The sequence below is a fragment of the Apteryx mantelli genome, chromosome 2 (assembly GCF_036417845.1).
Source record: "Apteryx mantelli isolate bAptMan1 chromosome 2, bAptMan1.hap1, whole genome shotgun sequence".
Classification (NCBI taxonomy): Eukaryota; Metazoa; Chordata; class Aves; order Apterygiformes; family Apterygidae; genus Apteryx; species Apteryx mantelli.
In genome coordinates, this window is record NC_089979.1 from 68,920,517 (window position 1) to 69,042,128 (window position 121,612).

General features: G+C 43.3%; 1 protein-coding gene across 2 annotated transcripts; it reads left to right on the forward strand.

Moving 5' to 3' along the window:
• The first annotated feature begins 33,880 nt into the window (after positions 1-33,880).
• Positions 33,881-102,628, forward strand: RREB1 (ras responsive element binding protein 1). 2 transcript variants are annotated; one of them, XM_013941827.2, is made up of 10 exons: positions 33,881-33,996; positions 35,354-35,556; positions 40,184-40,273; positions 41,535-41,698; positions 59,983-60,127; positions 61,305-61,444; positions 75,262-75,451; positions 77,275-80,014; positions 95,034-95,780; positions 98,925-102,628. In XM_013941827.2, the coding sequence occupies exons 2-10, from the start codon at positions 35,443-35,445 to the stop codon at positions 99,443-99,445; spliced, it is 4,851 nt and encodes a 1,616-aa protein (XP_013797281.1). In that variant the 5' UTR covers positions 33,881-33,996; positions 35,354-35,442; the 3' UTR covers positions 99,446-102,628. The 2 variants fall into 2 exon arrangements, with proteins under 2 accessions (XP_013797281.1, XP_067146930.1); XM_067290829.1 differs by lacking the exon at positions 33,881-33,996 and having other exon boundaries at positions 35,392-35,556; positions 95,034-95,239; positions 95,516-95,780.
• Positions 102,629-121,612: the final 18,984 nt, after the last annotated feature.

Genomic DNA, 121,612 nt, shown 5'->3' on the forward strand with positions numbered 1-121,612 from the left:
GGTGCGAGGCGGTCATGGTGTTCAACACACTGGCTTAGAAAGCTGCGGGCTCCTTTCTCTTTTGAATTTATACTGATTTAAATCAGGGCTGATATTTGAAGCAGCGGTGCAAGAGGTGGCTGCTGTCCTGTTGGTCCTACCTGGATCAGCTAGGAGATCAAAGAGAGGCGAGAAGAGTGGGTTTTTTTGTTGTTGTTGTGGTTTTTTTTTTAACTACAGATATTAGCCATCCAGCTCAAAGCCATCCCTTGTAATGTGAGGTGCAAGGGCTCAAGTGTTGGTACTCATGCTTGCTATCCCGCGGGAGCGGGGACGAGGGGCTGCGGGGGTACCTGGCCGGGCTCACCAGGGAGTTTCAGGGAGCACGGCGAGAGGGCGGTGGGGCCGGACTCCACATCTCCCAACGCCCTGGAGTGGATGGGCTGAGCTGTGGACTGGTGCAGGGGAGTGCCATGGCCCCAGTGGTGGCCCATCTTCTTCTTCTGATCATGAAGAGGAAGTCAATAAGGCCTTCTACAGACAGCTGGAAGTAGCCTCACGATCCCAGGCCCTGGTTCTCATGGGGGACTTCAACCACCCTGATATCTGCCGGAAAGACAACACAGCTAGGCACAAACAGTCCCGGAGGTTCCTGCAGAGCATTGGTGACAACTTCTTGACACAGGTGGTGGAGGAGCCAACAAGGAGAGGTGTGCTGCTGGACCTCGTACTAACAAACAAAGAAGGACTGGTGGAAGATGTAAAGGTCGGGGGCAGCCTTGGCTGCAGTGACCATGAGATGGTGGAGTTCAGGATCCTGCGAGGAGGAGGCAGGGCACTAAGTAGGATCGCAACTCTGGAGTTGAGGAGAGCAAACTTTGGCCTCTTCGGGGACCTACTCGGAGGAATCCCATGGGTTAGGGCCCTAGAAGGAAGGGGCGTTCAAGAGAGCTGGTTAATATTCAAACATCACTTCCTCCAGGCTCAAGAGCGGTGCATCCCTATGAGTAGGAAGTCAAGCAAAGGAGGCAGGAGACCTGCATGGATGAGCAAGGAGCTCCTGGCAAAACTCAACCAGAAGAAGGAAGTATACAGAAAGTGGAAAGGGGGACAGGTCACTTGGGAGGAATATAGGAACGTTGTCAGAGTATGCAGGGATGCGACGAGGAAGGCTAAGGCCCATTTGGAATTAAATCTGGCAAGAGATGTCAAGGACAGCAAGAAGGGCTTCTTCAAATACATCAGCAGCAAGAGGAAGACTAGGGAAAATGTGGAGCCTTTGCTGAAAGGGGTGGGTGCCCTGGTGACGAAGGATACAGAGAAGGCAGAGTTACTGAATGCCGCCTTTGCTTCAGTCTTTACTGCTCAGGCCAGCCCTCAGGAACCCCAGATCCTGGAGGCAAGAGAGAAAGTCTGGAGAAAGGAAGACTTTCCCTTGGTGGAGGAGGAGTGGGTTAGAGATCATTTAAGCAAACTTGACACCCACAAATCCATGGGCCCCGATAGGATGCACCCACGAGTGCTGAGGGAGCTGGCGGATGTTCTTGCTAAGTCACTCTCCATCATCTTTGAAAGGTCATGGAGGACAGGAGAGGTGCCTGAGGACTGGAAGAAAGCCAGTGTCACCCCAGTCTTCAAAAAGGGCAAGAAGGAGGACCCAGGGAACTACAGGCCAGTCAGCCTCACCTCCATCCCTGGAAAGGTGATGGAGCAGCTCATCCTGGAAGCCATCTCCAAGCATGTGGAGGAAAAGAAGGTGATCAGGAGTAGTCAGCATGGCTTCACCAAGGGGAAATCATGCTTAACCAATCTGATAGCCTTCTATGATGGAATGACTGGCTGGGTAGATGAGGGGAGAGCAGTGGATGTTGTCTACCTCGACTTCAGCAAGGCTTTTGACACTGTCTCCCATAACATCCTCATAGGCAAGCTCAGGAAGTGTGGGTTAGATGAGGGGACAGGGAGGTGGATTGAGAACTGGCTGAATGGCAGAGCTCAGAGAGTTGTGATCAGCGACGCAGAGTCTAGTTGGAGGCCTGTAGCTAGCGGTGTCCCCCAGGGGTCAGTACTGGGTCCAGCCCTGTTCAACTTCTTCATCAATGACCTGGATGAAGGCACAGAGTGCACCCTCAGCAAGTTTGCTGACGATACAAAACTGGGAGGAGTGGCGGATACACCAGAGGGCTGTGCTGCCGTTCAGAGAGACCTGGACAGGCTGGAGAGGTGGGCAGAGAGGAACCTCATGAAGTTCAACAAAGGGAAGTGCAGGGTCCTGCACCTGGGGAGGAATAACCCCATGCAGCAGTACAGGTTGGGGGTTGACCTGCTGGAAAGCAGCTCTGCGGAGAAGGACCTGGGAGTGCTGGTGGACACCAAGTTAAGCATGAGGCAGCAATGTGCCCTTGTGGCCAAGAAGGCCAATGATATCCTGGATTGCATCAGGAAGAGTGTTGCCAGCAGGTCGAGGGAGGTGATTCTCCCCCTCTACTCAGCCCTGGTGAGGCCACATCTGGAGTACTGCGTCCAGTTCTGGGCTCCCCAGTACAAGAGGGATGTGGCACTACTGGAGCAAGTCCAGCGAAGGGCTACAGAGATGATTAGGGGACTGGAGCATCTCTCTTATGAGGAAAGACTGAGAGAGCTGGGCCTGTTTAGCCTGGAGAAGAGAAGGCTGAGAGGAGATCTTATCAACGTGTACAAGTATCTGAAGGGAGGGTGTCGAGAGGATGGGACCAGACTCTTTTCATTGGTGCCCAGCGACAGGACGCGAGGCAATGGGCACAAACTGAAACACAGACACTTCCATCTGAACATGAGGAAATACTTTTTCACTGTGAGGGTGACAGATCACTGGAACAGGTTGCCCAGAGAGGTTGTGGAGTCTCCTTCTCTGGAGATATTCAAAACGCGCCTGGACGTGATTCTGTGCAACATGTTCTAGGTGACCCTGCTTGAGCAGGGGGGTTGGACTAGATGATCTCCAGAGGTCCCTTCCAACCTCAGTGATTCTGTGATTCTTCCTCCTCTGGCCTGAGTCACCCAGCTCTAGGGGTGGGGGAAGAGGGAGACTTGTTTTGAAGGAGGGCTTGCAATTATGGCCTCTCGGAAGATGCCGTCGTTTATCTAAATATAAAATACGGACTGTGGTTTTGGTCTTAAATATTTGCGGGATTTTAACAAACCACTACAAACAAAGTAAACAGCAACAAAAAGTGACACATTTCAGGCAGGATTTGTATTTCATTTTTCTTTTGCAAGGTGATGTGGAGACTTGTATTCTGTGACTCAGTGTTCACCTCTCAATTTGAGAAATTCGTTGTTCATCTCTTATTCGTAAGCTCTTAAAGAGCTTTATTTTAAAGTTTTTCAGGAGGCTGAGTTGTAATTTTTCTTTCTAACTCTGTCGGTGCATCTCCCACAGCTTTCCAGGTGTTTTCACTGCTCTCTGCAAACCTTAAACAAACAAAAAAATCATCATCTTTGCCTAACAAATAGATAACGGGTTTTGCTGGAAGCCTTTATATAATCCATGGTGGGAGGGGGGACAAATTCCTGTGTGTAACTTGAATTCTAAAATATATTCAGTTAGTACTAAGGGCAAGTTTAATGGGAGCGTGTACAAAACATTATGCATGTGTAAACTTTTGCCTTTCCTGGAAACTGACCAAGGAAGAAAGTATGAAAGATAATTTTTAGATTGTTTTAATGCCTCAGAAAATGCATCTGCAGTTTTGTAGTTTTATTGAAACTATTTGTGCAGATACGGTGCAAACTTTATTGCAGTAGCAATAGTTTACAATGCACAGTTGGTAAACAAAAACATCGCCATTCATTCTCCAGTGGCTTAAGAGCTTCTAGAAAACCTACTCGGTTCTGTCTGCTTTAGTTGGCTTTTACGTCCTCTCCCCAGCTTTATACTTTTATACTGACAGATCCACAAGTTCTGTCTCCCTGTAGCACTGAGGTGCAGGAGGGCTTCTCTCCTGAAGAGCTACATCCTATTCTGCTTTTTCTTTTCTCTTTTTTTTTGTTAAATCTCTGTGGGAAAATATTTGCGCTGCCAGTCTGTGAGACTACAGTCCTTTCCAGTCTGAAATTGTTTCATAAAAGATTTTCAAAGAACTTTTAGGTGCACTGTGCACAGGAAGAATTGCATGTGTGACCCTTTTTAGATACCTTTGCAAAGACTTCAGGGTAAGAGTATTCTCTTAAATCTCTAACATATGAATTGTTTCAAAAAAATAGTGTAGAGACTCCTTGCATCAACCATTATACAAAATTTCTATCCCCGCTCCTTCAGTTAGGGCTTCTCTAGCTGGGGAAGACACTCTCTTTACCCCAAGCTATCATGTGCAGGTTCAACTTGATAGAAAACATTTGTTCTGCAAGTGAGACATGAGAGACCCGTGCTGTGTAAGCGATAGGAGCAAACGCAGTGGATGCCCCACCGCAGCCCTGGGGGCAGCCAGGAGTGGTTGGTGAGACTCCTTTTCTCATTTCCTATCAACATGCAGGCAGACCTCAATTTATTTCTCCTCTATGGAAGTTTTCACTGTCTTTTACACTGAGTTTCAGTTACAGTGTGTGTTTTCAGTTTCTTTTATTTATTTATTTATTTATTTATTTAAATTGTCAAACTCGTGAAAACAGAAGAGGTGATATGTATCTGTTAATAAGCGCCCTTCTTAGTTGCCATTTAAGATTTTTGCACTGACTTGCTTGGGTGTCTCATGTATCATAGGGGGAAGCAGGATTCGACTTCAGCACTGTAGATGCCTGTAATGTTTGGGACAGGCAGTGGTGCCCTGCATTTCCGTCTCTTAACCCGAGTTTCCCAGGCCAGGGGCGAGGGTGGTAGCTGGGGATGGGCTGCCACCCTCACAAGGTTTCTCCAGCCCCACGGCTTGATGCCGTGGGGGCCTTGGCCAGCCCCAGGGGCAAGGTGTTGACCAGGTGGCTGGTGCCGGTGGGCTGCATGCGGGATGGAGTCAGGAGCTGGGCATCCCCTGGCACAAGGTGACGGGGGGACTGGAGACGACCCCCTAACGCCCGCTGAAGTCGCCAGCCTGCCCGGCTTAAAGGCCTGGATTGTTTCAGTCTTGCGGCTCTAGCGTAGGGTCTTGCATTCAAAGCACTAATGACTTCCTCGTTAGAACCCAGACTCTTTAAATTTTTATTAAAGGGATTGTCTGTGCTGACATTTAGCTAGTACCAGATGTTGGCTTTTAGTTACCAGTGTGGAGGTGGCATAGCTAATAAAGGCAAGGGTAAGCAGCTTGTGTGAAACTGCCTGTCAGAGGTGGCTCTGTGTACTGCAGTGTGTGTGATATCTGTCCTTTCTTTTGGGGCCAGCATTCTAAAAGAAAGCTACTTTTTTTTTTCTTTTTTTTTTTTTCTTTTTCTTCTATTCTCTTGATTGGCCAAGTGTTTTCCAAATGCTTGTCTTTTTCAGGTGGCATTGCTCGTTGGTTAGATGCTAGCTAATGCAGTATGAGTGCAGAGATTATTCAGTGGCAGAGTTTGGGGTTTTTTTTTTTCCTTATATTTTGAAATTTCTTTTGCACATAACTTTCCTGTAGATCATACTGCTCCCCCTCAACCTCTTTTCGCCATACCCTCCCTCAGAAAATGTCAGCAACCGATTGTTTCCTTTGCAGAACTTAGAGCCCCTAGACAGAGGCTTTTCCAGTTTCATGAATGCACCATTTGTTGCTGAGGGCACAACTGTTCGATGTAACTGGCTGCATCCCACTCTGCTTGGGACCAGCATGCACTACAGCCCGTCTATGCATAAACCAGATTTTTGTATTAAATGGCACCATTTTGTCCACAGCAGTAGTCTGTCTGTCTTTTGTGCGTGTGTGTGTGAGACTTACAGTTTTCAGATGCAAGCTATTTAAGAATAGCAGTTTTGCAGGAATACATGTTACTTGCTGAGCATACATTGCTATTTTAAGTTTTTGCTTTTCTTAGGGAGTTCCTGATGATTGATGTTGCTTAATTATTTGGTGTAGGCAGAACAAGGCAAAAACACATTTTTAAATATTTTATAGAATGGATGCATGGTGTAACATTAGAAATGTAGTTGTGTTATTGGGGCTACATTCAATTATAACTTGAGCGAAAATGCACTTAGCACTTTGTAAGTGCATGTGCGTGTTTATATTTTATCCCGTGTCACCAACCCTCTGGATACCCCCCTCTTCTTATTTTGTTAAATGCTGTTGGGCTGGAGACTGTATAGACGTAACAAATTACAGATGCTCTGTGCTTTACATTTTTAACTCTTGTCTAGGAAACAGCACCTGATGTCAACCTGGCACGCTTTCTTACGGCCTCCCCGACTACCGCCCTTTGGAGGTCCACGAAATTTAGTGGTTTCTGCTGAAACTGCAAGTGCCGGGTGTTAATTTGAGGCGCTAGGGATGCAGGGCGGGAGATGTAGTTGCCGGTTAATCAGCACTGTGGTATTTGTATTCCTTTCCTCCGTCGTTTCCCCCTCTCCCCTCAGAAAAGCGGTTTTTGGAAAGTGCTGGCCCCTGCTCTCAGTTACACCAGCACAGGCTGTAAAACAGGAAGGTCCCAGCAGTTAAATCATAACTTAGGTTTTTAGTTCTCATTTGTCTCAAAGCCAGGAGTTTCTCCTCAGAGACACAGCAGTCTCTTTCCCTTGTCTCTCCTCTTATATACCTACCCATTCCCTCCCCCTTTCCCCCCTCCACCCCCCCAATTAAAAGAGCACCTCCAAAACAACCCCAGCTTCATCGTCATTTCCTTTAAGAAATGACTGAGGAAGACTGGGAACACCTCTGACTTTCCTGCTTTATGAAGGTAGCGGGAGGTGAGGCTTCCCCACCTTGCCCTCATTTGGGTACTCGAACAGTTCGGAGCCGGGGGTAGTCTGGCCTGAACCGTAGTAACCCGTCCACCAAAAAGCGATAATGAAGAAAGTACGGCTTTGCAGCCTTTTTTGTGATGGTTTCCGCCACCCACCCCCCTTCCCTGTGTCCCTCCGTATCTCCACGGCCCACGGGATGCGGTGGGAGTGGGACGCCTGGTCTTTTCCATGTGCCTGGAGCCTGGTTAATGATTGTAGCAGACTTCGGGTGCTCGCATGACCGAGGGATTGATCAGAAAAGTCTGGAGTAACACGGCAGAAACATTTCAGGAGCATTGTGGTGTCTCAGCATCCTGGCAGGCTCAGAGGAGGCGCCGGTTCTGCTTTCCCTGCGACTGCTCATTTGCTGGGAGCTGCCTGCTGTATGGCATGCGGAAACAAAGGCTGCCCTGGCCTGAAAAGCCCCCAAAGAAAAGTGCTCTAGTAAATACGTCTGTAAAACCGCGTTCAGGTTACAGGCTGCATGCGTCTTGCGTGCTCTCGCTCTTACTACCTTAAAAAAAAAGAGATGGCAAAATAGTTTGATGAAATGCATCAAGTGCTAAACTGTTGATACGATTTAAACAAAGAAAAGAAGAGTCTTAGCTCAGGCATGTGTTTCCAACACTTTAATCTTTTGTAGATTGCTTACTTGCTGTGGGAGTGGAAGGGGATGTTGCAGGCTTACTTTCAGTGTACTTAGAAATCTTTCCCACAGCATGAAAACTCCCCAGAAAACATGTGAAACAACTGACTGGAAACCAGGAAATTTCTTATGCCTAGTGCTCATTGCTCTGAGGGATTTGCTGTGCTCTGAAGGTCATTTAGTAATCTTTCTTCTTTGTTGGTTTCCCTAAGCATATTTTACATATGCTGCCATTGCGATTGAGTTCTGCGTGTGTCGCTGCGCTTCTAGAGGTCCTTGTTTCTGCACTGTGCTTTGCCCCTGTTCCTGTTGTTACTGACTCCCATGATTAATATGTCTGTTGCTTAAAATGGCTACTGAACCATCACCACCTTCTTTCCACCAGTTCGAAACTGCTTAACCTGTGTCAGAACCACCCAGTGCAGCTTTGGGTTGTTGCTTTTGTTGCTTGGCAGGTATATTTCTGATCTTTGGGCTATCCATTAACCCTGTAAATACTGCAGACAATGAAGAAATAAATCTGCTGTGGTGAGGAGAGTATGCCTGGATGCTGCCATCGTGGCTCCTGCCCCCATGCTGTGCTCTGGTTAGATTTTCGTGGCGAGCGCTCTTTTGAGTGGGGGGGTTGGGGGGTTTGGGGGGTTTTTTGCTTTGTTTCCCCACCCCCTTACCACTTTGCATAGTTTTTATTTTTGAGGTGCCGCGCTGGTTGTTAACATAGCAGAGCGGCGCCAAGAGCAGGAAGCCTGACACTGGAGGGCTGGCGGTGCCGGCGGGTTGATAAGGAAGATCCAGTTCCTTATCGTCCAGCAGCCATGTGTCCAGTTTCAGCCCGCGCTGCTGCTGGCGTTTGGTTTTCCAGCATCTCCCTTCCCGTGTGCCCGTGTTCATGGCGGGGTGCGATGGAGTGTGAGAGGAGCCTGAGGAGGGAAGGGGCTGCAGCTTGGGTCTGGTTGCCAAAAAAAAGGGAGGGAAAAAAAAAAAGGAGTTAAACAGAACATACCGCAAAACAGGTTAGGCAGGACTCTGAAGCCAGATATGAACCCTCTCCCTATGCTTTAAGGCATCCTCAGTAAACCCTCCTCCCTCTCCCCTTTCAGGTTCCCCCCCCCCCCCATTATGAAATAGTCCTGTGAGGACTCTCAGTTTGAACGTGGGGCAGGCAGCTAGTTGCAGCGCTTGCTCCTTGCTCGCTCGCCTGCTGCCAGCTGTTTCTTAAGAAAGAGACGGTGCACTTGTCTGCGCCCGTCATCCCGCTGTGGAGGCAGCGCTGCGCACGGCGTTCCCCTGTGTGCCGGCTTTCGTGCCCTCCGCGAGGTTGCCCTGTGCACGGTCCCGGCCGAAAAGCAGCAGGGGAGGCTGAGAGGCGAGGAGAAAGGGGCCGCCGGCGGGAGGAGCTCAGCGCGTTGGTACTCCTCGGAGTTAATCATTACTTGCAGCATAACCTGTTCCTGTTTTCTAGAGGTTTCACTGGCATCCGCAGCCAGAAGCGCGTGAGGAGTGTGTGACAAGCTGCCTTCCGAGCGAGACGATTTGCCTTACAGCAGCGAGCCCAGTGTCTAATATAAGTCATCGTTTCTTCTGTAGCATGTTTATGCCTAATAGTTCAGTAAACATACCATATATAGTCCGGTTCGTGCTCGCTATAACACCCTGCTGCAAGGCGACTTCTCTAGTACCGCACAGATTCCTCAGCTCCGGGTAACCGGCTGGCAAATGGGATGTTGCCATATGTAACATAAATATTCCACACAACTGGGCTTTTTTATACTCCTGCTCATGGTGTATAAAGCACGTGTTTCTGATCACGACACTCCTAAGTCTGGCACTTTGTAAAACGAAGGGAATTATATCAAACAAGTTGTGTTATCAGAGGATGGACTGGATCCCATGCATGCATTTTTGTTTCAGAATAAAGATTCTGCTCTTTCAGTAAATGTCAGATGGCGCTTGCATTTATGATTCCATGGTGCAGGGATTTATTTTTTTTCCTTTTTTTTCCCCCTACCGTTTTAAGTGTGTGTTGCCTCGTAGGTGATGGGCCCCAAGCTGCACCTATGATTCATTGAGAGCTTTCTGCTTTCATTCTTGCATCTTTCGTAGAATTTCCTCTTTCTCCATGCTCTCTCATTGCTCACCGAGTGCTAGCAGTGTACTCATCACAGCAGAGGATGTGAAAAGCAGCACTGAGGCTGGATACACATCTTTCTTAATCGGCTGTTGCATATGGTTTGCCTTCAGCTTTTTTTTTTTTTTTTAAACATTGTGAAATGACTTCAGTGAAGTTCTGACTCTTTCTGTGCTGGCAGAAGTGGTTAGGGGAGGAAAGGAGATAAAGCCTGTCTACCTAGACTGTGTTGGGGGGGGGGGGCTTTTTGCCTTGTGCCTTTGACTTCTTGCCCCACTGCTTGATTTATGAGAAAGCAGTGCAGACCCAAGGTAACCTTGTGCAGAGCTTCCTCTCCTTCTGCTTGCTGATGGCTCTAAGTGCCCGGGTCTGGCAGTTTCATGAATGGTAATGTCTCCTATACCTCCAGGAGTTTCTTCATTGGAGGGGGTGCCGGTTTGATGCATGTGGCTGAATGCAGATGCGTTTTCCTCCAATAGCCTATTCCGTATTTAGACGATGTTTCCAGAAGGGGAAAGTTTGCAGCAAGGGAATGTGTAGGTGTTACGTAAATGCACAGGGCGTGCATTTCTCCGACTTGTCTCTCATTGGCCTCGTCAGAGTGAATTATGTCTAACTGCCTGGCAGTTAATTGGACCATCCTTCCCATTTCCTAAGCTGATAAGCTCCTCACTGTCTGCCTCAATCAGGCTGCTTTGTTTGAGAAGTTACTAATGCTGCAGAAGAACAGAATAACTACTTTCCTATATGCTGTAACCAAGTGAGGTGCTCTGGTCATTTAACTGCTGTGAGAAGTCTATGAAGATTCATCTTATTTCTTCAGCAAAATCCTTCACAAGGTTCATTTGTATGGTATAACACCGGTAGCAGTTGATAGGCAGTGAAAAGTAGGTGTAGTCGGTGTACTTATTACATACCTTGTCAGTCTTTGAAATAATTATATTCTTGTTTAAGTTATCCTGTGAACAGCTCTATCCTGGTGGATCCTGGTAGCCATGCGGAGAGCCGCTGGTGTCTGTCGGATTCTCCATTACAGTAGTTGTCTGCCCACCAGCACCATTTCTTGGAAATGGCTCCCTTATATCGCAAAGCCTTCAGACTGGGACTGGCTTCCTGATGTGTCTGGACGGTGCCTAGCTTAAAGTGGGTGTTGCCAGAAGGTGAGTAATAAATGATGATTAATCGTCTCTGCGCTATGGATGAGTTAGTATGAAAAGGCACTTGGCTAAAGACTGTGCTTCAACAAGCTCATCAAAATCATCCATGCAAGAGACAGTAGTGTACCATCCCAAAGGCCTGATTCCTGTGCCTCTAACTTGTCTTATTTTGACTTCTGTGAATTTGCTACTTCTGACTGGGGGAGAAACATGGGTCCTTTCGTCTCCAGTGTTAAATGGTATCAGAGTTACAGATTGCAAATGAGTTGAGTAATATAGAATTGTATGCACTGAAGGAAAACACCCTTTTGTTAGATTGCTCAGTAACCTTTCTCATGCAAAGGTGTGGTTATGAACCTTGCAGGTATGCATCCTCACATTTGTACCATTGACTCTATGATATGAATGCATGGGAAAGATGCAGAGATGCCAGTTCCTGTGTTAAATTCTGTCTTGAGGTTGAAGAGTCACTTTATGCTACAGGAAACCACTTATCCTTTGCTATCAAAAGTATAAATAAATAAAAGTGGAAAACCCAAAGCCATAGTAATTTTTAAAATACAGCTTCCATTCTAAGTTCTTTATATTGATTTGAGCAATGTATTACATCTGTTTGATCATACAGTTATGTCTAAAACTTTCTGAAAAGTAGGATTCATCACAGAAGTCTTCCCTCTACCCCCTTGCTTTGACTATTCTGGCAGCATTCAGAGCCCTGAGCACACAAAGAGAGTATTGGAAGATTTGCTCCTTGCACAAAAATTGGAAGGACTGGGGTTTTTTGTTCTTTCTTTTTTCTTTTCTTTTTCTTTTTTTTTAAGGCTTTCCAAAATGGGGTTTGTTTTGAGCTAGATGTAAAGGACATAACAGTACGCAAAGAAAATAAATGTTTGCACATCTCTTTGTAAGCCTGTCTGTAGGTACAGTCTGACCTCAGAAGTGACCACCCATGTACTTTTTGTTGTAACTGTTTTGAGTTTTATTCTGAAGTCACCGAATGTCTGCTGCATAGCTGGAGGAAAGGAGGAGAGAACATACGCTCCGTCTGTATGAACTTCAGCAGCTGTTAGTGGTGTTTAGCCATTATTTGCCCATTGTGTTAAAGAGGCGTAAGAACTTCGGTGAGCTAAAAATGGGGCCCAATCAGTAGGCCAGGGTCTTGTGGAGAGGCTGCAGGAGGTGGGAGTTAGGAAGCCCAGCATGTCCCACGTATGGTGGCTGGATCTCTGTCTCCCCCTCCCAAGGGCTTGTCCAGGGTCTGATGACTGCTGACAGCTAGCTGATGACTTGTCTTAGTATGACTTCTTTTATTGGTATTTCTGTTGTCTGACATTCGAAATGATGGGCAGAGAATTTGTGTTTGGATTTTAAAGTTTCTGGAAGAGTATGTGTGCTCTGTATCTCGTCTGAACCTTAATCACGCTAGTTCCAGAGTAGCTAACAACCATTGATTCATCAAAGGACTTGCATCTATCATGAGATCTGCGAGCTTTAATCTTTCTGAGGTGAGGTGATGAGGAAAGAGGGGGAGGAAGTGTCTGTGTCTTAAAAAAAAAAAAAAAGAGCTGAAAAGGAAAAACTGGAGAACAAGTGACTTTTCACACTAAAGTTCGTGGAAAGAAAGATACTGTGTATGTAGTAAGCAGTTAACGCAAATTGCACGCAGCACGCACAGTAACACAAACTGGCTCTATGGCTTACGAGAGAGCAAGTTGCAGTGGAGTCCTAGCAACAGTGAATTCAGGGAAATTCAAGAAGCAGTCTGACTTCCCTGAAAATGTTATGGGAACATCAGGGATGGAGCAGTTTAAGAATTGTTTGGCCTCAAAATTAGAGCAGCTTGAAAGTAAAATATCTGCTGGGCAAATAATGATCTGCCTGTTCACGTATGCATAGGACCTTAAGCAGAGAAAGTGTTGGGGTGAGTCTGGAAAGTATCCTTGTTTATGGAATGTAGTTCTTCTGGCTTCTGAGATAGCTTTTTGTGTAGACAACATGGAAAACGATTACAAAAGCAAGTATTGCAAGACACTTAATGAGATGGGAAACTGGCAGTATGTGGCTCTTGGAATCAAGTGATGGTGTGAGAATTGCAGCTTTTTTTTTCGTGTTTTGTTTTCCCAAGCAAGTGTTTTCTGACTTGTAAAAAAACATGAGTGGAGTTTATCCTATGGGCTTAAAGTCAGCAGGCTCCAAAATACATTGAAAATTTCTCTTGACTTTTGGGATGAGGGCCTATGGCAGCAACTAGACTTGAAGCGGGGGGAGGGACTTTGTAATTTTTGCTGGCAATTCCACCAGTGCAGCCTAAGACTAGTTTTCTGAGAAGATGTCAGGCTGCCTCCTTTCACTGGGGGTGACTGGGACTGACCAGACCAGTTTTCTGTGAGCTTAGTCAGTTTACTAATTTCCAGGTATATTGAGAGAGCCATCAGGGAAAGGAATGGAGAATGCTGGTATGTTCCTCTGTATGAAAGAAGCTGGGCTGCCAGGAGTATTTTCAAAAGGAGAACATCAGGCAGTTTTATTAAGGACCCTGTTTTCACTTGCATACGGTTCTATCATGCTTTAACCATTTGTGCTGAAACATTACATGTCAGGTGTTTAGCTTCAGGCCACATTTGTTTTGGCTGAAAGAGAAATAAGTAATAAAAAAAAAAAATCCTTCAGCCATTTCTGAGAATGCAACTAAGGGAAAAGTAACTTCAGGTTTTGGTTTTTTTGTATGTGTCCTCTCTTTCTTATTAGGAAAAAAACATGCATAACAAACCTAGAATATCTAAAAAAGGGGGAGAAGGTCTGGCCTTTTTTCTTTGAACATCTCTAGTCCTCAAAGTTTTAATGCAGGAGCATTGAAATTTGGGAATGGTGAAATGGGTGAGAGATTGCAATTACAGCTGTCGATTGAATAAGCTAGAGGAAGTATCAGCGATAATGTTTACTCCACTGTGTTCTGTTCTTAATATTGGTTGTACTGCACAAGGTAAAAAAGGACTGTACCTGCACCAGTGAAAGCCTCTGGTCCCTCTGGTTCCAGACCAAAATATGTTGGCTTGGCTGTCTGTAAATACTGAAGAAGTTAGCAACCTAATCCTATGTCTTGATTTAGCAATTTAGGGCTACTGTCTTATGTATTTATGTATATTTTTGTCTGTTGTTTCACATGTAAAAAAAGATGTAGTGGATGTCTGAATATTTTTCTTGCATTATGAAGTATAGCTATAGAATCTGTATTTGAGAGGTTTGTTAGTGTAAGATTAAAATACTGTTCTCATGAATGGTTTGAATTTAAAGGCATTTCTATTCCCTACGTAATAAGGGTAGCTTGAAAGTTGTCTGACAAGATTTTGCACACTTTGCTAATCAGAGCCAGCCTGATGAATTGAAACAAAAGCCCAGAACTTCCTAAATATCTGTGCACGTAGTGTAAATAACCTCTCATGCATGGGCCACGTCGCACTCACTGGCAGACTGCAGCTCGCAGCTTGAGCTGGGACCCTTTCGCCATGCACGTTTGAATCTTCTGTTGAAGTTAATGGGTCTCTGCCATAGAATGGGCCTATTAGTATCAATTCATTTGCAAGACTGAAGCCTTAATTTGTAAGCAGTCCTTAAGTGTAATTTGCAGTAGCCTGCTGACTGTATCTTATTAGGCTGCCGTGTGTGCAAGAGAGAAAGAGACTGAGACTGGAGCAATATTTACCTTTACTTCCAATCAGAAGGAATATCTAGAGCAAAAAGGAATGTGCCACACCTGGGAACTCCAGAGTTGTTTTTTCTGGGAACTTAAAGCATACAGAATGAAATACCACTGACTGATGAGGGCCAGTATCTTTAAGAATATGCATATGAAAATGGAACTGGAGGTTACTGCAAAGCTGCATTCGCTGGTATCATAGCAAGGAAGTTTGTAGAATAACCAGATCAGAAAGCTTTTACAACAGAAAATATTTCAGAATATCCCCCAGCCTTTTTCGTTTGCTTTGCTGAGATGTTCAGAGAACCCCTGGTTTCCATAATGATGGCTTTAAATTAATAAATTAGTTTTGGGATTCTTTTGATTGTATATTGTGTATATGTATAATATATATTATATATATTAATATGCATTAAAAATCAACTCTGGTTTTGCTGGATTATAGAGGTGCAGGCTGTGGAAAGAGTGTTTTATAAAGTCTTTGGCAAGACACTTGAGTGAAAACATTCTTATCAAGCACCCCAGAGCAATACTAAGTAGCTCTGTTCTTCTCTATTTTGAGAAACTCATCAAAATGAAAGAAAAATCACCTTTAATTTTTCTTTGCTAAATGTGCTTTCCAAGAGGGAGAAAACTGAATTTGAAAATGGGATTAATAGTTAGTGGTTTATGTTCCATCCCTTGCAAACTTCACCCCCGACACCCCCCCCCAAAAAAAAAAAAAAAAAAAAAAAGCCCAAAAGCCCAACTACTTTTCCCCTCTAGTGTTGCCCACAGAATTATCATGGAACTAATTTTAGGGGTAGGTTTACATGTTTACTTCAGAAATGCTGTAGTCTCCATCTCTGGTAATCCACCAGGTGGAAGTGGATATGTAGGACATTTATATCTGCATTTGTAAATCTGACTTTGTGCAGAGTGGGTTTCTAAGAGGCAGTGTATGTGTGATGGCAAGGGAACCCTCACCAGTATAATGCTGTCAGTAAAGCAAACATTTGCAGTTAACCACCAGCTTTATTCGTTGGTGGTTTTTGTTCATGTGGTAGGCTGGGTGACATTGTATTAGCCAATTCTTCTGATGGATGGTTAGAGATCAGTTGCCTGGTTGTTCTGAATTACAATAGGGAGAAGGCTATGGGGAGGGGATGGGAGGAATAAGATAGGAAGTGGTTTCTTAGAAGATGGGTGTTCTTCTTGTACTAACAGAAGTTTTGGTCTATTAGCCATGAGTGTGCTTTTCTGACCTACAAGAGTTCGTTCATAACTTACTGATGTCTTTTTCCCCTCTTGCTGTCTTCCTGATAACCACCTTGCACCCGGGTCCATCTCTGCTCTTGCAAAAAATGGCAACTTTGACGGGGGGTTGGGGCTATCCCTTTGTATTCAGCCCTCAGCCATCACTCAGATTTTGCTTTGAATGCATCTTTATCTACAGATATGCTAAAAATGCTAAAATGATTATTGGTTTGTTTTGGTTGGGGGGCGGTGAGGGGAGGAGTCCATGGTGTGGTGAACATCCCTCTGGCCTGCAAATGCTGATGATGCCCTAAAGGCAATCGTTTGGGAGAGACTTTGCTATCTAGATTTACATTGCCTCTTCTGTTTCATTTAACCCAAACATTTTGGCTGTATACTGCTGCAGGTTTTTGTTCTGTTCTTCTACTTTTTTTTTGTTTGTTTCTCTGCTGACTTACTTGTTGAACTAAGATTAGTGTCACTGCCTGACAAATTATACTCTTAATGACATGAGCTTCCCTTGTAGAGTGAAACCTGGACAGTAAGACACCGTTGAATGTGTATTGTTTTAAATTCCGTAGTGGCTTGTATGCTTTGAGTTTTGCTTAATTCTGAATGTGTTACAGAAACAATCAAATTGCCTAAAAGTTAGGTGTTTAGAGCTATGCCAGTGAAGATGCTTGCAGTGTTGCAAAACTTAGTCCTGCACTAAGCATGTTAGGACAAAAATAAAATGGAGGAAGAGCTGAGAGAAACCGTTTGCATCATTTGAAGCCCGGTGGGAGCTGAAGGTCAGGATCGCTCTGTGAATTAATCAGTTTACTAGAGAATATGATAATACAAGGAAATAATGGTATTGCAATAAGGTTTTCATTTTTATTAGTAGTATTTATTAGTAGAAACTTTAAAAATAAAAAGAGAGAGAGAGCAAGCATGAGAGCGGAAGTGGCCTGAAGAGGAAATGGCCAAGACGAGCTTAGAAATGCAGAGAATGATGGCTGAGAGGAGTGCTGCTTCACTGTGTTTTTGTTTGAAACTTATTTCTGTCGTGGAGAGGAAGAAGATCTTACAACCCTGTGAAAACAGATTTCTTAATGCTGTTTAGAATAAAGCAAAATAGTTCTGGTCCTTCTGCTCTTTTTGCGGATTGTGCATTTAAACTGCATGCTGGGCCCACAGAAAAGTGACCGTGATCTCATATCTGAAAGCGGTGTGCCGCCTTTACTGCTATTTCAACAAATTAAAACGTGGCAGAAATCTGCAAAGGCCACCTTTTGCTCCTGCTGTGCCCCAATGCAATAATTGTAATGCAGAAGCAGCTGGCGTGTCACGTCTGCTGCCCTGCACAGGGCTGTGACTTGCTACCTACATTCCATGTTTAGCTCCCAGGGCTCGGAGGGCGCAAGCAATGTGAGCTCGCGGCGCCTGCAGACAGGCACTTGGGTAACATGCTCTTTCTTGGGGCAGCTTTGGTTTCTTTTCTCCTGCTCTGTCCCATCCCATCCCCTTAATGTGATGCACGTTACAGTAAATCTCTCTCTCTGGAGGTGGTCAGCTTCCAGTGTGAGAGCATATGTGCCATTCCCACTGTACTGTGTGTTAAGTCCAAGGGTCCAAGGTTTGTAAATATTGTTTTTAAAGTACTTGAGGACTCCAGGTGAGCTGTTTGTCCTGCTTGTGAGCTGTTCTGTAGCTGTGGTTGATACACGTGGTGACACATGTTGTTGGCAGACTGTTTCAGCATTGTCACTGTTGTGACTTAATGAAGTACGAGTTGTATTGGGGGGGGTAATTTTGTCTTTGTGCACTGGGGAAGGGTTGTTTACAAATGCTTACAAACAAATAAAAAGCTAATACGTGCATTTTAAAACAGCCCTGTAAGGATCAGGGGAGGGGTGTATTTTGGACTTCTGTTTGTTCTGTGCTTAGCACTATACAAAAAGTAGAAGAACACCCAGTCCTTGCTCTTGGGAGGCTGGATAGGGAAGCAGAAAATTACTGACTCATTGCATAGGACTGCTCTTGCTTTTTTGTTCCCCTCTTCCAGGGATGCCATGGGAGAGGTGCAGTGCACATGTTCTAATTGCAGTAGTTTGTTTTACTGTTGGATTATTTTCGCTGGGTTTAATTGGAGAACGGAGCTTCAGGTAGACTTTTAACTGAAAGGAGTGTTCTTTATGGCAGAGAGATTGCAAACAAGCTCTGGGTTGAAAAGAAGGGAGTGGGGGAGAAGGAGAGGGAATATGGAGATGGAGCTGGTTGTGAGTTCATGCCAGTACGGTACATCTTTTTATCTTTATCTTTCCCTGGTGCCACGGTACCACAGGAATAGAATTACATACAACATTCTTGCTCAGGTCTCTCATCTGTCACTCAAATAGAGGGTGTAATTTGACGATGTTTAAGCTGCCCCAAGTGAAGGCTGTTGACAAAACTATATGTGTGTGCGTGTTTAAAAGAAAAACAAAGAATAAGCCCCAAACCCAAACCATCTTGATCAATTCCATGATCCCAGATCACCCTGTGATCGTTCAAACCCTGGGGACTGGCACAGCACAGGAGTGGGAACATGTAGCCAGAGTTGTGGGGTGAAGTGAGGACTGACAGTCCGTCCTTCTGAATGACAGCCGTGGCTTACATCAGGTTAAATCAGCTGGCACACTGCAGACAGAGTCAAAGCAGAACGGATTAAAAACAGTTTTTCACTTCTAGCCTTGAATTTCCTTGCAACTGTAGTTTTAAATCAGCTTGTGGGGGGTATATATATTTCTGCATCTCAGCTGCCATGAAATATCTAAGAGACAACAACTTGCAGGACAGTTCTTACAATCAGTATTAATTAAAGTTTTCTTTCTTAGAACTTTTGTATCCACAACTTTCACAAATAGGTTTTGAATCTGGATTTTTATCTTTTCCTTTTCCATTCATATCAGCTGTTATCAGCTGCAAACCAGGTTAACAGCGAGGCCTGCTGGGCTGCTTAATGGGTGGCCGTGTTTTGCTGTGTTTGGACTGTTGCAGATCATTTCTATTGGCCAAGGTTATCTTCTTGCTGACCTTGTAGCCAGAACTGAACCTCTTCGTGGCATGGTAATTGTGAAAATGAGGGGTTCTGAAAGAACTTAAAAGGCTGATAATCCTTTTTGTTTTTGTAAAAGCTGTATTTTATTTTCATCACCACTCTGAACTGGGAAGGAAAGAGGTTTAGGTAAGTTTACACGTTCAAAGAAAGTTGGGTTTTTCTAAAATCCACTGTGGAGACTTCTTAAATTTAGCATGACGAGAGGCTACGGTACCACAGCTCAGCTCAGAAGCCCACTTTTGCTACTGCGCTTTTCCAGTTGTTTGCTCCCTGAGTGTGGATAGCTGGCTGTACGTGATACGTGGCATCTGATTTCTCCGTGGCTGTAGTCTTTCGTACCAGAATGTCTCTTCCTTGGTTGCAATTGGTTCGCTTTACTGAGCTAAATATGATTGCATACCCCTGGGATGAAGAGGGACTTCAGTTAGCTGTGTAACAGAACGAGGTACAGGGATTAATGGGGAGAACGGGGAGAGAGGGAGGAGTTGTGTGGGTTTTCTTTTTTTTTTCTTCTTTTTTTTTCTTTTTTTCCCCTAGCGGCATCAGGCCCCTCCCATAACGAGGGCATAGTACATCGAACCTAAAGACCTTTAAAGTACATGCTGAAATGGATGCTGGGAAGATACAGTACAGTGCTTGGGCACCACTCCAAGGCTCCCAAGGCAAGTAATATTTAAACAAGCTGAACAGCCCCTTTAGGCGAGCAGCAGGAAATCCAGCACTGAGCTTTGTGTTGTTGCATGGTCAGCAGAAGATAAAAGCTCAGGCTATGCAGCTGGGGTTCCCTCCTATCACTGGATGGCAAACTGTTAAGAAAAGATAAAAGGACAAAAAAGAACAGGGGGTTGTCTCATTGAAAAGCATTCCTTCATATTTTAAGCTGTCAAAGTACTTTGAAATATATTGGGCCTGATGTAAGTCAGAGACATTGTCATTGGCAATTTTGGTATGTGTTGGAGCTTTTACATCAGTTGGCAAGGGAGAGACGAATTCGGATGCCTGTTTTACCATAGATAAATGTTTAACATGACTATGATCGTGATACGCATAGCTGCTTTGCAGCAAGCAGCAGCTTTCCAGAACTTTTTTGGGAGCTGGGCATGTAATTGTGGGGCTGCTTCTGACTAGGGGCTCTATTCTCAAAAGCAGCCAGCTTTCAGTCATATATATTGTCTTTCCAGGTCCCCATAGCCACAGCTTATCCTTGATTGGGAACTATTTTAACAATGAGAGGAAGAATTTAAATGGATGAGATTACTATTTCAAGTCATTTAATCACTATTTACTGTATTCCTCTCTTCCATCCCTCCTCCTTTTTTCCTGCATCACAGCACTGGTGTCTTGGGGAAAAAAAATGTTTCAGAGCATTTGTTACCAATTTAGCAGCAAGTACGTGCTCAAATTTGGGATTTTTAAGATCTGTGTGTGCCATATGTAGGCAAAATGTAATCTTTGCTGGTTCCAGTAGAAGGGAACAAACACCAAATTTGCTTTTCCTCAGATAGTGTTTCTTTAATCTACTGAGACTTACATTTGTGCAGCCTTTTTGTTTTGGTAAGACAGTTAACTGTCCTCCCTAGGGTGCCTAATTGCTTATCATGAACTAATCAGTCCCCTGGGTATATGAAGGAATGAAACACTGCCAAGATAGAGCCTGTGACTTCCCCCAGAGGTGTGATAACCCTCCCAATTACCCCACCCTCCGGGGAGCTTTCTTAGTGCTATTTTAAAGACCTTGTTATTTCAGAAACGATCCATGGTTAGAATTTTTAGGGGGCTTTAAAGGAGTATATTTGGTGAGGAGCCTTTCACCCTGTCAGGCTTCATATTTTTAATGTAAAATCTGTATTGAAAAATGTTTCAAGTTTGGTGTGAAATATGCTGAACGTGTTGCTGCCACTTCTGTTTATGAAAGTGTCTACCTCCATAATCTCCATGTCATGCAAGACCCTAACAGATGAGGAAGGGCCTAGTTTCTGTCTTACAGCTGTCCGTAAGTAGGGATGGTGAAATCGTCCTGCTCCAGAAACCCTGTTTGAAGTTTAGGTGAAGGAACAAGTAAAAGAAATCTGGTGACTGTTCTAATTTTTGGTAGAACGGTAGTTCCACATAACCACATGTGAAATGAGTGGGTAGGTTAAGAAAAGTTTTTCGCCTTACAATGAAAAATAATTTATTTAGCTGGTGGTTTTGCTTGCTTTCTCCTTTTAGTTTCTTGTTTTAACTCATTCAAATACACATTTGTCTGCTCTATAGGCGAGACTGCTACTGATTTCTTGAATTCTTCTCTTGTACCTCTTTATACTGAGTAGTTGAGCTCCATAAGGCTTATAAAACTTATTAAAAAACAATAATGTCTGAATGGGAAGTGGAAAATAGCTCCTGCTATTTAATATTTGAGTGAAAGTAGGAATCCTGGTGTGGAGGTTTTCTTTGTTCTTCACTTTTGCTCTGAATGAATGTCATTTTTGTATGAAGCTTGGAGGATGAGATCTCTCAGTTGGGTAGAAATACGGTTTGTGCTTTTAAACAGTTGTAGCCTATTCAGAGAACCCTATCTTTTTTTTTCTTCTTCTTCTTCTTTCTTTTGTGGTTCTCTTAAAATACTTTAGGTCTTGTTCACCTCTTGTCATGGAGTAGATTATAAATTACCTCAGCAAGATTAGTGTAAATAGATACACTGCCACAATCTGTAGAGGCTTACAACTGGAGAGCAAGGTGATTTGATTTTTAGAATTGAAAGAAAGTGGCTCTATAGGTATGTATGTATATATGATTGAGAAAATGTTATGTGACAGCATCACTCGTGAAAATATGTATGGTTTTCAGTATCACAGATCTTAATTATGATACTTTAATGTTGCTTTGCTGTGTGTGCATATATGAAAGTGGTTAGTCAAGGTTCCACTAACAAACTGTTGCCATCCTACTGCAGAAGCTGAGGTGGGCGCGAATGGGTATGCACACCACTTAGTGGGGTTTTTTTGTTTGTTTTTCTCTATGGTGAACATTTGCAACTACTACTTTTTCTAGAATCAGGTTGATCCTATGCATAATTCATACTAGTTTGTTTCAGACTAATGTTTTGTTGTTCAATATTATATGTCAGTGGGAGTCGGCAGAAGGAAATGAGTTACCCTTTTCGTACGTGAATTGTGGAGAGAATTGTCTGCATCATCTGTTTGATGGTTATGTGTGCAGCAGTAGTGGTGAAATTGTTTTTTGAAAAAGGAGGGTGGTTTTGGACCAGCAACAGACATTTTTGGCTGGAGGAATAGCAACTTGGAACTTCACTTACTCACTGAAGAAACTGTTCACAATTTTGTCTATTTTTTTTCCCAGTGTTCCTGAAATAAACTTCCTGTAATTCTTTGCAGCATGCAGGTGTCCAGACTCTCCTTTACTCACTGTCACTTGCGCAGCCTGTCAGACAGTTGAGGACTCTACCTAAAATTCTGCCCACAGTGAAGTGGCCTTGATTTAGTTATAGTAGGTACCTTGCACAGCTAAAGGTCGTAGCACCCGCTCTTCATCTGAGCAACTGGAGTATTGCATTCCAGGAGCTGGGAGTCGGCAGTGGGGAGGACTGCCTGTAACAGAAAAAGGAAAGCTGCAGAGATTGTAAACTCCTCCTTAATCCGCATGGCTGCAGTGGGGAAGCACATCAAAACTTTGCTGGGTGGATCTGACAGCTCATTGCAGAGTAGAGGGTCAGTCTCACTGATGATACTCACCGTTGTTAACTTTAATGGGCCTTCTTTTATTTATTTATTTTGTTTTTTCTCTGCGTGCATAAGAGGATTGTGGCCTTGCAACCAAAACGCTCCTGTTCGGGAAACATAAGACTGTTCCTACAGTAGAGCTTTGAAGATCAGCAGGCATTTCCTCCAGGGTTTACAGCATTGTTGGAGGAGCCAGTTGTTGCCAAAGTCTTCAGGCCTGTCCGCCCAACTTCAGGTCATTCCTTACCTCACCAGCATGTGGATTATACAGTTTGCAGACTGTCTAGGCTCCACGATGACCTCTGTGGATTCCTCGTGAGCTTTTACAAGGCTAGGCCTGTGTACTTTGTCAAATACTTTTGAAATGCCTGCTGGGCTTTTAAAGTCCCAAAGCAAAAGCTATACTACAAGGAACTTAGAAGGTCAGCAGCTGGATCTGGATGCAGATGAGGCGGGAGGGGTGTGTGTGTGTGTATGCGTGTAATTCTTGTTTTTAGAATACATCTTTTTCAAGTCAGATAGAGACGTCCTTTCTGAGGATGCTTTCCATGCTCATCTAATAAAGCTGAGGGACTTTTGAATTCCGTAAGAAATTGTTCAGCTGGATTCCTGTACTCTTTTTTTTTGCACATGTATGAAACTTAACAGATGCTGTTTCATTAACCTCCCACAGGTTAGTTTCACTGTATTTACTTCAAAATAGCAAGAAAACTCATACTGGTATGCCACTGACAAGCAGTACTGCTCTTTAAAATTTTCATAGTGACTTTCATACGAGGCTCTCAACTCTGGGAAGCTGTGCCTGCTTGCCAAGACCATCTACTACTGTAATTAATTTACCTGACTAAAATAAGAAACATTTTATTTCAGAATGTAAAGCTCCACATACACCCTGAAAGCTGCCTGCCTAGCTGGTGTAAGCCAGTGGGTGCACTCACAGGACCGTGGCAACTTTTTCATCAGGATAGGGGAGAGCCGTTTCTCACGAGCCTGGTTCTTCCCTCACCTTGGAGAAGCAATAAACCTCAATCTGAGTGATCTGTGGCAAATATATATATCTAGAGCACGCTAGGTAAAATTTAACAGCCGGCTTGTATCTCTTAGGTATTGTTCAAAATAACAAGAGAATGGCAACCGATGGTCTTCTGTACTTTATATCACATGGAGATGATATAGGTGGTATGTTGGTGTTTCTGGTCTCGGCAGGCAGTAGGAGGTGGTTGGCTGTGCCTTGGATGGTGCAGGGCGGGAGGGTGGCCTTGGCCTGTGGGCGTATGCAGGGTCGGCCTGCTGCGGAGATGCGAGCTAGGAGGGAGCGCTGGAGGCTGTCTAGCTCATGAGAAAGCTGTATAGCTGCTATGGATGTTGTAGTTGGAGGCTGACATTAAAAAAATGCCTTTTGGGGTGGATGGAGGAATGAGGGTTTTACAAGAATGTTTCTGACTTCCTTTGCTCCAGCACATTGCTCTTTTTTCTGCCCTGTGGCATGTGGTTTTCCCTCTTTAAATTTCAAGCTAAAACTCTCTAATTAAAAATCTATTTCAGGGTGTGTGTGTTTCTGAGCGTTCTGAGTTGCCTCGATTGGCAGTTTTTTGTTTGGAGGGTGTGATAGAGGGAATGGTCCCTCTACTGACCAGAAGCAGAAGACAGGAAGATAATGATGTTAACAAGGTGGGGGAGAAAAGGAGGTGTTTAGAAACAGCCAAGTCCCTAAAGCCTGCGGAGCAGAGGAACCCTGCTGATAACATGGATGAACTAGTCTGCCTCTTTCCTAACTTTAGAGGAGGGGAGCTTTGTAATAAATGGCTGCCATGTGGCAGCTGTCTCCCAGCTTCGTGAGCCTGGCAGTAGTTAATCCTGTCAGCAAGTCATGCTCCCTGGAAAAGAGCAGCGAGAAGAGCTGCAAACTCTTGAATCATTCTCTCTGCAAAACATTTGAATGCTGAATCCCTTTCTGCTTAAAACGGGTTTGGTAATTTGGTGGAGGTTCTCATCTTTAAGTAACATTAGAGTGCAGCTGTGCTGGCTTTTAAATGAAATGTTAGAAACATGCCGAGATGTTGCTAATTTTTTTTTTCCTCTTTAAAAAAAAAAGGGCCCATTTTAGTTTCAGAGGGTATATGTTACAGGGTACAAAATGTGCTGTGTAAAAACGGGACGCTCTGTGTTGCTTTCACTGTGTGTTAAGAAATTACAGGTTGAGCATCTGAGGTCATGATTATCCTTAAAAGCTTGAGACTTTAAAATAAAACTCTTCACTTCTATTTGCTTTTTACATTTTCTGAGCATTTAACGTTTCTGTCTTTTTGCCACAACTTGGAATAGTAGAACTTGCACTTTAAAAAAAAAAAAAAAAGAAAGAAAGAAAGTTTGAGATTCTTGTGCAGTAATGTAACACCGTCAGATTTTTACAAGGCTCGTGATAAAATCATGATGGTTGACAACACTACCACCAGGAAATGAGTTTTAATCCCTGTAATTTCTACTCTTTCTTTGCCCATGTCATGCATCATTTTACTGCATTATCTCGTGAGGCATAAAGTGCTTTGGCATGGTACCTGGTGAGGTGTTCCAAGCAGCAAGCTTGCTGGCATTTCCTCCAAAGACATTGCAGTCACGTGGCAAAGGATGTGTTAGGGGCTCCGCGGTAAACTGTCCCCTTTGGGCTTGCCTACACAAGGAGTTTTACTAGCATGTGGATGCAGTTACAGTGGTGAAACGCCATGTGGGACATAGTTACTGCGAAAGGAAAGTGTCTTTTTCCTCGTTTGGCTTATGCTATTTTCAAAATGTTTTTTGTAAAATTCCATGTGCAGGCCAGCCCACTGTGAACCTCTGTTTAAATCTGCCCAAGGAAGAATCAGATCACAGCCAGGGTGCCTCGCAAGAAACAGGGCACTAGCACAGGAGATTTGCTGTATTTTCCTCTGCATGATTCATCCTGCCTTTCTCTAATCCCTTCCAAACCTGTCCTCTTGCAGCAAAGGGAGCTCTAGCTACGTGCGAAGAACATGTGCGAGAGAGCAAAATGTTTGCTTGCTTCTCCCACTGCTTCCCTCCAGAGATTGGTGTTAAACCTTCATCTGAAATCACAGGGGAGGCTGTTCTGAAGCTGCCCTTGAGCTGAACTGCGAGAGCTCTGCTCATCTGACACGGCGGGTCCTCCTGACCCAACAGATGCAGGCACCAATTGCCAGTGAGCGAGACGACAGCACCGTTTTATGGCTTTTCTTCCTCTCAGTATTACTGTTCCTTCTCATTTCTGTGATGCTGTAAAGAGGAACAACCAGACCAATTGTCTTCTCTCAGGGCAGATGCCTCGGTGTCTGCACGGCCAGTTGGTAAGGCACGGATGTCCTTGTTTTAAAATGACACCAGGGGCTATTAATTGCAGGCTCTGGCTGGGCTGCTGCTGCACAGATGCTTGCTCTTGGCCCACCTTAAAAGGGCAAGATATCCCATGGTTTAGATGGGCCATATATTGTCTGGGATGTCAGCATCTCCGTCACAGTTACTCAGTAGAGCTGTGAGTCCTGCTTTGCTTACATCTTGTCCTTGTAGCCTTTCCTCGGTCAGAATCCAGGGGTGCTGTAATGTGAATTGTTTGGAGGGGACGTGGGTTTTCTTCACTCTTACTCAGAAATGTTTTCCATCTGGCTCTCCCAAGTGTAATCCGTCTAGCTCGCCCCTCAGGCTCTTGGACAAGTATCCTGTTCCCAGTCTCCCGGTAAAATCAGTGCAGTGCTTGCTTAGCCATGTACGTGATGGCACTTCAATGTATATTTTTTTCCCCAGGGTTTTAAGTTTGGCTGCATTGTGATTCTTCCTCTCAGTGTGAAGCAAAAAAAAAAACAAAAAAACCCACAGACTTTTCTGCTTGCTATGGTTTAGATTGTTTCCTTATTTTACATCCCTAGTTCTCTCTCACTTGTCTAAAACGGTGGTGGCGGATGAGGTTTTGTTACCTCAGGCATGGCTTTTCTGAGCTGTGCTGGAGAGTCCAAGCAGGCTCACCTTTACAAGGTACACCTCCAGTTGCTTCACCTTTACAAGATACACCTCCAGTTTCTTCACCTGTTCAGCAGGGAACCATGACAGATAGAGGGTTGCTTGCTGGTGCTCTTTTTGGGTTTCCTCCCATTCTGTTTTTTGCTTCTTCCTCAGCTTCTTTGGGGGCCTTTTGGGCAGCAGCTGTTTCAGCAGAGAGCCTGACACCACTTGCCTGATTCTTTCTCACCTTCTCACCAGCCCAACAGTAAGACTTGCTCACTTTTGCTCTTCACTTCCATCTCTGGGGCTGTGTGAAGAGCCTTTCAGGCAGAGGGGAGGAGATCCTCCAGTCCCCAATCTGCTCTCAAGAGCATGGTCTCGGGCTCCCACGCTCCCCTTCTTCGTTGTCCAAAGTTGTCTCCTTGCCCAGCAGGATGTGAACCAGCCCTGGCCAAAGGGCAGGATCGCAGGGTGCTGGCCTGGGAAGGGCCCGTTCGTCCGGTGAGCGATCTTGCGCAGTGTCTCAAGGACCACTGCGGTGTTGCAGCCAGCGCTAGCCTGGGAGGAAGCAAGGGGACTTTCTTGGGTTGCCACTTCATCTAAGGCAAATAAACTGGAGTCAAAGCCAAGAAACACATCAACTTCCTGGAACTCTGTAAGCCGTCTACACAGCTGTCTTAGCTTGCTGAACACATGCAAAGCAGAGCTTATAAGGACAGACAGTATTGCTTTTGTGTCCCTCTTCGACAAGTGGGGAGGGAATATGGGAGTGGATGTACTGGATTACGCCAAAGGTCCATCTTGTCTAACGTCCTCCCTTCGTGACTGCTGGCTTCTGGTGATTCAGGGGTGCTGGACCCGCTCCCCACAGATCTCCTTGTGCCTTGACAGCTGTATGAGCAGTTAGTGAGCCAGGATGAGGATGGAGGGATGCTTGCACTTGCTTATCCAGGAAGGAGTGGAGGGATGTCTGTTTACAGCTGCTTGTTTTTCTTTGTTGATCATGATGGTGTGTGTGGGGTGAGGGGGGGGTGTATCCATCTCTCTAAAAGTGGCTTACATGACCCCAAGTTTTTAAAACTGTCTTCAAATCTCTGTATTCTTTTTGCTTGAACAAGTTCTCGAAGCTTACTGAAGTTTGATGACAAAGGCTTCCTGGAGGGCCAGGTGCTAACCCACAAGCTGATTCGAGCAGTGAGGATGCGGAACAGCTTGTAGATGTTTCTTTGGTAGGTCAGAGGAGGGGGGGATAAGGAGTTAGAAAATCTCAAAATTCACCAGCAACTGTTCAGCTTAAATAAGGGTGTTCTTACAGCTGTGCTGTGCATTTTGTGTGGTGGTGGCTCTGAGAATGGTAACGCTGTATGTGAACTTGCTGCAGGCTCAAATTAACTCTCTAAGGTGCAAAGTGTGCTGGCGGAGAACCAGGCTTTCCCATCACGAGTGTGGGGCCCTCGAGATTTTGCTTTCACTCTCAGCACTGGAACAGCGTGTGCTCCAGTTCTCCTTTCTAGCCTGACAAGACCACAGGCTCCTGTGCGAGATGCCATTCCCACACCACACGGTTATTACAAACTGAACAAACGTGGGTGCATCATTAAAGTTAGCAAATTGAGCTAACAGGGACAAGAAAACAGGTATGAATGCATTTTTATATTAAGGCGTCCTTGGGTCTCTTTGCAATACTGCTAACCAGTTGGGCAATATAGGTGAATTTCATCCAGGAACCCCTGCTTTGTCAGAACAGCATCTCACTGTTCAACATCTCACGTATCAATATAGCTTCCTTGTTTTCAGTGTAGTTTTATCAACATATACCAGAGTATCATGGTGATTCAGAGTTGAAGTTCCTTTAAGGTATTAACTAAGTTGAAATTTGAATGTATTTTATGGGGAGATGCTTTTGGTAATCTAAGCCAAAGTCCTGAGGACCATTGATGGTCCATAAGGCATCAGAAGCTGACTTTCAAAACCTGTATAAAACGAAAATACACGCACACATCCCATCATGCATGCAAAGGAGCAAACAGGAGAAGTAAAATGTTTGAATATTCAAAATATAGTCTAACTTTTAGGTGTTGTAGCAACAGTGTTTGAAATGATCCATAAATGTGGGGGTCTTTTCGTTCTAGTTTGGTGCTTTCTCCCCTTCCCTGCCCTGAGAAAAGAAGATGGTCCCTAGCTCGGTTTTGAAGCATAGCCATGAGCATGTGCTTTATTTGTTTATTCTGCATCTGCGTTTGTTTGTTTGTGTATATATTAAGTAAGGGAAAGGATATAGATTTTGTGGATTTGTAGGGTTATTGTACAAAACAAAATCTATGTGCAACATAGTTGAAACAACTGTATCAGTAATAGCTAAAAGAGTTTGTAGCAAGATGAGCTGTCTGTCTTTCAATGCTTGGAGAATGCTTTTCTAGGGATGTTGCTCTTGTTGGTTGTTGCCTTTGAGGTTTTTAGGGTTTTTTTTTTCTTCTTCCTAGAAGAAAACTTTAGTTACAGGTGTAAGCCTTTGGGATGATATTCTTAGTGTCTGATTTACCGAATTCTAAGTGAAAGAACAACCACCATATATTCCCATTCCACTGTCTGTTTTTTATGCTTGTCTTCCTTTCCCCATAGGCTGCTCTGTACTGGTGCTCCAGCAGTGGTGACAGTGAGGTGACGCTGCCAGTATAATTCTCTACCACTGGGGTGCCGAGTCAGCACCAACACTTCAGTAGCAAGGGCAGAGTTGGTGTTGAAAAGGTCAGTTGGGAAAACTTTTTTCTTTTGGTTTTCCTTTGCCTTGAGGCAGTGGCTTTGAATTGTATTAACCCTTTTTTCTTCCCACACAACTCGTTTTTACTCTCTTTCCTCCCTGCTAGCTTTGATGCAAAATCACATTCAAAATATAGTTTGGATGATTGTGCACGTCTCTTGGGCTGGGAGTGACCATTTATACTTGGAAATGTCACCATGTACTCTGGGAGTAAAATTTGCCCCTCTGTGTTGAAGCTTAGTGCAAGACCAGTGCATCAGACATGTTTTTGAGTGTGGTGCAGTGATTCTTAAGTGTTACAGTCTCAAGGGTAGACTGTAAACTTTTGTTCTATTCAAATGAGATACCCCTCTTCAAAGTTTTGTTCTTGTATAAATTTGTATACCAGAAGGTCTGGCATCATTTAAATGATCCTTGAGTTGTGTGTGTGTGTGTGTGTGTGTGTGTGTGTGTGTGTGTGTGTTTTGGGGTTTTTTTTAACCAGTTAGAAAAAATCAGTGGGAAAGTTTTGAATAAGCGAATAATTTTGGTAAGATGGAAGTGATGAAGAAGGCTCAGTATTCTTTTTGGGGTCCCACGGGAGAAGGTGGTTTGAAATGCATGCAGGGGAGTGTATGTTCCCAAAACTGTCATTTGTTTCCCCCGTTTCTCCTCCTCCCCACGTTCTGTAAGATGTATTGCAGCATGTTTAATGAAACCAATAAAAGCATTTGGCTGAAAGTGTTAATCTTTCCGTGGCCCAATTAGTGCATGGCTTGTACTTTAACGTTGATGTGGATTTTTTTTTCTTAAGGCAGAACAATGAGCAGCTTTGTGCTACACACCAGGTTCCCCCCTCCTTGCCTGTGTTGTGTGTTTCTTCCTATCTATTCCAAGGGGAGAGATCGTGAGCAGAGACAGTGGAGAAGGCTGGAGCAGGGGCTCGTAAGCACCCCGAGGAGCAGGGCATGCAGCTCCGCGCTTGTGTAGCAGCCTCTCCATGGCAAGTCAAGTGACTGTGACTCTAAAGACTCATCATTTCTTCTCCTTTCTTCTTCCTTCCCCTCTGGCCTGTGTTCTCCTTTTTGCTTCATCTGTGATGCTCTGCACCAGAAGGAGAAGCAGCCGTAGCAGTTGAGAGTGGTCTTAAAGCAAAATAATATAAATAAATACATAAAATTGGTGGGAGAAGTAATTGTTGATGGGCTCAGCTTTAGCATACAGTGGAGTCGTGCTTTATCCCAAAGGAGGAAATAGGTCTAGCAAGTGTCTTCCTGTACAGACTGAATGGGAAGCAACAAGGCTTTTTTTTCTTTTAAACTTTTTTTTTTTTTTTTTTTTTTTTTACTTTTTAAGCTCTCTGCTTTCTCAGTGGCTCTCCTGTTAGCTGATTATGTGCAGCATCAGGGGCGGCCCACTGAGCTAAAGGCCCCTCGGGTTTCTCTGCGGGATTGCGGTTGCCCCCAGTTTCATGTTTTCAGCAACGTCATCGGGTGAAGGGGACCCGTTACGGCGGAGAAGCCGGGTCCCTCTGTGTGGCAGTGCAAAGCGGCGGCTGGGTTTTTGTTTTGTTTTTCCCCTCACATATGTCTGCAGCTCTCGTTCTCCCTCTCTCGTTCTCCCTCTCTCACTCACTGTCTGCTTTCATAAGAGAGGATGGCAGTGACGCTGTGGGATTTCTTCAAAGTAGAAGATGACTTAAATGCTTGTGATCGCTTCCCTGGTTCCTAGAGGCTTTGGTCAGATGTTGAAAGCAACCTGAGGCTGCGTTGTTTGCCAGCCTGTTTCCTGTTTGTCCCTCTTTCCTGGAGGTCTTGTTTTCTTTTGGTGAAAGGGAGGAAGAAGGCTCCATCAGCACAACCCCCCATAAGGGGAGTTTGGTGCAAACCGAGAAGGTTTGCAGTCCTGAAGACAGCCTGAAAGAGGGCATCTGTGCTGGTCACTGACTGTCTGATTCCCTGAGTTTCATAGGTGCTGTGGGGAGAAAAAGCAAAAAACATTTCCACATCCTCAGTGGTGCATTTATTAAAAAAAAAATCTGCAAGAGAAACCTCTCAATATGTTCCTGCCTGGAGGCTCTCTGCCATGGGTTTTCCCACAGGAAGGAGTGATTTGGCCCAGTATTCTTATTGTTTCTATATCCTATTGCAAATAGAAAGTTACGCTCTTGAAAGCAGTGTGCTACTCATGCAGTTGTCTTTGTTTCAGTGGTGCATTTTTGCTTAATGAAAGAGAATGGAAAATGCATATGTTAATAAAAGCACACAATAATAATACTTTTGTGAAAATTAAGGTTTCAGTCTTTCCACTGTTTATCAATTAGGAAGTTTTTAATGTGTTGAAAGCTGTTTTAAAAACAAGATCTGTGACTGTACATCTTTGTTTGCATTAGCAGAAAGGTGTTTTAGATTCAGAAATAAAATGGTTCTTGGTTCATAGAAGTTGTGAAAGGCTGTAATAGTATAGTATATAGTTTTCTTCCTGAAAGAAGAACAGAGAGCAAGCTTGCAGGTGTTTCAAAACCAGAAGATAGGTTCGTTAATGTATGCCTGTGTGCCTGCCTCTTCTCTTTTTGATGAAAACTTCACATTTTCACTCTTGCTAAAAGCAGTTCTAGGAGTTTAGACTCTAGTTCTCTGGGAAGATCCTCAGCAATTTTAAAGTTACCTTGGTCAACACAATAGATTTGACTTTTTCAGGACGTAACCGGTGATAATGTCAATGTTGTAGGTATTGACTGAAACAGGAAAGAACAGGTCTACTTAGGAAGAAAGAGTTGATTTTTTTTATTATGATTTTTTAAAAGCACTAAAATACTTATTTGCACTGTTTTAACAGAAATCCCCAAAATAATTTAAACTGGTCATATTTTTTCATGGTACTAAGCCGATAACAGCAAGCAACTTAAAAGGTTTAGGCCAGTCTCAAAAATAACTCTTTTGTGCTTATTCTCTTCAAAACTAAATCAGCTACCACATAAGTGGTTAAAAAAAAAAAAAAAGTCTGTGCTGTTCTTGAATGAGATGAACCTCTTATGAAGACCTAAACAAAAAACCAACTCCCATTCTTATAGAAGAAAATACAGAAAGATGGATGGTTAGGTCTCCTTGGATCAAGAGATCTCTGCTGTCATAGGGTAAACTAGCATTCTGCTTCACAGAAGGGTACAAAAGTGACTAGAGAAGAATTGTCTTAAATTGTTCAGGATAGCATAAAAAGTCTTTTTGTCCATTTTTGGAGAAGTCAGTTGAAAACTGTGCTTAAGGAGTTGATGTTATGTAGAGCCTTAGACAGCAGGCTTAGGAAGGTCCTAGGTTTCATCTCCAGCCTGTGCTGGCTCACTTTGTCAAGTCATCTGTCTGCTGTTCCTAAGAAGGCAGGCGGTTGAACCTAGGAACCTTGATTCTGCTGCTTTTTTTGCACTGGGTGAAATAAGGAACTGTTTGACACAAGTGAAGACAGCAGAAGTGGGCTGTTTCTCTTTGTATGCTTTTTGTTGTGCACTGTAAAATGTTGGTAATTTGGGTACTGTAGTTATTTATTGTTTGCAAATGCTGTTCAAAGGCAGATGTGTAATGTGACTGATTTGCATGTCATCTTTGAGAATGTTTTTAAAAAGGAAGAAACCCTGCCTGATGAGGTAACTGCAGTTTGAGGCTGATGGTTACTGCTTTCTGTAAAAAGGAAAACCTGTATTAAGTCTGCTGGACAAAATTTTGAAATCTGAGATGATGAAACATTCACAGTGTGTTCATTTCCATAGTGAAATAACAATTTGGCTTATAAGGTTATAAAAGTGTGTTTCTCCATTAAAAATCTATCTATATTTTTCAATATTACAAATGGTCTTTTTTGAAAACCAGGCCATCGGCATGGGTGCTGTGGGGAGAGGATTCCTCTTTTTTATGTGTCAGCTATTCATTGTTGCCTCTAAAATGGTGTTTAGCTACCCTGCCATTCTTCAGCCAGAGCAGGCATCCTTTCTGAAACCCCAGTGAGAGCATTGTAAGTCTGTGGCTTCAGAAAAGGGTGTGGAAAAAGTCTGTCAGCAAATATGGTTGTCTATGTCTTCAGCTCATCTAAAAACGTTGGGCAGTGGGTGTGAGGAATGTGCCAAATGGTCCCAGAAACTTCAGAAGTCATTTCACCACTGCTAGAAGGAAGAAAAAGGTCACTGTGAATTTATCTATTGGAATAAATGTTACTCCTCTGAGAAGGGAAGGGGGGGAATGTATGAAACTGAATTACTTAAATTCTCTAGCTGCAGAATACACTTCCAACTTCTCAACCAAATGTCATGACTGTCAGTGATATGCTAGCTTGCTCTCTCCCTCCTCCTGTTTTTGCTGGCTGAATCGTGAAGACCAAGTCGAGCAAAGGCTTCCTACCTTAGTTTGCACAGGTTTCACCGCTGGCAGGGGCAGTGACATCTCCCAGCTCTGTGTCAGGCCACTCATGGGAGCAGGCGCTTGGCTGCGCTGGCAACTATCTGCGAACTTCCGTGACCTAACCTAAGTACCAGGGAGGGGAGTCCTCAAATGAAAGGACTGTAGTCTTATTTTACTAAAACAGCTTCCAGGGAAGCTTATTCCCTTTCTCTTTTTCCCATCCCCCTCACACAGTGCTCGAGGGTGCTGCTGAGGAAGAGGCTGAAGAGCCAGACGCTACTAAGCATCCTACACTAAGTGAGGAGACCAGCAAGCAAGAAGAGAGCCTCAGTCAATCAGGGGAGAAAAATGAAGGTAACTGGTTTGACTAGAACTGAGTTCCTCTCTAATTTAGGGCATTGATTAAGGGTTGTAGAAACATTTCTTACCCCATCTGTAGTCCTTATCTGTGTAAAGAGTATAAGGTAAATTGAGCAGAAGCGCTGGCGCATACATGTCTTTCCCCATCCATAACCTTTCTCTGTGTGAAGAGTATGAAATATATTGAGCAGAAGCATGGGCACATAAATACTCAACTACCACTGCAGGCTTCCAAACTAAGATTTTCTTGGCTCCCAGTAACTTGGCACCGCATTACTTATCCTCAAAAAACACCTGTTTATAATGCTCAAACTTATCTTCCAAAGACAGTATTATACAGAGATCAAATGTTCACAGACAAACATGTTCCTCCTTGTTCACCCTCACATCCTCTTGTGTTACAGTGACTTTCTCACTGCACAGAGATTTTAAGATTCTGTGCTGTCCCTCCGATGTGATGACTTTGCTAGAGCTTTAAACTTGCAGAGTGGTTTTCTTTGTTTGAGAGACTCCTTTTTGGGAAAAGGAGTGTTTAATTTGACAGGATTTTTCCCTTTCAAGCCCCTAAAGAGGAATGTGGAAGGGCTTTACCAGAGATGGGTTCTCAGTTGTGACTCAAAGTGCTTGGAATTCACTGTCTGAAACAAGAGCATCATTGCTACATATAAAACGTGATGGAGAAGTCTGAATCTGAACAGCTTTACCAGTGGGATAATGTTAGTCATGGATATAACACATACTCCAGGGACTGATACGGGTTGGTAGGGGGAAAAAAAAAGCTATATAGATGTCAGTTGCAGCAGTAAAGAGGTGCTTTGGTTTTTTGATTTTTGTTTTGGGTGGATTTTTTCTGATTTAGCTTATTGCATATAAAGAACTGGCTTAAGCTATGCTAGAAAGAGAACCTAGTACCCTGCACTATATTGCTAGTTCATTAATTATACAGTTCTGCTCAAAACACCTGCTTGCTTGAATAATTGTACTTGCCAGAGTGTGCCTTCAGCAGCACTGCTCTAAGAGTTCATTGTGATCATAAGGTACCACAAATTATACCATTTTAAATCTGACTGTAAGCCCCCTACTGAATTTAGGTTGAAAAACAAGATAACACAAATGTCCTCAGAGCAAAAATGTACACCTTTTCCTATGAATTCGAAAATGATAAATATTTCCTATTACAAAAAGAACTCCAATTATTGTGGACTGTTTTCTTTACTTCCTGATTAGCAAGCAGAACGTGAATTCTTTGAGATATGCATTGGGAGTTACAGGCAGCTGAAAATACTGTGGTATTTTTTTTTTTTTAGATGGGCCTAGCAACTCCTATGTGTGTTTTTGTTTTTAATTCCAGAGAAGCAGCTGGAAAGCTTAAACAGTTACAAGGTATCCCCAAGTTCACCAAACAGTTTGGACGGAACAGACTTGTCCTCCATTGACGCCATGATGTCAGCAGTAATGAATGTGGGGAAGATTGCTGAAAATGGTGGGAACTCTCAAAACATCAAATCCCCCTCAAAGTCTACTGCACCAAATCGGATTGGCAGGAGGAACCAGGTGTGTAAGCCCGAATACAGGGGGACCAAGGGGAGTCAAACAGCTGTGTGGGAAGAGATAAGTCATAATTATGTTTCTTTGATTGCTTTGCCTTTTTTTTCCTTAATAGATATTTCCTGTCTCCACCATTGCCCCTTTACGTATGTTTTCTGTTGGCCCTTCAGAATGTAACTTTAGAAAATTGGAGATGGAAGGGGTCAGCATGCTTGGATTCAGATGTAAAATGTTTGAGCACACACTCCCATTTCATGCAATGGGCAAATTGATCTAACAGATTCCACTAGCAGTGGCAAAGCCACCTAACAACTGCCTCTTCTTCCCCTCTGTGTCCTTTACCCAGGCTCTTGCATTCACTTAACCCATTGAAGAGCCAGTTCGTTTCACTATCCTAGGGGAAAAAGTAAATAGCTTGAATAAGTAGGAGCAGGGCCATGTGGCAGCGAGCTGTGAGGCTTGGCTTGCCCGCTGTGCAGGACCCCTCCTGAAGTGCACGCCTGTTCCCGGTGAAGGTCCAGATGCTTAAAGGTTAAAGGTGGTGTTAGAACGAAACATCTGTAAGGTCCCTCAGTTCGCACGTTTGCAGTGTAAGGTGCCCTTACTTTGTTGTTAATAAAAATATGAAGAGCTATTGCAGAATGCTTTGTATAAGTCCTGCAGTGCAAATATATGTAGATTTTATCAGTTTTTTTCCATTTACCAGTTGATGGCACCAGTTGATAGCAGTATTGTTCTAAAGAAGTGAAAGGAAAGAACCATATCAGTTAAAGCTGTGATTATTTATATCCATGTTTCTCTCCTGATGGGACAAGCCCCACCACTGAAGGTGCTGCAGAGCAGTAAGAAATGTCCCAAATTCTTGTGTGCATTTGACTTCAGAACCTGTGGAGAAGCACAGAGAATTTTTAAATGAATCAAGAGGTAGCAGGGACCAGAAAAGCTGAGAAGCATGACTCATGAAAAGTAGTTGCCCAGTTGTCTGATCATAAGTCTGTTGACTTATGACTGGTCTTGAATTTTTTGCTTAAAAGGAGTTAAAATCTATTAATTGTAAATGAACAAGAGAATTTGTAAATGAAGAACATTATACTGGCAGCTAGGTTTGTTGGATTGGATCGTATTGTCTAGCACCTGGCTTTAAGGTTTATTTGCTAATGCTCCCAGTTAGGGGTTGCCCTGGTTCCTTGATTTCATCGTGTGAAGCAGGCATTGGTGTTCAGACTAGTCTCAGTGGCAGTGCTATTACACAGCTGTCCACTGGTACACCATGTGGTTTGGCTTCAGGGGAGTTTATTAGTGTTACTGACCTTTATTCCACCTGATATTTCAATGGGCATTGAATCAAAGAAAGCTCGAGAGTAAATGTGACAGGATTAAGAGGGATTCTTACAGTGTAAAAATAAATAAATACATTGAAAACATAGTAAATAGCCTATTTGTTTCTAGGCTGAAAGATTGTTATTGCCAGGGGGGGCAAATGGCTATGTTACTGAGAAAATAGAAGTGAGATGTGAAATATTAAGTGGGTATCAGTCTGTTTAACAACCTCTAATACAGTGAATTTTCATTTTCAGCATAGCAGAATGAAAGCACTGAATTGTTTCAGTGTGTAGCAGCATACAGATCTCTAATTCTGGTCAGAATGTGCCCTTTATTATAATTACAACAATAATAACAGTTAGCTAGTTTTCTGGGCCTGACTGCTGTTTCCCATGAGTTGGCAGTGAAACGTTTTGCCCTGAACCTTTGTCCTAAGTCTATGGTTCTCTTTATAATGCTGACTTTATCTTGGCTCTAGTCTATCCACAGTCTAATAAGCATGTTCTCACATCAACCTGCACCCATTATAACTTCACATTTACCTTGCTCTTGAAGAAAATAAAAAAACAAAGGCATTTCTTGAGGTGGAGGAAAAATAAATAAACCCAATGCACAACTCCAAAATGACTTGCCATCAGTTGAATGCAGAACAGCCATGCCAGACTGACTTACTACAGAAAGAGCAGCTAACAAATTAGCTGCTAATTTTATCTTTCAGTTCAGGAAGTGCTTTTTTACCAACCTGGCTCCAGTGGGGTGGATTAGTGCTCTGTTTTAAATTTGTTGGTGGGGGTGCTTTTACAGTAGGGATGCTAATGTTTTTTCGTCTGGATTGGATCAGTCAACAGAATTCCTGTTGTAGCTACCCTTGATTTGCTTGAGCTGTGTTACGGTATGCAGTGTGTACCCTGTGTGACCACTGGAGAAAGTTTGGGTTTTAGTTAATAATAAACCCCAGATTCAATACTAATCAGCTCTGGCTGAGCTGTAGTGTGTTTCTGATCTTTGCTTCAAGGTGAACCAGTAATTACTCTATCTTCTGTTAATTTGCTGATTCAAAGAGCAGGCAGTCTAGAAAGCAGGCTTTGAAACAATTAATTGCATCATGTAGAACTGTATCACTCATTCAAAAGGGGGCAAAAAAAAAAAAAGTAGGTTGATAATTTCACAGAAATACCTTGGGGATTAAACACATCTAAACTGTCAGCACAGCTACAGGGATTTTCCTCACAGCAGTGTGTTTGTTCCTTGTCCTGAGCCAACTTTAACAGGGTTGCAGTATAATTGGAGCTGAGCATTACTCCACAGACTGATTGCATATAGTAAAATAAAGTAGTATAGGTAGGATGGAGTCCGTCTGTGTGTGAATTATATGTTTGTATATAAAAATGTGTTGGGGGGGCCACCGGGATAATGTGTTTTAATTTTCTTGAGGTGTTCAGACTTCATAATGGCAGCCTCTCTTACTTGCTTTCTAATGTTTTGTGAGTAATAGTACATTATGCCTGGGCCTGTGTGTGGCCTACAGTGAGATCAACTTTAGGATAGAGAGGCCTGAAGTATGGTTAGAAAAATGTACGTATGTATGGGAGAAACAGCAAAGAGTGAGGAATCCTAACATTTGCAGTCCTGATACTTTTAGGTATGAGGTCACAGGTTTTGTTTACTTGAAGCAAAGCAAGAAAATAGCTGTTCATCCACAAGTGACAGAGATTAATAGAAAATTATCATGATCCTGTTTTGGAAAACACAATGTCAGATTTTAATGGGGAGCTCTCTTTATACAATGGTTCCCCCAAGGTAGAGATGTAAAAGGAGATATTGCTTCATTAAGTTCTTTAAGACTTCAAAATGCTTTCTCTAACACTGTGTCAGCATCTTTCCTCCTAAAAGTCCAGAGAATTTGTCACAGAAACCTGGGTAAGTAATTCCCAGAATTTCCCACAAATGCTTATGTCTGACAATCTGGAAATGGTTGCTTCTCAATTGATGACTTTTGGGACAGTGATGGAGAAAAGAGTTGTTTGGAAAGAGGAAATGGATGGATACACTCATATCCATCAACTCCCTCCCATTTCTGACTAAAGAGTTCTTTAGGGGTTATTTTGCTTGTTTTCATGGTTTTACTAATGATACTTAAAGTAGTCAGCAAGGAAGTTCAGTAGAATGAGTCCTTTTAGCATGAATATTATACTTGCCTGTCAGTCATGCAGAGATGATTTTTGTACTCTCTTTTGTACCAGAAGTTCAGATAACAAGTGGTGGATCTGTCTAGCTGGTAAAGATTTGCATCATTCTACAGAAAATTGAGGTTTAATTTTCAGTGCCAGACCTTCTTGCTTTTAGTGTACAGACTTTGGTGTAGAAGCCACATGTGGGCTTATTGCCGAGATGGTGAAAATGTCATTCAGTAGCCATCCTTGTGGATGCTTCAGCAAAATGCCTTTGGTTCCTGTGAGAGTGCTATTTCATGCAGTTTTACTGAGTGTCTCAAGGGCATACTTAAATCAGGCTGAGTTCTCCAGTCAGCTTCATTGTTTGTACTCGTGACTGGACCATGGTTAGTCCTGATTCTCACCTGGGTGGAGGGAATAATCAGGTTCATAATGTGTTCATTTTGAGTCACGTACACTCCTGCATCGTCACCTCTTTCTCGCTATGATCTCATCAGATCTTGCAAGCTTAAGAAGGCTTGGACCTGGCCAGTGTGCCTGGATGGGATGGTTCCAGGAGAAACAGGATGCTAAGGGAAATAGTGCTGGTGATTCAGTAAATGCAGTTCTTCCTTCTGAGTCAGCCATGGAGCAGAACGTGCAGCCCCTACAAAAGGGCATTGGGCTAGTGCCCTGCCTTTCAGATAGCGTGGAAAACCTGAAGTCCTGAAGACTTGTGCTTATTAAAGATCTTTTGGGGAGATTAGTGGGGTTTGCCCACATATTCTGGCGGTGTTCCAGCCTGGGTAATTACTTTCTGCTCACCTACTAAACTCCTTCTGGCAGTTGGAGCTGGTCGCAATAATTGCCTTCACTTCCTGTCCTAAACTGCTACTGCTGAGTATCTGTGTGCTGTTAAAACAGCTGCTGCACTTCTGCGGTGGTTGAAATGTCTCCTATTTATAAATTCAGAAGTTTCTGAAACTTCCCTGAGGGATGTATCAGGATGATAAATGTATACGTGCAAGTTGTTCTGTTAGCAGTGCCCTATTGTACGTAGGATGGCTTATGTTTTTTTCCATCCCCAGAGTAGTAGCTTTTGAAATCGTTTATAGCTGTATTCCTTCTGATTTTTGCTTGGTTTATTTTGTTCACAGGAAACAAAAGAAGAGAAGTCTTCCTATACCTGTCCTCTGTGTGAAAAGATTTGCACTACACAGCACCAGCTAACTATGCACATTCGTCAGGTATGCAAAGTACCGGCTCTTGATTCTTACTTTTATTAAGAGTGCATTTTCTTATAGCAAAAACCAATTCCATGTACAAACCAGAAAGGTTTCATTATGCCTTTTTCAATTGTTTTGCTTTCAGTAGATGAAGAAGGCTAAAATAAAAGTTGGGTTATCTCCCTCCCCCTACCCTTCTGTTTCCCAGGAGTGGCTCAAACAAGGAAGTGTGTCCTGCTCTGCATAGCTTAAGGTATCCCAAGGATCCAGAAAACCCCTTCCATCACGAGGCATATGTCCTGTTTTGTTATCCTGTTTGAGTACAGTTCCCTTTAGTGTTCATGCAAATTAAGAAGCAGGAAGTCCTTTGCAATTTTGCAGCAGTTTTGGAAGGCAAAATTTAAAAATACAGTTATTTATTTATTTTTAATGAATGATGCCCTTTTTAGTCAGCTACAGGCCTTCCCTTTCTCCTCTTCAAATATGTATGTACTTTATGGAGGAACTTTGGCCTTATCTATGTCAGAGAGTCCTGCACTGGATACTAAGGTTGTGGTTCACCACTGTGAGTCCACTTGATGCTTAGTACTTCAGTTTTCCCTTCTGTACTATAATTATGATTTAATTCTTTTTGATTCTCCTGGGGATTTTTTTGGTATGTGAAGAAATCTTCAAGTCTTTGCACGCATGTAAGAAAGAGTGGTGCATATAGCACAGTAGCTAATGGTTACTGTGATGCATGGTTCCCTGTGATGCATTCTTATGGCACAGGAGTCTGCATATGTATACAGAAGCACTTTACTTCTGTTTTCTTATTACACAGTCACTTTGAAATTAATACCTTTGCAGAGGATATATTTTAAGTGTCTTACCTCTGTCATAAAGTTCATAAATTACATCCTCTTTCTGTTTTTCCCTTCATACTCATGTGATCACAAACCCTGTGTAGCTTAAGGGTATCCCAAGGCACCCATTTGTCTGATGGGCTGCTGCTGGATCTCCATCCATCCTTTCCTGATGCACATCCAGCAGAAATGGTGGATGTGGTGGGCATTTCAGGCTGCGTGCAGCAGCTACCTGTGATGTTGCATTAAGGAGTTAAAAGGGTGGGGGAGGAGTTGAAGTGGGAGGGCTTGGGAGGAGAGGTATATACAGGGCACACCTCATATGGGGTATTGTGACAAGTGGGTCTTTAAAGCTGCTTTTAAGTTGTTCTCTCTAATATTTTACTGGCACTTCAGAAGGGGCATTCAGTGAAAAAAAAAATCATTGCTTTCTCTAGCATAACACTGACACTGGAGGGACAGACCATTCCTGCAGCATCTGTGGAAAGTCTCTGAGCTCAGCGAGCTCCCTTGATCGCCACATGCTGGTGCACTCAGGTGAAAGGCCTTATAAATGTTCAGTATGTGGACAGTCCTTCACCACCAATGGAAACATGCACAGGTGAGTGCTGATCATGACCCATTAGTTTGGAAAGGACTACAGGATAGGGGGCTATTTTGCTTCTTTGGAAGGACTGTTAAGTTGAGTAAAGACCCTTGGGCCAAAAATATGGACTGTTTATGATCTACAACTATGGCATGACACCCAAGGACTCCACAACTACTGAGATGCTTAAGCTGTGGGAGCAAGTCAGAACTGAGAGAGGTCTTTTAGATTATTTCAGAGATCATCAAGAGTTGTTACGGATATTCAGAAGTATTGCTTTTTTGGGTTTGGGGGTTTTTTTGGGAGGCAAACAGGATAGATTTTTCTCAAAGGATAAAAATATATAGCCAGGCTGTAAAGGATCTTCTACTTTTGTAGCTCTGGAGTAGCAGGTGCAAATTATTGTATTGAGACATCCATGTTGTTGGTGGGTGCTAAGCAGTTAGATATCCAAGTGCCATCATGAAGATGCCTCTTCAGAATAATGGATGTTTTTTAAACACATACGTTAATACTTGCCTGCACTGTAGACAACTTACCACATCACAGATCCAGGAAATTCTCTGTAACCAAAGTTGTCAAACATACTTCATGTAGTTTCTTTCATAGGGATGTAACAATACTTGCAGTTGTCAACTGGGGAAACAAAATGTTAAATCACATGTATGTTCCTTCCCCTCTCTCATCCCCCAATTCTGTATTCATTTATTTGCATGGGTGGAGTGCCTCAGAGCTGATTAAGACTTTGTGAATTCCCACATAGTGTTAGTCCCCATATCAAAGCGTTTACAGCCTACAAACAGAGTGCAAGACAGGTGGGGGAAAGGAAGATGGCTTATAAGCAAAATGACAAGAGTGATGGTTACAGACCGGTTCTGTGTGGGAGGAAAGAGATCTTATTTCCTTGATTATTACTGGCCATTTTCCCATAGTCTATAGGTGGAATAAAAGGAGTGATTTTCAGTGACACTAAAGATGACCTAATCCTGCACAAAGAAGTCAGTAGCTGCTTGCTGCTCTACCTTTTTTTTTTTTTTTTTTTGCATCATGTTGTCTGATTTAAACAGTCAACCAAAAATGGAGGTGGGATGGGAGGAAAGCAATTTTGTAATTATATCTTTATTTAACCTATACTTGATTAGAAGTGGGGAGAGTTGGAGAGAGAAACAAAGTGAGAAAGACATAAGGATGCTGAGAGGAGGTACTGGCCTTGGGCATTGAATAAATCTCACCTCTGACTCATCTGACCAGTAGGCAGAGGTGTTGCGAGCCACACATTTCCCAAACCGGAGGTCAGACATTGTATCATCTGCTGTGACGAAGGCAGGGTAGTTTCTGATGCCACTGTCAGCATTAGAGGGTGAGAATTCCAGTGTCAGGACACTTGTGTTGTCTGACACGCTTGTGTCTAGCTCCTCAGCCCAGGCTGCTTGCCGAAGGGTTGCTGTGTTTTGTTTTGTTTTTGTTTTCTTAGCTCTTTGCTCACAACGCATCTCCTCATCCTCTCCCAGGAACAGGAAAGGGAGGCCACTTGTGAGACTTGACACCAGGCCTGTCAGATGTTGATGCAGTAGCTTTGCTTCTTGGGGTTTCCCTATATAGCAGCTCTTACAGTGGTTTAGCAGCAGGTCTGCTAGCAGAGTGAGTGACTTGTCCAAAAGAAATAAATACAGATGAGAACCTTCTGATGACAAGACTGTTTTTAATCTTTTTTGATGAGCTGTTGCCCAAAGTTATCAGGATGGACTGCTGTATTTACTGACCACATTAAAAAGAACCTTTGTTCATGCAAGGAAAAGATTCCTAATATGGTTCTTTCCATCTGACAGGTGTTTGTTTGTATTTGCTCTTTAAAAATCCTCTTTGCGTGGACACACACTGCAGCACCTTAGTGGAACGTTGCAGAAATTTGATACTGAGCTCGATGGCACTGAAACAAGTGACCTCAAACCTGTGACAGGCACGATCCTGAGCCTACTGAAATAGGGTGGTTTTACTAAAGGAGGGTAGTGGTTGACAGGACTGTGCTGTCACTTTTTTGCAATGAATAATCTTTTCCTATTGCTACAATAAAATATAAAAGTGAATCCTGCTGTTGAAGCAGAGCATGAATGTGCAAGTAGGCAGATGAGAATAAATGCAAAGTGAAATGAAATTCTATCTGGTGCTGTGACACACTCGGAAGGAAGATGTTCATTCTGCCCACTGGGTACCTCCTTCAGAAACAGGTATTTCTAGTCTAAGATGGTCTGAAATAAATTCTTACGTAGACACCTCAAACCTAGCTGTAGCATCGGGTCCTGTGGCCTGCCAGTGCTGTGGATGAATGCCTTTCACTTCAGGTGCAAAGCTACTCCTGCCCAGGATCCAAAAGCAAGGACCTGCTTGCCAGGTCCTGCCTTGTGTGCAGCTCCGGCCAGCCTCACTTGTGGTGGTACCATGTCTGTTCTTCAGCACCAGGTAGCCGAGGGGCATGGTAATCCAAGTCCATTTTTCTCTGCTCTCGCACGCATTTTTTTCCTTATTGCCCTCTATTTTTATACTAAAATATCTAAATAGTGACAGATACATGCCAAAACCAGAAAAGAGTGAGACTTCTCATGTCCTCCCCGTAGTCAGGGTAGTGGTCTCCCTGGAGCATTGCACAGAGTGGGTGATTGGAGAGGCTGTGAGTTTAGCATAACATTGCGAACGATCTGCTGAAGAATAAACATGTCTTGTGGATGTCCTGCAAGATTCTTTAAATGTATCATTTTCTTTACCTTAAAGACATTCAGTGCAGAGGAGAGGAGTGAGAAGAAATTAATCTGCCAGCATCTGAATGGGGGGAGAATGTGTACGTGCTACATACGTCCTCTTCTCTTTCTCTTCCTCCACCTCATTCTGGTTCTCACTTAACTGTGCGATTTTTTTTTTTTTTTTTAACCTAGACTTTTATCATTAGACCTTCTGGGGAAAATATCCAATGAAACTTTTTTCAAGGGAAATATTGTGCTATAGGAGTACTTATTACGGTTCCAGGAGGGGATGAAATTTCTGATGCATTTTCCCACCTCATGACAACCCAGTCATTAGATATTCAGCTGAGAGGAGGGAAGGAGACAAGTTCAGGTTACTTCCTGGGTTAGAAAATATCATTTTTTTTATACTCTCTAAGTGCCTATAATCACCGTAGAAAGTATTTTTTCTCCTCCCTCACTTTTTTAATTGGAGGAGGAAATAAAACCCTCTAGAACTTGTCTTTCACATAATGGCAAAAATATTTTTGCAATCACAGGGCATTTTGTAGAGTGGGAACACTATTTTCTGCCTAGCTCTTCCCTGAGTTAGTCTAGCTGTGCTGGACTGTTGCATGTACTCTTTACCTGATAAATTGATGCTGCCTTTCCTGCCTCTCACAATACATGCAACACTTCATTTGTAAGTGAGTCATAGCCTCTCACATAGAGTCCTGTTTCTCTCTGTTGTGCTCCTTGGCTCCTTGTCAACAAGTCAAGCTGAATGGGCACAGCAAGCAGAGGGATGGAGAGGGAAGGTCCTCTTGTGTGGCACCATTCAGAAAAGAGGTTAAAACTTGCTTCCTTTTCGGACCAGGGTGACTCTTGGCCAGGATGTTCAATGGGGAACCGTATCTCAGAAAACTCTTGCAGGAGCTCTGTCCCAGTTGCCAGACTGCTCAGGAATGGAGCTCTGCTTTGGAGCCTCCTGCAGGGGCAGTCGCTCTTTGGAGCAAAGGTCTCTGGAGAGTGCCCAACGTCTAGCAAGGAAAGCTGATTTTCTCATTCTTCTGAGTATGCCACCAACCTAACCGCCTCAATATCAGTGCTGCTTCTCCTGCTTGAGGAGGGTTTTTGCAGTCTCATGCAGTAGTTGAGAGATCCATTAGTGTCTGGGGTCTATATCAGAGATATGAATTGCTCAGGAGGAGGAGAATGGAGAGAATGCTGCCCTTTTTTGGGGGGGGGCACATTTTTGTTTGTTTGTTTGTTTGTTTTGAGCAGTCCTGGGAAGAACAGGCCTTCCAGTATTGGGGACTGATTTGGGAGTTTGGGGGGAGCTTGTTTTCTTGTGAGCTTTTAGGAATTTGGAGGAAGGAGTTAGATCATAGTAATTCAGTTCAAAGTTCCTCTAATTGGAATAGCACTAAGATGATCAGTACATAAGAATATCTACTATTTAGGACACACTAGTCCTCACACTTTTATTCTAGGGACATGGACCCTATAGCTTTCTCTTGATTACAGTAAATTAGAGTGTTCTCAGATCTCCAGAAGGAACATAAACTATATGGAAAGAGGGTGTGTGCCTATAAAGGATTTTCTGTAGCACAGAAAGAACCGGGAATTTCCAAAGAAGTATCTCAAATCAGTGATTCAAGATTACAAAAGACTTTCTGTCTGTACTGTCACTGTTGCTCTTTAGTGAGTTGAGCTATGAATGGTGCCAACTCTGAGGAACTCTTTTGGGTCTGGGCTCTGCCACCAAACAGAAAGTTGCAAGTTTCTTTCTGCATCTCCTCCACCCCTGCATCTCTCCAAAATGCAGACAGAGGTGTTAATGTGCTGCTGTGGGTCTTGTTGGTGGTGGTTGGTACATTTTTAGCAAGGGATTTTAAGGTAGATAAAAGATTGATTTACTGTCTTTCACCCTGGTAGAACATGTATCAGACTTCAGCTGAAAGAGCTGCATCCACTTGCTCCAAAACAGATTCCTACAGGGTAGGAGACTTTGCCAGCAGCTCCTTTTCCATTTCTGTGACTAAGGATGGTCTGTACCTATGACTTTAAAATCTCATTTTCTTCACTGCCAAAGACATGTTCTCCCTGCAACTTCAAAATGTTAATAGGATATAAATGCCAGAAGGGAGGTGAGAGACGTTCCTGCCAGTTTCCGGTGGGTGGCTATTAAAGGCTCTGTGGCAAGTTTGAAAAGATTAAGGGGATAATATATGTATTTCAACCACAACTTCCCCAGTTCAGTAAATTAAGTTCCAGTGTCCATGGCTGGTGTTTTCTGGGCTGTCCATAAGTGTCACAATGCAAATTAACTGGTGTTTCATATGAAACCAAAACCTCACAGGTTTCTACCTTCTTTTTTTCCCCTAGTTCTTTCCCCCATATGCAGTAAAATTCTTCAGAATGGGTTTTCATTTACATCCTACTTGTGTAATTGTAGGCTGTTTATATACTATCATACTATCTCAGGAATAGGTCTCAAAGTTTTGGGTTGGGTGGGGTTTTTTTGTTTTTTTGTTTTTTTGGCACATGCAAAACACCACATGCAACAACCACATGCAGAACTCTTTGAAACTCAAATTGGAAGATCTGGATTGCAGAAGCTATGCTTTGAAGCATGCTTATAAAGGGTCCTATCAAAGAAGGTATTTCTTCTTTTAATTAAGAAGGCACTTTCATTCTCAATCTTATTTTCAGTGTTAGCTAATTTTCCCCAACTTTTTTTTTAATATGCTGTGGAGAGAAGAACAGCTGTTTTTGTTATCAGGGTATGGTGCTGTTCTGTTATTTAAATTAAGACTTTAAAATGCTTTATATGTGTGTGTACATGTTGCCGAATGTGGTTTTTTTTTTTTTTTTTTAAGAAAGATAGAAAATGCATGTGCTGTTGAAGAGTAACCTACATTTGATGTTTCAGCAGACCATCTTCACTAGCAGGTGGAGAGCATACACTTGGTGAAGATTGTAACATATTGTAGGAAGATGAATGCTGGATGCTCATAAGGGCTTGGGGGTTGACATACATATGCTTTAATTATTTCCCCACTCTTTAACATGTATCTGCATTTCATGGGCAGGAATGCATCTAGGCTGCCTGTGACTTTGCAAATACCCACTATGCAGACTGATCTCAAGATCCTGCTAAAGCCATCCTTTCCGTGCATTCCACTTGTGAATTTCTTGTGTTATTTATCTCCTTGGCCCGCTTCCAGTAAGTTGTCTGTGCTTTGTAGGGTGCAGTGTGGTAACAATGCCCAGCCTCTAAGTACAAATGGGATCTCTGCAGTCTAGTGCATGTACTCTGGCATTCGCTCGAGATGAGAATTTTTGGAGGCAGAGCATAGCCAAATGCAACGATGAACTTTTTTTTTTCAGAAGGGGAGAGCAACTGCTTTATTGCAACATGGTTTGGTTTCTGGATGTTTGCAAGGATGCCGAAGTGGAAATCTGGTACTAAACTTGGGCAGTTTTGAAAAACTGAAAATATAAGATCTTGAAGCTAAAAACAAATACCCAAGGAACTTTCCACACTGAAAATGACTGACGCTTTGCATGTGTGAAAAGGCCGTCTTTTATTGTCTTGCAGAATAGAAATGTCTCTTTGGTCATCTCCTGAGAAGCTCTTATTTCAATGCAGTTGGGCAGTGCTCTTAAATATGAAGAAGCAGGACATATTACAGTCTTTCAAATGCATTCCTTATAAATGGGGATGATTTAACCACTTTCAGCTTGTTAGTAAAAGATAAGCTTCAGCAAATGCAAGTGCCCTAATTCTTGAGCAGGGATAATTAACGCAAAGGACTAATTCTGTTTCTGGGAACAGATAACTGTAGTTGCAGGAGACAACTGAGATGTGATGCCTGTTTTGGCTTTCTTTGCAATTAAAAACTGTTTCTTACATTTTCACTATTGCATTTTGTAAAGTTGGGGAAATGGATGGAGAGAATTTTTTTGTCTCCCTCCCAGTAGCAGATATACCCAGAGTAACTGGTTGGTATCCTGCTGGGACCCCTATGTTTTGAAAAAGATAAAAGGTCAGCATTTTTCAGCAACAGTATAGCAGTTAGAGTCTGTTCTTCTGGGTCTTTGATGAGAATTAGAAAAAGAAAACATTTTTACTGATCCCAAACAGACACTTTTGTCTGTCTCACTGTTGCTGAGTAAATTGTTCGCCTTTCATAAGGACTTTATACCAACCCTTTTTTTAATTCCCAGGACACAAATAGGGTGCTCCAAAAAAGCCCTCCATGGATACCTTGAGCTATAAGAGACTCAGAAGGAGCTCTTGTGTCACAGTACCCCTTCCTGTGAGCCATAAGAGCTGTAGGGAGATGCCACAATATCAGGCATGTTATGCACTGCTTGTAGCTTGGACAGTATCCCCCTTCAGTTATCATCACAGACCAGCAAAGGAAGTTAACACAAAAACACTAATGCTGAGGTCTGATTAGAATCAAGAGAAGCAAGGAAGTGCAGAGCTGAGATTTATATGCTGACCTTAATTAGCTCCATTGTTCTTGAGAACTGAAGCGTACACAATGAGCAACATTATACTTGCATCTCCAGAGCTCTTCGATACCTAAACATAAGAAAGAGTTCAGTGCACTTTTGAGGCCTCGATTTTGTGTGTGTTGCTTTAAAAAATACCTAAACCTCATCTTGTACATTGTCAGACTGTGGGTTTTACGTTTTTCGTTTTTTGGAAACAATAAAAGGGATGCCCTGCTCTCGGGAAGTTTAGGTTTCTGGTGTGAATTGTGCCAAGGGGAAGATGGCCTGACATAGCAGAGTAATACCACCCTCTTCATGGGCAATAACATAAATCTCCATGTAACAGAGTGTATTCAGCGCATCTTAGTACTGCTTTGTAACCCATGTCACAGTTCAAATGAGCACAAGCCACTTGACAGATTAGACTCTAGTTGCAGAGCACATGGCTGTGTGAGACCTTGATCTTTCTGCATAAGTACCCTTGCAGGAACATCACCTCCTTTAAAGGGTTAGTGTTTTCAGGGATGTACCTCCCCTTCCCAACTTGAAGAGCTACAGAATAAATACAGGCCTTAGCTTAGCAAGCACTAGAAAATTCAGGTTATCTTTGCGGGGAGTTGAGGTACTCTTAGTCTTTTGCCATAATCACGACATTGCGTGATTCTCGTAGAGATGTTAGCTCTGGAGGTTAACATGGGATGTGTAGTATTGCTGGCATTTCAGTTGGTGGATTATATTCTTACCTGTGCTTCAGCTGGGTGATTCTGTGTAGAAAATGCTGGTTGCTGAGAAAGTTTGTATGTTAAGGTAATCTCCACATAGCCCTTTGTGCATACAGAGCAGAAGCACTTGCATTGCTTCTGTAATGAATGCGTGTTCGGTTTGTTCTTACTGTTGTCTGAAAAGACTCCAAAACCAAGTCCAAAAGAGAATGAGGAAAAAGCCTATCTCAAACTGTGCTTGTGACTGCTGTCATTCCACCTTTAATGTATGTCTTCTAGCTTTACCTTTTCTCTCCCCCCCACACCCCAGTATCTAACCTGCTCAACCTGTTCCCGTTCAGCATGCTGGAACCAGCAAACTGCAGAACGTACCCCCTCTCAGGGTCAGCACTTGTTTTTCTTTTCTCCCATCTTTTTAAACAGGCTGTTCATTAATAGTAGGTTTTCAGTTTTGGGGGAAACTTTTTCTGGCTTCAAAAGAAAAAAAAAAAAAAGAAAAAAGGTGGGGTGGGTGGGAGGGATCTTGACATTTGGGCTTAGCCAGGGCCTTTCACTCCGATTTTTGAGCTGTGATGCTTAACTTGCATGATGCGCAGCTTCAGCAAAGATGTGTGCTGTAAACTGGCAGTGCCGTTATACAGTTGGTAAATAGCACAAACTATACAGATATTGCTTTGTCTTCCTCAAGGGCATCTGTTGGTATTCTGACTTCTCCAAGCTGCTCTCCTAGCTAAAGTTTTTAAACACTCTCAGTGATTTTTAGAAAGTCCTCAGAGTCAGCTCTCCAGTGCTTCATGTGGAAAGCTGTCTTAAAACAGAGGAGGCAAACAACTTCTGTGTGGTTCGTTTTTAACATCAAACTATCTAAATGGGTTGTCTTTCTTGGCTTCAGACTGAGGGTGACGAGAGTGAGGTAATCCATATTTGTGATGGACTGTGCTGAAATTAATTTTGTTCTAGGGCGGAAGTTCCCAAACTCCCTGTATTCCACAGCGATTTCTGTTGATTCCTGTAAAGCAGCGCGAGTCATGCTGGGACTCTGTTTCCCCCGACTCCACTTGACTAAGCAGACATGTAACAAGACGTGAAACCTTTTCCTAGTGCTTTGCTGCTCAGATAGGGGATGCTGTGAGATCACGGTTGGTGAGGAAGCAGGACCACATGTTCAGGAACAGGAGAGGAAATGGTCTAAACACGTGAAACTTCTCCTACTGGGATGCAGACCTTAGCGCTGGGAAAAGTTTGTAGAAGTTGTGTGTGCAGCGATAACCCGTACTTCCTTGCCTCTCCAGTCACTTGGTAACTGCTGGTATCAGGAGAATGCGGAGACCCCGTTTTAACGAAGATGTGCTTTTATTATCTGGTGCAGCTTCCTTGTGTGTGTGTGTGTGTGTGTGTGTGTGTGTGTGTCGGGAGGGGTGGTGGTCAGCTCCATCTGCGCAGCATCCCCGGCATTGCTGCGGCAGTCTATTTTTTCCTCCTTGAGCTGTGTGACGCAGCAAGTTGTTCTGTGCCCTGTGCCATCAGGATTGCTCAATAGTAGAGTGTGACAGGGCAGCAACTGCATTAGGGCTCTGCCTGGTTTCTGGGAAGTAGCTGAGGGTTATGTTTGCTTGGTTGTTAAGGGGTGAGGTTTTGGGGAGAGACAGGACATACCTGGGACGACTTCACCATGTTTACTCTTCAGGATAAAACTTTTTTCCCTTTCTGACATCCCTTCTCTCTCTCTCTTTTTTTTTTCTCCTGATGCTAAAATTTAAAACTGTTTTAACTGTCCTCACCATCTAATAACACTTCCTTTTCTTTTAAAATGAAGTCTCCTAAGAAATCAACTACAAAGTCAGTGGCTAAACTTATATAGTGTGATAACTAAAGGAGGTGCCTGAAAACCACAAGTTGCCAAAAAGATGAAAGAAAATAGCAACTCAGAATGTCCTCAGCCAGATTTTTGGTACACTGTTTTTAAAATATTGTCCCTGCTTAATTTTACTGTTGTTAGTAAACTTTTCTCTCCAAGCTTAAAGAATCACAGGAGCCTCTGAAAGATCTTTCTTCTAAGCTGTCCCTTATTAAACAGTTTCTTATGACGTAGCAGTCTCCGTGCAGTGTTTGGCACTGTTAATTTGGGTCCTCTCTGAATTTACTGCAAACTGCATGCAGGCGGTTTGGTGAAGTGATACTGGGAAGTTCACATTGCCTTTCTGTCCTCTTTTGCTGTCTCTTATGCAAGATTTGATGAGAACTGCAAATGAACGCTTTCTTCTCCTGTCCTTTGGGAAGCTTTGCTTTGGAGGCATGTTTTGAATCACTTCCCTGTCCCAGCATCATCAGGCAAATATTTGTCTCCTTCTTTTCCTTCGAGGTGCTCTGACACCGCTTCTGGTAGAGAGCAGGGGTAGCTTTGAGCCAAGGTGGGAATGCAGTTGTATCAATCTAAGCTTGTTTGAACTTGCTGATTCTGCGTAGCAAGTAGTTGCTTAAATATCCGTGAATACAGCATAATTATTCAGAAATGGTACTCTGCCCCCCTCCCCCTTTTGGATTTGTATGTCACTGTCTTTCTTCTCACTCATGCTAACAGCTTGCCTTTATCCACAGCAAAGCAAAATTTTGTTCTGGGAGAAAAATACAAAATGGTTTGTGTGCATGTGTGTTTATCATATATCCTTATGTATCATATATTGGCAGCTGCATGAAACTGGTTAAATTTGCAGGCTTCCCTGGTGGCACTGGAAAGGGATTTCTGAGCTGTCATTTAAACATAATCACAGATGACTTTCACAGCCTTAGAGCACTCAGGTAGCCTTGGCAAATTTAAATAATAATGTTCATGTCATTCTAATGATGCCATCTGCCACCCTGCCATAAGGTTATTTTGACTTTGAGGGGTGGGCCTCATTACATAGGGTGATAGACAACGCAGCAACCCGCTTCACACTTGCAGAGATGCTTAAAGCACATCTGCACGGCACCGTGGGAGGCGGCAGTTTGCAGGTCATTGTGCAGGGGGCTGAGACGCCCCCCACAGCACAGGGGGCTGATCTGTGCTGGGCCACCGTGAGGCTCCCAAGCCAGGCAGCTGCACTGGCAAGGTGACACCAGCTTGGGCAGCACTGGCTTGAGGATCTCCTGCCTTGCCTGGGTGCAGACATGGGGCCAAAATGAGTCAGCTCTTTCCAATTTGATCCTTCCTGGGACATGTTTGCCCCACCCTGCTCTTCTGATGGGATCACTTCACTGTATTATTTGCAATGGCTTTCTTATTAGCTTAGCCGTAGAGATGCCTTGCTGTGCAGCTTCTCGTTGTTTATCCCATGCTAGCATTAATCACTGCGTGCCACTAGAATGTTTGGGGGCACTTGAAATCTGTTTTGAGATTTTTCCACAGTTGTAAGAGGGCATAGCCCAAAATGTTGGCTTCTTGGTATTGGAATGTTTGTTGACTTGCCGTGAAGTGTGCGTGCCTGTCAGTCTACTTTTTTTTTTTTTTGAGGCTACAAGTAGCAGACAAGTCAGTAAGAAAAGACAAACAGAAGCTCTTCCAATTACGGATCATATCTGATTTGCAAAATTATCTGCATCTTTCTGGTTTCTGTAATCACAACTGGCAAGGGCTGGGCGAATTGCTCTCTTAAGTGGCTGCTGTTGGTAATTAGCACTGGAAATACATTGTCGATACAGATTCTCTACATGTTTTAACAAACAAACAACTGACTAAACTCCTTAACCCAAGGGTATAATGTTACTGTACTTTGGACTTAAGTTCCAGTCATATGCACGAGACTCTAAGAAGATGGTTGGCAGCAGTATATTAAGCAGTATATTAAGTGATTGTTCCTGAAAATGCTGCTGCTTCACTTTCTGTTTGTTCAGAATTTGCTTCCCAAGAATGTCAAATGGCGGAAGTGATGAAGAGGAGTTCCGTGTGGTTTTCCTGCATTTCTAGATCATTTAGGCTGAAGTAAGATTTGCAAAGCAGAATGAAACAGTGACAAAGATGATGCAACCTTGATGTGTCTCTCAAAAGAGACAGACCATTGTAATTTTGAAGGCTGGCTTCTCTTACTCTGTGAGCTATTTTTCATTAAGTGGGACCTCAAAGAATATAATGGACAGAATTTCAACCTTTCTTCCATGCATCTTGCACTCATTAGATCTGATATGGTGGTACAAAGTTGAAGCTTAGACAAAGCAGACTTTTTTTTATACAGAGATGTTTGCTCATGTTTTGAGTGATAAATATGCTCTTTACTGTGGATTATTGAAAATACATTGATTCTTGGGAGATTACTTACTTTTATTTGAAAATAGCAGCATTAACTGAAAGATCCCAGGGAAGAAAACAGTGGAATAGGTAAAGCAGTTGTGTCAGCTAAATTGTCCTTAGGGCATCTGAGCACCTCAGTCCTTCTGAGACTAGCCTGGTGAACTTGAGTAGCTCTTTATTAAAAAAAAAAAAAAGTATATCGTAAATAAGATAAAGCATAGAAGGCTCTGTTTTTTTATTCTTAGTCTCTAACTGGATGTGTGGCTTGCTCCTGTCTTCAGATAGCTATAAGGTGTATGAGTATCATCCTCTTGAATTTGGTATCAGACTTCAGAAATCATGAGGGTGATGAGGAACAGCTGTGTGCAAGTACAGTAGAGTATAGGGTACATCTAGTGGTAAAGTGAAGAAACTTAGAATAATATGTGGGATATGAAGCCAGAACCCAAACCTGATCCTGTCAAGTGATCTCTCTGAACTGATAATGCCCAGATTCATTGGTCTTCCCACTGTGTTTTCACAGGAGTGGAGATGTGAGGGAGGAGGAGGGTGTTTATACATGCACTGAATCCTGCGCTCAAGAATTAATCTTGATTTAGATCCTGGGACTTTCCCAACCAGGCCTCAGTGAAATCGCTTGCTGCTCCCCCTCTGGACATGCTACTCCTTCTAATCAGACCTACCTGGCGTAAATCTCCCTTGACTGAAAGCCAGCAGTGCTTGTGCTGCTGAAGTTAGAGGGGAGAGACTTGAACCCTGGACCATGCTCAGAGGCTGCAGATAGAGCCCTCTTGTTCCTTATGCTGCTTTTGCCCTGGCTGCCAAGCCAGGCAGCCCCCGTCTCTCTTAGGAATGGGGAGCAAGGCAGCAGCTGTGGCAGCCTAGGCTGCTAAGGTGCTTTCCTCCTCCCAGAGTTAGAGGTGAACGATTCCCACACATGCTGCGGGATGCTGCTTCTCCGAGAGACAAAATGGTGCTGATCAGCTGATCTGCATGCAAAGCAGGGCCTCCTGGTTTTGTTCATAATTCAGTGGGACCCAGGAACTGGGAGCAGCTGCGTTTTGCAGTTGCCTCTCTCAGGATGCATTTGACTCCTAGGTCTATCCTTGAGCCAGCCAGTCAAAATCTTCCCACGTTCTGGCTTTGGCAATGATGCTGTAGGCTGCCCTGCTTCAAGACCTCCAGAAAGCTTATATGATCAACATGCAAATCCCCTCTGCATTAAGAAAAGACTGCAGCCTTTCTGGAGATGCAATTCAGACTGAGATGTGACCAGTAGAAGCTACATATCAGTGCAGTAGGACACATGTTTTTTGTTTTGTCCCCCCCTCTCCCTCCCGCCATGAGTCACCTCCCTTAGGCACTGATAAACCACCATCCAAACGGGGGAAAAGGGAGTAAGGCACTTGAGTTCTGTATTTGTTTATTTTTACAAAAGTCTTCTCTTCAATGAAAAGTAGTGAAGTGTTCTTCACTTGTAACTGTTCTGGTAGAATATTCACCCTTATGAAATCATACTCTGTGTGCAAGTGTTGGGATGAAGACTTTTTCTGCCTATTTGTTTAAAAAAAAGCAAAAGCAAAAAAAACGGAGAGGAGCTGGTGGAATTCTTGTGCAGTATCATCTTAGTCACTGTGTTCACGTGACCATTAGAGGGAAGAGGAGAGTTGTGGCAGAAGAGGAAGATGATTCTCATAAAGAGGATGGAATAAACCAGTACAGCAGCTGAAAAATGGGATTTTGTTAGAGGGCTGACTGGCACACAGTCATAGCACAGTTTGATCCTCTTGGCTCACCTGTGAAATTCTTCTTGTGAGGGGGTGAGAAGAGGATATGAGGAGAGCTTTTTCACATACAGCTGTGCTGCAAAAAGCGTAGTGTGTAGCAAGTTATCTGCATTTTTTGCATAGCAATTCTTAAACATGAGAGTTCAGTTTAGAGGTAGAACAGACCTTGTTTGGAAAAGACTTAATTTCCGCTTTCTGTTTCTTTGCAAATTCCTCTTCTGGCACAGTGTCTGGTCTCATCTTAAATAGAGTTCCACCACTTTCTCTGAGAGATTAATCAAGACCAGCTAGCACTTAAGAGCTAAGAAGTCATCCCTGGTATTCAGCTTCAATTTTTACCTCCTTCATTTCATCCTGTTAATCCTAGTTGCATTTTAGTGTTCCACTTTCAGTGCTGTCCAAGTCCATGTGTACCTGCATGTGTGCTGGGTGGGCTAATAGCCCCCATATGAAGTACAGATTTCAGAAGGACTTTATGCATTCCCTCGCTCCTTCGCTGTTTTTTGTGTTGCTCTGTAGGATGGCTCAGAGCCACAATTCATTGATTTAATTTAGAAGAAAGTAACGTTCCGTCAGCCGTGGTTCTGGCTCTCTTCTGAGCTGAAGTAGTTGTCACTTAAGAGCTGCTTGGCACATACTATTGCAACCTGGATCTGTGGCTGAACATCAGCTTTTCTGTGCATCTCTTTTATTTTGCTCTTCTTTTTTTTTGCTTCCGCATTTAAAATGTTGAGTGTTTATCTTTACTTTTTAGAATTGAAGAGTCTCGTATCAGTTTCCTTTATCACTGCAGATGCTGAAAGCCAGGCCAACTTATGAACCTGGCTTTCGTATTCAAAGTATGCCAGTGTTGTCAGGCCAAAACACGTTGTAGTCACAATGGGAAAACAACTTTTAAGCACAGCTTTGTTCCTGTTCTCCTCATATCTTGGCAGGCTAAATAGTGAGGTCGAGCATTTTCAGTGATACATGTAAGATCTAATCAAGGTAAAATCTTTTAAAGGAGGATAAGACAACACAAATACTGTCCTGTTCCCCCCCGCCCTTTAATTACAGCTAGGAAACTTTTTAAATAAAAGGATCCCTGGTGAAGGGAGTGTTTAACTTTAAAAGAGAAAGCTGTGGATGTGGATGCGACTTGGCATCTGCTGCAGTTCAAGCCAAGCTGGGTGATAAATGTTTTCTCGAGGCAGAATGACATCCCTGTTGCAAAGTAAAAGAGAGAGATGAAGATTGTGTCTATCCTTTGTACTGTTTTCCTTTATCTTCCTGCTTATCTTGGGTTGTAGCTCTAGTAATCCCTTTCCTCTCCACCCTTGACTTGATGTAGTGAAACTCGCTTAACCTGTCAAAGGAATAAACCTGCTTGCTGTAATGCAGACATGCTGCGACTCTGCTTGAGAACTCTGGAACTTGCTGCTTTGGTTTTGGGGTTGTTTTTTTTCTCTCCCCCCCCCTTAATTGCATGCAGAGAGCTATCACAGTGTCTGTGATATTTGACCTACACAGTAAAAGTCAAAGGTGCAGATGGGGTGTCTTCCTGTTTATAGCTCAATACACTCAGGCCGCTTCCTTTCAAATGTGCAAAGCTGAAACATGAAGGAATTCCCACATTCCTTGCTGTGGGCACGGGTTCTGCTCCAGCACAGGCATGGCAGAAGCGGGCATGTGAGTGCAGCCGGGAGTGCTGGTGACTGCCACCAGATGTAGCATGGCCCAGCACTGTCAGGCTGCACCCGAATTAACAAACCCTGCCTTCTTAGCATATATTATATTGCAAACGTGGCTGGATGGACCAGGATGCCATGTAGAGGTGCCAGGCTGGGCTGACAGGAGCTTGGAGATCTCAACAGTTTCTCCTGTTTGTACACCATAGATGTGCCATCGCACCCCTCTCAAGGAGGAGCAGCTCCACTGAAACAAGCAGAGTTAAACAGATGGAAAAACAGCAGGAGGAAAGAACCTAGCCCTAAGGAAGCTGTTTTGCATGGGTAGCTACTGAACAGGAATTTTGTACGCTTGTTAGTGACAAAAAGGAATCTTTAAAAGAACACAGAAACAAAAAGTCCCACACTTACTGTATGGAAGGGATTTTCTGTTTGCTTGTTTGTTTTCTGGGTGAATGTGATTTTGCCTGACTGCTTTTGCTCTCTAGCTCTCTGAAGAGTAACCGGCCAAACAATGTTAGCTGTGCATCAGCCAAGCTGCCAGAAGGCTGAGCATGCAGGCCTTGTGGGTCTGTCTGTGTCTGGGGTGGAGAGGACAGACAGGCACATGCACAAGCCTGTATCTCACTTTCAAGAGCTCATCACAACTTGGAAAGCAGTTTTTACCAAAAACAAAAACATAACAAAAAAACTCCAAAAAACCCACCTTCCAGGCTTTGTTTTGCTTGTGCAACTGGATACTACATTTCTGGCTTACTGTTGTTCCCAGTTGCTTTTCAAGTTCATCTTCAGCCATTGTGATAAAAGTCCTTTGAACAAATAGACTGGTTTCTTTTTTGTTATTCTTGCATGAATCCAGGCAACTGCTCTTAGCACTGTTGATTTATCATCCACAGAAGGCTCTGGGATTGGCTTAGCTAGCATGAGAAATTAGAGCAGCACTGTAGAAAAAATCTAACCAAAAAAAAGAATAAAGAAAATGAAAAGAGCCTGGAAGGTGACAAGCCACAGTACCTGTAGATGACTTGCCTGTAGATTTTGCGAGACCAGGTAGCTTAGATTCATGCAAATAAATCAGTCGCTGTTGGTGTATAGTGTTGTGGGGCTACCGCAGGGCTAAGAAAGGGGAGTGCACAGCACTTCTGAGGCTGCGTCAGCCCTCTGACTTCTCCCTGTGTCCTTTATAACCTGGAGAGAGCCAAATCCTCCAAGATTAAAGCTTCCTTTTGGTCCTAGCCAGGTGCTTGATGGGGAAAGAGGTCAAGACAAATTCAGCAGTGTTTCTGCCTGTCCTGCCAGGCACACACAGATGCTCTCTCCTCCTTGAACCCCCCAGTGTGACAGACACACACAGCCAGCGTTTCCCCCATTGGCTTCAGGGGAGTTTGACCGTGGGTCAGTTTGGTCCAGTGTGTTATCTTGAAGCATCATGTCCCTGGCATCCAAACCTAAAATTGATTTTATGTCATAAGACTCAGGCAGTTATGAGGACATACAAGACTCATCTAGATTACAACATTCTCTCATGTTTGAACATGATAGTGGGCAGTCAGGTTAAATGCCACAGTCCTGAGCTGAGTGAGTGGTGTGACTTCTGAAGGAGCGTGAGCAAATGCCATTAACATTGTCTCCCTTGTGCTGCTTTGAAATCAGTCCTGTGGACAAACTGTCCCCTGCACTCTGATTTTTAACTGTTAGAAGCAAAAATTTCCATTGCACTTAAGAGATGTGGGAGCCTAAGTTTGATTTCTTTTCAAAAGCACTTGAGTGCTATAAACTTGAAGGCTAAAAAGGGCGAAAAGCCCTACATCTGTTTGTGGGGGGGAACTGCCTGAGCTTTGAGTACTCAGAAAGAGCAGCATAGGAATGATACCTTTCATCTAATTGAATGGAACTGGAGGGGAGTGTCTTCCTCAGACTGCAAATACGGAAAACTGAGAGGCAAGTGGATCAAGTATACAGGCATTCATGAGATTGCTTCATGGGCCATTTTGTCCCTCATTTCGCATCCAAGAGCCAAAGAAACATGCTAGATTTGTATCAGTCTATCTGCTGCTGTTTAGGAACACAACATCTTGCATTTATAGAATTTAAAACTTTTTGAAGACATATGGGTGTACTCTACAGAACTGTTTTTTTCCTTTTCAATTTCTTTATGTGACAAAAAATAGTTGTTTCATTGGTGTTGGGGGTTTGTAAATATGTTTTGGCAGTTTGGAGTTTTGCAAGTAATAACTGCTGCAGCTTAGCAGTGTTACCAGATACATCTTGACCTCAAATTTCCAAGTTTTAGTTGAAATTGGATTTTGGGGTGCACCAATATGCTGTGTTAAGGATAAGAAGGAAAAGGCTAAATGTATTTAGTAAGCACTGCTGTGACAGATTGGTATATACTGATTCATTTGAGGTACTGTCTGAAATAAGAAGAGGAGAGCAAACTGAAGACTAGACATTTCTTTGCAGTGAGAGGAGTGGATGCTAAGCTGCTGGTGGCATGACGGGGGACACGTACAGTGCACGTGGGGCCAGGAGGCAGCGGATGTTGGGATTAAAATGTAATTAAAATGTACGTGGACTTTCGAGCCCTGATGTGTGTGCTGAAAGACTGTCGTCTTCCCCCTCCTGCTCAGGCACATGAAGATTCACGAGAAGGACCCGAACAGCATGGCGAGTTCGACTCCCCCATCTCCTCTGAAGCGCCGGCGATTATCGTCTAAACGGAAACTTAGTCAAGATGCTGAGACAGACAGAGAGGAAAGGACACCTGCAAAAAAGGTTCTTTACAGAGCACAAAGTGAAAGACTTTCCTGCCTACCTCCTAAACTTTCAGTCGTTGTATTTGTGCAGATGGCATAGAAATACAAAAACGTGGTCTTGTTACAGTCCTGTATATTTCAAGATACCATTTTTTCCTGTGTAACTAACAGTATGTTCTGAGGTTGAAATCAAATTTCTAATTTCAGACTTCAAAAGAATTCCAGCTTTTTTAATTATTGTTTAAATTTTTATTTTCTCTTATATTTTATATTGCATAGTTAATGTTGGATGAGAAGAGGATGAACTATTCCTTCTGCACTGCAGCTTTTCCCCTAGTTTTTTTTTCCCCATTTAGCTCAAAGTAGTCTTGCAAGATAGTGATTTGAACTTTCAGAAAACAGTGTTTACTTCAAAAGTAGCAATGACTTAGGTTTGGGGGTTTTATTTTTTTGATCTGGAGAAAAAAAATCTGTAGTGTATTTCACTTTCATAGGAGCATAATCCTGCATTATTAGAAATGCAGAAATAACCAGAAAATATTCATTTGAAGGGTAGAAGTTTCCATAGGGTTTTGTTTATGAAATATTCTGTTGCATTTCAGTCATTTATACAAAATGTATGGCAGCTGCCAAACTTAACTCTACCCTTTCCGCTTACAATCTTTATATGGCAAAGTAGTAGCAATTGAATTAATTCAGCAGCCCTTGTTTCTGTGCATGTTTTTCTTCCTGTAATCAGAAGAGGGCTATAGAAAATGTGCAGAAGTTCACTGTTTTTCCGTGGACTGCTCGAGTTAGTAGTTGGCAGTAACTCAGTGGCATAAATAATTTAGGCTGACAGCCTGCCTGGCTTTCTGAAGGGGGAGGGATGCTAGTTTAGTGGTATATAAACATGCAGGTTTATAAGTTGTTCAAATCACAGTTTCTTATTAGAACTGAAGTGATGTATCCATGACTTAGCTAAACACTTTTATCTCTTTTGGAGCCTCCTTCTCTGCTGTGCGTGTTCTCACACAACACGCAGAGTCTCTATCGCTCACCCTCTCTCTCTTGCCGAAATGAAGTCATTTCTGGTAACCTGCAGCAAAGTATCTGGGCTGCTTCATTTTTGAGAGGACTCTGAATGGATTGCACATTTGGTTTGTTGCTTAAAATTCACTTTAGTGAGGTTTTATTTTTTTTCCCTCTCTCTGAAGGTTGTTGAGGACTCTCAATCCGGTGAAGGGGATAAGAAGGCTGAGGAGGAAGTTTATCATTGTCCAGTGTGTTTCAAAGATTTTTTTTGCAAGTATGGACTGGAGTCCCACATGGAGACACATCCAGATAACTCGCTGAGGTAAGAAATAGGCCTGAGAGCATTTCTGGTCACCAGATGGCCTGAGGGAGCCTGCTGGGGACAGGGAGAGAAGGAGGCTCAGCTCACGCCTGTTAAATGACCCCCTTTGCAATTTTAAACAGTTTTAAGGATGTTTCTGCCTCATCTTGTGTCACCAGGGGGCTATTAGGCTTAATTTTAATACTTTTTGCAAATACAGGAAATCTTGCCAGCTAGTTGCTGGGTATGTCTTTGGAGGAAATGAGAGCAGCCCTTCTTCATCCCCCAAGCACATCTCAGTTGTTACATAAGACTGTAAAATGTGAGCATCACAAAATTTCAACATGCTTAAAACATGAGGAAAAACTTAATAAAAGTATTCGGGTACCAACCTATGCTATTTTCTGCCTGGGGAAAAGGAGGCTGGATATAAAGGTTTTATTGTTTTTCATGGGAGTGAGTGAAGATAGATGAGTTTCTGGTTCCAGCCTTGCAATAGAATGTGTTATGCTTTTCTGTCTGTTGAGGTTAGGGAATGTTTTGGATTTTGGCTTAAACTGGTTTCTCTTAAAAGGGAAAAATTAGTTATTAATTGTTTGAGAAGGTACTTGGGTTTTCTGTTTTGGTTCAAGTAATTGCTCTGGGGACTCCTGATACTTCTTTACTTCCTGTTTTTTACCACAGGCAAAAGTAGAGACAGATACATGAAGATACAAATGAGATATTCCAACTCTAGTTTAAACATGTAGAAGAGCTGCAATTTAAGAAAATTAGTTTATCCATATGCACAAGCTTGTCTATGTTTTAAGCTTATTTTAGGAGTTTGGGTTATTTAATGATCTTTTCAGAAGGGTTCAGAATTCAGCATCTTGAAGTGTCAACATTCTGTTCCTGCATGTATTTTCTTATTAGAATGAGATGGAGCAGAGCTGGAGTTAAACTTTTTTATTAGAGAACCTTAGAAATTATATGTAAAACCATTTGGGGAGGGGGGGAACAGTTGTAAGTGCTGTAATTATTGGGGAAAAGAGTTGGAGAGCTCTTTCCTGAACTTAGGCCAGCAAATAGCAGTTAATTAGATGGGATTTGCTGTTTCTGAATTAAATTGAGTATATTTTCATTATAGAGCAAAACTGAAAAAGTTCTCTGATAGAGCTCTGCGTGAAAGAGAGGCTGAGAAAATTTTCCCATACAATAGAGAATTCCCATACAATACACTTTAGAGAAGGTAGTTGTCATATTCTACTTAGCCTGATGTCAGCCTCATTTTTGAGCTTTTATGAAGTTGTAATCTCTTTGTGAGTCTATACGCTGTGAAGCTGAGCAGACAGGTGGATTCTCTTGTTTTCAGCAATGGATAAAAGATACCAAAACAGATAGCCTTCTCGCTTGGCAGCATTATACTCTGCTGCTGCAAGGCAGAAAGAGATTGCCTGCAGAAACACACTATTCCACTTGCACAACTCTCTGTTAGGAGGCTTGCTTCTGGATAACATTCTCCTGAAATGGATTTTACTACCCGTAGTTGTGCTGAGCAACAAAGACCGAAAAGTGTCTCTAAATCAAAGCCATGATTGTGAGGCTCTGTGAGCAGGAGTTAAGGACGGTGCTGGGATGCGGGGATGTCTTTATGGGCTTGTTTAGACGATGGTAAGGGGGATTTTATCAAATGTTTGCTTTAGCAATTTAAGACATGTCAGTGGAGGTAGGGCAAAACAAGGGAGCTTGACAAGAGAACAAGGCTCTCCCTGGTCAGCTATCATGTTCGTATGCAACTTGCCCTGCCTATCTGGTTTAAAACACACCTTTTGTCCTAGTCTAGACAAGTCAAATGACACTGTCTACTTGGCCCAACCTAGGAGAAAATCCTCTGGTAAGCAGAGTAGTCAGCGCAGTTGTTGAGGTGACTCTTTCGTCACAAAAAGAAGTAGTAGGTAGAAATCCTTGGCAGCTGGAGGCTGTAATTCCTGGTTCGTTTGTAGGATTCAACAAAATAGGCTGAATGTGGCGTGCCATTCTCAGCCCTAAGTTAATGTGACTTTAATGTAAGTGAAATGATGCCTCTTGGTGAGGCTTGTGTGTGGTTTTTTGAGTGAAAGAGGTGATGGAAAGAGAAAATTTTGCTAGGATATCAGAGCAGGGGGCATGTATGTATGGGTGTGTTTGTGGTGGGGGAGCAAACTGGAAAATGTCAGAAGGCTTTCATCAAATCCTGGTGTTTCCTTACTGTAGAAAAATGAGAAGGAAGAACTTTCCTTAAATCAAGTTAAAAAAAAAAAAAAGAAAAAAACAGAAAAAGCATAGCAACTGTGTTATGACCACAGGGCAGGGAGCAAAATACACTCAGGGGTTTTTTTGTTTTTGTTTTTTTTTTGTAAGAGTCCCTTGATCAGGACTTGTGTGCGGCGGGGAATCAGATGTCGTGCATTCCAGAGCCAGATGCTCTGGTTCTGGCAGTTGGTTTGCAGCTACCACTTTAGGTACCCCAGCACAGCCCATTTTGTCTGACCAAAAATAAGCGCTGCTCCATCAGCCTAGGCATGCCGCTCCGCAAGGCAAACGCCCTCCTCCTTTGCGCTCCAACATTTGTTAGGATAAAAATGACTGTGCGATGCACAGATGTGTATTGCCTTGACAGCGCTACGCTGCCACCCTCCCTGTAGGGTTACATCCCCAGGCAGCAGCAAAGTGGCAGGGGATGCGGGAGCTTCGCTGTGGTCCTTTAATCCTGCCATTGTGGTGCTGTTGTGCAAATACAGCCTCTCCCTCGCGGAGCGTCTGTCTGTCCCGGCCCCCCTCTTTGAAGAAGCAGACAAGGTAATGCCTGGTGGCCCCAGGATCGGTATGTGAGCAGCTAATTTCCAGGGTGGGCCTTTGCCCTTCCAGATACTGTCAAGTGAACAACTTCACATCACAGGGTTAGCTGTTCAAAGTCGGATGAAAAGGCATTGTCCTCCTGAGCGCTGCTTTCTCATGGAGAGGCTGGAGCCGGCAGCACCTCATTGTTTACTTGGGGCAGAATAAACAATGCTTAATCCAGCGATTGTGCGAGAGGGGCTCCCCGCTTGGGAGAGGATTCCTTGATTATGTAAAATCCTAAATCGTGCATCTTTGTCTCTTAATTAGGGTAAGAGCTGCCCTGCTCATGGGAGCAATAATAGGGCCCTTTGTCAGGCTAACAATAGGCTGCGGCACCGGGGATCCTTCACGGCATTAACCCCCCGGCCAGTGTCTGTCCCTCTGCGGCCCTGGAACCGGCACCCTAATTAGCGACGTTCGCTCGCTGGCCCCAGCGAGGCCGTCTGCCGTCCCCATTAGCTGTGGGAGGTGGCACAGCGGGGCTTTGCAACCCCTTCGCCTCCCTACCTGGCCTGTTGAAAGAAGGCAGCCAGTTCCCCGCAGCCGGCGCCTCCGGACACCATCTATTTTGGTGAGTTTGTATCCGAGTGTTGATATAATTAGCAGAGCCCTGCAATGCTGCTGTGCAGCCAATAGGGAAAATGAGAAACCTTAGGGAGCGGGATAACTTCTCTGGAAAGTTTTGTGGCTCCGGGTTGCTGTCAAACATGGTAATGCGCTTGTAAAGGTCGCCTGACAGACAGCTCTGAGCAACACCAGCAGCCCCAGGAAAGGAGACGTAAGGACTTCCTGAGGAGAAGCCTCCCGAGGCGCTCTGTGAGGTTTCTCTTCTTTCCTTTGGCAAGTACAATGGAACAGGCTTAAAGGAAAACGTGTGGCTTTTGAAAAAGTATGTACACCATAAAATTCCTCCGTTGGTTTCTCTGTAACCAAAGCATACCTTTTATATTTCCTCTCTCTCTCTCCTCCAAAAGGCTTTCTCCAGTACTCCCTGTACCAACAGTTAAAGGTTTTCAATTTTTCCTTCCCCACAGCAACAGGGAGACATTTCTTCTACTTCTCATGCCCGTGTATCTTTCTGAGGAGAGGAGGGAGGTGCTGATAACATTGCATTTATCACCTTTCTTAGAGACATGTTTCAACATCAGTTCTCAGCAAGGATAGCGTGTACAGTTTCACACAAGGTAAAAGCCTGTATCTTAGTGAGTGTTCAGGGGACTTTTTGATCATATTTTGTTCACCAGGACATTGCTTTTAATGACATGATTTGGTTTTACTAACTATTTTTTATAGGAGCCTAGGAGATAGGAAAAAAAATAGATATTGCAGGGTGTGAAAGAGACTGCCTCAGTCCCTGAGCTGACTTAGTAACCGGTGCCAGTAGCTGCGTACTGTCGTGAATGGGTTCAAGGTGGATGAAGTTTTCCAGCCTTTTAATGAGCGTGTCCAAACAGTGATATAATATATTAAGCTTTGTAACTTGCCAAATCCTGTGCATATTTTCACAGGGACAGCAAAAGCAGTTCTCTTGCCCCAGGATAATGTGCTTCTGTAGGATTTCAAAACAAAGAAAATCAAAAGCCACTCACAGTCTACCTTGTTCTTCAAAACAGCTTACCCAAGTTTTGCTGAAACTTGTAAAGTCAGATTGGCTTAAGGTTGAACACCACCATGGAAAGCTGTTGCTTTGAACAGTTAAATGGGTAGACACATTGCAACAGAAAAATTCAGGTGCTAGAATGGAAAGTGTCAGGACACCTTGACTGTCGGTGCTTGTTGTCTGCTGCCTCCAGTTTTGCAAGGATAACCACTCTTGTTTCTGAAAACACTCCCTGGTGGGAAGTGCTGCTCTTGTGTCCTGGTGTTGCATGGCTTCACTCAGAAGAAAAGTGGACAATTTAAATGCCCTAAATGAGTGTAAATTGTTTTGCAGGATGCCATGTGTGACTTGCGATTCAGTCAGGTTGGTCAGCACACTCCCCACTTTGCCACCACATCCCTGTTCCTCAGTGCATGGTGTCAGGTGGTGGGATGCTGCAAGACATTTGGACCTACCTAACAGTCTTAGTCATTTTAGCCGATGCACATGAGCAGCCTCATTTAAGTCAAAAGGAAGTGGTTTTTGAGTCAAAATAATTCCAGCTACTTAGAATATTATGTTTGTTGTCCAGTTACTGGTCTTCATGACAGTTCTCTATATCAGCAACTGGGAGATAAAATAGTCAAAGAAATAAATTAGTGTTAATTTAAGTGTACTGAGATGATTTTGATCATTACCATTAGTAGAAAAGAGCAATTGAAGACTAAAGCATGTACAGAGAGGCAATGTAACTGAACAAAAGTACATCATACACAGTGTAAAAACAAAAAAAAAACAAAAAAACCACCAAACCTCCCAGCCCAAAACCCCCCTGAAGTTTCTTTCCTGTTTTTGCTACTGCCTACTTAAGAACTTCAGGAATTCACTTTCCCTCCTTGTGTCTCAGATTCCTCATGCATTTAGTAGGGCGTAATCCTGCTGACTTCATTTTTGTGAAGCATATTGCTTTCTGTCCTCATCAGCATTTTGTAGGAAGTTATGGGTGGAAGTTAGTGACACTGCAAAATTAAGAGAGTGAATGCATTTGAAAACCAAATGTGGTATGCAATTTGTATTACTTGTCAACCAAAACTAAAGGTTCGTGGTGGGGGGAGAAAGTTTTTTCCAAGTAGTTGACTCTATTACTGGAAGCAACTTGCAATATGAATGACAAGTAATCTTCATGCAGCATTATGAAATTTCATACTACTTTTCTAGTGCAACTGTTGGTGTGCACATAGGCAGGTCTCATTCCTAGTTAGCACCTCAAAATATAAAACTTGCATTCTTTAATGCAGCTGGATAATTCTGAGGTTGTCGTATTCCGCACAATTGTCAAATACTGGTAGACGGGTATAAAACACTCCAGCATACACATGTCCGTGGACCTCCTGACCTTTGGTTTTGGCAAAAATCTTGATACTTCCCCTTTTTAGTCACTGTTTTAGATTGTACCAGCAAGGATATTTTACGAAAGAACTGCTAGAGTTATCAAGCGCTAACACAGTAACTGCTAAAAGACTTGGTGTAGCCAAGGACAGAGATGCAAGAGGGTCAGTTGTGTGGCTTTGCCAGTTCAGCTGACTCTCCTGTTGGGTTCTGCTCTGAAAGCTGCATGCTCTGTGTCTTGCTGATAAAAACTAGAAACCGAATCCTGATCTTTGCTGGCAGCATTTTCAATCTAGAAGCAATTCAATGAGCCAGCTGGTGGCAATGAAATCCAGCTCTGGTAAAATACTAGGAGAAAAATAAGCCATGGTAGAAAGTAACTCATAATGTTAAGGCAAAGGAGAGAGTATGCAACCAAGCTGGTGAATGCATCCTTTTACTGAGCAAATAAAATGGAGAAGTAAAATTAGAGGGATGAGCATTTGTCTTTATGCTGGCTTGCAAAACCAGACGAGAACTGCAGTCTAAGTGCATTCTGGAGTTTCTGTTCAAAAAAGGGAGATGGGAAACATCTGAAGAGCAGAGCGAGTCCAACTCCGACCTAGAGGTGGTCTGCTCACATCAGGGAGCTTATTGCGCTGGGAGACTGGGAATCCAGAACGGCTGGGTAAAAATATCAGATAGTGAATGGACTCAGGGAGTGACGCTCATGTGAAACTGTGTGGTGTGTCACATGGTGTTGAATATCTTAGCTTGGTCACAAGAATAGAAAGTGGGTAAAATGCAAAGCTGTCCCTAGAGGAGAGCTTCTTGTAACAGGGAATACAGGAGGGAAAGAGGGCTGACCCCAAACAGGTTATTAGCATGCCTGTCCGGTCCTGAGGACCAGCGTTTGTTTACACGCACACTCTCTCAAAAGTAGTGGCCGCTGCGTATTGTGTTAGCAGTCACGTCCGCATGCTGAGCATAGCTTACCTGTGAATGTAGATAAGGGCAAGCGTGTTCAGTCCAGATTCGGCTGCACCTGTTTGTGAACCCTGTTGTCATCAGTAGATGGTTGTAGGATAAACAACCTACTCGGTGAAAAGTGGGTATTTATTTATTTATTTATTTATTTATTTTACATGGTAGAAATAGATCTGTTCTTTAACTCTTGCCAGTACTTTAAAAACTACACAAGTACTTAACTTCCATATTAGAAAGATATGCAAGAAGGCAGGAAGAGCTTTATTTTTTTTTCTTTTTAACCCCAAAAGAATACTAGAAGGTCCATTTGAATTTGTATGTGCAAACAATTGCTTTAATTTTGGATGCTGTGCAACTTGGAATTTTTGTAGCTATAGGAGACAGTACTGGTCACGTTTTTCTTTCCAGGTACGCTTATTGCCCTATCTGTTAAACATTTGATTGTTATTTATGTTGAACATCAGCTCTTGCTCTGTGATTCTGTTCAACAAGTTCTTTGACATTTATGTTTTTTTAAACTTTGACCTTTGTTAAATAAAAAGGTCATTATGAGAAAATGAACTACTTCATTTGTGCAAGTGTCTGCGGGCCATCTCCGGTTTTCCCTTTATTTGTTCTTAGTTACATGTTTATTCTGTTGAAATGAATGGTAGAGTAAGCTACTATTCCACTGGGGCAGAGGTATTAAAATCCGGCAGCACTGTGTTGTTGCTAGTGCGCACGATTCATTATATTGTTACGAAAAAGTGAAATTTTCCTCTCTGATTTTCTTTGCTCCCATGCAGAGAAGAAAGTCTAAAGATGACATGGATTGATAGTTGTTCCAACAATGACTTGCGACTTTTTTCTTTAATCACGTAGCAGTCCCCTTCGCTCGAGTTACGCTGGCTGTGGGAGCCTGACACACCTGTACTCACACTGACGCTGCCACATGCAGGCAGGTTTCTGAAGCACAGCATCACCCCGGCTTGTATCAGAGCAGCGCCGGCTCCTACGCGGCGCTTCTCTCGCCCAGACCAGAGTGCCACTTTTGGAGCACACGTAGCGTCGTGCTTTGGCTAAGCATCCCTCTATAAATAGGTCTGGTGCAGTGGTTTCGGCCATCGCTACACCCAGGGGCGGCTTCTCTGAGGGAGAGGATTAAAGGGTGCAACGGGACAGGGTGACAGCAAAGTCGGGCTGCCAGCGGGGAGGAAAAGCCCCACCTTTGGTGACTCACCGAAGCGGCGTGCATGGAAATCCTTGTGCGCTGCGTCGCAGCCTCTTCGCGCTGTGAAAGGGGAGCCTCTCTCCAGCCCGCCGTGCTCCTGCTCGTGTTCAGCGGGGGCTTTGCTCAGCACGCCGCTGGGCCGCCTGCAGTTGCGGCTCTCCCACCACTCTGCAGCAAGTGGGAGAGATGAGTGCAGCTGCTGGGCATTATTTCCCGGGGCCCTGCCGCGGGGGGGTGGAGGCCAGGAAGGGTTTTTTGTCCAAAAGGAGATGAGTATCTGGAGCTGGGTGGGGTTGCACAGGAGCGGAAACCAATTTGCTCTTCCTCCTTCCCTCCCTCCCTCTGCCTTCCCGAGAGAGAAGTAAAGAAATCCCCTCCTGAAGAAGAGTATGTCTGTAGCTTGTTAATTTTTCTTCATAGGTGATGAAAGCCCTTAGGTTTAAAACTCCCCTTTCTGCATCCCCCCTTCTCCGTGAGCCTTCTCTGCAGTGCTGGGTACCGGGGACGAGCCCAGGAGTCTGCTCCCCGCGCCGTTGTGGGCAGAAGTTCAGCTGGAGGCAATTGCCCATCTCTTTCTTCTGCCTAGTTTTTTTTTTTATTTTTAGTTTAGCATGAGATTTTGAGTGGTCTTAAGGAGAGCTACGTTAATTGTGCAAATGATGTGAGACAGAAAGCAGAATAAGAACGATGACAGTGGAAATTTATGTATGGTACCTACTGGCGACTGAAGTGGGAGGAGTCCGATGATTTAAGGATGTCAGTGTCTCTGTGTGGTTCATCCTTGCCTTGCTGCCCTTGGTTCTGCTTGTGGCAAGTGTTAAAGAGCACAGACTGGAAAGGAACAAAATGATACCACATTTTTTATTTTAGATAAGACCTGAGTATTAACACTGTTTTTATGTGCTAACTTCCACAATTCTAGCAGCGGGATGTTAGTGAGCTGTATGTGTAAAAATTTCAGGTTTGGTCTACTCCTGCATGGGTTCAGCTGTATAAATTTGAGAAGGTTAAATATCACTTTCCCTTTCCCATCCTGAGTCCCAGGTAGAGCAGAGCACAACATTTTTTTAGTCTTTTGGTAACAGAATGGTGGATATAAATATTTGATATTTGAAGAATCTTGACTACTGAAATATAAAATTTAGAAGGATCAAATTAGAAGCCTTTGCTGTTTGACTGCATTATCCTTAATCAAAATCAAGATTGATGAATTTTGCTTAAAATTTGGCTCTGAATTTCCTCTCCAAAATGTCATTCCTTTTCTTTCTTTTTTTTAAAAAAGAAAATTTACACTGCTGACAAACTGGAATTGACTCAGAGGAGACTGTAGTGCGAAGGAACAGGCATTGCTTATATAAACTTTTCTTGCATGGGTGCTGCATGTCATAAGTGTAGCAAATCCTGGCTTGCCTCTTGAACAAGCTCCACAAAGGACTGGCTATTTCTTAGAGCATGTTAAAGTGCTTTTCTATCTTAATTAGTATTTCAGATTTCAAGAATATTAGCTTACTCTTAGTAGAAAGCTTTTTAATGGTGTGTTTTTGCATAGATGCCTTGTCTACATTTTTTTTTTTAATGTACAATAGTATAGTAATAATTAAACAGACTGAGCTGGTGTGACACGTGGACTGAGCACCAAGGTCAGCCTGGTCATTTTACTGTCATTGCACAGTTATATTACAGATCTGCTTTTGTGTTTTATCAGCTCTGTTTTCTCACCCACTTGTTTTTTGCCCCTCTGCTAGGGAGCCAGAATCCTAATACCACATTCACGTTGTACAGGTATGAATGTACATGGTAAAAGCTGTTTGAGACTGAAGCTCATTTTAAAACAGCCTTAGCTGTTAACTGCAGTTTTTCCCTTTTGCTTATAATTGAATCTCTGTGTTTGGAACTGAACAGCTTTCTTCTCTCTGCTCTGTAATCATATTTATAGAAAAATGGGAAACTCTGGCCAAGACTAGCTATCACATGATAATACAGCAGCTGGTTTTTTTTGGTACATCTGGAAAGTTACCTTGCAAGTACAGGGCTTTTATTGCTGCTCAGGTGGTGAGGCATTGATCTACCTATCGTGCCAACCCCCTCAGAACCTGTTCCCATCTCTGTTTTCTGCAGTCATACCGTCCTTGTTTGACTTGGCACTGTGCATGGGCAGACTTGTGAAACTGTAAGGAGAGGGGGTTTTTGTTTTTTAAGTTCATCACGAGCAAAATATTACCATATGTTTCAGTTGCTTTATTTGATATACTGGGCTTTTCAGAATTTCCACGTTTATATAACAGCTTTTTAAAAGGAACTTAAGCAAGATGAAAAACATGGTTGTATCACCTAGGATTCCCTTCTTTTTTGCTTCTTGGACTGTGTTTCTAGATTTAAAAAAAAATTGTAAGTATTGTTACTATTTAAAGATGGAAGATAGTACTGATGACAAAACAGAAATTGTTAGGCTTCCGTAAAAAATGTTTTTTTAAGTTTCCAATTATTAGGCTTGGCAATTTGTTCCATTTTAAATTAATATGAGCATTTGTCGATATAGCACGATGCTTGCTGGAACTAGTTAGGTTTTGAAGTTCAGTACCTGTAAGCTTTCCTTGGTGCCGGTTCGCATGCCTATCTGCGTCTGCAGCGCTAATCGTATTCAAAGCTCATTAAACGTTATTTAGAGGAAACTCAGGCTTCCTCGGTACCGGGGATGGAGGGGAGGGCTCCCTGCCGAGATTTGCGCTCCCAGTGGAAAGGCCTGGAGCGCGGAGCAGAGGGCGCACCGTTCCTGGGGGCACGGCTCTGCCCGGCCAGCGAGCCCCCACGCTGCAACGCCAGCTGAAGATGCTGGATCCAGGAACGGTGAATTTATGTTCCCTAAAACGCCTGTATCTTGAAATAGCAGGCACATTTGGTCTGGACGTTTCTGTTTTCAACGAGGAGCTTGTTTTCGACCAAACGGAAAAAGTTAAATCCTTCCCCAGATACTTTTTCTAGTCTTGCTTCTTCCATTCACCCTTCCAACATGGAAAAAAAGAAGAGAAGGCTAAAAAGGGAAGAGAAAAAGATAGATGTTTATTTCTATGCATTATAAAAGATAGAAAATACATATTCCTTTTTCAAGAAATATTACAGTTTTGTTGGCGGGGGGGAGGGAGGGGGTTCCCTTTGCATGGAAAACACCATTTTTAAATTGCAGATTTTTGCTGCCCTGAGGCATAATCCTTGACACAGGTGTACTGTGAAGGATTTCACACCGGTCTCTGCTCTGAAAGAAAATCTCAAGCGCTGCCTTTGACGGGAGCCCTGAGTAAACATGCGCTCCAGATCCGTCCCTCACCCTGAAGTCGCCAACACAGGCGAGGGGCCGAGCGAGCGCGAGGTGGGCCGCTCGTCTGAGGAGCCCCGGTTCCTGCTCGGCCCGAATCCCGTGGGGACTGCGGCCGATGTCCGGCGGGGGCCGCGTCCCTTCACAGCATGGTCGGCGTGTTAATTTTAGCTGTCGATGAATATGGAAACAGCAGGGATAACATGAGCCCTCAGCCTGTGCGCTGTCTCTCTAAGAAACTGTTTTTAATGCCCAGCCCTTGTCAGAGCTGATGCTCAGTGTATATAATGGCTGCCTTGTTTGCTTATAGACACGGCTCTCGCCCGTGTTTCACTGATCCCATGATGAAACGTGCTTTGGGCCTTTGCTGCCTCTGAAATGCAAGCTTTGCATATAAAAGCAAATGTATCTGTGGCTGAGTATCTCTTGGCTCTACCACCACACAAGTAATGAGCAGCAATACAAGGTTGAGCTTCACTGCAGAGTTGTCGCGTCCCTTGCAAGCACTATTTATTCACATGCTGAGGTACCCACAAGAGTTTGCCAGAAGCGGTTTGCTTTCACATTAGGCTTTTTCATCGCTTCTGAAAAATTTCCTTTCGGTAGCTTGCGAGTTCTTCAGGTGACTGCTCTAACCCCTTAATGCCCTCCTTCCCCCACAGTTTTGGTGGCTGTGTGTTTTTGTTTTCGTTGAAGATGAAAGCGCTGCATCACGGGCTAGATATTGCCAAGCTGGCTGGAGGAGAGCCGCAAATCCTGACACCCAACGAGTGCTGTCTATGGGCATTCCCCTACCATGACCAAAGATTGCTGTCACATTTAGCAGATCTCTTTGAGTAAACATTCGCTTTGTAAATGGCTTTGGTTCTGAATTTAATGGAACACAGGCAGTATGCTGGCAATAATTATAAAGGTAGGATGCAAGCGAATTGACAGGGGAGATAAAGCAGATTAAAGCTCCAGAGCATAATATTTATGTCCCAGCCTTCTGTGTACCGTGATAACAAAGGCGGTGTTACATATACTTCACACTTGTGTCTTTCACCACTCGCAGACTATGAGTCCAATTGCTTTGTGGGTGACTTGGTTATCTCTTCATTTTCAGGGAATTAAAAAAGGTCTGTGGAAGTTTATGTAGTGATAAAAAGAACAACAGTGGGAGTTTGTTAGGGACAGGACAGGGAGGGGGTTGTTTCAGGATTTTCTCAGAAGACATTTCTAATTGCAGGATGTTTTTTTAATGAGTAGACATATGTCCTTTTCCTTGACGCGGAGGGCAAAGGTGGTATGGGGAGAGCGAAAGGCGGGAGGCCGCACAGACGTGTGAAAAACTCCCAGTGCGAATAATACTCACTGACAGAATCAAACTACTTCACATTCCCTGGTATTTGCTTCTATGAAACCCATGCTTTAGTTAAAATCGGAGCCATAGCCACAAGGATCCGTTTTGAGTTAAATTGTGTGCCACTTGTTGGAAGCGGCTTGCCGAGCTGGGAGTGGATGTGACCCTTCAGCGCTGGGGGTGGGAGCTCTGTCACGGCACAGGGCTGAAACCCCAGATGTTTAAAAGGTGACATGCTTGCTGACAGGTTGGCCAAATGTTGCTGTGTAGTCCTTACTGCCTGTAGCATAGCTACATTTCCAATACCTTTGATTCTTTTTTTTTTTAAAACACAAGTCTGCTTTATGTAACAAACTCTTGCTTAGCTGAATTTGGAGTGAGAACTGAAGAAATGCAAGAAACTGTAGCCATGGGGTGTGGATATGAAAAGACATTGCTCCTGCATTTATCTTTGGGACACACTGGCTATGAGGGGGGTGTAGAAGTGTCAGAAATGTTGAACTTGTTTCAGGTGTTCCTCTTCTGACCGGCCTCCCCTTCAAGGGGGGGGGGGGAAGAGCACTAGTATGTTTTTTTTCTTTTAAAGAAAGTATACTACTCGTAACAGCTTTAAGAAACATCAGTGAAAGTTTATGGAAGGGAAATACAGTATAAGTATTTGAAGCAAATACATACACAGGTATTTGAGTTGTGTGCAGTAGCATGTTTTGAGCAGTGATTTTAAAAAGGCAGTGCTTACACTTTGGCAGCTGCTTGCTATTTAGGTCTGATTTAGCCTTTCTCTGTCACTGAATTTTTTAATCTCTTTTATTTTAATAATAATTTTTCACACAACAATTCAGGAAAATGAAATGATGCAAAGCCAATGTCAAAAAATGGGAAGATTGTCAAAATGCTGCAGTCTCAGCTCTTATTTCACTGTCTGCCCCCATGTGATATTCAGTTCTCTTGTGCTGTATTCTTTGAACTTCCAGTTAACTTAATAGCTAGAAACTGGTAAAAAGTGCCTATGATTAAAATGGCTTTTCTGTGGTGACAGGTTTTTGACACGCTGTGGCTCCGTTCTGCATTAGCAGGTTCCTAGTATCATGGGGTGAGAGGAAGGAGGCTTACCTAATGCGAGAAAAATGTTCTTAAACTTAGAGCAGTCAGTAAGTCATTTTACTCCTTTCCTTTCCAGGTGTGACATCTGTTGTATTACCTTTCGTACTCATCGGGGCTTACTGCGCCATAATGCAGTTATCCACAAGCAGCTTCCCAGAGACCCCACAGGAAAGCCTTTCATTCAGAACAATCCTTCGATCCCGGCAGGCTTCCATGATTTGGGATTCACGGACTTCTCCTGTAGGAAGTTCCCCCGCATTTCTCAGGTACTCTTTATTCTTAACAGCGTTAAGATACCAGATGATACAATGCATATCTTCTGAATTCATCGAAAGATTTGTCTTAGGTGAGGCAGAGCCTGCATATAGAGTATTCTGTGGAAAGCATGTAGTGTTACTGCTACAGTAGCGTCTGCCTAAGCTTCAAACATTTCCCTCCTTCTTTTTTTCTTTTTTCATCTAAAGAGTGTTTGAGAGGTTTTTTTGAGCATCCTAGTGGATAGCTATTGTTGTAAAGTTCTATAAAAATATTTTAAAGGAGGATGTCTGTGTTGTTAGATCCTTGCCCCTCCCAGCCTGCCCCATTAATTCCCTCCTTCCCAAAAGCATTCTACATCTAAAACCTATAAGGAGGACGCACGGTAGGGAAGGCATTATTTATTTTAACTTGCTGTAACAAGGATGTAGTTGTGGTGTGAAAGATTTTATCATCAAACTTTGGGAAGTCACCTTACTTACTAAATGGTGACCTCTTTAGTGACTGACCGCTCCACGCATCTGTGCCCCAAACACCTTTCCATTACATACCTTGAACAAGGTCTGAAGGTTTTGCATCTTTGTGGGGAAGTGGCTGGGGCAAAGCAGGGGGGGCAGTCTGTAAATATATTTTGAGACTGTAAAGTTCTGTACTGGATGATGTTGTTACTCCCTCAGTTTGTAGAACCTTGCCTGCCTTAGATTGTTACGAGTCTGGATGAAACTGCTTACTGATTAATAAAAAAAAAAAAAAAGGAAAAATCAACAACACAGTCCAACAGGGCTATCCTTATTCAGAATCTGCACTTTTCTTATTCTCCTTGAATTAAAGCATTGATTTCTAGCTCTTCTGGCTGCAAGGTGCTATACCTGAAGCTTTTCATTGATACAGGAGAGCATATAAGTCATTCTGTAACTACAGTAGAATTTTGATGAAAAAAATACATATTCAGGAAAAGAGAAGACATTTTTTAACAACTTGGTTTTGTTTCATTTGTAATTAATGGCAGCCATTAAAGGTTAAATGTTGTTGCTTTTCTTTTTTGTAATATAATTTTGCTTGCACTGTGAGGCAAGACCTACGAAGTGTCTGAACAAACTGTGTAGAGTATATAGAGATCCTGCCAGCCCTCAAATTATCACTTGTGCTCCGCTTTGATGCGGAACCTTTACAGCATATGAGCTATCTGGGTAACATGTAAATACAGCATTTGGATTCATGATCATTTTCAGGAACAGGTATAAAATCCATTTGTGAGGTTTAGTATTTTTCTTGTGAGAAGAAATATAACTAGACTTCACTAACCAGAAGCCTGTATGGTTTTGGCTTTGCTTTTGGTTTATTGTTTTTTGGGAGAGTTATTTTTGGTTCATTTTGCTTTCTCAGGTGCTTCTGTTTTCTTTCCTTCTAGCTTCTTTGTAGTAATAAAGCTAAAAAAGATAGTCATATTGTCCAACTTACTGAAGCTAGCTGGACAGTCTGCTGAGGCCCCTGTCCTGTCAGTGAGGGGAGAGAGATTTCTGGAAGGGCAGTTCAGAGCAGAAATGTATTTGAATAGGACTCTGCATAGCCCTCTGAAGGAGTTTGCCCCTATAGAAGGGAACTTTTGGAGAATCAGCCCCTAATTTGGGTACACAACTTAACTGGCTGAAAGTTATGGAACAGGAATGCCCACCTCCATGCCAGATGGGTGGTGATTCCTCTAAACTCCTTAACTTGGGCAATAAAGGACAGAGTGAAGCTATTTTCTTTTGCAGCATCATGTGATGTCTTTGCTAGTTTAAGATGTCTGAATATTTAAAGACTGACTATCTTATTTTTGCATATTTTGTAGGTCTGGTGTGAAACAAATTTGCGAAGGTGCATCAGCGAATTCCATCGATTTATTTGCGAGACATGTAACAAGGCATTCCCCATGCTATCGGCACTCAAACTGCACACGGAAACCCACGTGGTGGATCAGGGAAAAGACAAGCACAAGCCACAGTCTGCAACCCCATCCGGTGAGAACCCAGACCAGAAAGCCTTCATGGCATCCTTGGGCCTACAGTTCACCAAAGACATCAAGCCTGTCAAGCAGGAGGACGATATGCAAGATGAGGTCCAAGAAATGCGGCTCAGAGCACTGAAGAGTAACCTACCTCAGGAACCCGGCAGCGCCGGCCCGCTCAGCCTCTCTCCTCTGGAAGCTGCCTCTATGGGAGGGCCGTTTTCAGTCCTTCCCCCTACAAAAGAGAACATAAAGCTCCTCTCACTGCAGCCGTTCCAGAAGGGTTTTATCATACAGCCTGACAGCAGTATTGTGGTAAAACCCATCTCCAATGAGTCTGCTATTGAGCTGGCTGACATTCAGCAGATCTTGAAGATGGCTTCTTCTGCTCCTCCTCAGATCAGTCTTCCTCCACTTTCTAAGGCACCTTCTGTCCCCGTGCAGTCCATTTTCAAGCATATGCCACCGCTGAAGCCAAAGCCTTTAGTAACACCCCGAACGGTCGTTGCAACCTCTACACCCCCTCCCCTCATCAGTGCCCAGCAAGCCTCCCCTGGCTGCATCAGCCCAAGCCTCCCACCGCCCCCTCCACGGCTGATCAAGAACTCAGTGGAGTCCTCCTCCAACTCTCATCTCTCCCAACCGGGAGCCAAATCGAGTCCTTCCTCGCAGTTGCTCCTCCAACCCAAAGTAGAGCCTTTAACTCAGCACGAGATGAAGACACAGCTGGAGCAGAACAGCATCATTGAAGCTCTCCTGCCTCTGAGCATGGAAGCCAAAATCAAGCAGGAGGTGACAGAAGGGGACCTCAAAGCCATCATTGCGGGGGCAGCAAACAAGAAAGCCCCGACCATGAGGAAAGTCTTGTACCCGTGCCGATTCTGTGACCAGGTGTTTGCCTTCTCTGGCGTCCTGAGGGCTCACATCCGCTCTCACTTGGGTATTTCCCCATACCAGTGCAACATCTGTGACTACATTGCAGCTGACAAGGCAGCGCTGATCCGGCACTTGCGGACGCACAGTGGGGAGAGGCCATACATATGTAAAATCTGCCACTACCCATTCACAGTGAAAGCCAATTGCGAGAGGCACCTGCGAAAGAAGCACCTCAAAGTGACCAGGAAGGATATAGAGAAGAACATTGAATATGTCACCAGCAATGCTGCAGAGATGGTGGATGCCTTCTGCTCCCCAGATACCGTGTGCAAACTGTGTGGTGAGGACCTGAAGCATTATCGGGCCCTCCGCATCCACATGAGGACACACAGTGGCTGCCAGAAGAAGAAGCCATTTGAGTGCAAGGAGTGTGGCACAGCCTTTTCAGCCAAGAGGAATTGCATTCACCATATCCTCAAGCAGCACTTGCATGTGCAAGAAAGGGAGATTGAGAATTATATCTTGGCGGTGGACTGCAACGCTCAGGAGAGTCAGACAGACCCTCCTTTATTGGATGACAGCACTTACATGGACCGCAAGCCCATCGCACCTTTCCTGGAGCCACAAAATGGCTTCTTGCTTGGGACACCATCTCACGTTCCCATCAAACTTGAACCTGTGGGCAACTTCCCAGTGGATTTTGACGAGCCCTTGGATTTCTCTCAGAAGAACAAAAACCTGAGTGCCATGCAAGTGAAGCAGGAGAACCTGTTTGGCTCTTCTCCCCTGTCCCTCTATGACTGTTCCATGGAGCCCATCGACCTATCTATCCCCAAAGCCCTGAAGAAAGATAAAGATGATGTCCCAAGTGAAGCCAGGAAACAAGAGCTGGCTTCTTCCGGGATTAGTGATAAAGCCTATAACTGTCAGCAGTGCCCGCTGGCCTTCAGCGCCAATGGGAACCCAGAGAAAAACAGGGCTGTCAGACATTCCCAGCCACTGAAAGGTTCATTGCATTTGACTGTCCCAATCATTTCCCCAGCTCTCCTTGGCAATTCTGCCTTGCTGAGACCCTTGAGGCCTAAGCCACCGCCACCTCTCTTGCCAAAGCCTCCAGTAACTAAAGAGCTGCCACCACTGGCTTCCATTGCACAGATCATTTCATCTGTGTCTTCTGCTCCCGCTTTGCTGAAAACGGAGGCTGCAGACGCCAGTCCCAAGGCAGCGAACAGCTCCACTGGATGTGATAAATCAGGGAACGCCAAAGCAAAAGTGACAATCGTGACCACCGTTCAGAAAGACTCCAGCCTTCCCAGTGACCTGACTCAGGCCTGTGATCCGGAAGAGTCTCCCATTGCCGATGCTGGGTTGGCTAAGAAAAGAGGTAGGAAGAAAGGAACAAAAAATAAGCCTAAACTTAGCAGTGGTGTGGATCTGGAGTCAAGTGGGGAGTTTGCCAGCATAGAGAAGATGCTGGCTACCACAGACACTAATAAATTTAGCCCGTTTCTGCAGTCCACTGACAATTTCAAGGAAGAAAGTGGCAGAAATGGAACAAGTGAGGATGAGAAGGAAACTGCTGAAGATAAGCTGCTGAGAGGGAAAAGGAATGCTTACTCAGACTGCCTGCAAAAAATCCCCTGTCCTTACTGTCCTCGAGTCTTTCCATGGGCAAGTTCCCTGCAGCGGCACATGCTCACTCACACAGGTAAGACAGCCTTGTGCTGTAAGGTAGATTGTAGCCTCTAAGGATTTTCCTTGTGAAAGGGCCTCCCCGTGGAGAAATGGTCCTTTCTTCCTTTCTTGTCCTCTCTATGATGCCTGAATATTATTCTTCACTGTTTTGCAGATCCTCAACTGTTCCTGTTGTATTGTGGTGGTGTTTAATTTTTCAGTGATGGAGTAATATCTGTGCCTTTGTGTGTCAAGGGGGCAAATTACGTTAGGGCAAACCTGCTAAAACTCATTTGGCTTCAGTGGAGTGGAGTTATTTAGCATAGCTGGGAAAAGAATTTGGTTTCAGGTTTTCTGTTATTCTTGTCTTATCTTGAAGGTGAATGTGTGTGTTGAATATTTCATTGTACCTTATGTGGTTTGTTTGGCTGCTTCCAGTGGCTGTTTGTCTACTTCAGTAATGATATAAAGATCCATAAAAATGAGAGCAAATAAGTAAAGAATTGTGGAAGGAAAAGAAAATAATGTAGTGTTTAGCATTTTTTTTTCTTGCGGTAGCTTTTATTTGACAGATCAGAGAAGGAGGATGCAAAAAGTATTATCCTGAACATTACATAGTCACTTGCCTCTAGGAAATGTTTCTTAATGTTAGACAACCAAAGGTGGGCTTATGCCCTAAGGCATGAAGATGTATATGGAATCTTTAATATTGTGCCACTGTAACTAAGCTCAAACCTGGTGTAAACAAAAAGGAGGAATGGGGAGGTAATTTTAGGTTTGGGGTTATTTTTCATTCTTTGCTATAAAGGAAGTACTGCATCGAATGCTGTGCTGATTTCAAGTTCACTCCTTTTTCTACCCACATTGTAATAAATTAGCAGATTCTCATCCTGCTTTGGGAGAGAAAGAAAGAGAGCAAAGCTCTACTTTTTTTCCCACCTCTTCGAGTCACTCGCAGTTCTTCTCTGTTTATCTCTTCATTATGAAATCTCAACTCCTGGCATAAAGAATAAAAGTCAGGGATGTTTGTAAGGAACTTCTGGGAATTGAGTACAGCCTCATAAGAGATAAGATAACTTCGTTTTTTTGGAGGAATTGAGGTTTTATGAAGCAACTGATTCATGTGCCTCTACTGAAAAGGGAAAACTGGAGAGGTAAAAGACATTAGCTAAGAGATTTAAAGGGAATCTGAGCTGTAGAGCAGTCCCTATCACGGTTTGCTTTGGGTGACATGAGGACATAACTTGCAAGGTATCAGCGCAACAGTGAGACTATTGTTTTCTGGCCTGCACAGACCAAATTATGTCGTCTTGTTAAGCATACAGTTTACTTTCAATGGTGAAGGAGAGCTCTTTATTCAGATCAATTGTTTTCTAACTCCCTACCCTCCAAAAAAAAAATATAGTAACTGAAGAAGGCAGCAGTCTGTTCATGAGTCAGAAAACAATAGAGAGGGGCTTTGCCCAGACTAAGGGGTTTGACCTGCTTGTGGATGGCAGACTTCCAAGGTAGCAGCACTGGTGTAAACCCTTCATGAAGACAGGAAAAAACGCAGTCAGTCATGAGTTATACCAGTAGAACTTGTCTCCTCTACCGCCACCAGGCTTGGAAGGAGACACCATCTTTTCAGAAAATCTGCGCTGCAATGCCCAGGGGGAAAGCAAGCAACCACAGCAGTGGCAGGGTTGGAGCCTCAGCGCAGATACAGATTTTGGTGATGCTACAGCGACTGCAGTAAGCAGTTCAGATTCAGGTTGGTGCACTCTGGCAACACTAAAACCGAGCTCTTTCTGATCATCGTCAGAGCAGTGTTGAGGGAGTCTTGGTGCTGGAGAACCAGCCCACAACAAACTTTGCCTGTCCTTGGGGCATCTCCTTTTAGGTGATGCTTGCACTCTGCTTCTAAATTAGTAGTTCGCAGCAGCTCCCCTGCGGCAGCAGGGGAGATGAGACTTACTGGAGGAGACAGGGAAGGGTAAGATAGGAAGGCAGAGAAGGTTTAGGCCAGAAGGCTGGTGCCAAAGCAAGTGCTGGGATGCATTCAGATGGAGCGAGCCCTGTGGTGTGATGGCTGTGAGGTGGCATAGGAGGGGTTTGGCAGCCCTGAGATACAGCAGTCTGTTGGGTTTGTGTCCAGGGGTGGGTCGGTTGGTTTTCTGATAGAGACATTTGCAGTGTAGAAAAGCCATAGTGCAACACACTTTTTCTCTCCCCACCTATTGAATGGGAAGTGACTTGTTAGAAAGCTCTGCTTTTTAAAAGGAGTCGGGAAAAAATTCTGTCCACTTAGTTGTATTGCAAAGGGAAAATGGGAATTTTACTGTTTGGGCTTGATGGCAGTTCCCTGACTTGGGGAGAGATAGATATGCTGGTGTGAATGGGATAGCTGGGAGTCTCAGAAAAACATATACATGCAAAGCTCACAAGTGGGGCACTGGGAATTTGGCATAGCTGTTTTTTATACGTTGTACCTGTGTTTTGTTTGAACATGCTCAAATATTTGCTTTTAATACCTTTCTTTCTCTTGATGTCTTTATTGTTTATTTTACTCTTCTGTGTTCAACCCACTTTGCCTTTTTGCTCTTTTCTCCTGCTCTCGATTTTTTTCATTTTCATCCCAAAGTAAAGAGCAACAAACAGGATGTGTCCTACAGATGATGCAGTTAGTTTTGCTCCTTTTACAGTATGTGCATCAGATTAGGGTTAACATAAAATGAAAATAATGCTCTATTTTGACCCCAGTGGTATCCAACATAAGTTAGTTGTAAATAACCTAAATCTGTTCACAGAAAATCACTTGAGGAGAGTTTCAGAGAGATGCTGCTGGATCACAGATGCGTATTGGCTTGCCAAACATGTGAAATAAATACTTACCACAGAAATGAAATGGACAAGAAAATATCTATAAATAAATATAAACAAACAAACAAATAAATAAATAAAATACTGTTAAGCCTAACCCATAAACCTGTATGTTCCCTTTTGATGGGAGGACACAAGTAGTAAAAAGTAGTAAAAACTCTACAGGAGTTTATATTCTTTGTTTATATGACCTAAGTCAAAATAAAATTGTAGAGATCTTTACTTTTTAACATTTGTCCTTGCCATGGTAATAATACATTTGCAGTAGGACTGCAGTGGCAGGAGGGATATTAATTAAGTGATGGTCTTTTTGTACACTCTGAATGTTTAGATTCCCTTTTATATTAAAAAAGCTCCCTTCAAGGTTTGTCTTCTGTGAAGTGTCCAGCCTAGAATAATCCTGCTGTGTTGCTAACCAAATGTTACTGTGAGTTCTGAATCTATATATGGACACGTACTTATTTTCATCCAAGCCATGACCATTCATGTAGAAAAAGTTAATAAAAAAGTAAATCACATTACACTTAAACTAATTGATTAGGTTACCTTTCTGTGGGTAAGTATGTTCTATCAGAAGAGCAGCTGCCATCAAGAGAGACAATATGAGGAACCAGAAATACTGCTTTTTTGTGTGTGCGTGGGTTGTTTTTTTTTAATGTCTTTAAAGTTGAGGCTTTGGAAAGCAGTCAGGTTTCCATTTGGGAATAACAGGGGGGTGAGGGTGGAGGGGGATTGGAGTTTGCACAGTAAACAAGATTTTTGTTTGGGATTTGAGACTTCCAACCAGGATGTACATGTAGAAAGAAGAATATCTTATCTGTTTGAAGTACTGGTCTGTATGACAAGTATTTTGTTAATATGAAAGTTTTAAAGTCTGAAAATATAAGAAAATTGTGAGCTGAGATGCAGGTTGAGTTCAAGTAATTAATCCCCAGCTAATCCTGTCATTGCATGCTTGAAGAGAAATGTGGAAAAGAATTGGGCTATCATGGAGCGAAAGGACTTCTGCTCAGCTTTGGAAGTTGTGTTTTGTATTTGCATTGTGAATGAAGCCACACAGAAGTGTAGAAAGCAGTGGTATTCATAACCATAAATGTATGGTTGACTTAGCAGACATCTAAAAAGAAAGTGACTTGTGAGCCTACACAAAGCAATGCCTTGACACTTTTTAAAAGTTGTGTTGGCACTGGAAGAAAATGAGAAAGAAATGCAGCCTCTCAGAGATGTCTCTTGCACTTGCGAGATGTGGGGAATCCCTCCTGTAGCCTCAGATGTTGATTAAAACAGCACCAACTTTTGGAAGGTTAAAATGAGAAAAGTGCTCACAGCATCACGTCAAAGAGAGACTGCTGTTTGGTGAGAGGGGTTGTGTGTGTTTAAGGGTTTAGGGCATGAGGGCAGAAGGTTTGACAGGAGCTGATCTCTTTACATATAATCATCGTCACAATTGCTTTCTCCATCACAAAGGTGTCTTGCAGGCCTGCTTTCCTCATTCCATTGCATGATGCTGGCTTTTCTTTCAGCTCTTCCTGTACTTGGTCTCTTCCCTTGTTTTAGTCATTTAAATGAATTACAGACATGAAAAACTTTCTCCTGTAGGGAAGTGATTGATTATTTAGCATGTGGGACTGGATTCCACCGAAATCAATGGAAGGATGCCTGCTGGCTTTGATGGAAGTTGCGTCAAATTCACACACGTGATAGACATCTCAGGGGAGAGGCGGTTGTTGAGAATCTTGCAATAGGCTATGTGCAATAGCATAGCTGGTCACCTTTGACCAGGGAGCCGAGAGGGCTTTTTCCATTGAAACAGAAAAGGACAAAACTTTGGTTGTGACAGGTTGTTCTTAGAGGTTAGTGACCACGTGACTCAGAAGGGGAGGGAGGAGGTAAGGGAGGGAAGGAACAAACACCCAAAGTCTCTTACCACACATTAGGAGAACAGATAAATGTATTTTTTTTTCCTGCTTCAGGTCAGAAGCCCTTCCCCTGTCAAAAATGTGGTGTCTTCTTTTCTACCAAATCTAACTGTGAACGCCACTTCTTGCGCAAACATGGAGTTGCCAGCTGCTCCCTGAGAAGAAACAGGCTTATCCCCCAGTCTAAAGAAAGGGATGCTGGATCTCCTGATAGCACAGGTAGTTTTTTTTTCAGATTGTTCAGAATAAAAAGACCAAGGTGTGTTTAATCTGACTGGACGCTGTAGACAAGCAAAGCTTAAGAAATGCCCTGCTACGTTAGCGCAGTGGTCTGTCCAGCCAAGTATTCTGTCTCTGGTGGCATCAGTGGGATATGCTGGTTAGGAAAAGCTGTGAGCCTGGCCACATCTATCAGCCGGCTCCTGTTATGTCCTGCCAGCATCCACCACTGCTGCATAGGGTTGGATGTTAGGGAGTACATCCCTGCCTGTTCCCTTTAGTATTGTTTATAGACCTGTTGTCTGAGAGTCTCTCTAATAGCTTTTTGAACCTGCTGATACTGTCTGCCTCCAACCTCATCTGGTATCAGGCTCCAGGAGTCCATTACCTGCTGTGTAAGGAACTACTTTTTAAAATCTGTTTTAAGCTGATCCCCTGCTTGTTTCAGTGAATCCCCCTCAGTTGTAGTATTGCAGGATTTGGTGAGTAGTAGTTCTGTGTTCACCTTCTCTGCTGCCTTAATGATTCATAAACCTTGGTCATTTCCCAGCTTCCCTTCTTTAGCCTTCTCCCCTCCAAAATGAGGATCCTGAGTCTTTCTTGTGTCTCCTCCCAAGGCAGCTGCCCTATCACTTGGATTGATTTGGCTGCCCTCCTGTGTGCCTTCTCTAGCTCCACTAGGTCCTTCCTGAGATGTGGAGACCAGAAATGCATACACAGCTTGAAATGAGGGCACACCGAGGCTTTACATAGCTGCAAAGTGACACCCTTTTGCTTGTTCTCAGTACCTTTGCTGATGGTGCCCAGCATTTTTTGGCTCTATTTTGGCTGCTACTGCAGGCTGAGCCAGTGATCTCGGCGAGCTGTCATCGCTGGCTCCTAGATCTCTTGCCTGCATTGGAACTGCCAGTTCCAAGTTCAACATCACCTAGGCATGATTTAGATTATTTTTCTGGAGATACTTTACCTTACATTTATCTGCACTGAAGCTCGTGTGCCATCTTTTTGCCCCCTCAAGTTTTGTGAGTTTTGCAGAGAAGCAGGTTCATTGTCAGATCATGCAAGGCTTTATTTTGGACATTTAGTGGCATTTAGAGTGGCAGTTAGTCAGAAGGGACAAGCTGACATGGAACCAAGGGCAAATATAGTAATTCAGTATTTCTTTGTGCTGACTAAATGCAATAGACCTAAGAAGGAAGCTCAGCAGATGGTTGTACGTGTCCCTTGCCTGAAAAGTGTTTGTACAAGGGAGCCATTGTTGTAAGGCGTTCACACCTCGGAGGAAGACAGAGTAAGTTGTGTCAATTTGAGTAGGTCTCATAAAAGAGTTGTTGAAGTAATGATTCTAAAAGCAGCAAGAACTTGGCTGTGCGCGTCAGCATAGTTAAAGCTAGAAATCAGTTGTTACACTCAACCTCAGTATGACAGCTGATCAAACTGCATGAAAGTATACAGAAGGTATTTTCTTTAATATTTTTAAACTTCCATTTGTTTGGGGATGTCTTCTGTCTTCATGGCCTCCCCCCCCTTTTATTTTTTTAAATATGGCAGGTTGCACTGTAGTGATTCAAACGTAGTAATACAGGTCTCAGTACTAGTCTGGCATTAAAATCTGCCATGCTGGCATGTTACAACATGATTTGATCTTGCCTATCATGATGAGACAAGGTTGTCTTGTTACCATGTTAACAGCCCTTACGTTCGCAGGTCTGTAGCATGGTATCTGGCGTGTCACGTGGGCTGATCCTGCCTATGCAGACAACAGATGGTTACAGCGTGAGAGAGGAAGACTCATGTTATAACATGATCCCCTTGCAGAACAAAAGTGTGCGGAAAGGACTCTGAACTTGCTCATCTTCTTCAACCTTTACAACGAAATGAAAAAAAAAACGCCCTAATCGGGGTTATTGCAAACTCTCTTTGCAGTCACAGGGACTGTGGCGCAGCTCGGCTAAGCAGCGGGGCGAGAACGAAAGTGCTTGCAAAGCTGCTCAGGAGAGCCCTGGCGTGGCACGGAGGATGGGTAGGATTTTGTTGGAACATAAATGTTGTCCTTAGCGCTTGTGTTCAGCTGCGTTGGGCTGGTCAGGGTGGTTGGACCTGCCCCCCGCAGACAGAGCCGTGGGCCACGGTTGGATAATACAAAGCGCTTCTTGGCCGTACTGGCTTGACCTGTCCCGGCTGTTCATCCTCACAGTTGTAACTGACCCAGCTGCCCAAAAAACGACAAGGGCAAGGGGAGGGACCTGCATTTGTTAGATCAGTTCCTGGATCTGGCTTGTGGTACAGGCCTAAAAGAGCACATTAATGCAGCTGAGATGTGGAGTTGGCAACATTTCCTGGGAGGCGTTGAGGGACAGATGCTGTTGAAATTGGCTTTGCTGTCAAATGCTTTGTATCTTCAAACAGCAGCCTTAGAAAGCAAGGAAGGAGCCCAGATCCTATACTGTTATAGTTACCATGTGCATTTTAAAGCACAGCTTAGTGTTTTTAACAGGCTTTGCCAAGTGGTGTTTAATCACAGTCCGAAATCATTCAACAGCTTCGGACTTGTGGTCTCCCTCCATTGTCCAAGAAAAACGGATTTCAAAATCAGTGGAAGTAATTTACAATTTGAAACTGTGGTTCAGTTTAAAATGGGGTCACTTCTCTTTCAGTGCCAGTTTTAAAAGGTGGGTGAATAGCATGGTTGAGGCTCACATGCAGAGTCCTTGCAAGGGCTGTACTTGGAAGCAAATAGTCCAGATTTCACTGTATGCCGAAAGTAAAGGGAGTGAAGGGGGATGCTTGGATGGTGTTTGGTCAACCATAAACTAAGCAAAGAGGAAGGCTTTAAGATGAGGTGTAAGACAGGAAGTGCAATTCAATAGAGTGTCATGGGGAACAAGTTTATAGAGGGTTTCTTTTGGTCTTGTTTTAAAACAAAACAAAAAACAGGATGGTGGTTTTTAATAGGATTCAGAGACAGGGAGTCTGTATAAGTGATGGGAGTTGTGCGTGTCCTTGCTTCATGGGGCAAAAGAGAGTAATCTGCCAAATGTACCTGAAATAAATGGAGACAGTCTCACCCGGAAGAAGGGGCTAACAGCAGTTGGACTGGGGGAGGCTTGTACTGGAGGAGAGGACTAGAAATAAACTGTGGAGCAACTTAATGAATCGCCCACTTTCATCACATTAAGGCAACTCTGCCTTTGTCTCCTTAGGGCTTTCTGAATTCTACTTTCTTGCAACGAAATATAGTTGAGGGAGGAGAGCTGTGGGATGGGAATGGGGTAAGGGATTATCTGTTATGTAATACCAAGAGGCACTTTCCTAAGGAGAGATCCCTTTCTTAAAGAGGCTTGCCCCTAATGTGGGAGAATCAGAAATGGCTGCTCTGTGCTAACTAGGCAGATATTTACAAAGTAAGTATACTTAACAGTGAATTTTCCAATTAGCGTTTAGCAGAATTCATCTTTGCTCTAGAAATCTGCCACCCTGTGATCCGTTCAGAAATCATGTGAGCCCTGATTATAGTGGAGGACTTTTTGTTTTTCAAACTGTTGTAGCAGTCTGCACCTCTGAACTACATTTGTGGTTATTTCCTAGAGGACAAAGGGCTTGAAACTGCGTTTTCTCTGTCAGGCAAAGTGTAATAGCGACTTCAGAGCCATGGCTCACGGTAAGGTAAGGGTTGTTTGCCGTTAGGGCGAGTGGCAAATGGAAGAGCCGTAAAGTTGACCTGAGAGCTAGAGATGTTGTTTAGAAAATACTAAGTGGATGTATAACTTACTGACTATATTACCAACTCTGCATACAACTGCCTTTCTGATACATAATGGTGCAATTCATTGTAGGCTGACAGTCTCTAGGCTTTTTTTTCCCCCCAGTTCAAATGCAGATTTCCACTAGCTCGATGTAATCAGATCTAGTCCTCAGCAGCTCTGTTTGTGTCATGGAGCTGAGCTGCTCGCTTGAAGGTACTGGATGATCAGAACTTGTGTCAAAGGCAAACAGTGTGGTGCTATCTGTCTGGGTTTTATCTTAAACTAGCTATTTTGTTTAATAGCTCTTTTTTTTTCCCAGAATTGTTTGTTCTCCTTTTTCCCCAGAGTTATTCATTTCAGGGGTCTTGCAGATGTGACTGAAGCCCCCTAAATGTGAGCCAATTAGATATTTAACTTTGTGTGTGTGATGTAATAGAGGTGGCTGAATTTTACGATGTAGTGTGTTTATAATAAAAATGGGCAAAAATAACACAACATTTTTTGTGAGGTGCCTCTTCAAGTTGGAAAGATGTTCTCCAAGTTGTGGATGGAAGTAGAAGCTATTCATTGTATGAGTGGTTAAAAAAGGTACCAAGATTACTAGAATGCTACCACCTAGTGGAGGCTGCCCCTGTTGTAAAATATAAGAATAGCTGGGGTTATTTCAGTGAATGTAGGGAAAATATTAAATGTTTAGCTCATCTGAGTGATAGTGTCAACTGCTTCTACAACATTCATTTCCAGTGCTCTGTATGTGCCAGTTGGGAGAATCGTTAATGTGATGGGTTTTCTACCACTTCTCTTGGGATCTCAGGAATGTTTGGCAATAAACACTTGCTTTAAAGTCACAAAATAATTTCCACTGCAACACCCTATTTTATGTAATAACTTTTTAACATCTCAAGCTCTGGTCTCTATTCCATCTTAATTCCAAAAAAAAAAAAACCCCAAACCCAAAACAGAATCAAACCAGCAACCTCCCCGCCTTGATCTGTATCTGCTCTTTTATCTGAAACTTTCCATGTTCAGTGTCTCTGTTGATAATTTTGTTAGTGTATGCAGGAAAGTAATTTACTCTTCTTTTTCTTCTTGCCACCCTTGAAAGATTAAGAAGGATGTTCTGACTAGGCTGACTGAAAGCTACAACTTGAATTATAAATAGACTTCAGTAAAATAGACTTTTCTTTCCACAGTTTGGAGGAAGAATGATTTTGGCTACAACTATATAGTGGTTTCTTTCATGCAAGAGAAAAAGTTTTTGCATTCTAAGATGGAGACCTTGAGGTTTTGCTTATGAATATCTCTCCTGAGAAGTTCATTTTTTCCCAGAAGTTTAAGAGGCAGCAGCTGAGCTTCATTCAGTTTTTTCATGTTGCCTTTCTCCTTATGTCCTTACATCCCTGGTTGTCTCTTCTCTCTCTTTTACAGTTCCTTGCTATATATTCTTTGATTCTTGTGTCAAAGCTGGTGTCAGACTTGACATCCTCAAATAGTGTCACCTTCTCACTCTTGCTTGTGAAACTTCAGAGGAATAACACAAAGTAAAGTTTTCTATGACAAAGTTATGTGTGCTGCTCCCAGCCTTCTCCTAAATTGAGGTTTGGTGGCTAAAAAAGGGGAAAGAAAAAAAAAGGGCAGGGGCTTTTGCAAAGGGGCAATCTGCTCTTGTCTTCTGCGCTTGCTATTGCGCTATTTGGAATATTCTTTGCAAGTAGGCTTTTAGGACCAAAACTATCTGCCTGAGGTGTAAATATTTGTGGGATGACAAACAGGTTGGAAAGCATTTTGCAATCTTAATAAGTGAAAGATAGAAAAGGGTGAAAGAAATGGAAGGCCTTTCCCGTGCACCCTGTCTTCCTCGTCTCCTAGATGCAAGTGGTTGCTCTGTCTGCATTGTAAATCAGTGCAATTCTGGAGCCATAAATTCTGGAAACAAGAATTACCAGTCTGAGTGGAGCTTGGTCTGTTTGGAGGGATATTTGCCCAGGTCTGAAGGCTCAGTCAAAATCCTTCTCCCAGTGTAAAGTATGGTCGAGTCTACTAGAGCTGTGTGGCCAGCTGAGTTTTCTGTTGCTACAGGTATTACTCAGGTAAGCTGGAAAAACAGTAGTGCAGAGCAAGCCTACACTCCACTGGAGCGGATAGGGTAATTGCCAATGCCAGACTTCCCTTGCAGTGTGGGAGAAATCCCAGACAGGACCTGATGTGGCTGCCTCCGCGACAGTCGCGTTTCCCACACACCTTCCTGACTCCCATGCTGCTATTCCTGTTTGTCTGCAGCAGAGCAGGGTTGCTTCTCACCCATCCCCAAATAGTCTGGTTTTGTGCAAAGCAGATAGCTTTTTTACCAGCTGTGAAACCAACCATACAGGTTGGGGGTAACCACAGAGTAGCTCAACTAGTCGGGAACTGCCATTTTATGATATGCATGAAGTTTCATAAGGGCCTGTGAAACTCTTTCTTAGAAAAAAAACAGCAGGTCTAGTTTGTGCAGGTAAGAAAGAAGAGCACTTACCCAGGCATGTACACATTTTAACACATTCCTGCCTAAATTTGTATCTGAATTTTGAATGTATTCATTCTGTGGTGGTGAGCCAGTTTTGGAAGAGAATGTGCGGGTGCCTATCTGTGCTTCTGGTGCCCAGAGTGGTCTTTGCCCTTCATGAATGCCTGTTGTTTTAAAATTCATGTTCATTTTCTTGATGTCAGCCTCATCCATTTACTTATGCTAGTAAGGTGATGTCATTTATCTGTAGACGACCTATGTGGTGGTGGATTGTATCTCTCTAGCACAGAAAAATGTAATTGTGGGCCAACCACTCAAGAACAGAATAACAGCTGAGAAGGGGCCCCAGGATATGGTGGGGAGAAAATTCAAAAGGTAAAAAGGGGATAGAGATTGGGTGTGATTAACTGAAGGATGAGTAAACTATAGGAAAAATGATTTTTTGGAAATACTGGAAGTAGGATAAGGAAAACTTAACAAAAATAAGGAGCAAAAAGGGAAATCATTCAGAGTGGGTGCTTTCTATACATGTTGAACTTAGAAGTTGATGTGGGTGTTGTGCTTGGGTATTTTGAAAAAAAAAACTTTCTAGTTTTGGCTTGCTCTTCTTGAGCTAATTCCCTTTTGAGTACCACTGATGCATATTCCCCTCTCTTTTGCTCCCAATACTTCCCGTTTGAAAAGCCAATGAATTCTGCATCCGCTGTCTTGCATTTGGGCAGCAAAGAGATCACAAAACACCACTCCTGAGACAATGAAGTAGGAGCTCCCTCCATCTCAGTCTCCTCATGCTCTTCACTCTTCTCCATCCTAACAGAAGACATCATCGGTCCCGGCCCTTCTCCCTAATGAAACCCCCCTCCTTGCTTCACTTGCAGTCCGTCTTTGATCGGTCTAGCGTGCGTTTGCTCACGGGCATGTTCACAGCAGCTCCGGTGTTCCTGGTCTCACTGAGGACGGGGTGGCTCGGCCAGCCAGGAGATGTCACCCAACTTGCTGGGGGCAAGTCCCGGCTCCCAGCCCACCGATGGGAACGGCAGCAGCAGCAGTTGTAGGTGCTTTCTGTTGGTGCCACTTCAAGATCTTTGTGCCTCAGAGCCACTTCAGTGCTCCAGTTTTGTCTTTTCGTCTGTTGTTTCCAGACGTTTCTCTGATGGTAGGAACTGTAGGCTGCTGGGATGGAAACTCCACTGCCCTGTCGTTTGCCTCCTGTCTTGACATACCCTAAATGAAGTCATGATTATGTGGCGCTTCAGTCCAACGTAAATCCATACTCAGGTGAAAAAGATCCAGTTTTCTGTGTGGTTCCATGAATGTTTGGGCCAGGCAAGGGCTGGGGCAGCAGTGGGTGGCCAGGAAAGGGCAAAATACCCTTTGGGGAGCAGCATGGAGTCACGTAGACTGTGATTTCATCCTTCCTTTCATCCAATCTCTGGGGCAGAGATGAGGCATTTCTGGAGAGACAGAGACGTGCTGCTCTTGCCCCCAAAATGTGTGGAAGAGGAAGGCAGGCTGTGATGTACGTGCCATAACTCTTACTGCTTCTCATTGCTGTTTTTTTGTTGTTTCTTTCATACTTTGGAAAACCAGCACCGTGTTGCTTAAAAATTAGGGGTCTCATGTATAATTGCTTTTATTAAGCTTAACAAAGGGGATAGGGTTATAATAGACTTGGCCGCTAAAGGCTAGGCTGGGTTATGAAATCAGCAGAAACTGAGACTCAAATGCAGATGAATGGCTGATATAATCCTTAAGAAGTGCTTCTTTTTTAAATGTTTCACCCATATAGGTATGTCCTGGATTTGGAGTTCTGAATTTGCTCCCTTGCCTACAACATCAGCCACAAGATGCTGCTACATGCGTGTAACCAAGCACATTTTTGCAAGTCCCACTTCTAATATATGTCTATCTTGTGTTTCTCTGAGTTGTAAAACCATGCTTCCCCTTAATTATTTTGCTTTGGTATTTCAGCTTGATTTCTAGAAAGGAGCTCTTTTTGTTTATAATGACTTTCTTTTAATTTTTGCCTCAATATGTCTAACAGATCAGCAGTGTGTCAAAATACAGAATTCAAATGCAAATTTATAGGACACTTGTAGGTAACCTCTCTTTTCAGATACCTGCATCCTCAAATTCTCTAGCATTACGCACAGATTATGGCTCAGTTACATGCTTTAATGGGTGGATAATTAGATGAGCAATGAACTTTGTGGAAAACTTTTGTGTAATTCAGTGTCTCTGTAAACTGATCTGTTTTGATTAAAAGGTGAGGTTTTTGTTTTTTGTCTTTTGGACAGGTCACTTCCCCTTTCTTCCCCCTTTCCTCCCTCCCCCAAAAAGTGTATTGAGGATTATGCTCTCTTAAGTGGCGGTACATAATTGCTGGAAACACTGCTTAGCTTTGACATTTCTCTAATGGCTGTGTATTATCACTTGTGCAAGGAGATGGGGTCAATGCAGGTTATGTTGTAAGAATAAGTTTCAAACTACTAAGTGTTTGAGAACTATTTTCTTATCTTCTGTAATTACTTCTTCCTTATGAAAGGCTTGTAATAGGAAATCTAGGCAGTTCTGAAACAGGCACATGTTGTGCTGTTTATGTCAGCTGGAGAACTTGAACAGTCCTACTAGAGTTTCTAAATCCCTATAGTTACTAAGCAGCTCCTGGGCTTGCAGATGAATGCAAAAATGCCCATTAGCTGTGCAGTGCTTTGGCTGCGTGCTGTCAACAAGAAGGGAGTGGGAGAGAGGACTTAAAGCAAGAAAAGGTTCAGCTTTCAGAAAGCACCACTTGCTAAGCTCATGTCCTGGAATGGTGGCTGGAAAGTGGCACCAGGGATGCAGTTACACGCCATGCCTCATTGTCAGTTTTAGCCTCTAGATCCAGTCCAGCTTATTTCCTATTTACACATACACTATTTGTATAGAACTTGGAAGAGGTACAGCTCTGCTCCTTTGTTTGCCTTAAATGCCTTATCTGTTTTACTTTTTTGAACACATGTTATGTCTTCAGCAATGTTAATGCAACAAACTGATAAGAGCAGGGAGGAGGTCGTTAAGATGGACATCTTAGGTATTTTTTGCCTGCTTGTTGGAGGAATTGTGAAACAGTGAGGGATGCCATTTATCACGCCTTGGCCTTATATTTTGGTTCCAATGTGGTGTCAGATAGTGTGTGTCAAAGGCCCACATGTGAACAAACTTCTGCATCTTTCTGCTTATATGATATATGACCAATTTTTTTAACTATGCTTTGTGTTACTGTCTGTTATAACCTTTAACATTTAATTGCACCAATTTGTTTCATGAGGCCTTTACGTTCCATTTGAAAAATATTTCCAGCTACTTATGGTTTCTAAGCTAGCTTTATTAATATATGGATGTATATTGCTTCCATCTATATCAGTACATGAGTTTATAAATAACACATCTTTGTATCTTTGGTACAGTGCATTTTTAATATTAGTGAACTCAGCTCATCATCTTTGGTGTCTCAACATTTTGTGTTCTCTGGTAAAAGTGATAATATTACACTTCAAGAATCTGTCTGAAGAATACAACTGTATTTTGGAAGAGAAGGCATATGATTACAGACTTAATGATCTTGTTAATTGGGTTCTCTGGTGTTTTGATCTCTTTTCACTGTAAGTTACTGTCTTGGGCCATAGATAGCAAAACAGATGGGGATCTTGATCAGAGGCAATGCCCGTGAGCCTGGGTGAAGCCTTGCGGAGGGACAGGCTGACTGTTGTGACATAGTGGAGAGTGTCCCACTGAAAGCTTCTCTCTGTTTGCTTGCAGACAGCCAGTCTGATGCGGAAACACTAGCTGCAGCAAATGAAGTGTTGGACCTGACCTCCTGCGAGAAGGAACAGACGGAGGAAGTAACAGAGCTACCAGAGAGTGAATGCAGTCCCAAGGAGGAGCACAAGGCTGACTCCCCTCCAGGAGAAGAGGATGCAGAAGAAAAAGCAGATGAATATGAAGAAGGCCCTGAGGAAGATTCTGTAAGTAATAAAAGCCTTGACCTCAATTTTGCCAGCAAGTTAATGGACTTCAAGTTGGCAGAGAGTGACCAGAGTGCAGGCAGCAGTTCTCAGACTGAAAAGAAACATGCCTGTGACATTTGTGGCAAAACCTTCAAGTTTGCTGGCACTCTTAGCCGTCACAAAAAGGCCCACACTCGTGAGGACAGAAAGGATGAAAGAAGCAGCGAGGATGAAAGCAAAAGCATCCAGGATGATGCAGGTGCTCCCCTGATGCAGGACTCTGGTCTTGACCAGGAAGAGTCTCCGATGGACTTGAAGGTGGTGGAGTCTCCTGTGGACTGTGAGGCAACAGGAAAGGAGAATGAAGAGAGCGAAAGCATCTCTGAGGGGGAAGGCACAGAAAGAAAGTCCACTGAGAGGAGCAGTGATGACAAAAAACCAAAGACTGATGGGGCTAAGAGTACTGCAAAAGCAGACAAAAGAAAGAAGGTCTGTACTGTGTGCACCAAGCGTTTCTGGTCTCTACAAGATTTAACGCGACACATGCGGTCTCATACAGGTAAGAGGAGAATTCAGGGCAGAACAGATTACCAGCAGGTCTGCTGCCAGACTTAGGCATCTGCTCTGCTGCCAGACTTAGGCATCTGCTTTGTGGGTGCACGATTGCTGCTAGCGCTTGAGGTGGGAGACATTTTTTCAGTCCTACAAGTATCCTTAAGGTGCCTTCTCTGCTCTGATCCTCCATGCTGCATACAAAGCATATTGAGGGAGCAGGAATAGTCAGCATCGCCATATCTTCAGTTCCCAAACCATTTTCTCCTGTGCCTGCTGCAGAATTTGGAGGTCAGGGAAAGTATGGAGATGCATGTGCAGTTGTTCTGTCCAATTTCTTAACCCCTTCTTGTTATGTGTGCATGGCTCGTCGACCTCTTCCCAGTATTTTGTTGAGCAGTGGAGAATCATGGCAGTACATGATAGCACTTTCACTGAGCGAAAGCTGAGAGGGAGAGAGTCTGTTTTTGTCTGCTTATCTAAGTATGGTATTAGTAATGTGCTGGTGAGCTTCTTGGCCTGCTACTTTAGTGAAAGACAAAGCTACAACTGGCATCCTGCTTTTCACTCAAACTTGGGCAGAGAAGGTGGAATACAGATAGAAAATGCTTCTTTAATGACGTGATTATGCAGTTAAAATATGCGAGATTGCTTTATGTGAAATTCAGTTTTTAGCAAAGGAGATGAAGTCGTGAGCCAGCTCAAAGGTGAAGTAATTATTCGTTCTTATCAATGCATCCATGATGCATTTCACCTGCAAGTGAAATGGGAAAAGCGGTGCATTTTGATCTTTCATGTTTTGTGGTGGTGTTCTCTGTTGAAGGTGATATCTTTGTGATTAACTTTGGGTACAACATTTTTTTGCTGTAATAAAGATGATGTTTAATAAGTACAGTGAAGACTGTTTTAAAAAGTGCTGTAATCAAACTTTTTACCCACCTGAATCATAAATGTTGACCTCTGAAGTGCAAAACTGGCTTGTTTGCTTCTGACGTTGAGGAGTCAAATCCTGAGCTGAGCCACAAGTAAAATGAGGAATTGGTCCCGTTCTTGTGCCTATTTTCATACTAATTCAGAAGCCTTGGGAAGATTCACATACCTAAACTATTGAGCTTTACCCGAAAATGATTCTGTTACATACCTTTGGAGGTTGCCCTACCATGCGCTTTAAATGTTTTCATTGTATGCTGAGATGTGCAGGTCTCATCAGTATGGTTTTGTTTGTTTCTCTTTCTTTGATGCTGAAGGGGGTCTCAGCCAAGAATGTAATGGTGTTGAATAGGAACCTGGGTCAGTGCTTTCTTCAAATGTAAGAAACATAAATACCACCAACCCCCACTGTTTAATTAAAAGCATTTTCCACAGAGGGTTTTGTCTCAACACTGGGTTGACTCTCCTCCCTCCCTCCCTCCCACTCATTCAGACATATTTATTGACAAAATGCTGTCTGAATGTAATATTGCTTTCTTTTGGTTGTGACGTGTTTTTTTCAAAGATACCTCTGGCAAGTTTTTTGAATGCCTTGCCTCAGAAGAAGGAATATTTGGGGCACGCTGAAGTGCACAGACAGAGACTGTGTAAGACATCTCTGGAAAGCAGGTTGAAAGTGTTTTCTTCGCACAGAGCGGGCTGCTCCCCAGAACTTGGTTGTGGGATGCTCTTGGCTCACCTTCCCAACCAGGGGTGATCCATGGCCCTGTGCCATTCAGAGCTGAGCTGTGTACAGGTGAAGGCTGTCTCTTCAAACACCTCCTGGCGCAGAGGTGCATTCCCATGTTAAGGCCTTTTTACTGTCCAAAGCATTATTGTAACTGAGGAATTAGCCCCGAATGTCTTGTTCTGTATGTTCATTGGCGCAAGGTGATATCTTGATGGAATTGCACCACTGAACCATCTTTAATAGCTCCAAACAGAAACACAAGATGAAACAGTCAGGGTGGGATTTTCAGGGCAGTTCATCAGGGCAGTAAGGCAGCACTGGCATGTGCCACCTTAGGGCACTGCCCAAGTGTATTCTTTGCTTGGTTGGGAGGTTGGGGGAGTTTTGTCTGTGGGGCAGTGGTTGCTTTGTTTTTCAATGAGTTAATGTTTAGGAAAGTATTCAAGCATTTCAGGTACAAAAAGTGGTTCTGAGAAAAGAGCAAACTACCTGTTGATTACAGCATGGGATGCCTGCAGCTGTTCTGCAGCTTAGTGTTGCAAAGTAAGAGGAAGAATTTTGTACTGAGAGTAGCATTCCTCAAACAGACCTAAAGGAGCTTTTCAGGTGCTTTCACGTGTAGTTCTTATCATAAATCCAAGTAAAAAATCAGCTGGCTGAAGAACACAAACAGCTGTGTATATAAAATCCCAAGGCATATGTTTTTCACTTGGTCAGTACACCTACCTTGTCCCATGGATGCCTGATAAATGTAGGTCCTTTAGCTGGCTCTTTGTTTCCATTTTGAAACTTAGTGACATGGTCATTCTGCTTCACAAGAAGATTGTGTTTTCCTGTATCAAGGATAATTCTTGACAGGTTCCCTCTACTTAACTAAGTAGCTTGTGCGTTTCCTGCTTACCTGTCTGTCAGCATATAAGAGAAAGAGAGATGTTTTCTCATATGCTGTTTGGTTTGATTTTTCAATGCTGTTGACCCCAAGTATCTGGACAGTGTCATTATCCTTGCATTTCGAACCATTTCTCTCTCCATACTGGGAGCTGAGCGGTCATGAGGAACACCCTTGGGGTGCTGCCAGAGAAGCTGCTGTAGCAGCGCAGACAGCTAGTTTTGCAAATACTGTTAAGCTCCAGAGGACAACTGCAAACTTCTTCCAGAAAACTTGCTGACTAAACTAGGTGGGAGGCTAACAAGCACCTGAGGCTTGCTGCCTTCCTCCCTCCTTCGTGTAGGGCCATATCAGGTTTGGAGAAATCGCAAGACAATTAGTTCTTGGTTTTTTTCATCTGTGTCCCAGGACTTTTGTGTATACTTCCTGGCATACTGTGACCTGTTTTGATAGTATGGAAATAAAAAATTTGCATAAATGTGACACCCAGGTTTGATAAAGCTACTGAATTTCCAAAGTGTAGAGCATCTTACTCTGCTTGAAACGAGAGAGTAGTGCATTTATGATCGTATGGCTGACTTCGGATTTTAATTCTCTTCTAGGCGAGAGACCATACAAATGTCAAACCTGTGAACGGACCTTCACTCTGAAACACAGCCTGGTTCGTCACCAGCGCATACACCAGAAAGTCAAAAATGCTCGAAACCACGGGAAGGAGAGCGACAAGGAGGAGACCCAGTCGAGGTGTGGAGAAGACAGCGAAAATGAGTCTAGCCACAGTGGCACTAACCCCATCTCAGAAAACGAGTGCGACTCCACTGCGGGTGTTGGTAGCCATTCGTCTGTCACGAGAAGCCGAAAAGAGTCCCTGGCCGGTGCAGCCAAGAACTCGCTCAGCAGAGAGGAGAGGCCAAGCGGGCGAACGGCTGGCATTGGCCTCGCGGAGCCCAACAAGAACGCACAGAAACCACCGGCAAAAGACCAGGAACCTCGGGGTGGCTCCGACCACGAGAGACCGTCGGGTTTCATTCAAGACTTGCTGGAGATGCACAACAAAAAATCTCCCATGAATCACATTCTTGCCTCTGCAGACAGTGCACCTCAGCTCTTGGGGGTTGAATGACTTGCTCGCAGTTTGGACCCAGCCCAGCACACGAACTAAAACCAGCAGCAGAGCAAGGTTTTTGGAGTCTTGTTTTGGAAGAGCAGCCTTACAGCTGTGGGGAGAGTATGGCAGACTGGATGCAGTGCCATATGCCTTTCAGTATAATAATGCAAGAGACTACAGTATATACTGATTTGAGTGCCTTACTACTTTATTAGATCTTTTGGTATCATAGATTTTTTTCAAAAATGATTTTTTTTAATATTTTAATGAATTATTTGGAGAGGACCTTTTTCATTTAAGCATTAATGTTACCTTTTGTATTGGTGTGTGTGAGCTTGTTCTTGTATATCTGTGATAGTCGCTGTGTTTGTTCTCTGAGCTGGAAATGGGGGCAGTGGGGTGGGAGGCCCGTGGATACCACAGCCAATAACTGGAAGAAAATTATGTGAATTTCATACAAAATAGTCAGAGGAAATGCAGAGGGGATGTTGATTTTTTTTATTTTTTATTTTTTCTCAGTAGATGTTCTTGTGTTTGCCACATGGTGGAGCATTAAGTCTGTTCCAGGCATGAACAACGTGGCAGTTGAAGGTGTTCAAAGTGGTTCAAGCCAAAAGCAGGAAACGCGAAGAGTTTCAACCTCATACTTGTTTCCACTTTTCAGCATTAGAAGTGGTGTTCTAGCTACAAGGGTTTTTTTCTGGCCATTGTGGACTGAGTGTGTATACAGAGAAGAGTTACAGAGCAACGTAACCTATGGAAATTATGCACCCGCTGTTATATATGTTTGATTTGCTTCAGTATATTATTATTTTATTATTATTTTATAAATTCATCAGTTCGCTTTTCTCTGCAGTCAGCAGAAACCAATGGGCAATATTTGCCCACGCAGATGTATAATGCAGCTTGGATCCCCTCTTTAAATGTTTTTGACTTAAGCTTTCACCAACTCCTCTTCTTATGTTGCAGCTCTTCTACTGTACTTTAAGTGGACCCCTTCCTCTGACCGGAGAGTCAAATGGAGGCCAGCAAGTTATCATCACACATGTACAGGGGAACATCTCACGCGTGGTGGGGTGTGAGTGTGGGTGAGTGTGTGTGCATGTGTGTGCGCGCGTGTTGAGGGGGGCCTGGGAGAAGAAGTGTGCGAGAGAGGGGTCATGGCAGGACCCTCCGAGTGCGTAAGAAAGGCACTGCAAGTACTATATTAATCTTGTTGCAGTCACATCAGTGACAACGTGTGTTACTTAAAGAGCAAAGTTATTCAGTCTTCCAGTTGAAAGAAAGCAAGAAAGAAATGCGAGCCTTACCGTGATCTTGCTACTGTCATGTTGTAGAGCAAGAAAATACTACTGGTAATAAAACTACAGATATAAGACATGTTAAAAATAAATAAAATAAATTAAAAAAAATTCTTCCTGACATTTTGGGGTTGATGCTTGAAGACTTGAGGTGTGTGTCTAAATTTCATATCAATAATTTAACCCCTTTAATGCTGGGAGTTGGAATTTCTCCCTATGGCTCCTGTTGCCGGCAACAGGTGACACTCCAGCCACCAATATTTAAGGGGTTAAGCAAAATGTATCCTACTGTAGCTGTGCATTTTTAGGAGTGCTCAGCATTTTTTGTCGTTGTTTTTGTTGTCGTTTTTGTTGTTTGATAATTGTCCTTCAGTCATGACTTCTGGGACAGACAGAGCCATACTAGCATTGCCGGAGCCTCACTGTGCTATTCCACCACTTCAGCCCCCTCAGCCCGCACTGTGATCTTCCCTTCCCCTGCAGAGCCGCTTTTCCTGCTTTCATCAGACATGGAGGAAGTGGGCCTCAAACCCATTCTATATTATATAATATATATCTATATATATCTATATATATATATAAAAAATTCTCCGAAATTTCTGGAGACTGAAATCTAACTGTCCAGAATTCAAAGGAAGAAAAACGTTCTTGAGTAATATTCTTGCAAATAGAATAAGAAAAAATGGTTGAGGTATATGTGATTTCTATTTTTTTTTTTAATAGGGATGTATGAACCAGTTCAGAAACAAAGTTAACTCCAGATAGATGAATAAATCAGAACCAATGATTCATTTAAAACTACCCAGGTGCATTCTACTTAATTAAAACCAGTTCACACATCCCTTAAATTGTTATTACTATTATAATTATAATAATTATTATTATTATTTTGGGTATTTTTTGGTTTTTGTTGTTTGTTTTTTTGTTTTTGTTTTTTTGCAACTCTCCACACTAAACTGCGCAATACTGTGGGGGAGAAGCCATTACTAAACTATATGCTGCAGAACAATGTAGCAAGTAATTAATTCCCAGCAGCCTGCCGGGACATCTGCTAGCAATAATCACTATTGATTTAAAGCTTTATTTAGCCTTTATCTATATCCTAGTAGAGTATAAGGTCTTGCCACATTTTATTGACATTTTTATTAGTTGAGTTTGACTGAGAACTGTTGCTGTTGTTGGGTTTTTTGTTTCCCCTCCTCCCCCAATATTAAACTGTGAAATTTATAATGTGTTTAAACTATGGGTGAATCTTAGGCTTTAGTTTGCATGTTCAGCTAATTTGTCTCTATACAATTTTTGTTTGAATCTTTTTATTTTTTCCTCTCTCAGGGCTTTTACAAAAAACAAAAAACAAACAAAAAAAGGATCTTCTGAAATTCTTTTGCCTGAGTTGCAATGGACTAAACATTGAGATAATTCAATCACTACATTAAGCACTTGACTGTGAAAGCGCAAAAAAAAAAAAAAGGAAAAAGAAAAAAAAAAGAGAGAACCTTGTTTGAGGCTATTCTGAAATAACTTTTCGGGGCTATGTGACAGTCTGATTCCATTTTCAGAATGATTCATAATTTTCTCTCTTCTCTGTGTGTCTCCTTTCTTTCCTTTCTCTATCCACGAAGGAAGTTTAATCCTGGTGATTTCATCCCATGCAGGAAACAGTAATAAATGTGTTGAATTCATATTTTTCTAAAGGGAACTTAAACTGCTGCTACGAATTGTGTACAAGACTGGTTAATGCCACATGAACAGAGAATCACACATTTGTTTTGGTACTTTTATTCCTCTTTTTATTCAGTTGTACAGTACTTCCAAATTCAAAATAAAAGTAAAAGTTGTTCTGTATCAAACCATCTAAGCAATAAAATGTTATATTTAAAAATTATAGGTTACAAAATGGATGTGGCTCTTCTTGTGGGTTTGTTGGAACTTGCTTTCAAACTTTTCTGTTAGAGGACAACGTACCAACCAGAGTTTATCTGTGTAAATAGTATTACTGTTTCTCTTCCTTCAGTTGGACTGAGTTTGAATTAGAGATAGTTGTAGCACTTTGAAAGTTCATGTTCCATTTGCTATGCAGTTTTCTAGAAGTCAAAACCCTTTGAAATGGTGCTTTTCTGTACTTGCAGTTTCTTAAAACAGCAACTGAAGACAGAAAAAAAGTACATTGGTGCTGATTTTCCTGTGCAGGTGTTAGGTCAGAGTTCTTTGTCTTTTTTTTTTTTTTTTGTAGCCCCATGATCACATAAGTGTCTTTCTTATGGCACGTTATGGTGATTAACAATATATCAGTCATTTTCTGTATAAATGAAGTAGGTTTCTGCCATTATAGTTTTATTTTTGCATAAATGTATATGGCTGTGAAATCTTCAGGATGTATTCGAAAGCCACATGCATGTGTCAAAAAAAGAAAACCTTTGTTTTAGCCTGCTGGAGCTGCCTTAGTTGCATTTTAAATGCTTTCTTTGAATAAAATGCATTTCACAGGATGATGAGCCAAAGAATCATCTGAGTTGCGTATCCAATTCTAGATGCCAGGGAATTGTAGAGCATTTGAGCATCTGCATCTTCTTAAGTCCTCGTGGGATTCTTTCTGGTAGAGAAGTGAACCAAATTCAGAATCAGAGAGATGTATCCAAGAGTCTAAACTGCTTCTACTTTCCTGCTTTTAGCCTCTTGGATCTTAATGACAGCGGTTGAGACTCCCTCAATTACTTTCTCTGGTGAAGAGCTGATTCCTCACCATTGAGCAGGAACAGGTTAAAAGAAAACTAGTCAGTTTGGCAGCTCTGCCCCAAACAAGGAAATCTGATGAAGCAGGACTCCTGAGGTACCTCTGGGTGGAGTGAGAGGATGGAAATAAGATTTATGAAGGAGGAAAGTGGCAGATCTCATTCTTCCTGCTCCCACCCATTGGCCTTAGAAATCTCCCCTCCTCTCATAAGTCTATGAGACTGATGGAAAACTCATGTTCAAAGGGTGTGGGGGTCTGTTGTGAGGCATAAAATAAAAATTTAGAGGCTGAGCTTATGTGGCTAGAAAGTGATTACCTATGAAATAGGTGACCTGCAAACACTTGGTGCTTGGCCTCTGAAGGGTGCAAGTTATGTGCCCAGCCCATTTCTCCTCCCAATTACCTTTGAACCATCCCTGAGTTAGGAATTGCCCTGTTCTTCCTGTGCTTTACAGGGTAACGTCCTGTCCCACTGGCCGACTGAACTTTGCTCCCTGCTGGTTTATCCCTCTCCTTCCTCCTCCCTCAACTCCTCCCCACACTCGCTCCTGTGGCACTGATTTCTAGAGCTGGCCCGAAATGTCCAATTTTACAGAAGGATCGGGGGGGGGGGAGGGGTCTCCATCTGTTTTGTCCAAGTTGCTGCTTCCTTGCCTTGCTCCCTAGCTTTTACTTTAAAGGTGAAGCCTTTAAAGGTAATCCTTGAAACAATGACTGGCCGGGAGAGAGCAGCACAGCCACCCCGCTGGGGAATTGACTCTCATGTGTGGAGTCCACGTGCTCCCTCCAAAGCACTAAGGTTTGGGGAAGATCAAAATCTTCCACTGTCATTAGCAGAGAAGGTCAAGGATGCCTTGGGTGGAAGGGGAACCAGCAGGTTGGCTTTCTCAAAGTCTAAGGTACAAAGCTGTAGCCCATGAGAACATGGGTGTTGTTTCAAGATACCAGGACTAGGTGGAAACCTACTGTCCCAAAGTGTCGGAGTGGGAGACGGACCTGGAATAACGACGGAGTCTCAATGTGAGTATGATCGTTCTCCCCTTTATTCAAGCTGTTACAGAGTATATATAGACAGGCGATAGAGCATGTGCTAGCAATAGCTCTATGATTGGTTTACAGTCTCTGTTCACGCGCCTAAAGCGGATATATGATTGGTGCAAGGTTGCTGTTCATGTGGAGGGGTCTGTTGGCACCCTCCCTGACTTGTTTACCACTACTTGCCTTCCCCCTTCTGTAACGGTCTAGGAATGTTCAAGGACAGCTCGCATACACGTGGGGCCCTCCCTCCATCGTGAAGACAGGATTGCTCACTTCTAAGAGATCATGCCCCTTTTCGCTTAACCATTCTTCCACACCAAAGCAGGATATGGAACCTGGCTGGAGTGTGTCTCAGCATATGTACTGATACTGAAATTCAAACTGGTAAAGAGAAAGGAATAAAAGTATTGGTTTGCCATTATCCAGCTGTCACAAAATACCCAGCATTGATGTGTATACACCAATGTGTTTGTGTGTGTATACATACACATAGGCCTTTAGGCAGTGAGCACAATGAGAACTGATTTGCTGTTGACGCTATTAAAATGATAGTGTTTTGCCCTGTTTCACTGAAAAATGTCATTCTCAAACAAAATTAGACACATCAAGATTCAACTAGTAAAGAAGGCAAGGGGCAAAACTTTACTCAAAACTTTTTCCTCACTGCTCCCAAAGCCTCCAGGTCAGGGAATCACATATGCTTTTTCCTGCAGGTATTTCTGCAGAGACTGGGATTTAAGCAACATGTGAAAGAAAACACCACTTTTGGAAATTCCAGGGACTAACAGTTAGTTGGACTAACTGTGGATTCAGCAAGCAAAAGGGCACACACAGCACTAGTTCGGAACAACTGGCGCTTTCTATCAAACAATCTAAGAGGCACCATCTTTTGTCATCCACTCTGATAATGCAGGAAAAGAAAAGGATGGGAGGAAGCATTGTACCGGTTAATCAAGACTTCTCTAACTGCTGGACTGAGGCTAAATGAGCTACACTGGAATTTCTGAGAACTCTGGCACCCTTAGGAGCCAACATCAGGAAGAAAAGTGAGTAAAAACTGTGCAACTAATGTGGAGACCGGTATCTTCTGGTCATCTAGCTCATTTTAGCTCTCCTACCTAGGAGCTGGGGAAAGTGCTTTCCCTCTCCAGTCCCTTTCCTTGGTAGTAATTGTCATAACCTGCACAGGAGTGAGTCTCACTGCACCTGTGCTACAGCAGTGAAGCTGAGGCAGGAAAGAAAATGCTGCTTTTGCTCTCCAACCATGTTCCCTCTGTTAAAGTAAGAGAAGTGGAAGAGCCATGGTTTGATCATTTGGGGATGGAGAAGACCTTCCTCATGTCACAAACAGGAGAAGAGCTGAGTGTTTTGAAAGGAATGGTCCAAGGTTTAGGGAAGGGGGAAGATTGTGAGGGAGGGAAAAAAAAGGCAGGTATCTTACCTGCGAGTGGGGTGACATTATTTTTCTAGGTACCTCCATCTTAGACTGTGTCTAGTGCTTGTGCTGTAGCTGGCCTGTGGAGATGATGTGTTGTCTGGCTGTATATATCCTGAAGTTCAGTAGTGCCATGTCGCTCTTTGGTCACCTTTGAACTTCAGGTCCTCAACATGCTCTGAAATTCCTGAGTTTGGGTTTGACCTCCAGCCTCACCCCAGTGAGCCTCAGCCCTCTCCTTGCTCCTGCCCTCCTGTGTGCACACAGGAAAGCAGGGAAACAAATGTGCAGAAGCAGATTGTTATGACTCTCTGGAAACTGGTGACCACTGACATCTGCAGATTTGATGGCAGACCACAATATTTCCTTATTCCCAGGTGATATGTGCCATGTTGGCTCGCAGGATTATAGAAATTGGAAATATTCCTAAAATAACAGCAGGTTTAGCACAGCTGGGATTCCTGAGCTAACAGCTCTGTTGATGACGTACAGTCCCAGTCTGTGCCTGTGATTTTGAAGTATGGATGCTGGCAGGAAAAGACACTGGTGTTTTTTCAGTGTAGCCTCCTCCAGAGCCCAAAGCATGCCCATAGACAACTCCTGCAGAGGCATTGACTTGTGCTCTGCCAGCCAGTCTGAAGCTCTAGGCTTTCTCAATGTGGGCAAGCTGGTATCTTTCCTAGTACCTAGCTGAGAACTGTGTCATTGGGGAGGTTATTTTAGATTATTTGATATCCCCACACACACACTCAAACACACCAGTCCTGAAAGGTATATTCTGATTTATACTAAGCAAGCAGGAGGTGTTTCTCCTACATGCTGAGCAGTAGGACTACCACTGTCCAGTGGTGTGCATGTGTTTGCTCAAGACATATGAGAGGACTGTTGTGGGGCAGAATTACTTGTTGCTTTAGGATCAGTCACCAACTGCACTTGTCCAGGTGTGTTTCTGGGTGCTTCCATGGCCCTCCATGGCTGCTTCACCTCAGCAATGCAGTCTCTGAAGCAGTGACTAGGGGAAAAGCATATGTGGACAAGCAAAGCAGCGCTGCATCTACCCACAACTGAAGCAGCACCTAGAGTTACTACTGTAAAAAGCTGTTTAAGATGTTTTTTCAAAGAACCTAACTAGATTCTTCTTCCTGTGAGGGCAAAGAGAAGAGGGACTCTCCTCTGTGCTCCCTCCTACCTCATGCTCATACTAGTTTATTTTCAGGAAGAGAGTCTACAATTTGACACTGCAGCCAGCCTTGAAAGCCTGTGAAAACAACCCTTCCCTGAACCTGCTCTTACAGCTGAGCTCCTGTAACAGAGGCTTCCTGCTAATTACAGAGCAGGACCTTGATGCTGACTCTGATCCCTCTAGCTTCTCTCTGCACTGCTGTCTAGTGTATGTAACCTCAACACTTAGTATAAGTGGAAGTTTCTCCAGGAAACCCACATCACAGCTTTTGCCTGCTTCAGCTGCAGGTTCACTGAGACTTGGTATCAGCCAAGAGCCAGGTGGCCCCACTCTGGTAATGTAGTTTGGAGGAAGGAGGCTCCTGCAGCTGCACCTGATCTGGGAGGTGACTGAAGCTGGGGAAACTGCAAAGACCCGGGAGCAAGGATACTGGCCAGGGGCACAGGAAAGTCACTCTGCTTAATGGCAGCAGTGAAGACAGGTTGATAGTGGATTACTGTGCAAAATGGAGTGCCTCAGTGCTAGAGGCATGTCTGCCTTGCTGTCACGGGCTCTGGCTGCACACGTTACCTCAGGTAAGTAGCATGTAATATGTATACTTACATCATGGTGCTACTGGGATGCCTGAGAGAGGAAAAAGTCAGTTGAATTCCCCAGGGAAATGAAAGCCCTTAGGGTATTCTGAGGAAGTGGAGTCAAGATGCCTTCATTTTGGGATGCATCTTAAATCATCTTGTAGAACTAAAACTAAATTAAGTCTTTGCTATGGGTAGACTTGAGAAGCATTGTTGAGGCTTTGCAAAAATTCTAGTATTACTTCCTATTTTTGGTTCTTTCTTAAGCTCCCTCTCTTTCTCTGCTTCAGAAATGCAATCAAGGGAAGTAGGATTTTTTTCATATTTTAAATACTTTTAAGTAGGAAGACTTCTTTGGACCCCAGAACCTCACTGGGAGTTTAATGCTTCTAGTACTTGGGAGAAGGGAAATCTCACTAATAACCATGCAAAATGGGATGGTACTAATGACACAACATCTATGAGCAGGCCACAGTGTAATTCAGTAGAAAACCATATAGCAATCTTCTGAGTAGTAAGAACTGAAAATAGCTCTCTCTCTTGCTGTTTGTTATTTCTGCCCTGCCAGATTCTCCTCTTGCCAGTAATCTATGAGGAAATTCTGCATATGCTGCCGTGAAATCATTTGAACTTCTCTAGGGCCTTTCAGCAATGGGCTTTAAAGTAGTTCATGAACAGGACACTGTGAAAAAGAGAGAAGGTTGCTGGAGAAAAGGCCTTTCATCATGAAAGGCCTAATCAATTTTCATAATCTTAGAACCAGAGGTTAAAGTGGTAAAGGCCAGCTTTGCTGTGGGCTAACTTTCAGACAGTAATTTTCAGCCTGTAACAACACATGGAACATGGCCACATTACTAGTAAAAATGTGCAAAGATTAGGACAAAATGTCAGCCAGAACTCTAGGCTGTGGTTCTGCTATAACACATGATCAGAGTAGCTGAGATAAAAGAAATGGCAAAACATGTTGCTGTTTGCAGTAAGTATTCAAAGACATGCTTAGGAGTGATGAGAGAGAGCGTGTGTGTGTGTATGTATGGGTACACAGCACTAGTAGCCGCTCCCCTGAAACGAGGAATGGGCACAGAAATGGACTCGGTTACATTTGGGTAACTAAAGCAATCAATGGGCCCATTCATGGGGACCCAATTCAGGGAACAGCAGAGTGCTCTCATGTCCCAGCAACATCATCAAAAGTCAAAGGCATCAAGTAACATGCAGCACCTGAAAAGGTCCAAATATTCAGAAAGAGCCTTCAGTTAATTAATCACTTTAAATTTACTCGCTATACTTCTCATGGGAAATGTACCTCTAGGTGTGCCACAGCACTCAGTATACACAGACTGGGTTCAAAACATTATTTGTAACGAAACATTTCTAGCTACAGTGTTCATTCTAAACTTTCATGGTGGGCAAAGAAAACTGTTTTTAGCACCCATTAGCTTTCAGCTCTGTGACACCTAGCATCTAATGAAGACAATGCTCTGGCATCGAATGTGTTAACCTTTCTTTGCATTTTCTGTTATCTGACTGTACAGAGAATGAGGCCAGCTTAAATTTGCACCAAAATCTAAGTGTGGTTTAAATAAATAACATCTGATTTTTAATTAATCTGCATGCAAAAGAAATATTTGTATTTTATTTTAGGATAATGGCAGTGCTAGTTGTGAGATGTAGGTTTGTTTTAACCAATAAAAATTTCTCCCAAGTGTTTGCAATTCAAACTTTAACCACATGTGACCTGTCCTTGGGGATGGAAAAGTGAATGCTTGGGGGGGGGGGGGGGGAACAGTCAGAAACAAAAAAGAATGTAACCTTTTTCATTGCAAATTTCCTCTGATTTCTTCTTAAGAGTTAATTTCTTAAGAGTAGTCCTTTCTTCATGACTGGGGCTCCTAGGTAACAATTAGGGGGAGGAGGCAGCTCTAATCTGAAGGAGGTAGCACGTCTTCCCATGTTCTATCTCATGCACTGCTGTTGAGTGTGATACTTGTTCACTTTGCCAATAATACCATTTTTGCTGGCAGAATACACAGCACCACTTCATCTGTTGTTCCCAAGATGCTTACATGACTAAAGCTTTACAGTACTCCAAGGTTACATAAATCAGGTCAAATATACTCTGCAGAAAATCAAGGTATCACAAACTGTGTATATACAGCAATCCATCAAAGTCTGCACCACACCACAGCTTTTTTGATTTCTGATCTCCTGTCCAGATCTTTATCTGTCAACATCTTATGGAGCTGAAACCACAGAGGCCTTCTAGTATAGCTACTGAAAGCCAGAATCAATGCAGATCTGGTTAGAACAGCTTGCCAGACTTGGAGATAAGAGAAAGGAATGGATTTAGGGAACTGGGTGACATGTACAGCTAGCAGGTAACAGATTTTGGCACAGAATGCAGAGCCATATGCTGCTTTTAGTATGTTTGGTTATGTTATTACCTGTGTGTTTGGTTAAGGCACCTCATTTTCAAAACATGTCAAAGTTTCCGTGACCCAAGACAACTATTCTCTTCAGCAGCCGTGGAACACCTACTTAAAAAAATGAAGGTACTTAATTTGAACATTTAATTAAAAGTGATAGCAGCTCCTGCCAGGGTTGTTGTGGCAGTATTTTATTGAACAACTGCAGCTGTGGGATGTTTTGCAATTTGTCGACAGATCCTTGTTAGCAGTCTGTATTTATTGCTGGAGTAGTGAATCACTGACATCTGTTTCAGTGGAATTCTGCAAATTCAGCAAAACAGCAATAACAGTGGTGATGGCCCTTAGGCATTGTCATGCTAGAGAAAAACTGCAGGGTAACCAAAAGGAGTACTACATCTAACTAAAGAACTGGTAAACAACATCCAGTGAGGCACTTTAAAAATGCGAGTGGAAGGAGTTCAGTCCTCAATTGGACCTTAAGGAAGTCCCACCCAGCATATGCCCAGAATAACTCCACCGGTGATTGTTCTGGCTATATGACAGTGCAACTAACGCATAATATTTCATCCTCATCGTGTCTTTTAGTAAGGAGAAGAAATAATAGGATGTTACACTGTTACAACCTGTTAGGCTACTAATTCATTAGAAAGGAGATGTCCCAGCGTAGTGTGGTTTTTAAAAAGAAAAATAAATGAAATGGGCTTTACTTTATCATTCTGAAATACTGTCTGTCCTATGGTGTCTAACAGCAAGACATAGCTTCCTGTTTTTTGGCCTTCTTGTAGCAACCAGTTAGAATTTAATTGGAAGCCTGGACAAAATGTCATCTCCAGCTGGGAGAAACACTTGCACTCTCCATGAATGAGCCAGTATTAGAAAGAAGCAAGCATGCTTTTACTAATTCTTAAATACTGGCTCTAGGGAAAACATAACATACTTCATAATTAAATTTGTTAGGGCATTTACATGTGCTTCTAATTATAACCTGTTATTTCATTGACAATGTTGCCATACTTAGTCATTAGATGCTATTTAAATTCTAGCAATGCGATGTTCTGATACTTTCTTTTTATGCAGACTTCTGCCAAATAAACCAACACAGCAATTCTTTCTCTCTCTTGCGAACTTGTTGGTGAACTTGCCAGCTGAGATTGGGATCTAACATACTGTCAGAATAAGGTCTAAGTTTGGTCCTATGCACTACTCATTCCAGTAGTTCCATGGATCCAGGCTTGTACAAGAAGGTACAGGCATACCTCATTTTATTGTGCTTTGCAGATATTGTAATTTTTACAAATTGAAGGTTTGTGGCAACCTGTGTTGAGCAAGTCTATTGGCACCATTTTTCCAACAGCATGCGCTTACTTCATGTCTCTGTCATGCTTGGTAATTCTTGCAATATTTCAAACTTTTTCATTATTATTAATCTGTTATGGTGATCTGTGATCTTTGTTACTATAGTAATTGTTTTTGGGGCGCCATGAACTGCACCCATAAGACGGTGAACTTAATCGATAAATGTTGTGTGTGTTCTGACTGCTCCACTGACGAGCTGTTCCTGTCTCTCTCCCTCGCCTCGGGCCTCCCTATTCCCTGAGAGACAACAATATTGAAATTAGGGCAATTGACACTTAGAGGCCATTGTAGGGTTATTAAGTGAAAGGAAGAGTGACATATCTCTCACTTTAAATCAAAAGCTAAAAATGATTAAGCATAGTGAGGAAGGCGTGTCGAAAGCAGAGACAGGCTGAAAGCTGGGCCTCCTGCACCAAACAGCCAAGCTGTGAATGCAAAGGAAAAGTTCTTGAAGGAAATTCAAAGTGCTACTCCAGTGAACACACAAATGATAAGAAAGCAAAACAGCTTTCTTGCTGACATGGAGAAAGTTTTAGTGGTCTAGATAGAAGATCAAACCAGCCACAATGTTCCCTTAAGCCAAAGCTTCATCCAGAGCAAGGCCTGAACTCTCTTCAACTCTAAGAAGGCTGAGAGAGGTGAGGAGGCTGCAGAAGAAAAGTTGGAAGCTAGCAGAGGTTAGTTCAGGAGGTTTAAGGAAAGAAGCCATCTCCATAACATAAAAGTGTCAGGTGAAGCAGCAAGGTATCCAGAAGATCTAGCTAAGAGAATTGATGAAGGTGGCTACACTAAACAACAGATTTTCAATGTAGATGAAACAGCCTTCTATTGGAAGAAGATGCCATCTAGGACTTTCATAGCTAGAGAGGAGAAGTCCATGCCTGGCTTAAAAGCTTCAAAAGACAGGCTGACTCTCTTGTTAGGGGCTAATGCAGCTGGTGACTTTAAGTTGAAGCCAATGCTCATTTACCATTCTGAAAATCCTAGGCTCTTTAAGAATTATGCTCAATCTGCTCTGCCTGTGCTCTATAAATGGAACAACAAAGCCTGGATGACAGCACATGTTTGTTTACAACATGGTTTACTGAATACTTTAAGCCCACTGTTGAGACCTACTGCTCAGAAAAAAAGATTCCTTTCAAAATGTTACTGCTCATTGACAATGCACCTAGCCACCCAAGAGCTCTGATGGAGATGTACAATGAGATTAATGTTGTTTTCATGCCTGCTAACACAGAATCACAGAATCGCTGAGGTTGGAAGGGACCTCTGGAGATCATCTAGTCCAACCCCCCTGCTCAAGCAGGGTCACCTAGAGCACATTGCACAGGATTGGATCCAGGCGCGTTTTGAATATCTCCAGAGGAGACTCCACCACCTCTCTGGGCAACCTGTTCCAGTGCTCTGTCACCCTCACAGTGAAAAAGTTTTTCCTCATGTTCAGATGGAAGTGTCTGTGTTTCAGTTTGTGCCCATTGCCTCGCGTCCTGTCGCTGGGCACCAATGAAAAGAGTCTGGTCCCATCCTCTCGACACCCTCCCTTCAGATACTTGTACACATTGATAAGATCTCCTCTCAGCCTTCTCTTCTCCAAGCAAAACAGGCCAAGCTCTCTCAGCCTTTCCTCATAAGAGAGATGCTCCAGTCCCCTAATCATCTTTGTAGCCCTTCGCTGGACTTGCTCCAGTAGTGCCACATCCCTCTTGTACTGGGGAGCCCAGAACTGGACGCAGTACTCCAGATGTGGCCTCACCAGGGCTGAGTAGAGGGGGAGAATCACCTCCCTCAACCTGCTGGCAACACTCTTCCTGATGCACCCCAGGATACCACTGGCCTTCTTGGCCACAAGGGCACATTGCTGCCTCATGCTTAACTTGGTGTCCACCAGCACTCCCAGGTCCTTCTCCGCAGAGCTGCTTTCCAGCAGGTCAACCCCCAACCTGTACTGCTGCATGGGGTTATTCCTCCCCAGGTGCAGGACCCTGCACCTGCCTTTGTTGAACTTCATGAGGTTCCTCTCTGCCCACCTCTCCAGCCTGTCCAGGTCCCTCTGAATGGCAGCACAGCCCTCTGGCGTATCAGCCACTCCTCCCAGTTTTGTATCGTCAGCAAACTTGCTGAGGGTGCACTCTGTGCCTTCATCCAGGTCATTGATGAAGAAGTTGAACAAGACTGGACCCAGGACTGACCCCTGGGGGACACCGCTAGCTACAGGCCTCCAACTAGACTCTGCGTCGCTGATCACAACTCTCTGAGCTCTGCCATTCAGCCAGTTCTCAATCCACCTCCCTGTCCCCTCATCTAACCCACACTTCCTGAGCTTGCCTATGAGGATGCTATGGGAGACAGTGTCAAAAGCCTTGCTGAAGTCTAGGTAGACAACATCCACTGCTCTCCCCTCATCTACCCAGCCAGTCATTCCATCATAGAAGGCTATCAGATTGGTTAGGCATGATTTCCCCTTGGTGAAGCCATGCTGACTACTCCTGATCACCTTCTTTTCCTCCACATGCTTGGAGATGGCTTCCAGGATGAGCTGCTCCATCACCTTTCCAGGGATGGAGGTGAGGCTGACTGGCCTGTAGTTCCCTGGGTCCTCCTTCTTGCCCTTTTTGAAGACTGGGGTGACACTGGCTTTCTTCCAGTCCTCAGGCACCTCTCCTGTTCTCCATGACCTTTCAAAGATGATGGAGAGTGGCTTAGCAATAATGTCCGCCAGCTCCCTCAGCACTCGTGGGTGCATCCGATCGGGGCCCATGGATTTGTGGGTGTCAAGTTTGCTTAAATGATCTCTAACCCACTCCTCCTCCACCAAGGGAAAGTGTTCCTTTCTCCAGACTTTCTCTCTTGCCTCCAGGATCTGGGGTTCCTGAGGGCTGGCCTGAGCAGTAAAGACTGAAGCAAAGGCGGCATTCAGTAACTCTGCCTTCTCTGTATCCTTCGTCACCAGGGCACCCACCCCTTTCAGCAAAGGCTCCACATTTTCCCTAGTCTTCCTCTTGCTGCTGATGTATTTGAAGAAGCCCTTCTTGCTGTCCTTGACATCTCTTGCCAGATTTAATTCCAAATGGGCCTTAGCCTTCCTCGTCGCATCCCTGCATACTCTGACAACGTTCCTATATTCCTCCCAAGTGACCTGTCCCCCTTTCCACTTTCTGTATACTTCCTTCTTCTGGTTGAGTTTTGCCAGGAGCTCCTTGCTCATCCATGCAGGTCTCCTGCCTCCTTTGCTTGACTTCCTACTCATAGGGATGCACCGCTCTTGAGCCTGGAGGAAGTGATGTTTGAATATTAACCAGCTCTCTTGAACACTCCTTCCTTCTAGGGCCCTCACCCATGGGATTCCTCCAAGTAGGTCCCTGAAGAGGCCAAAGTTTGCTCTCCTGAAGTCCAGGGTTGCGATCCTACTTGGTGCCCTGCTGCCTCCTCGCAGGATCCTGAACTCCACCATCTCATGGTCACTGCAGCCAAGGCAGCCCCCGACCTTCACATCTTCCACCAGTCCTTCTTTGTTTGTTAGTACGAGGTCCAGCAGCACACCTCTCCTTGTTGGCTCCTCCACCACCTGTGTCAAGAAGTTGTCACCAATGCTCTGCAGGAACCGCCGGGACTGTTTGTGCCTAGCTGTGTTGTCTTTCCAGCAGATATCAGGGTGGTTGAAGTCCCCCATGAGAACCAGGGCCTGGGATCGTGAGGCTACTTCCAGCTGCCTGTAGAAGGCCTCATCGACTTCCTCTTCCTGATCAGGTGGCCTGTAGTAAACACCCACAACAGTGTCACCCATGCTAGCCTGCCCTTTAATCCTTACCCATAAGCTCTCGACTCGCTCTTCATCCACCCCTAGGCACAGCTCAATACATTCCAGTTGCTCTCTCACATAAAAAGCAACTCCACCACCTCGCTTTCCTGGCCTGTCTTTCCTAAAAAGCACGTAGCCATCCATGACAGCACTCCAGTCATGCGAGCTATCCCACCATGTCTCTGTAATGGCAATGAGATCATGGCCCTGCGACCGCACACACATCTCTAGTTCTTCCTGTTTGTTCCCCAAGCTGCGTGCATTGGTGTACAGGCATTTCAGGGAGGTGATTGAGCATGCAGGTTTCCCAGGAGGGGTAAAAGAGGATCCTCCATAGCCACATCCCATGTGCACTTCCCTGGCTGCATTCACCTGCTGGAGGCGTCCTGACTTGAGCAGTCTTTTGCCAACTACCCTGTCACTATAACTCTCCCCTTCCCCCGTCTTTCCTAGTTTAAAGCCCTCCTTACCAGGTTGGCCAACCTGTTGGCAAAGACCCGCGTGCCCCGCCTCGTGAGGTGGATCCCATCTCTCGCCATCAGTTGTCGATCTTCAAACAGGGTCCCATAGTCGTAGAAACCAAAACCCTGTTGCCAACACCAGCGGCGCAGCCAGTCGTTAACCTGGAAAGTCCGTCTCCTCCTCCTCTCATCCATCCCCCTCACTGGCAGGATTGAGGAGAAGATGACCTGGGCTCCCAGACCCTTGACCACCATCCCCAGAGCTCTGAAATCCTGCTTGATGGTCTCCAGTTTGCCCTTGGTGTCATTGGCGCCCACATGGAAGAGCAGTAGTGGGTAATAGTCCGAAGCATGGACGAGCCTAGGCAGTCTTTGCATGACATCTCTCACATGAGCCCCCGGCAGGCCACAAACCTCTCTAGACAAGAGGTCAGGTCGACAGATAGATGCCTCCGTCCCCTGTAGCAGGGAGTCCCCCACAACAATCACCCGCTGCTTTTTCCGGGCGTTCCGGCAGGGCACAGGGTCTGTTGTCCCAGGTACTTCCCTGGCAGCCATGCCCATCTCCTCCTCATCCCAGAGGGCACTGAACCTGTTCTTCAGCTTCAGGTCTTCAGGAGGAGTAGGAGCCTTTCTCCTCCCACAAGCAGTGACCAGTTTCCAGTCTTCTTCTACGGTGTTATGATGTACCGTTTCACACGGCACAGAGCCCTCTGGCAACTCCACTGCTGCGGGGGGTTGGGACTCCCGAAGCTGCACAGTCTCCGAGAATACCCTATCTCATGCTCCGCTTCCTGGATGTTGCGCAGCCTACTGACTTCCTCCTGTAACTCCCTTACCTGACGACACAGCTCGTCAACAGCAGCACACCTCCTGCAGGAGAGCTGACTGCCAGCCCAGGCCTCCTGGAGAGGCCCCAAGCACTCCCTGCAGCCTGAGACCTGTAGAGCCGCATCTACTGTCAGAGGGTCGGTCTGGGTCCAAGCCTCTGACACAGCAACTCCAACAGCTGCTGGGGAACACGCTGTGCGGTGTGTCACGACCATACTTGAGGAAGCGTACACCACAGGGAACAGAAACGAAGGTACCTTTGCGCGTCCCTTCGCGCGCCCTTCCGCATGAACTGCTGCGCAAACTGCTGCGTCTGTTCGCTGCTGCTGCGCAAACTGCTGCGTCTGTTCGCTGCCTCTGTTAGCTGCGCTAACACAATATCCATTCTGCAGCCCATGGATCAAGGAGTAATTTTGACTTTCAAGTCTTATTCTTTAAGAAATACATTTTGTAAGGCTATAGCTGCCATAGACTGATTCCTCTGATGGATCTGGGCAAAATAAATTGAAAACCTTCTGGAAAGGATTCACCATTCTAGATGACATTAAGAACATTCATGATTCATGGGAGGAGGTCAAAATATCAACATTAACAGGAGTTTGGAAGAAGCTGATTCCAACTCTCATGGATGACTTGGAGGGGTTCAAGACTTCAGTGGAGGAAGTAACTGCAGATGTGGTGGAAACAGCAGGCTCCACTTCTAATTCTAGTTCTCTTGAAGGTGTGACTGAATTGCTGCAATCTCATGATAAAACTTTAACAGATGAGTTGCTTCTTATGGATGAGCAAAGAAAGTAGTTTCTTGAGATGAAATCCACTCCTGGTGAAGATGCTGTGAACATTGTTGAAATGACAACAAAGGATTTAGAATATTACATAAACTTAGTTGATAAAGCAGTGGCAGGATTTGAGAGGACTGACTCCAATTTTGAAAGAAGTTCCATTGTGGGTGAAATGCTATCCAACAGCGTTGCATGCTACAGAGAAATCCTTTGTGAAAGGAAGAGTCAATCGATGCGGCAAACTTCATTGCTGTCTTATTTTAAGAAATTGCCACAGCCACCCCAACCTTCAGCAGCCACCACACTGATCAGTCAGCAGCCATCAACGCTGAGGCAGAAGCCTCCCTCAGCAAAAGATTGTAACTTGCTGAAGGCTCAATGGTTAGCATTTTTTTTAGCACTAAAGTGTTTAATTATATTACGTACATTTTTTAGACATAATGCTATTGCACACTTAATAGACTACAGTATAGTGTAAACATAACTTTTATATGCCCTGGGAAACAAAAAACTTGTGTGACTTGCTTTATTGTGATATCTGCTTTATTGCGGTGGTCTGGAACCAAACCCGCAATATCTCCGAGGTATACCTGTATATCTCAGTGTTCTTTGATTCTTCCCCAGCATCACTTATTAGTCAAGCAAAATGTATGCTATTTGCTATTGAAAATATCCAGTCATGTAAGGACTGGGATTCAGATTTTGACATTGACCTTGTAGCACATAAGCAGACAAGTTTGAAGTAGATGCCATGGAATAATTGTATAGTACAGAGGGAAGTAGTGGAGATAAGGATAAGATGTGCATGGAGTCAATGGTTTATAGGTTTGACTCCAGAAATACAGGATGAGAGGAAGAGAGAAGCCAGAGGAGTTTAAAGGAAAAGAAACATTAGGATCCCTAGCTCTTCTTCCAGTTTTTTCTCCCTTTCCTCTTCTGCTGTTGCTTAATTTGAGACAATACAAATTCTGACCTTTTTTTTTCCCAAGACTTCCTTTCTTTGCATATACACAACTAATTCAGCTTCAATACTCAAAAAAACAGTATCGCAGCAAAATCACAATTAAAAGTATAGGTAGAAAATAAAATGACCTCAGGTAGACTGAATGCAAGGATGATGTGTTGAAAAAGGCCTCAGTCTTGGCAAAGAGGACTAGGACTGTATTCTGAACCCCCCTGAAGTTTCATTTGAGTGGCTAGTTTAATTAAAATACATATTTGAAAGACTTTCTTTGAAACTTCAAGCCTGCTAAAGGATATTTTGCCACCCTTTTTTACCCACAGAATGGAGTATTTCCCCTGCTGGCAGGACAAAGTTCCAAACAAATTTACTGGCAGATCAGTCTTGGGAAAGATCAATGCTCTGCCCAGATACTGGTTAAACAATAAGTTTTGCCCAATGGACAGTTGCATGAAAATATTTTTATAGCCAGTCTGATTATATGAGGGGGCAGAACTTCGAATTGAGGCACCTTTAGACTAGCATAATTATAGTTACATCCCGATAATGGGATGTGCCTGTAATGTGTTGAAATAAATCTTGGCCACCTAATGAAAAAGTTATTCCAGGATGAACCTAGTCTACACAAAGAGTTAAGCTAATGACATCCTGGAGATTATTCAGAGAGCTATGCTGAACTGTTTCTCCTTCTTTTAGAGAGGCAAGTGTAAACTGCTTTGCTGAGCAAAACACTGGCTGGTCAAGCTGCACTTTGTTACAAGCACTGGTTTTAGATAAACTGACTTAGATTTCACAGGAAAAAATAGTTAAGTTGAAGGCAGAATGTGGACCTACTTGTATCCGAATGTGGTCAAGGTGCACAGGGAGTTGAGAGGCCCAATTTAAACTGTAATTTCAGTCACAGGAAGCCTTACTCCTGAGGCCTAGGACCAGGAGATCAGATGACAAAGCAGCAGCGTGTATAGTTTGTCAGTATTGTCTCTACTTCCAGGATGCCTTAGATTGAATCTGTAAGTGGTTATAGCCCTGATTTTTCTTTTGAAGCAAATGCAAAATGTTTGCCTCTGCAGCTTTTCAGAGCTCGTTTCACTGACTATTATATTCTCCTAAAAGCATAAAAAGAAAAAAACCCACACTGAGCTCAGAGACTTGCTTTTGAGACCAAGATACAGCAAGGTATCAGTCAAAAAACCCAGATAGAGTTGTTCCCTCTTATCCATTTAATGTCCTCCATACAGAAGAAACTAGAGATCTTTTTGGCCTTTTGCCTGTTATCACAAGGAGCTGTCACAGACTTTGTGAGACCCCTCAGCTGGCAGCCTTTGGTATTGCTGGCTATATCATTTCCAGAGCCCTGATCTGGTTGATGAACCCAGTATGCTTTATCTTCTGGGTAAGACTTCAGCCCTTAGTCCCACCACAGTCCACCAGTGCAGCCTCACACAGATGAAACATTGTCTAGCCGCATCCAGGCTCTATAGGGAAGGACTGGATCTCTTTTACTAAAATATACACTGAGGTCATCTTGGAAGTATCTCTGTGCTTGCTCTTTCACAGCCACTTGTGTGGTCACTATGCACATGAACTCCACATTTTTGTCTTCATTACATGAAAAGCACTGCTCTTAAGTTCTGGTTACATAATGTGAATTAAACAGTGTAGGGAAAACCCAATGAAGGCAGGACAGGCTGTGGTTTCTATGTGAGCTGACAGACCAAAAGTGATGAGGAAGGTAAGTTTCAGTTTTCCCTTACCATTAACTGACGTGAAAGCTCTAACATGCTTTGCATCTTACTGGGCTTCTACTAATCTTGGTTAATATGAACTTATGATTAAGACAAGTAACAAACAAGAGGACAGAAAGATGACCTAGTGAAATGAAGATTAAAATGACTGCCAAGAAAGAACAGAGCCCAATCTGAAGTTCTGAAAGTCTATTACCTCACTCTTTTGAAAGAAAGATGAGGCAGACCTTCAGCTTAGAAAAAAATGTATTTAAAAACTCTGACATTTAGAAATAAGTGTTAAAATACCTGTTCTTAAGCTTTCCCATATTTACCCAGAGATGTAATTCACAGGAACACAAGAGCCTCACCATCCTTAATTTTAAGCCATTTTTGTTGGAACAGCTTATGCCGGATATGTGAACTAGTTCTGGACAAGATGACACTTGTTTTGTTGTTTAGAGGTACTTGGACAAAACAGGTAGAGAAGATATCTGCACTAAAAGCTATTAAAAACTATCTACAATATAGATAGAGATTTTTGTAATAGGTCCCTTCTCTGTCAAACATAAGCTAATAAAAGTACTCCTCTGGAGACAGAACCTTTGGGGCAGGGGGGAATCAGCATCCACTGCCATAGCTAGCAGCATGAAAGAGGGGAAAGAGGAGGAAAGCCTAAATGCTATTTTGCAACTGACTACTGCATTCTGGATGCATGAGTTGAATGCAGATATGTCACTATAACATTATTTTCTGTATCTAGCACAAAAGAACAGAACAGCAAATATTATACAGTGGAAGTGACTGAAGCAGATCACATGTTGCTTTAAGAGAAAGGTTTGCTTTGCATTAAAACTGTACTTTAACAAATCAGTTCTATATCTATCCCCTCTTTATTCTGTACAAAGCTAGTGTTTTATTGTACCTTACTCCATAGGGGCTAGTGAGAAATTAGCTCTTTAATAAGCTGCAATAGGATATATGCAAAGAAAAACTTATAAACTGAGATAGCAAAGTCTGCTTGCCTCCTCCCAGTCTTCACTGACTGCTTAAAAGAAAAGCCTGACCTTAAATCAGTCAGCTACCAGATAAACTAAAATTTTAAGACTGCATGGTTATAAAATACACGTATATAAACATGCAGTTTATCTACTGCTGCCTTAATTTAAGGCTAGTATTATACAAATTACCTCAGTGTGTTAATGTGCTGCTATTCCCCTTTAAGTCCAATTTTGATATTGCCTGTAAAGACATGCACTGCCTTCTACTACACTGACCTGCATCAATGTATATCTAGCAATTCATACTTAAGACTAATTATAGTTTAAGAAATAGCATTGGAGAGAAGTAACAGATTATTGTAGGTACTCACAATTGTTCACAATTATCAGTAAATGCTAGGGGAAAAAAAAGCTGAGTGAAAACAAATTTTAATACTGAACACTTCCTTGCAGCCTTATTGGGAATCCACATCCAACTAAAAGATGTAACACAGCACCTGGCTACATAAACTTACCTTGCTTATGAATGAATTAGCTTTTTTCCAAGCAAGTCTACCTCCTTTTTAGATGCA

Coding starts and splice junctions, on each gene's coding strand:
- RREB1 (XM_013941827.2), top strand. CDS start 35,443: ATGATGTCAGCAGTAATGAATGTGGGGAAGATTGCTGAAAATGGTGGG. Junction 60,128..61,304: donor AAAGGACACCTGCAAAAAAG/GTTCTTTACAGA, acceptor CTCTCTCTGAAG/GTTGTTGAGGACTCTCAATC. Junction 61,445..75,261: donor CATCCAGATAACTCGCTGAG/GTAAGAAATAGG, acceptor TTTCCTTTCCAG/GTGTGACATCTGTTGTATTA.